Source organism: Astyanax mexicanus, chromosome 6, assembly GCF_023375975.1.
Source record: "Astyanax mexicanus isolate ESR-SI-001 chromosome 6, AstMex3_surface, whole genome shotgun sequence".
Classification (NCBI taxonomy): domain Eukaryota; kingdom Metazoa; phylum Chordata; class Actinopteri; order Characiformes; family Acestrorhamphidae; genus Astyanax; species Astyanax mexicanus.
The window spans coordinates 33604490-33748668 of NC_064413.1; the positions used below are offsets into that span (position 1 = coordinate 33604490).

Here is a 144179-nt window from a genome sequence, read left to right on the forward strand (position 1 = left end):
TCTGTTCTCCACAGCCTGAGGTTCATATTTAGTAGGTAGTTTTAGAAGGCCAGACTCTCACCTGTTTCATATTAGCTTTCCTAAATACACAGAGACACTGCACGAGTTAAAGAAAATCCAGAGCTCAGAGGGCCTGGGGTTTATACCTGCAGCACAGAGCTCCACATGTCTGGAGGAAAATATTCAGGATATATACTGCCAGTGCTTTAGGCCAACTTTAGACTCGGAGGAGTCCGGAATACAAGCTGCAGATGATACGGCTCTCAAAACCTGCTCTGTAGCAGGAACGGGGAAGAGTTCTGGCAGGGAAAGAATGAGGTCAGGAGGAACGCATCAATAGTGCACACAGGTATGCTGAGGTGCTGCAGGCTGAGACTGTAGACCTGAGATTCACTGCTTCTATTAATGCAGTAAAGCTGCAAAAATCTTATCATCAAATTACCCCAGTTAAGATTCCTGTGAATTCAGGTTTAAATATGTATGATATCCAAAACCAACCAAAACTCCTCTCCAGAGGTTGAGAGAGAAAATATTTTTCATTAAGATGTCTGGCCTGATTTCAGGTTACAGGTCGTCACCTGTGGCCTAAATCTTTGGGCCTTAATTAAAGCTGGTGTTCCTGACTATTATGAGACAGATCAATTCATAAAACACACACACACACTGTGTGTATGGTGTATCTGTAGGCCCCAGCGAATTGGCCCCAGCTGCCCAGCAGGAGAAGAGATAAATCAGCACACGGAACTCAGAAAGCAGAGAACGCTCTCATATTTTGCACATACGAGGTCAGGGGAGGCAGGGACACCAAGGACAACTCAGCATGGACTCCATCAAAGCAACAGGCTTTAATTGACCACGTCTCGATTTGGGCCTCTGGATAATAGAATCAGTGAAGCTTCAGGGTTGAATGGAGGATAATGCCACAGAATGGGGTGCTGGAAGCGAAAAGGACAACAAAGACGATCCTCTCTGCAGGGCCACAGGAAAAGAAAGAGCATTCAATCAAAGCCCTGGCAAGTCCGTCAATTCAACAGGACATTATTTACAATTACATGGAGGCCAAAATCTATTTTAAGTGGATCATTTTTTCCTGAAGGCTGGAGGCAGTGTGCAAAAGTGAACGTGTGCTTAAGCTTAAAGTCAGAGCCGAAATAACCATCTGCAGCTGAAAAATAAAAGTGATGAATTGATTAAATAAAGCATGAATAACGTGAATCACAAGGGTTTTGTAAGCAGACTTGCTGTACTGTACATAAACACTCTCCTTAACATAACAGCCATGTAGATAAAAGAATGCAAACATTGTCTGATAGGATGTGCGTATTTACAGATCACACACTCTGCCATCTGTACTTTTTGCCAAAAATCTGGATTTTTTTTTGCTTCAGTTAAAAATAGAATGCACAACACATCCAAATGGGCCAACATCTCCATTTCATTCCCCCAGTGGAGCAGAGCTAAGAAGTCAGCCTTCCAACTGTTTCAAGGCCAGTTTGACCATATTATGATTAAGGGTAAACTTGGAACAGTCCTGGATCAGTTCTCCAGCTGGGAGTGGAGGAGTGGTATCCAGCAGGGGGTGGAGTCACAGCAGCTGAAACCCATCAGTTCTAAATGTGTTTCAGATAAGCAGGGGGAAAGGTGATTCACAATAATCCTAAAGGCCATCCTGTCAAGGGTTGCTTTTTGCCCCCTCACATTCCTTCTCACCTTAGTAATTGCTTTGAATGACTTTTTCCCCAAATTGACAAATCAGCAGCTTAATGCCACAAGACAAGAAGCAATGACTGAAAGCTAAGGGACACTGAGACCAGCTGAAAAGAAAAAAAGAAAGAAGAACAAAAAACAGGGCTTAACAGGGCCTACTGTTCATTCCTGATCTGTCTCACATCCTATAGCATCTGCTTTAAAATGATGTAAAGGTGCACATCATAGACAAGGGCCTGTGATTTGGCACTAAAATAGTCAGGATATTTTAGGGTATTTAGATTTAGTTTTTATTCATGTTAACCCTCCTATTATGTTCATTTGTCAGGAACAGCAATGGTGTTCTGGGGTTAGTTTGACCCGGTGCATGTTTAATTATCCAAAAGATGACTGAAATGCAAAAAAATCCTTACAAGCAGTGTAAATATTTTTTTTTTGCTAATTATTCTATCAATATTTAGTGCAATTGTTTTCCTTGCCTCTAACAGGTAGTGGTTCAATTAGCATAATAGGACAATTCACATGTTTCTTTATAAAACAATACATGTTCAAACTTTTTTTAATGTTTTACAACTTTATTACTTTTAAAAGACCAACATATAAAACAATAGTTTTACATAAAGTTAAAACATAACATTGCAATTTTGTTTATTTTTAGTTTTTGCAGGGGGTGGTTGCAAATATGTGAGATGAACCATTTTTATAGTATATGTTGATTACACTAATTAAGGCAAGCAGAAAAAGTTTCATGCTAAAAAAAAATACTTTTAACTATTTTCCCTAGATCTTTAAACTTTAAAATGGGTTATATTGACCCAGAAAATAACAGGAGTGTTAAGAATAAACTACTGCAACATATACATATTTAACATTTATATCAGTTAGTCTAAGTAACAACAATAACTTTCCAAGACTCATGACAAATTCTGATGTTCTGCAGTAATTAGAATATGAAGTCTATGTTAGCATGAAGCCTAAAACATAGAGCAAATCAGTGAGCCCCAATGGGCATTTGGGCAGCCTGTGCTTTAATCTCCCCCTGGCAGTAAATCTATATCATATGTACTGTACTGCACCGCTCATCTTTACCAGACACCATCTACAATCCACAATCTCACCAAGTGTTCTCAGCCAGATTCTGTGCCAGCCAGGGAGGCTGGAAACTCCCATGTGGTCAGCTAACAACAGATCATCCGCCCACAATAAAGCCTTTCTAGACAAATGTCTCCAATTTAACAACAGAGCATCAGATCACTAACAGCCATCACTGCTCTGTGTCTTTAATGTGGAGGCGACAGCAAGAGGAGGTGGTTTGTACCATAGACTGTCTCTGGTTTGTACAAAAGGGTTGTATAGATCTGAAGCCTGAAATTAGTTCTAGGACTTCTAGGAGTTTTAGCAGCACCCTGGCATTAACTAAAAACATGCAGTGATGTAAAGCAAAAGATACATACTTCAGAGATGGTACCTAAATACTTTTTAAAAGCATTGATTTTGATTATTTTTCCTAATTAAACACAACTGGAACAAAATACTACAAACCCCATACAAACACTTAGATTGCTTTACATTTACTGTAGCCTGCTACTTTGGCCTATAGCAGGAGATGAATGAACGAAACTTAGGGAAGTCTGTTGTTTAATTTTTTTTAGGATTAGTTACACAAAATTACAGAGAAATGAACCTGCACCAGCAGGATAATAAGGCATGTATCTTTACAGTAAAAAGTGTGTACATATGAAGTGTCAGATTAAAACTGCACTAAACATTTTTCATTAACACACATTTCTCTGATTTTATCCTTAGGTTACTACAAATGTTACTATTTAAACATTAACATATCATGAGTAATTACTCGTGATGGTTTATTAAGGTTGAAGTTCATTAAAATTACTACAAGACATTAAAAATTAAGGAAGCTTCAACAAAGCATTGCAATTATTTTTTTTTTAAATAAGCTTGATTCAGAAAGCAGCCTTTCAGTATGTTTATGTTTAGGAAAAGTTGTAAACTCAGAATGTGCAGGGGGTAAAAACAAAGGCCCAAGCACTTCAGCACACATGAAGGGAATTTGTTACTGAGCTCTGTTTTGCTGTTAAGGTGCATATGGGTGCCTTGTGTGCTTGTCACGCATCTTCTTTGTGTTCACAGCTGTTAATGGTCAGCTGTTTAGATGGGTTTAAAAACAGTTGCCATGTGTTTAAAATACTAAATGCTATCTACACTGATGATATAATTTAGAAGATTTTAATATCAAATTGTAATAAGCATTTAAATGTATTAGAATGTGTATAAAAAGTGATTACATTTCATCAGTATTTGAAAAATATTTCTAAATTTAATGTTGCTACAATTCCACTTTTGGTTTAAGGTGCTTTCATCAGCAGCGACAGTTTGAGAGAGTACAATTGGCCTTGCACCCCTCATCACTGCCAAAGTGGTGCTGGTTGTCTGTTAGTTGAAGTATCGTAGTTGGGTGACTGAGCTTCCCCCAAGCGATCAACAGCAGTTTGATAAGATGCATGTGCTAGTTTTACCTCCTTCAAGTAGGGGGCATTGCCACATGAGTTAGTTTGTATGAATAGGGATACTGACACTATTGATACTGATACTATCCAAATCAGAGCACACAATCCAGAAAAGCACTACAGATGTTAATTCTTGTAACCAGCGTAATAAAGGATTGCCAACACTGTAATTCAGTGCCACGCCTCAAATGCTAGGGTCCCTGGAACAGCTGTGAGAGCAAATACCCTGCAAATACCCCAAAATAGCAAATACCTAGGTCTTATTAATTGAGAAACCAAAACAGGTTTTGTTGTTTTCAGCTGTCACATTTCACACACTGTTCACTGATTCATAGAGGTAATATTCATAATATAGGAATATGTTTGGTCCAAACCCACTGACACCCTCATACAGAAAGTAAAAGTTAGTGAAGCCAAATGCAAAACCCCAGACGCAAGGGTCTCTTTAAAAGACAACATTTATAATGTGAACAACATGGAAAGCTAATTCTAGTATGGATTTTCCATTTTCTCGATTAAGATGGATTAAGAGGTTAGTTTAATGTTGAAAAGATCAAACTCTAATAATTTGGTTGTAATAATGAAGAAAATCTTCATTGTAGGAAATTGAATTAGACAGCAGATGGCACCATGGAGTCAGGTGTCTGAACCATTTTCTGATGTATCAGGTTTATGTCCATCAAAAAGCATAACTCATGCATTTGTTATTTGTAGATGAACATCTTACCTGTTTTACACTCCAGGTGACATAAATAAAGCCTCTTCGGGAAAAGCATGTGAATCCTATATGCAGAATAAATATAGTAAACTTAGGAGCTACTGGTTAAAATAACCAAAAGACAAAACATCCCTAATAAACTGTAGTAAACTGTAGACATGCACGAAAACTACACAGATCTATGTACTTCTAACAGTCACAAACACTCACCTACTCTTTCAGTCAGCTTGGTTCCTGCTTTAGAAAGATATGCATCTCAGGACTAATTAGGGATGCACCAATGCAATGTTACACATTTAAATTGGATAAATCAATTAATTTAAAGTTGCATGATCCTTTTCTAGCATATGATAAACACGTCAGCAAGTATAGGTTTAAAATGTTGGCATGGTGATTAGTACTAGAAGTAGTAGTATTAATTGTTATTATTAGAGTTGTTATTATTATACTAGGAAAAAAATAAGCTTTCTTTTAAAAATCTGTGTGAAGTAATGTTATTAACAGATACTTTGTTATCTTACTTAAGTAGAAATCTTGGTTATCTATACTTTACTGGAGTAATTATTTTTCTGTTTGAGTAAAATGATTATTGTTGTTTTATTCTATAAATTACGGACAACATTTCTCCCAAATTCCAAATAAAAATATTGTAATTTTGAGCATTTATTTGCAGAAAAAAAATAAGTTTTTTGATCACAGTTTTCATGCATCTTGGCATGTTCTCCTCCACCAGTCTTACACACTGCTTTTGGATTACTTTACGCCACGCCTGCTGCAAAAATTCAAGCAGTTCATCTTGGTTTGTGTAAGTGTAATACAAGTAAATCCTGCTGTGCTAAGTAAAACGTTTTAGACGTTTCTGAACCTCTAAATACTCGCTTAAATAAAGTTATTATAATTACAGCTATAAAGTTAATATAATTTATTAGTTTTGAGAAGATTTTGGGTCGGAAACGTGTTCTTAAAATCAAATGTATTTGTTTTTAAACACTAAAGTGCTAAACACCGGTTTCACTGATTACAGCAGCTTACCTTTACTGTTAGAAAAGTCGAACTGTGTAGTGTTGGTCCTTCAGCTGAAATGGAAAAGCGTCTGTGGGGTTTAAAGCCATTTATTTCAGGACTGTTCACAGATGTAAACCCTCGTATTATCTGTAATATCCAGGTAACATTACGAGGCTCACAGGCGCCTGAGCTCTGCTCGCCTCACTTTACTCGTGTTTTATTTATTTTAACTTTCCAAACATTATTCACTTTAACTGAACGGCGCACAGTAACTACCTTAAACACGCCGTTACTTTTCCAACCCTTGATTAAATTAATGTGACACAGCTTTACACACTGCATTAATAATAATAGTTATTATTATTTTGAAGAAACGACATGTCTGGAGAAGTGCAGTTTATCAGAAGTGCTCCACTAGAGGGCACAATGAACTTACTTTAAAATCAGCTACACACAAAATATGAAATACATCATCTCCCTTTCTCGATCACATCTGATCTGTTGCAAAAGTGATCAGTTAGTACTGAATTACTAATTAAAGCAACTGATCATGTAACCACAGGACAATGCATAAAACCACCCAGATACATATGAGCAGCTTTATGTATATGTATAAAAATGGTGAACGTCGAGTGTAGTTTGATTACTGGCATCAGAGGAGCTGGTTTGACTACCAGAACAGCAGTCTCTTGGCAGAGTGGAAAACCAAGGACCAAAGTACTGCACAGTTTGCTAATTGTCCTGCTGTAACTGACCCTAAACCTAGCAGTTAACAGGCGAGCTGGAAAACTAAACTGTGTAGGAATCCGGCCTTTCCGGACTGAGGCTAATCATTGCTTAGAGTTCACTCAGAATAGTGTAATTATTTAGGAAATTCCACATACTGTGGAATTACTGTAATTTTTTTAACTGATGTTTACACATTTAATTTGCTGGATCAACTTAACAGTGAATCCTAAACCAAGCTGGTTTCACTGTCTGAAACAAGCCCTGACCCTCCCTAAAATACTTTGACTATTTGTTTTGTGCAGTGTACAATTAAGTGAGAGTAAAATCAATTGAGAATAATGAATTTATAAATCAGTTTAAAACCTTAAAGTTGGACACCCCTGCTGTAATGTAATACACTACTTAACCCCAATTTTACTTATTCCCCACTCTTCTTGTTAGAATTGTGAATCTGTGTACAGTGAGCATGTAGTCGTTTAGTAATTTTAGGACCCCCATTAAAACAATATTGAAACTGCAGAAATTACTTATAAACAAAGTTATAAAATGTAACAAAAATGTTCAATAAGACATTTACTATAAAATAACCCAATCAGTCTGTAACATTAGCTGGGGGAAGGTTTTCCCCACTCCTCCATGCAAAATTCTTGCAGCTGTGTGATGCAGCATCTTCAGTGTTTGTATGGAGGTCTTATTGTTCCCTTAAGCTTAAACAAGAGGACCTACATTCTCTTAGGGACAAAAATCAGATGTTTCTCATTTAAATAAACAAAAGAAGCAGGGTATTCAATATCAAAGTTTATTGCTGACATGCATGTAGAGATTTTATGAAGTACAAAAATATGTCTTTTATACAAATTTGTTTTTATCTCTGTACATTTTCCCAGTTTCTTCTTTGATATCTATCCAACCAAGCAGCGTACAACACCAAACTGTTAGGCTTATGACTAATTTTACCATCATCTCATTCTACACCAATTTAAAAGTTTCCAGTTATTTAAGAATGCAAAGGTTCATACGACAGGACGAGAAAAATCATACTTGAAATTAAACTGCTCGACTTCAAAATGAAATCTCCCAAATAACCACTGCTGAGATGAGTCTTCTGTTTTAGTGTATTTGTGACTGGACTACAGATTCCTCTTCTAATAACACCCGAAGCCATCCAAAAAATCTGGCTGATAAATCGCAGATATCTTGTGGCACATCTTGCAAGTCTGAGTCATGCATTAATTACCTTCAAAATGTAGAAACAACATAGCTGAACAACATACACGTCTCATGCTGCAAATACAGCTTGGCCATCGGACGCCAAGGGCACTACAAAAAACTGTCTATGCGGGGAGCGATTCTGTTTAGACACTGAAATGGGGCATTCAACAGCAATTATAACCTAAAACATAGTTCCTCTAGGTTAGGGCACCAACTACACAACCACACCATCAATGGTCACATCGTAAGCCTACAGATTTACCATTAGAAGATGGCGCTCAGGGTCACTACTAAACCCTGTTGCTAATGGATGATGGGGCATTTATATTTAGATCATTTTTTTTTTTTCATTTGTGAGTGAGAGAGCGAGCAAGAGAGAGATAAGAGCATGATGTCATACTTACATTTGCTCCTCTGATAATTCTCACACACATACTGACGCTCATGCTCGCATACATACACCCACACATAGACTCTTACATGCCATCTACAATACTGCTTTATATCCAAAAAAAAAAAAAAAACACAAATTCACATTGAGGTGGGAGGTGACTAATGCTTTCGATGGTGGCAGGCAAAATCACTTGGATAAGTACTCATCTCATGTTGCAGCACTGGTGTAGCCTACTGGTTTTGTACTACAGGCGACAACTCGCCATCACAATGGTATTTACACACTGGCCAGAGTGCGGTGTTGTATTAAACTTGCAGGATAAAATCTACATCATTTCTAAACGTCAATCTAATAATGTGTGCTATAATTTAGGCTGCTTAAAAATAGAGCTATGCAAAGTCAGTCTTGTTATTAAATGTAGCTTAATAAACCATCAGAATGATTGTGGCAACAATTGTGGCAGCAAAAGAAAATAAAAATAAAAAAATACCATAGAATGGGTGTTGAAAAAAGGGATCACAGCAATGTTATAAAGTTGGATCTCATGAAATCCCGCCTTGGGAGGACATATGGGGAATCCAAATTAACAAATGAAAACAAGACCATTTAAACACAATGAATAAATAAAGAATTGGGGGGGGCTGCTAAACCTTGAAATATTAAGTAGAACTTCTGGTGGGAAGCTCAGACACCAGTAAGCACAGTACTTTATAATTGTTTTCACTGTAATGGTATTAGTGGAACCAGCCAGAACCTCACCGACCACGTCACATGTACACACAGGCTGATGAACGACAACCACCACCTGTTTACTAAGATACACTGGAGCATCATCAAAGCTGAAGTCACAGCTCACTGATTAAATGACAATCTCTCCATCTATCTAAGGCAAGTAATGTTCAGCGGCTGTGATCATTTACAAGTAGCTTAAAAATGAGTTTGGAGAACAGTCCAAAACCAAGAGTTTAAATACTTACTCACATCCTGCAACTCTCATCATAAGCAATGATTGAGAGAGTACGCAATATCAAGGTGACCACGGATTGAGAGAAAGCATGCTTAAGCTCAATAAAGCAAACTGGAACTATAAAAAGTGAGGAATAGGGTGGGTCTTACATTCCCGGATAATGCTGACTACTTTGAGTTAAGTTCTTGGGTTTTCTTAGTGGCCATCCCAACCCCCCCACCCCCTAATACTATGGCCTGAAGAGCAGCCGTGGTGTCTGTGCTCAATAAGCGCAGCAGAACTGTGAACCTGTTGCAAACAGACGCACTTCAAATAACTGGCTGGTTTTCAAAGAGTGAGTGGCCCATGAGGCTGGCCTGGGTCACTACGGGAGCGGAGCGTAGTGGAGCTTAAGGGAGGCGCTTACGTGGCTTAACAGAGCTTATACTTCCGCGTGACTGCAGCCTAAGCCATCCCGCTTCCTGATGGCCTCATATCACCTCTGCATCATGACTGCCCTGCTGTCCTCACAGCACTGACCCATGACCTGAGAACACTGCACTACCAGCACCAGCATCAGCACCATAACCAGTCAAACTAAGAACAGCACCAGAAGGCATTTATTTGGTGGTTGGGGGAATTAATAGATATCCAATTCCCATATGGGTTTGGGTGAAGGTTTTATATAATAATAACGGTAGTGGGAGTGGGACTCAGCTGGACTAGCTTTGGATTTTATAAGAGAATCAGGATCAGGAAGAGCATATCGTACCTCACTGGGCTTCAGGATGTAAAGAGGCGACTTAAACGACTCTTTTGATCCAAGATTTCTTGGCAACCAGAATTTCAGCTGTACAACACTCTAGCTGCCTGTGAATGCCCAAACTTAGGAGGAAAGATCACAGATTTAGTCTCATAGAACACAGCCTTCAAAACTGAGGCTCTAGCTGGCAAGACCAAGCAACTTAAATCTTCAATGAGGGGTGGAGGGAGGAAGGAGAGGAGAGAGAAAAAAAAACCAACAACATTAAATGCTACTATACCAGGAGAAAAATAAGCTTATTCAGATTGTGAGGCAAAACTAATCGCTGGTTTTGACACGCCAAAAGAAATCTGCACCTAAATAATAATAATAATAAAAATAATAACAACAATAATAATGCTCTTAAGCATGTGCTTGTGGCACTACCCCCGTATTTGGATACATGTTTTCAAATGGATCGAGAGCATAGTTCTACACGGACTGAGAGACAGAGACGGTAAGAGGTAGATTTGCAGTCGTGGACACAGATGGGACCGACAAGGATGGGTCTGGTTGAAGGGAGAAGGTGCAGTGAGGGCAGGACAGAGGGACAGATGGACATCAGGTGATCTGAGTTGTTCCCGTGAAAAGTGCTGATAGTAGAAAAGGAGAATGAGATGTGTATGCAAGTGTGTGTGTGTACATGTATGTGTCAGTGTGTGAATTTGCTACATGATTCAGTATTGCTGAAATTGTCCATGTCCACATGAGAGGGAGGGGGTTAATGTTAGGGGTCGAGGACCCACAGTTTGTGTGTGTGTATGTGTTGCTCGAGCCAGAGTCCTCAGCTTCCTTGGCGAGTGAGAGTAGCAGATGGGATTTAAAAGAGAAAATAAATTCAAGTTCAATACACAGTCTCCCCACCCAAACACTCTCAAAACACACAAGCACACAGCCGCACAAGGCTGGTTCCATGGGGCACCCCGCTCACAGTGACCTGCTCCTGGCTGCAGGCTTTGCCATGGCACTACTTCCTGAGGAAGCGCTGGGCCAGTATTGCCGCGTCCAGTGGGCTGACGGGCTGAGCGTCGTGGCCCAGGCGCCTAACTGGCGGCACGTTGCCAAAGGGCCTCTTGCTAAGGAAGCTCTTGGCCTCGTGGATAGTGTTCTTCTCCTCGGCCAGCATCATCTGCTGACGCATGTAGTTTTCAAACTCGTACTGTGACGACTCTTCCGTCACCTTTACCTGAGAGGCACAAAGAGAGCAGCGGTTACTCATACAGAAACATCCAAAAAAATAATAATAATAATAATAATAATGGGTGGGTTGGGGGATATAGTATGCACAATACTTTCACTTTTAATGACTGAATGAAACCTAAAATACAACTTTGCCTCTTTATTGCACTATATGGATTAAAGTATTGGGACACCTGCTCATTCATTGTTTTATACAATATTAAGGGCATTTTTAACTTTAATAATATCATTAGAGTTTAAGGCAAAGCTTTAATGTGAGGATTCGATTGCATTCAGTGAAAAGAGCTACAAATGGCAGGGATGGCTTCGTGTGGTGATCATTCAAGTCACCAACTGCTCCCAAAAGATTTGCATGAAGAGTCAGTGCCCTCCATAGCGCTCTCTCAGCATTGGCACTATTTCTCTACACAGACTGAACAAGCTGTGTGGGGGTGCAACTTAAAAGTAGCTCAATGCATTCATTAGAAGGGAGGTCCCCAAATATTTAGACATAGTGTAAATAATGAAAACAATGTATTACACTAAATGAAGAAGAGTAACAAACTGCACTACACACATGAAAAACTAGTCTTTTTTACACTGGTAGTAAATGCCTAAAGTCTGATATTAATGTTCTGACCTCCTGCAGATGCTCCGGCTGGTTGAGCTGGTCGTCTATGTCTGGCACCACCTGCAGGGGGCCGCACACTGATGAGACAGTTTGCCTGCAAAGCAGAGGTTAGGAAATGATGACTACACATCTATGAATCATGGTTCTTGAGTGATATAAGCCTTACAATAACCTCACAAGTAACTAAATACTGAACTTCCTGAGTTGTGTAAGAGGAAGATTATGAGGAAAGAAAAGAAAAACTTGTAAAGGCTTTACTTTTTTGAAATGATGTTACTATTGCTCGGAATTCTACTAAAAAGTTACACAACCCAGTGAAGTGTTGCAGAAGGAGCAGAGATCAGTGTCAGACGTAGACTCACCAGGAGGCGATGATGCCACTGAGAGACTCCAGCACCTCGGCTGCAGTCAGCCTCTGCTGAGGATCCAGCACTAACAACTTACGGATCAAACACACTGTGCTCTCAGACACGCGCCCATCTCTGCACAAGAGTATATACACACACACAGGTATGTTAGGATAAACACAGTCGTGGCCGTAAATCAAATAATACAGACAAAGAGAAAACATGACACTTTACGAATGTGCTGATTGGAGAGTCAAAACAAATGTGTTGCTTGGACAATCAAAACATGACAGTTTTAAAGTTTTATACGGCAAGTGGAAAAGAAGCAGGGGTGTATGCAGCACTCACTCTGGGATGGAGTACTCTGCAGCTTTGATTTTGCGGAAGAGCTCCTGAGGTATGCTGTCGTAGAAGGGGAACTGGCCATATAGCATGGTAAACAGGACCACGCCAAGAGCCCACATATCGCTGGGCTTCCCACGGTACGGCCGACCTGCAGAAAAGCACACTTTTAGCCCACAATCTCAAGCTTACAAACCAACCACCTTTAAACATTTACATTTGTGACATATGGCCAACGTGCTTATCCAGAGTCACTCAAACATTTAAATCATGTAGCACATATAGGCAAACACAGTGTTTGGAGGCTTGCCCAAGGTGTAGTGTGCTTGTCTGGCTGGAGAATCAAACCCTAGTCTGCCACAAGGAAGACGATACACTAGAACTAGCCATATTGCATAATTTTCACAAATTAAAACATTTATCATAACAATCCCTGTAATGTATTGTTTACATGTTATAGTGTGCTGCGTCACTATTTTTATTGTTTTCGTCTAGTTTTAGTTCCATGTTCACACATTTACAGTAGGGGGCCACTATTTTGACCCTCGCTTCACGGTCTTGGTACTTGTGTACTTGTACAATAGAATGACGATAAAAGTACTGACTTGACTTAAGGCAGCCCAGTTTCCTAAATTATGTGCACAGTCATGCAATTAAGCTTTTGTCATGATTATAAGATTATAACAGTGGTTTCGTACACCACAGTCAGTCAAGGAAGGATTCTGATGCAGTTATTAGCTAGATTAGGTGGTGTGGAGTAAATGTGGATCCAAAAGGAGGTTAGCTCTCCAGGAGATGGGTTGTAGACTACTGGTGTAGTACCTCATTAGGCACAAGTGACAAGAAACAAAAGCAGCTGCATAGTAGAATGAACACTAGCTGAGATCAGAATTGGAAATCCCATTCAGGCACAAAGACAAGCATGACTTCTAAAGCTACAGTGCTAAAGAAACAGGTATGGAGCTCAAAACAAATAATTATGCACATTTTAGTAAAAATACAGACACTAATAATAAATGTATCCAGACAGGATGATTGACATTTTAATTTACCTTTTTTTGTACACAAGGAAAAATGTATATCCATTTCATCACCAAAGGTTGGACATTTAAACATGCATCAATACAAAAGGGGGACAACTATATACTACACCAATATATAAACAATCCAAGAAAGCCAAGCAATCCTGCTAGCTTCCTAGAGCACAATAGGAGAACAAGCAATTAGTGTCACATTACAATCACTACCACTTTAGCACCTTTCTAAGACCTATGAATGGGTAGCTGCCAGATAAGATGGGTATGTTATTTTATGGGTATAAAATAACTAGGGTTACTCAAAAAGCATCGCAGAGCACAACACAGCAACTAAAACAATAAAAGGCTGTTAGAAAACAGATCAAAATTTATCACAGAAATATATGATATACGTCATGTATCATGATGTATGATGTATGTGATGTATATCTGATAACAAGGCCTTTGCCAATACATAGACCTACATATCTGCCTGCTCTAAAGCATAGTATATGCATGTGCCCTTCCCTGCACCATTAATTTTAAAGCCAAACCCAAAATAGAAAGGCAAAAACAGGGAACGAGAGACCTAGACTAAAAGAAAGATAAATAAAGAGAGTGAGAGAGAGAGAGAGAGAGAAAGAGAGAGAGAAGGAGGAGTAGTTTCCCTCTGTGTGACTCATGCAGATGACTCATTCAAGCAGCACTTCATTGTTCTATTGTCCCCACTGCTGATCTACATCCGAGTTCCCTTTGTTTTTACGAGAATAGAGGAGAGCAAATAAACGCTCAACCAATCAATTTCAACCACACAAACGCAAAGAGTGCCTTGATATCTACCTGGAAAAGCAGAAACTCAGGAGCTATCATAATTAGAAAACTCACAGCATGACTGTGAGAATGGCGCTTGTAACCTAAATTTTGACGTTAAAAATGCTGCAGCTTAGGGCAAACCAATTAACATGCAGGCTCAACTCTGCTCACTTAAAAAACAGCAGGCCAAGGGCAGAGCTGATCTATGATGATCCACCAGTAATGTCTTACACTCACTACATACTCAGACAGCCAGAAGACCTGTGGCACGCTTCACAGGTAATGATCTGCCTTAGTAAACCCAACCCTCAGCCATTCTTGCTGTCGTGATCAGTTCAGCGTGGGTGGTTGAGTTTATGAGTTTTGATTACAGTGGTGACATGGAGGGTGAGTCATAGCCTCTCTCACTCACACAAACATACACACGCATACTTACTGCTTAGGACGTCTGGGCTAATGTAGGCCGGGCTGCCTCTCTGGTCCTTCAGTAGATCTTCTTCACTCACCAAATGCTTACCCAGGCAGAAGTTGGTGATTGTGATCCGATGAGTTCTGCAACACAAAGACACAGATAGCTTAATTCCAACATGTTTACGGGGGCCACAAATCACACTTTATTTAGGACCATTTATAAAAGCTATTAAAGCTAATAGTCTTGTTTTTGATGCTGAGTGTTTACGATATATGTAAATGTAAAACGTAATTGTTTTAAAACAAGACAGGTCATCCACCAATTTTTTGGAAATTCTGAAAAACCTGAAGAGGGAAGAAGAAGAGACAGGGGGGGGGGGGGGGGGGAGTATTTTATGCTATATAAGTTTAAGGACGTCAAGGTTGCTAAACCAAAATGCTAAAAAAAAGAGCCTCCAAACACTTACACAATTGTTCAATTCTTAAAAACAATGTGATCCATCAATAAGAGCATATCTGTAAACTATTCTGCAGTCATAAAAAACATGCAAATCTGATGTAGACTATAATAAAGACATTCAATAAAGATATCGTTGAAATAAGCACAATAGATTAAACTGTCTAACTTCTTATTTCTATATATGGTGTGAGATAGTGGCTGGTACATTTAGTCACAAACATTGTCTTCATAATTTGTATCAAATTCATGTCTCAAAAAAAAAAAAAAAAAAAAAAAGTGTATATATATATATATATATATATATATATATATATATATATATATATATATATATATATATATATATATATATATATATCACTCTTCGTTCAGAGTCTCGTGTTTTTATAGTAAAACAACAATAATAAAAGAGGTGTTAGAGGAACTTTCCCCTCAGCGTTAGATGAGCTCTTCTGGTCTCTGCATGAACATGCCTGATATTTTGGACTGTGTCATCACAACTGACTGTTGTGGGTGGCAGAGGGCCATGGAGTGCTGCAGAACTGCAATGTCCTGTCTTTACAAAGAACAGAACTAAACATGACAGTACACACAGAGGCTGCACTTTGACAAACAAGTGAGTCAACCTGTGGCTTAGCACAAACACAAGGATGACTAACCTTTCACAGTAAAGAGGAGTAATCAGAGCTATTTTCACTGCAAGGCGCACACACTCGCTCATTAAAGTCAACTGGTGCTGAACAAACTGCTTGGTAGACATCGTTGCTACGGCAGGGACATCCAGTTGGTATGGCTTTGCCAAAAACACAGCTGCAGTGTCTCATCACCAAAGCTTTACTCATGAAACCATTCTCTCTCGGTCACATCCCTTTTTTCCATTGCTTCTCCAAATCTCTCACTTTCACACTCTGACAATGACTCACCGTCAAGGCTACAATTAGGGCTGTTCCACAAGCTTTCATGCTCTACTGGGAGAGTTTCCTATTGATTTAAAAAGAAAATCGGCTGTTTATAGAAACGGAAGTGTATGGTGTGCCCATCTGGTCTCATTGGGCAACAACAGGAACATGAAATAAGTGTAGACCACACTTCTGAGTGAGAACTTGTTTTAATAAATGCCTGGAAGGTGTTTCACAAAGCAGGATTTCCCAACTAGCCAGATAAAAACCTTACACTGAGGAATGTCCAGTAAGAATTCCTCTTCTTTCATCCCATAGGAAAGGCTGGACTTTTGGCCTATGTAACCTATGTAAGTCGTTCCATCAATACTTCTCCATCTCCTGAGCGGATGAAGGTTGCCTGCATGAGGGTCCCTCGGGGCGCTAATCCACAGCACTTCATCTCCACTTCCCGTACACATGAGGGAAACCGGAAGAATCCTAGCCTCTCCCTGCAGCCAAGAATAGCTCAACTAATGGGAAAAGCTAAAAGATTTAAATGTAAGGGGGAAGTCTTAAGGCTGAAATCCTGACACAGCCATCTCCATCAGAACGCAACTCAGGACTTTCAGTACAGGGAGTTCCACAGTTTAAGAAATACTGGCCAAAACAGGAACTAAGAGAGATTCTAAGAGCCACAGTCATTCTGGGATACAACAATAAGTAAATTCACTGCAAGACAACTTCTCCAATTCTATAATTTACACACAGTGGTTTGTTTTTGAATTAGAATCAGAAAAGTTATAATACATAAACTACAGGTGTGACTACTAGGTGTGCAAAGAGTAATCAACTAGTTGACAACTTAAATACTGTGGAGAAATTTAGTGGTCTGTGCAGTGCACAGTTATATTAGTGCGAGTCAGAAGTCAGAAATTAAGAGATTTTTAAGCAAGACAACGCCCTCTAAGTCTTCTTCTGCTGAACCAAAAGGAAAAAGTCTTATAAATCTTTTAAATCAGCAACAATTATTCATTTTTTTGTTGTATAAACTAAATGTAAAAGCTCACAGCTACACAACAGCTATTTGGTAATGGTGCAATTCATTACCTGTTATTTGTTACTATAATCAATAAAATATTAAATTATCAACATGGCAATTAGCTGCATCCTCATTATTAACTACCAATATGTACTGTAACTACATCAATATTTAATTACAAAAAAATAAAATTGAATCTAACCATATCCTGAGCTACTAAAAAGAACCACCTTGTCCTTCCTTTAGTTTTTAAGCACTGCATTTTTTAGTCATATATACACATTTGTTGGTAAACAAATTCATGACAAAACAACTGACTTTGTTGGACAACAACAAAGAAACACCCTTCTTGCACCTTGCTTTGCTACCTGCCACAAAGATATTTAAGCACAGATTCAAACACACTCTGGACTAACGTTGTCTCTCACTACAGAACCCTAGTGACAAAAAAAATTCAATTCACCAAGAATTGACAGAGGTGTGAATGGGTGGAGGCAGCTGTTTGAAAGGTGTGAGTGAATCTCCAGCATAAAGGGGAGCTGTGACTCTCACAGGACAACACTAACCCCACACACCACCAGTTAACCTCCTGCTTAGTGCTACAGTGACCTGGCCAGGCAAGCGGCAGGGCTACAGCTGTATTTGACAATCTTTCCATTTTGACAAGGTTTGTGTTTGATTAAAGTTAAAATCACTTCCACTATGAACATGTGGAGTGTGAAAACAAAAGGTCAGCTTGGTAAGAAGTGCAATAAACAGGGATCTGGTGGTTGACACTAGTGATTGCCAACACTCCTTCTGGAGAGCTATGAACCTTTATTTAACCAGGCACACCAAGACATTAAGGACAACTTCATAATCACCATGTCATCTATTTTGTGGCTACATTTAGTTTAGTTCCAAACTTGTAACGAAATCGAAATTTTTGTCCAAAAAAAAAAAAAAAAGGTCAAATACTGAACACGGTTTTCACAGTTTATCTATTGCATAAATTAAAGAGTCTTAATATATTGTCTTGCTTTTAAAAGAGAAGCAAATATATAAAAATGTATTTATTAGTATTTAGTATTTACTGATCATTAACCAGACATACCAACAAAAGCACAACGTGATTTACAAGATTTACAAAAAAAAAAAAAAAAAAAAAAAAAAAAAAAAACACACACTACAATATGTCAATACACAAAGCAGCCCTCTCTCTCTCTCTACCCTGGTTGCAATCTGATAGTCATCAAAACCATAATTGCTCTGTACAAATAATACTGACCTTTCACTTACATTATTTAAAATGCCTAATATTCACTAAAAAAAATCAAATTAGCTGAAAGATTGAGGTTGGAACAGACTGATGCTTAAATCAGAAGTAATATGGTAGATATAGGCCCAGGGTTAACACCAGGTGCACCCTATACAGTACCCACAAAACACCATTTCAGATTAACAATAATCACTCAAATATAAGCGCTGTTCACAAGTATCACCATTTTTTTTACTTACTACATGCAAACACACAAACTGTCTTTTACACTGTTCAACTTTTTGATGAATGGACCAAAATAAATCTCCAAAATTACCTAAAATAAACTTTTTATATTGAATTCCACTTTTAAATGTTAAGAATGTTTAATCTCTCTTCTGTAAAGCTGCCGTTTTTTAAATACACATATGACACGATGAACCTTTTTATGTATTACACTGTTTAAAAACTAAAGGCTTGAATTTGGAGCAATTATGAATGTCAACATTAGCCCAGAGTCAAACAATTACATTATCCTCTATTTAGCCTCAAACAGGTCACAAGATTAAGAGAGAATTCCTGCCCTCAACTACAGGCTATACAAAGCACATAACTAACTAATTAACTATAAACATATATACGCTAAATAATACTTGGAAACATTAACAGATTTTCAATCTGGCAAAAAAAAAAAACAAGTCTGCATTCCACTTTGGAATTTATTTATTTATTTTAATCTAACAAATGTGAAAATCTGCTGGACATTAACAGTGTGACAGGCCATCTGTGCAGAATATAGTCAGAATAAATTAAGCAATATTACAATTTAGGCCAGTAATTATATGCTAACTGTATTTTCAAGAGTGTAACTGCACACTACAGGGCAGGGCTCTCTAGTGATCACATGTGCTATTATTTCATTACAGATTTTATCAGAACAGTACTGTAGATAATAATTTCTCTACACTTACATGACCCTCCAAACTTGATGTGATGCAACTTTCAATTCAAGTATCTATCCAGGCCTATGTCTGCTCTATGCAAAACATTCAAATGAAAGAATATTTTCCTGGTAATCTCATTCACTGAACAAGCTGCCTTTATGCAATCCTTCAGAGCATGATTTTATCCAGAGAGTCAGAGATGTTGTTACTTAGTAACATCCACATCTCCTTTTCTATTTCTCGGAAAGCACATGTTATAAAAAAAAAAAACAGCAGAAGGAACAGGTTGAAAAGACGAAAGGGCAAAAGAGGTATGTGGAAAAACTGCGGAGGGGGAGCCCTGCCAGGGTGACGTGTGCATGTGTGTGACTCAGCTCTGAGCTATGGATCCTTTGGCAGCACTCTGCTTTGTCTCCAGCTGGGACAGAGTGTTCTCTTCTCTACCTCTACTCAGCCAGCCAGACCAGAGCACTCCCTTTCATCACCGTAGGGGGACTACGCAGAAAGTCTGAGTCTAGGTATTAAACAAATATTTACTGCCTTTACCATATTTATATTCTGCATCTTGTTTATATTCATTTAGTTCTTGCTGAAAGAACACAACTCTGCAAAAGAAAACTAAACCGTCTTTTATATTCTGTTGCATTATAAAAAACCATGCCATATTTCACTTTAACAGTTTAAATCCTGGCAGATGTCTTAACATTGTTCCAAAATTTCCTGACTCTGCAAAATGACTTGGATTAAAATGTATTTACATTGACTTCCATAAAAAGTAAGTTCTTGTTTAACTGCAAAGCAGTTTATTAAACAGTAATAAAATTTAATAAACAGCAACAACATGTGCACATAAATGTTACCCCTCACAAGAGGGATGTACGTGTGGCGCCTTCTGCATTGAATATATGAACATAAATATGAATGTGGTTTCTGCTAGAGTCACTTGCATGTACACATGGACAGCTTTCTATGACGTATTCCTGAAAGACACCTGGATTGACTTTGTGGATTAAGGTACTCCAACAACTCATGTGGTCTTGACACAAGCATGGCAGCCAGTGTTTAACATCGTTCACAGCAAGAGGATGCGCTCAAGATCAGACTAATGGAGTATTCACATGAGACTCCTTGCAGTTCCAAACAGAGTACAAGCATACAGAGACACATGCATGCAAATGTGAGCAGCTAGAACTTAGGAATTTAAATTATTCAGGGCACAGCTTACTAATTTAAGCCTTTTCCAACAAGCACGAAAATCAAATGGTTCACTGAACGTTTGACTCACAACACCATATATAATTAATCCAGCAGAGAGAAGTTTAATAAAGCCCAGAAAAGGCTCAACACACGCAACATGAAGAGTTTGAAATTTTGTTGCACTCGTTGACCCAAAATGCCCTTGACTTTGTGTAGTCCCTTGCATTCCCTCCCTTCCCCGCTTGCTCACTCGCTCGCTCTTTCAGAGAACAAGGCGAAGGCACGTTCCATGCCACCTTATTTTCACTGGAAGAGGCTCCCTCTTTCCAGCTACCCAAACTCCAACCACAGGGCTGAATCACACTCTTATACTTCAGAGCCTAGGGCGAGTCAACCAAGTCAGACTTCTCTTGGTGAGTAAGCACCTGCCTCAGCGCTGCCAGAAGGCCAAACCCATGAAAGAGAGAGGCTTTGAGCTCTTCCAGCACAGCAGGTACACAAGCAAAAGAGAACAGTGGAGTCTGGGCCTACCTTTTGTTAAGTACCATGTTTCCAAGCTTCAAGTCTCGATGCACAATGTTCTTCTGCAAAAAGTAAATAAAACCACATTAAAGTGGGTGCATGGATTTGGGTGGGTGCATTTTCACTTTCAGAATATGTCATTCTAAAGCCATCCATAAGCCACTACTCACCTTATGCAGTGCCTCCACCACTCGCACTACGTCATAAAAGATGACGATGGCCTCGCGCTCGTTCAGCCTCTTCTCCTTGATGACGTAGTGTTGCAGGTTAATGAGGTCAACAGTTTTGTCACTGTAGTCATGAGCACACAGGCAGTCCAGCACCAGACAGATCCGCTTCTTCATCTTGCGCACTTTGTTGGCTTCCATGTCCTCCACAATCTCATAGGAGCGATCCTACAAACCAGGAGAAAATCAAACATTTCTCAAAAGACAACCTTTATGAGAATTTACAATTACAAGCTTTATTTACACCTGGTCACATCATGCATCTTGAATAGTACAGCACAGACCATTATAATTTCAGAACTGTTATTGCAATGTAAGCATGAGCAATATTCTCATCACAAGGTGTCCTATGTTGCATAAGGCAAATTCAATTAAGGTGTGGCAAACTTTTTAGCTGGTTAATGCTACAGAGAAACGCAAATACTTCATTTAATCTTCAGCCTACCCAATATTTTTTTACACAATTGTGAGAGTTAAATTTAATGATTTTATATTGCAATATATGGAGGGAAAAAAATACTGCAATGTTTTCCCCCATATCGTAATGTATATTAAATTAAGGTGTTAACCCCATTTACAACAGATACAAATCCAATCACTCAAACCACTTCAGGAGATGGTTTAAGACACAGTTGAGCCACAAGGTAAAGTAATGCAAATGCACCCATCTCTCTGACACACTTATTCAACAAAACAAAGATCAAAGAGCTAATGCATTTAAAAAGGTGACACCAGCTAACAACTAACCATTCAATAGCTTTTCAACATTACTTGTCTAGGACCACTCCTACTAAGAGAATGCCCCCTGCTGTTCTGATTATGGGCCTATATGCTGCAAAATACAGCACAATGCATTCTGTAAAATGTTGTATTATCTTTACAAAAAGAAAAAAAGGACCATGGATATACACAGTTGTTTTTTAAATCCTCAAGAAGTCACTCACTCAAATGCCAACAGTTAGGGGCCTATTCCACTGCACAGGTATTTCAGGTCAAATCTTAATGAGGCATAACATAAATAAATGAGACCTAACTACTGATTCTAAAACTATGTAATATCTATAAACACGATCAAAAAAGATACTCTTTTTGAATCAATATTTAAATACAGTTGGACAGTGACTGAAGCATGGTTATCATACGGACAGGTTAAGGAGAAATGACTGTGCCTCCACAGACTCGCAGAGGTGATCTACAGTTTGCACCCCCCTCTGGAGAGGAGCTATAATAACCCAATCAATAGTGTATGCCTGAATGAATGGTGCCCACAGCTTAGCCATGCAATTGTGAAGCTCTGCTCCACTGGGAGGGAAGGAGGAGCCCCGACGGCAGTGAGGCAGATGATAGAGTGGGAGAAAAATGCCTGGCTCAAACAGAAACTAAACTAACTGATGAGTCACAGAGTACTGTGCAGCAAAATGTTCTTCTAGAAATAATGTTTACACAAAAAAAAAAAAAAAAAAAACACACTCTACAGGAGGAGCCACATAAGCTTTTGCAGAATGTGACGAATATAATTTAGTTGCTAAAAGGAAGTCGTAGGAGAGAAACCACCAAACCAGCTCAAAATGAATGAGAATGTTAGTTTTTGACACATTTGCTTTTCTCTTACCTGAAAGAGGCCATGATGGTGCACCACTCCATCCTGGTTATGGAGCAGAGACAGCAGTGAGTATTCGGTGTGCAGCAACATCTTGCCTTGCCTCTCCTCCTGCGTCTCCCCAGCCGAGTCCATTCTCTCCTCTAAGGTCAATATCTAAAGAAGAAAAGGCCAACAGACTGTTTTAAAGCACTCTGGGCTTCTCAACGACCTTATCATTCAAGGGGTGACAAATAAGTCAATTCCTGCTCCGGAGTCAACAGAGATTACCTGATAAACAACCTCGTCATACAGTGAGAGGTAAACCAGTCGCTCGACCTTTAGCACAGACAGATCCAGCTCAGATAAGAAACTTAGACATACAACTAGGGTTGCAACGGTATGAGATTTTCACGGTATGATAACCGTCTCAGAAAATACTGCGGTATCACGGTTATCACGGTATTACAGTTTGTTACATATATTATTAAACTGACCCTTAAAGAAATTACAACAAAGGTTTTTTGTTCAATTAACTATTTATTGTAGAAACTACACCATCAGGTGAAGGAAACCATGTTTTTCCACTACTCTTAAGGGCAGTGTATACATAAATAGTTGGTATATAACCAGATACTGCAGAAAGAGGGGATTTATTTCTGACATGATCCTCACAATAGGGATTTCTATTTTAAGGCTTTCACACCTTAAAACCTGAGTTTCTCCGCTGGCTTGCGTTTTACCGGTAATAAGCAAACACACACGGTATGATAACCGTGCATTTTAATACCATGGTATACCGTGAAACCGGTTACCGCTGCAACCCTACATACAACTATGTGCAGAAGTATGGTTGTTTTATGCAAAGTATTTTTTTATGCATTTTCTTTGTTAAAACAGTCTTTACATTAATTTTAAGTGAACTGCCTGCAGTGGTCAGATGTTCCTGTATAGGGCATAAACAAACAATTTGAAAGAGGTCTGGTAAGGAAGGTCAATAGTTTCACACTGACTGAAAGACAGTGAGGCTTTTGTTCTCATCCCAAAGCCCTATAAAGATCACATGGTAACAGGAGTTTTTTTTTATTTAGCATAAAACAAGCTAACTCACTTTTAGCTGGTAAAAGTCATCTGTACCATCTTTCCTGGCAAGCCACTGCACTATGCTCTGCACAGGAGAGTTCCCCAGTCTGGCCCCTGGTAAAAAGAAAGAAATGGTAGAAATGAACAGCTGTTGTAAGGCCAAAAGGTACAGGTACATTGGCCTGCAATTTCCCCTGTAACCCTTACGCAAACTCACACTGCTAATTACACTGTTCACCTTTGCACTCAGAGCTGTTAGAATTTGCTATGCATTAAAGTAAAGGTGCAAGTCAATTCACATGCAACACCTTGCAGAGTAAAAGAACACACTTTGTACGCAATAACAATAAAGAAAGCAATCAATTTTTTGCACACAGTGGTTTTAGTGCACTTACCCAAGACAAAGGGACCAGCTCTCTTTGCATTGGTACCAGATATCCCCGGACAAAGGAGCTTGCTGGCCCTGCCGGATGACTCCCCTGCCCCTCTCTCTGAAATACGACGCTTAGACATTCTGCAGGTCTGTAAAACATTTAAAAAAAAAAAAAAAAAAAAAAAGCATAAGGACAAGTTCCTTAACAAATAAAATAAAATTTACGTAAAACAAAAACGGCAAATAGACATATAAACACATTAGACACTGACGAGGTAACAAAAAACTAACTTTTGCAAGCCGCTCCATCATCTGTACATGGCTTATCAGCTAGAACTCACACAGAGAGAGGCGCTTACCACTTTCCAAATCTAAAAGAAAACATCCAATCCACCACTACCGATGGCTTCCAGTAGACTGGCAGCAAAGGGTGAGTCACAGAAAGGGAAAAAAAATGTATGGGGGGATGGGGGATGGCCTCAGATAGAGATAACCCCTCCCCACCTCTTTACAGCAATCACAGAACTGGCTCGGATTGAATGGCAGGCCATCACAGGCCCATCTGCATTAACAGGGGATGGCCGCTGGTGTGAATTCTCCTGATGTGACCTCACCAACACAAATGGGAACACATACATAAGCTATGCATGGACACAGTGGGCATCAGCCCATTGAAAATCGCCAAATGTGTTGCGTGCACAGGGTCTGCATGCATAACAGATGGGCCTCCACTCATACACACATCCCAAATGAAGATCAAGTCTACAAAAATAGATCATGGTTGCATGGTGAACTGCTGTTTTAATTCAATGCTTTCTCCCTCATTCGTAATCCTGCTGCTCCTAATCTGAAAAATCTATCTGTAAATCTGCCTGGTGTATGACAAACTGACAAACAAAAACTCTGAAATCCCACAACCTTTTTTTTTTTTTTGAATTACAATAATGCCTAAAAATAAACAAAAAATATTCAAAATCATCTTAGGAATTATCCAAGCTTAACTACAGTGTAAACATTTGGTGCCAGCTACAGCAAGGGAACCTGTTTGTTTTGCCAGGAAATTGGTTCCTCTAATTTGATGAAACACTCTGGTTCCTGTAAGAAGGAAGTACATGCCCAATACAAACACAGGATGATTCACAAAGGCGCTCAAAGTTTCGCAATTGCTTTATGAATCAGAAACAATGAACGTATGCTTAGAAATGGGGGTAAAAAAAAAAAAAAAAGAACTCACTAACGAAAGTGCAAAAATGAAGATATTTGATGCAAACCAATTTTAGAGCAGGCAAAAAGCTCGCCTATTTAATACACTTCTGATTGATGTCCTATAAAAAAAAAAGCATAGTACACCACGTAAGGGGGGGGGGGGGGGTTCGTACAACTGAATGACAAGAAAAAGCATAAAGAAATCCATTCTGACTGCACGCTGCAGCTGAACACACAGCGAGTCTGGAGGGAGTAGGAGTTCATTTGGCTGCAGCCGTACATAAATTCTCACTTTCGACAGGGATTCTTTTTCTCCTCCAGCTCCAGACTGCCGACAATGTGACAGACATGATGACAGACATGATCACATGGTCATTACCCTTTGAGATATTAACAGATTTTTGCGTGACAGCTTTGCCCAGTGACACCATGCCCATGCTTTATCTAGCAAGATTTCAGCCACTATTGTTGTCCGCTCCTAAATGAAACCATGTGTTTACATCAAGCACAAAAAGAAATGAAGGGGAATTATAGAAGGCAGGCTGCATGTTGCACAAGCATTCAAAACCAGGATATATAAATCAGAGTCCAATCTGAGGACACTTCATGTGAAGAGTTAACCAACCACTGTATGATGTTTACCTCCGTTAAAAGAATGACATGCAGAAAAACAAACTTGTACAAATAATTAACAAGTAGTGCGGCCACTTCTGAAGCCTGCTGCTCCAACTGTTGATTTTTTTTTGTGTCAGACTACTATAGATATAAAATCTGTCCCTCTCTTGTGGGGATACAAATCCATTACATGTTTGCCATTTTAGCCTTATAGCCTCAGTGCAAATGTATTCAAGCAATGTTTGCAGTAAGAGACAGTATTGTAAGAATGAAATAAACAGTATAAATACAAAAACAAAAAAGGTACAACAATTGTCTTCTCAAGACTTCAGACAATGGATGGTATGGTTGCTTATTTAGTCTGTAGAGGGTGAAAGGCTGTGCAGATTGCATAACAATCAGGTACAACTAACTAGCTTTATTAAAGACATTTCACGGTCATTTCTATTATGCTTGTATGCTTGCATGAGTGTTTAATCGTGTGCTACACTGTGTAGCAAGTTGGCTGTTGTGGTGTTATGATGTAATTCATCTGAGTGTAATGCGCTTTGGCTCATTAATGGCCGTGTCACTACCGAGGCAGCTAAATTTAGAGTCAGGCACACGTTTTCACAGCGTGTGGCAATCAATGCTAGTTAACACTTGCATGTAAAGCAGTTTTCTTACCAAACACTAACAGAGTTAGTTAAATTCCAACTAGGCCAACAGGGACAAGTGTAGCTAGACTAGTTAACCAGCTAACTAACTATCTGGCTAACGTTTAAAGCTACCGGTCTTCTGCAGGCAAGCGTCAGCTTGCAGGTCGCTGGTCATTATGTTGTCAGGTTAAAGTTAACCACAAGTTTAGCTAACGCTAACTCAGTTTCCACTAGTAGCATGTTTAAGATATCAGCTCCCTCCACAGCAATTATATTTACTCGCAAAAAAAACAGATCTATTAACTTAACTTACATATAACGTTAATGTTGTTTTGACTGGTCCTATGTTGCTATTGATTTATAAAGAAATTCAGACCCTCTAATCCGTAGATAATTAAGCTACATTTCAAAAGTACAAAACATTAATAACAGTTTTTCACAACAAAAAATGTAGTTGCAAATATTTAGACAAGGAACTAACCTAGCTAGCTAGCTAGATTTTACAGTAAGGATATGGTGACCAGGTAGCTTAGATTGTTTAGTCAGAATGACTTTAAACGATCTGTAGTTGGATCTGGTATTATTCCTAGCAAAAAAATGTCGCTCACCCTACAGCGATACATACTTTTAAAACTGCATTAGAGACCCGCACGTTATTGCAATATTTAGCTAACGTAACTGGTTAAACTGAGACAGGACTTGGTTTGCTCGCATCATTAAGGATCAAATGATGCTAACGCTAGCTTGCTGCTACAGTGTTAAGTGTTAACGGTAAATAGCTAGCTAGAGTTGTAGATAGGTTAGCTTAGCTAGCTAACACATCAGTCACAGGAGGAATGAGATCTCTGCTCCGCGCTGGGTGTTTGTATACAGATCATAGTATAGCTAACTTACAATCCAGCTTGAATAAACAGGCCAGTGTTTACTAGTTAGCTAACGTTAGCTCTGCAGCTAACGTTAGGTTAGTTTAACACTGGACGTAAAATGTCAGTTTTACGTTAGTGAAGTAGCTTAGCTAGCGTTTACTGCCGCTCCGCCTCTAGAACAAACTAGACCGGTGTTGTGTCGAATTGTGCTACCTTCTTCAACTGTGCTACCCTGGTAGTATTTAATTTATATAAAACGGTAAAAGTACCAAGAAAAAGCACCTTATTGGAAAATACTAGGTAGGATATGTGAATAGGCTAAATCACTGTCAAGTACCTTAAAGTAAAAAAATAAAAAAAATAAAATAAAATCACATACTTGATTAGAAACCGTATTTTTTATAGTTATAGTTTTTTGTAGTTAATTATTATTTTTAACTGCTTTACATTGTTTTAACATCTGAGCAGGTTGTTTAATGCTCTCAATAAAAACTCACGGAATGATCATGAAAAACAAACAGTACAAAAAAAGGTTGGTTAGCGCATGAGCAGTGCTGTAAAGAAGTACATATGAATGAGTAGCATAACTCGACAGAACACCGGGTTGTTTTGAGCACTGAGCTACTAGGCTAGCTAAGGTAGCTAGAATAACTAAGGGGTTAGCTGCCTCGTTTGCAGCCGACACTTTATTCTGTCTTTTTTTCCAGCTGAACTTGTAAGGGTCGAGCTCCTCTCGGTTTTCAACATTATAACTTACTACAATAATTAAGTTTTTCCTGCAGAGTGAAACATGCGGCAAAAGCTATGAAGGCAGTAAGCCGGTTTCTGCAGCTCCAGTTCAGCTGGGTTATGGCTTGGTTTGGTTTGCTCAGCTCGCCGCCTCTCGACGGACTGACGGGCCATTTAACAACTCACTCACTCACCTCGAGATCAAATCGCCGGGGGGGAGGGATCCTCTGCCGTCTACTAAACCGCAGCCGCCATCTCAGCTCAGGACTCAGGAGAGGCGCAGGAACAGTCGGCTCGCTGCCGCGCAGCGCTGTGTGGGAGAAAGGACGGTTTTATTCCGCTGTTAGAGAAGCGAAGCGTCGCCGCGCTGAAAAGCCTCGTCCCGTCGGACTGATCACATCTTTCCATAGCAGCACCACCTGACAACGGAAATGACGCACGAACAGTAAGGGGCAGCCCGACTAACCCAATCAGAGGCGAGTACCCTCCTCTCCCGACCGGCTCAGCCAATAAGTCTAACTCGTTTTCGGGCCTTTTGTCTTTAACTGGAAATAAGACAACAGAATAATGAATACACTGAGTGATTTATGATTTGATTATTGCTCAGTTTTTCTTTACCAATATCGATGATTTATTAATATATGTATACAGCACTGAGCCATATCATAGGTGTCTTCTGAAAAAGGGAATACAAGTTAGAATGAGTTTAAGAAGTTAATATTATTTAATCACTAAGTGATGTCTATATGTATGTCCATATGTGGACACTTCTTCTAATAAATGATGCATCCAGCTACTGTAAGCAAAGTTTTACCCTTTGCTGACACAGATGGGCAAATACACACACACACACACATGCACACAGCTTGTCCAGCCCTTGTAGAGAAGATGTTTACTGCTAAACATGTAAAGATGGACATGAACCTATTGGCACCATGTATAATGGTATGGGCTAGCTGTGGAGCTGTGGTGTGTTATCTGGAATGGTGGTGCTCCATCAGTTAAAGATAAGTTGAGGTGGTGACCTTCTAACATCCTGACAGTAACATGCTTGTTGCTGAATGTAATCAAATCATTATAGCAAATAATCATCAAATACAAAAGCAAGTAGAAAGTCTTTCCTGGACTGCAGACAACAGAATAATACCCTTTTAATACTATTGAATTTAAAAGAAACAATGAATAGACATTTGTCCCAATAAGTCTGTCCATATAGTTTAATTTAAACTTCTCAAATGTCTGTACTAGTGCATTGTACACCATAAATCAATAAATAATTCTTACATTGTTTTGCTGCCTTCATCTGGAATAATGTGTTTTTATAAATGCAATGATACAAAATTATGACAGGTACCACACATGCAAAAAAATCAGGTTACACAAGCATTAGAGAAAGCTATTCAGTGCTTTCTCTAATTAATCAAATATTGCTACTACTACATTTATTCTATGTGCAAGACCCTTCAGATAGTTCAACAGTTCCTCAACTGAACCCCACCCATGCTGCTTGTTCTAATTCAGAGCACTGGACTAGTAAGCAGTAGCTTGTCAAATACATGTCGTTCTTTTAAAGGGTCATAACTCTTTTTGATTGCTTTGACTCAGCACAGCATTTGCTTTTAGCCACATGAAACATTTTTATCAGCCTGTGGCTTAGGTTTGGCCAACCCACAGTTTTCAGGGTGGAAACTGACTGAATCATACTGTGAGAGTGGGCGACCCATGGGTAATGTAAGGAGAGACAGAAAAGTATAAAAAGAATGCATAACAGGAAAAGGGTACAGTGTTGCATACATCCTTTACATACATTTACTTCATTATTTGACCCTTTCAGACAAAAACATATTTCAATCATTTCCCACAAACTATTTAAGTTAAGTGCATTTATGCATGAAGAAATATGTATATATAAAGCACAACAGAGCACTAAAAGAGCTCATGGTGACATGCATATGTCACAGACCTTTACAAAAAGCTGTGAAAGTTCATTACAGCAGTCTGTCCTTGATTTTATAAACTTATGAAGACCTAAGTGACATATACTGAACATCCTGTGTGCATTAGGACAGTGTGTCACTGTGCTTATCTGACCTTATTTACAGAATGTAGGTGTGCTAGGTTAGTGCTGGAGATTAGATTTCACGTAATATTTTTTGCTTCTTTAGGTCTGTTCCAACCCATTTTACAATACAAATGTTTTAAATGTTTTACATGCAAACTAGTTGTGACACAAACTCTAGAACAGAATGTCAAACAAATACACGTTATGAAATTGTATAATTTCTGTTACATTAGTGTTTAAAGATTAAAATATTTAGAGTCATGTTCTCTCTTTATACAAAAAGAAAACACATGAGTGAGCTTCTCAGTTAATTTACCAATGATCCAATTTTGAACTGGATAAGGACCCTAATGGGTTAAGAAAAAAAAAACTGATTTCTCCCAAAGGGAGTTTTTATGTGAAAAATGATTAAAAAAGTCATTTTAATTAAATAATAAATTGTATCAGAATTCAAATGATCAGTGTTTAAAATGATGCAGCACAGAAACAGTGCTGTACAGCAGTGTAAAGAGAAGCACTGTGGGCTGAGGTAAGTGTGTCTAGTCCTACCACCTATTGCCTCAGCATGTTTTGACAGCTCTTTTTTCACATGGCTATTATGAGAGTGCGTGACTGGAAGCCGTGATGTGGGGGTCTAAAACGTGCCTGGACTGTTCTCATTTTTCTCTGACGCCACAGCATAGTTACTGTCACCATGGTGATTCGAATTGTTACTCTGTCCTCCATTGAAAGTGTTCGCAGATAAACTGAAAGGCAATACTGGACAACTGAGGCTAACAGAAACAAAGAAATGCAGAAGGCAGCATCATCACTTCATTGCACATGTCATGGCGAGGACTCATCAATAATGCTGTTACACAGACCCACAAAAAACACACACAAACATACTGTTTATTCACGTGTGTGCATACAGAGTCCTGTGAGTAAATGAGAGACAGTGGGCAGTAGCACATGATGAATAGCCTGAGTGGTCAGTTTTAACTGCAACTGAAGGATTCTAAACTGTCTGCAACACCATATACTCCATTATAAGGTGACAGAATGATCATAAAGGAATGCATTAGGTAGTCGTATAGTTTTTGGATCATCTTGCCAGTTGGGTCAAAATTGATTAGAAGAGTTGCAAACCTTTTAATGTAAACCCTTGTTAATGTCACGTTTACACTCTACGTTCAATTAAAGATGCTGCATAAAATATTAATCCAGTAAACCTTAATTGTAAAATTAAGCAAATGTTACCATGCAGATAGCTAGCTCCCCAGTCTGTTAACTCGCTGGAAAAGAACTGTGTTCATACACAACTCTAGGATACAAACATAATGGCTCAGACTGAGCTACACAACACTAATCAGATGAAGATATATATAGAGACCTCAATGTGTAGAAAGGCATGACAAGGAATGCGGAACTTGCTCTATTCTCTCTTGATACTTACTTATGTTTGCTATTCCAAAGAAATAGTTTTGTTTTGTTCAGTTTGCAAATGTTGGTGATAAATTATAACAACTAACAGCAGCAACTGTAACAACAGCTAACTAATCCACAACATGCAAGAATTTAAAAATGTAGAGCTTCTGAAGGAGCACTGAGAGGGTGTGTTTGTCATGCTAATGAGTTTAAATATCAACAAGTTGTTCTCCAGAATCATAAACAGCACATTTAAAATAAAATACACTGAAATAGGCAGGGAAGTGTGCCTCCATGACAAGGATTGTGAAACACTGCATTGCATAACCTTATCTTTATAAAGCATATTAAGAATATAATGCTCAATTTGATGTTCCATCAAAAAGTCTTAATAACCTGTCATATTATACTCTAGTTCAGAACAGACGATGCAATCTGCTTCTGCAACAGTGCACACGAATCATTGGCTAACCACTCAGGCTAGTCATCATGTCCTACTGCCCACTGTCTCTCATTCACCCACGCTGCTCAGACAGTTGGTCTTTTGATGGCTTTTCTAATAAGCAATTCTAAAAAACCCTTTATTCATCTGTAAAGTCGTGGGAGAGGTATCCTTCTCCTACACATAAATGAATGAATTGCACTTACATTCATTCCCTTGTGGGAAAGCATGCTCACTTGCCACTCATTTTTTGCACATGGCACATTATTGTTTATATTTTAAAATGTTAAATTCATTAAGAGTAATTATTTTTTTTAGAATAAGGAGATGTATCTTTGTAGATAGAACATACTTACACTCAGAAAATAAAATATTTTAACCAACAATGCCATTGGGTTAAACAAAATCAGTGGTATTAAAAGATTGCTTTAAGGATTTTATATCATTATATGATCATCACCTCACCTCACCCCCAACTCCACAACTAATCCCTAAAGTACTGGATGAAGCACCATAATTGCAGAGAACACAGTTTAACAGCTCCACAGTGCTGGGGGCTTCATTCACCTCCAGACCACACCTGGCCTTTGTTGCACACAGGGCTCATACTTTATTGGCCATACTTTTCTGCAGGGATTTGCCAAACTGTGCACATCATTAACAGCTGCAATGGATAATGCATTTAGTAGAACGATTATCCACAATCAATCAATATATATATATGGTTATATCTATATATGATCATATCATGTGATTATATTAATTATATTTATATATTTCTTTCTCCGATTTTTGCAGATCCCCTAGCGGCCCCTGGTGTTTGTTTACTAAACTGCAGGCAAAACCCACCTTAGGAATAGGTTGGATAAAACTTTAATTTGGGAGCGAGTTAAACTATTTAAAATACTTAACTTTTTATAAACGCCCAGCTCACAAAAATCTTTAGGACTAGTTAACTAAGTAAATTACGTTACCAAGCTTTTGGGAACTCTGACCTGTTGATATTGTAGTTTCTCCAGCCTGGTTACCTGGTGTATTGCAGCTTAGCAAATGCTATTCAAATTTACAGAGGCGCACAGAGATGTTCTGATAGTATGCTGTTTATATGCTCAATTTAACAGTCTGGGAAAATAAAACATAAAATGTGGCTTTCATGATGCTTTAGGCAGTTTTTGACAAATATGCTCTTACCTATTGTAGGAAAATGCCATGTTTATGTTTGCTTCCAGTGTTACGAGTTTTGCTAGCTACCTGCTATGTGCTAGCAGGTCACTGTAACATAAAAAGTAAGGTATTGGAGGTGATTTGAAACGTTTTAACCATCTATCCACCTTTTCATTATTAACCATTAGCACCATCTAGTGTTAGCTACAAGCTAAACATACTCTATAATAAAAACACAGACACAACTGTATGGTTCCACATTTATTTGAAATGGAACTAATTCATAGTAATATCCCAACAAAACACAACAGAAAATACATCCAAACCTCAGTAGGCAATACCACAATCTTTAATAAAGTATCAACCTTCTATACACCTGAAAAAATATACACATTTAGTCCCATCAAACATGTTTCATTAAAAAGTTGAACATTATTGTAAGTATGTGTAACACCTCCCTTCTAATCTCAACATCTGCACAGTCAGATACCGCAACAACTCTTCTAGAGGTACTTTCTTAAAGGGAGATATGAACCTGCATACAGACAAATGTACTTTTAAACACAAAACATGTCAAATGAAGGATCTGATCTGTGCTAAACAATCAAGACAAGTGCACTTAGGTTTCTGCCAGGCTTCTCAGCAGCTTTTCAGTTTTCCTTGTCTTAATATATCTTAATAATTATCTATTTGTAAAATTAATTCCATTTATGAGCTGTATTCTGAGACATCTATTGACACTTTAAAAAAGCAGATCAATCTGTGTTCTCTTCAATATATCTCAGGTGTGTGCACATTGCTGGCCAGAGAATTTTTTTTTTTTCTAAATCCAATCACAAAACAATCCAAATATACAAAAAGGTCAGCAATGTTCATATATATGAATGTGCAAATACAGTATGTACAAAAATATACACACTCATTTGACCTGCAATTTAAATAAATGTCATGAAACTGTACAGCCACGGCTAATCTCACTCATCTTCTGTAGTATTTTGAGTGCATCTAAGCCAGTTGTTGGGCTGTGGCGCATGCCAATATGAGGTTAGCCCTAAGATATCTGCATAGTTTAATAAGATTTATTTAAATTGAAGGGTGTTTTTAGTATATCTAAGCCAATTATTTTCCTGTCAGGCATGTCGTTATACTGAGTCAACGAGTTACTGTGCATGACTATTCTATCCCACGTGGGACTAACTCATGTTATAAGTGGCCACTAATGTTATATACCATAATAGTGTAGTTGGCCACACACACACACACACACTTATTAATACTCCCAGCACAAGAGTATTGAATAGGAAATACAAACTGTCACACACTGCTGATGTGGTTGACTGGTTTTTACCTCCTTATGTTACTGCATGATCCATGACCCTTACCAGTGTTTTAGGCCATCCATGTTGATGGAACTATAGAGAGTTTTGTAAAGTGACTTGTAGCGTCTGGACTTGAAAGATCTGGAAATGTACATAAAGCTATAGAACAGGATTGCACTGTAACTGATCATCAGGGCTCGGTCTTCCAAAAGTCCCTTAGGACAAAGATCATTGAGGATAGAGTGAAACACTCTTTTAAGATGATCTTGACACTATGAAGCTTTTAAAAAACTGGGCCAAGAATAAAAGATCTCAGAAAGGTTAAAGGCTGAAACAAGATGAACAGTGTCTGACCATGATCGACTCTACCAACACAAACACATATTAGCCTCCATGTGTTGCTGTCGTGTGACATAGCAGGTCTCTAGGCTCTCTGAGCGAGACACTGTGGAGCTTCAAGCAGTACTAAGCCTGCTTAACAGCAGCCAACATGTACTGCATATACTCCGCATCACAGGCCATCCATCATAGCCAACAGGTCATCCCCTTTGCTGCTAGAGCTTGGGGAAGAGTCTCCAGCTTCTGTAAACTCTCCCATGATCTTTGCCAACTCAGCATTGGCCTGTTTGTCCTGAAACACAGACCAAGAGATCAATGACAGAATGAGGAAGCCAGCAATCATCTTATCTCAACTGACCTACTGTAAATTTGGCACTTTATTGGGAGACAGTAAAAGACCAATTACATGGAACACTGTCTGAACATGTGTGGGATATTTGTAATCAGGGATTACTCGGTACTTGTATTTTTTTTTTAATAGAAGCAATTAGAGAGAACAGAACATTCTATAATGTGAAACACTGTTTGTAGACAGGTACTGGCCTTACCTTGGTTGCTTGGATATTAATAACTTCATAAGAGAGCTCCTCTGGTCTCGTTATCAAAGCTTCCCTGTGGGCGACAATGACCTTTCCAGTAAGACTTATAAAACACTGCTGTTTCAGTGAGCTACAGTTTTATACATATGTTTGGAAACTCTGTGCCAAATTGCACAGTTAATCATGTATTAATATTATTATAATTAGAAACAAAAAACAGTCTCTGTAGCTAATCAAAGTTTTTTTAAATACTTTTTTGTGTAGTTAGTTCTCTAGTTCTATTTTTATATCATATTATTGGGTCGTCTAGTGTGCAACCCTCAATCCTGTTTAGAACAGAACTGTTAGGGTCATTGCAAAAGATTCAGTTAGTGCTTCATTAGGTAAACAATTGTTGTTTTGAGGCATAATTATCATTATTCTGTTACAGAAGCCATAATCAGTGCACAGTGCGTGTTACCTAAGCCCAAATACAGAGCTGTATGTTTCATTAACTACAGAGAATGAGATCTGGTAAAAAAATAGTATAAAAAAAAACCAAACATACTCTTCTTCTTCATCCGTTGCAAAGAGGTTGACACGAAAACCCGAGTCAGTGTGACTTGGCTTCTGAACCTCCAAACCACCCATTAGTTTAGCAAGCAGATTTAGTTCCTCCTTTGCCAGTGGGTTTGGTAGTGTGTTAACCTTCATAAAGGCAGAATTAAAGCAATGTATTTAATAAGACTTTAATATAAACAATGTTTTATGTTTGGGACTGGTCAACAACCACCTACCTTGGTGTGTTGTGAAGAATTTTTGGAGGTTCCAGACATGTGTGTCTCCACAGGACGGCTCACACTATACCTGTCGGGAAATATTTAGAGCTCACTGTTGCTCTCACTCCTGTCACTTTTGCTTGTTCCTTAATTGAGGACTATTAGGACTTTATAATTTATTCATAAATACATCTAAAAGTGTGTCCAGCCAGAAGGGTTAACATGCATAAAGTGAGAGGGGGGTGAATGGGAATATATAAATATGAACAAAGCAAAAGAAAATGGTGGGGGGAAAAAACTAGCAAACTGAAAAAAGAAAGCAAAATGAAAGACTCTTGCATTGAAATAAATTATTCACAGATTCAATTACAAATACCCTGTTCTTGCTGAAAAAAACATTAGTTGTACACAATTGAAATTGTATTAGGAGTTAATATTAAAGCAAACCAGAAGGCTGTAACCATGTATAGGACTATAAAACTCTGTACAATCCTATGCAGAGTGTCACTTACATGTTTGTGCCCAGTTTAGTAACTCTGTCACCAAATAACTCAAAGGAACCCTCACGAAGGGCAGCAGTGTAGTTTCCTCCATCTCGGAACTGTACCCTCTTTATCTCCTCACCACTACAGCTAAACATTCTGAGGAACAGAGACAACAGCAACACTATTAAAAGTTAACCATGCACAGTAGGGGGCACAATAATATCAGCAAAATATAGTCATCAGCAGATGGTGCCACTTGATCATTATACCAAAATTGTAAATTCATATCATATACCATACACCAATTTGCAACTATTATTCTTATACAAAAAGTTTGTTGCTGTTTTTTTTTTGGCATGTCTGTTGAATCTGTTTAGCCCGAGTCTTGATGGTGTTAGCAGTACTCAATCCTTTTACAAGCCTGGAAAGTCTACATGTGCACCGGTTCAATTTAAAAATAGCTGGGATATATGTCTAGCAGTACTTTGCTAATGGAATTATCTACAAAACCTTCCTGCCTAATGCAAACTCTGTAAAAGGCTGACTGACAGTCAAGATAAACAGGACGATTACTGTTCTTGCACAGCATTGTTTGTATGGTTCAATTGAGAAGACTGTTCAAACGATTAACAGGATACTTATAAAGAATTCTGAATACAAATTTATACCTGATAAGTCCAGGAGTTTGAGTGCCATATGGAACAGGTCCTGAAGTGGGCAGTACAAAGCGTCCATTGGAGTTTTGCACTTTGTCTTTTAGAAATATAGACACCTGTGAAATGTAAAAATGAAGAATTTAAACATAAAGCATTCATTCCAATTCAACTGCCTTTATCTGCTCCCATGTTATCTACAGTAAGCACCATGCTTTTTACAGTATTTACCACACTAAACTTATAAATATATGTTTTTAGACATGCTACATAGCAGGAAGATGTGTTCAAAACCACAAACTACTTTTTACTACAATGAATATCAATGCCGTCATGCAAAAAAAGATTGTGGCATTTTTACAGTAAATGAAAAAACACTTATTTTTCAGTGTACTTACTCTTATGTGCATATCTTGAAAGAAGATGAGTAACGTTTGTCTAATTAACTGAAATTCTCCACCAGACAAAGAAGTATATATCTGAAAGTTACAAAACATGTGATTTAGTACATTGTATAACATTGCTATGGTCATCCTGATGCCGGGATAAAATTTACAGGCCCAAAAGTAGTTCAATTAAGTAGGGCACATAATAGCAAATATTAAATAGAAAACAAAAATGGAAACAAATACTTTTACCTTTACACGTGTCATTCCATGGTTGTATGGGACACATCAATTCATCAACTCAATAATGGCCACAAAAATGTAATGGGCACATGATTATTTTAATGCAAACATGACCAAAGGCTTGAATACCTCTAGGAGTTGTCTGTAAGTTTCGTCCACTTGGCTTAGAATACTGGGGGTGTCCCTTACAAAGTCTTTGATTGCATCCATATGGTTGAAGGTCACAAGGAGAATATCTTTAGGGCGAGGGCATAAAAGAACTTGATACTTGAATGCCATGGTCATCAAGTCATAAAGCTGGACAGGGGGAAAATGAAAGCAAATATATTAAGATCCATATATCCATAAATCAATTAAAACGTTTATTAAATCAGACTCATGCAAACAGTAAGCACTGCTGTTCCTCTTATACTTAACTAACACAATGATTTTACTCTAGTCTTTACTAATGATAGCATCCAAAAAAGAGAAGCAGTTTCTCAATGGGCCCTGTGTGGTTGCAAAACTGAATAGGATACTGTCATCATACAAAACATACTGTCAGCTTTGTTACAGACCACCTTTGTATTCCCAATTACCACAGTTCACACCTTATAATTCACATGGTTTGTTCTGTGGTAGGACATGTATTATGTTATAACAGGTGGAAACTCTCCAGTTTGCAGAAGTGAATATTCAATTTCAGGTCAAGTGTCAACAACATATTAAACTGTAAATACACATGTATAATAATAACATGTACCATTAATCCAATGTTATAGCTTTTAAATAATTTGACCACACTGTATTTTGTCCCTAAAGTACGTTTTGTCATGTACTATTTGACACAATGTCAGCAACCGGTAAATTTTTATATGTACACAGATCAAGCATAACATTATGACCTTGTTTCTAAACCCAGATGAGCTTTTATCTCTGACTTTTTATCTACAAGGGGTTAAAAACTCCAGCAGCACTTCTGTGTCTGATTCCCTCATACCAGCACAACACAATAACACACCACCCCCATGCCAGTGTCATTGCAGTGCAAGCATGACCCATCATTCATACAATATCTGCTCTGTGGTGGTCCTTTAGGGTCTTGAAAGTTGAAAGGATAATAATAATGACGTATGCAGAGAAAAAGATGGGCTATACTCTATAATTATAGAACTACAAATGGGATTCTATTTAGGACTATAGAGTTATATAGGACATATGATCAGAGAAGCTGAAAAACTGGTAATGGATGTAGAAACAAGGAGTTATGCTTTACCAAATGCTTGCTGCTTACCAAAACATAAACCATTATTTCCTAAGAAGTACATAACTCAAATGAAATAAACTAAAAAACATAATACCACGTGAGAGGACACTAAAATGCAATGGCTGTTGCTAAATGTCACAAAACTCACGCATGTGGTAATTTGTCTTTTGACATTTAACAGGAACTTTCTCAATATGAAAGGTCATTCATTCACACATACAGTGAGGAAAATAAGTATTTAAACACCCTGCGACTTTGCAAGTTCTCCCACTTAGAAATCATGGAGGGGTCTGAAATGTTCAACTTAGGTGTATGTCCATGGTGAGAGATATAAAAAAAATCCTCAAAGACCTGTTAGTCTGCCTCCACAAAGTCCACCTCCACTCCACTTATTATTCTAAATTAGTAGCACCTGTTTGAGGTCATTAGCTGCATAAAGACACCGGTCCACCCCACACAATCAGTAAGACTCCAACTACTAACATGGCTAAGACCATGGCTAAGACACCAGAGACACCAGAGACAAAACTGTAGAACTCCACAAGGCTAGAAAGGGCTACAGGGCAATTGCCAAGCAGCTTGGTGAAAAAAGATCAACTTTTGGAGCCATTGTTAGAAAATGAAAGAAGCTTAACATGACTGTCATCCTCCCTCGGAATGGAGCTCCATGCAAGATCCCACCTCGTGGCGTTTCAATGATCCTAAAAAAGGTGAGGAAACAGCCCAGAACTACACAGGAGGAGCTGGCCGATGACCTAAAGAGACGTCTATGACGTTGTAGTTTAAAGTCATGCACGGCCTAAATCAGCACATGTCCAGCCCCGTCCTAAGTTTGCCCATGACCATTTGGATAATCCAGAGAAGTCATGGGAGAAAGTTCTGTGGTCAGATGAGACATAAATAGAACTTTTAGGTTTTAATTCCACTCGTTTGGAGGACAAAGAATGACGAGTATCATCCCAAAAACACCATCCCTACTTTGAAGCATGGGGGTGGAAGCATCATGCTTTGGGGGTGTTTTTCTGCACATAGGACAGGACATCTGCACTGTATTAAGGAGAGGATGACAGGGGCCATGTATTGCGAGATTTTGGGGGAATCTCCTTCCCTCAGTTAGAGCATTGGCATTCAACATGACAATGACCCAAAGCACACAGCCAGGATAACCAAGGAGTGGGTCCGTCAGAAGCAAATCAAGGGTTCTGGAGTGGCCTAGCCAGTCTCCAGACCTAAACACTATAGAAAATCTTTGGAGGGACCTCAAACTCTGTGTTTCTCAGTGACCGCCCAGAAGCCTGATCTGGAGAAGATCTATGGCTGTGACCGAAATGGCTCCCTATTTACTAGTTAGGGCACTATTGAGTATGTCAGCCATTTTTCTTTGAGTGTCCGAATCTTAAGGGGGGATTCGAACGTGATTTTGAGGGCACTAAAAACTCCCATAATGCATCATGATTTATAGTAGACTTCGCTGCTTACTAAGCGAGCTGAATGTGTCCCAAAATGCATTGCGGGTCTCGCTACTAAGCAACAGACAGCCGACGAAACGGAGCGGACAGCGAGCCACCAGGGTTGCCAGATTGTTACAGTGGGATTCAGATAAAACCAATTCACAGGGTAAAACATGTTTCAGATCCACAAATTTACTGAGAAAACCACCCAAACAGCTGATATTCGTCATACTAACAATATTACAGGGTTTGTTCCAACATGATCTTAACTAAAATATCATAAATATCTTAAATATCACTGATTACAAAGAATGATATTTAAATGAGTTTATCTGCATATTTGTATTATTTTTTGTGCCTTGTATCATTGGACACACGAAACAAAAATGTAAAAACAGTACATAAAAACAACATTGCAAGCAATAAAAGAAAGAAATAACTTACTCACATATAATAACGAACATAAACACAACTTCAAATTTCCATCAGCAGGACTAAAAGCTCCGTCTCTGAAGGGTTAGATATCTAACTATCCGCCGAGTTAAATTTCCAAACTCTTTACATTTGGTAGTTTTGTTCACCTGTCAAATCACAGCGTTTCCTCCAGACAATTTCAGATACAACTCGACATTTGGCATGATACCACCCAATCTAGCAACAGAGCGAGCCGGTGTACGCTGCTATTTTTAAGAGTTTCTTCATGTAGTTCAGTAATGTGAGGATCATCTTTTAAACAGCGTGAATATAACAAGCAGATAAATAACTTCATGATCAGCTCAGAGCTTCACTATCTTTAATTCAGAGCTCAGTTCAGTGTGTTTATGGAGTTTTAAACACAGCTCAACCCCCTCACCGTGTGTGTTTATGCGACCGGTGCTGGTGCATGATAATGATGAGTTAGTGTCCGAATTCACTCCAGTTTTACCACTAATTACTGAACTTATTAGTATCTCCCTACATAGCGCAATACTAATGAGGGAGTAGGGAGCCATTTCGGTCACAGCCTATGTCTAGGAATGAGCCAAAATCCAATTTTTTTGTGTAGATTATATCTCTCACAGTAGACATGCACCTAAGTTGAAAATTTCAGACCCCTCCATGATTTCTAAGTGGGAGAACTTGCAAAGTCGCAGGGTGTTCAAAAACTTTTTTTTCCCTCACTGTATATTAACTAGTTTATCTGTTATTCATATACTGGCTATTGTATGTGGCTTTGGTGTGAGATGAGGGAAATATACAGATGTGTAGGGGCTCTAGTAGTCCTTTAAGCACAAAAGGCCCACTAGCCTCCTGAGACTGCAGACTCTTTGTTTAATGCATTTGTAATTTTTCCTTGCTGTTTGTAACAAAACAATTCTGCTTTTAAACAAACATCTCAGAACACGAAAACACAAACACGTTTTTGGCTGATAGGACAACTTTCAGAGAGAACTCTAGCTTGTAGCTTTAGATGCAATAAGATGCAGTATTGGATCTCTGTCTCTCTTTTGCATTCACCACATTGTAAATAAATTCACTGTGTTCCCTAATGCAAATGTAGTTATAAAGCAAAACATACACAATCATATTCCCCATTTGTGACAGATGGACAGATGGAATCTGTGCAGTCAACAAACACACTAGGATTGCAAAAGGTATGAGATTTTCACAGTATGCCAAGGTGGAAACGAAATGTGTGCACAGGTGTGGTTAACTACTGGCTTGTCTGTTGTCCACCAATACCACAATCCACAAAAAGATAAAATACTCATTTTCATAGCATGGCACGGTGTGTATGAATGTGTGGAAAAAATTATTGTTTGCTGCCCTTACCTTGTCCATACTCGCTTGATTAAGTCTCATTATTGAAGCATGGGCTAGTCGATCAAAGACTGTCCTCAAGGCCTTCTTGGAATACAGTTCTTGAGGTTTGAACAGCTCCTCCAGAAACTTCTTATTGAACATAGTGGTAATGATGTCATTCATGACTGTCATAACACAGAACAAATAAACACATGTCTATAACCAGTTTCCAGGTATGATGTTGGCACCCCAGTAAGCACAATGCAGTCTAGAAACTACAAAGCTAAAACGACTCAGCTTAAAGCTGCACTTGTAGCTTTAAATAAAAATAAAAATAAAACTGCAGTACTGCACAGGTGGCCTACATGTCTGTTTTTAATGAATTAATGAAATGACTTAAGCATTGTGCAAAATAGTTAAGCATTAAAAGAGCCCCAAATCTACCAGCAAGTGATTGCTCGCTCAGCTTTGTCTCTTGCAGACGCTTCGCATGCTACTGTACTCTAAAGCCATCAGCAAAGCAAGCAAAGTAACAATACCTCTTTTTCTGTCCTCCTCTATCCATTCTGCTACAGTGGCTACAAAGACTGCAAAAGGATATATTGAAGATGGAGAAGCTATCAACTAGAAAAAAATAGAGCCAGCCATCTACAGTGATTTTATCCTTTTCCCATTTTCATATAGATTTATGTTTAAGTGTTAGATCAGGCTTCTGCACGTAGTAAAGATATCAAGCAATGCTGATATTGCATAAAGGTTATTTACATAAAATGTACAACTACACACAGCACATATTAACATGTTTTTTTTATAAATAGTGTTAAACATAATATTCATCAACCAAAAATATGAAAATATGGAAAATCCAAAGCAAATAGTGTATTAAAAATAAGATAAAAACATTCATTTCATTATCTAAAACAGAACATATCTGACCTAACAGTTTTGGGATAGATAATGAAAATGATGGAGTTGAAGATGATCCACTTGATTTTTGAGACATTTTGGAAGAAGTCATAGACTATACAGACACAATTTTGTCTGTACTCCGGCTCCTTCATGGTTTCTTCTGAAATCAATAATATTTAAAACAAGTTGATCCTGCTTTTGTTGCAATAACTGTCCAGGGAAGGCTTTGTACTGGACGCTGGAGCATAGCTGTGAGGATTTAATTGCATTCAATGACAAGAGCATTAGTGAGGTCAGGATATTGGTTGATTACAACCACCACCATTTTATAGAACACAGCTCAGGTTTGGGGGCATTATACATACCTCTCTACCACTCATCTGGCATTAATGGGAAGTTGCCAAAAGTTTGTGTCAGTGTAATTTTTAGCTAATTGGCCTCACTAGCATTAGCATTAGTTCAAATATGCTGTTCCATCATGAATCGTACAATTATGGAGCTTATGGAACTGAACATCCTCCCAATGTGTGGATTTTACATTTACATGAAATTTAGGAATTTATGTTTTATTAGTACCTACTACAGTATACCACACTGACTGAGCTCAAAGACCACTGAAAAATACACTGAGATATAAAACATATGCAAACACAAAGTTAATAAAAAACATAAAAGAAGCAGAAATATGCTATTTTACACTTAAGAGTAATTTTGACCTAATCTAAAGTTGAAATAGTCTTATGTTTACATGTTATATTGGTATTTGTTTCTTGGGTACCATTAAAATTAAACTGTTAACTGTCAAATTCAACCTACAGTTGCATATACTGGTTGAACAGAATTTAAATTTAATGTTTTGGAAAAGTATTAGGATACATAGTCTATATAGCTACATGTTCTAAATTCAACAGGCTGACCACCCTTACAGGTAAACACCTGCTTTGTTTTTTCTTAACCAGGAAGTTTCTAAAATGTTTTGGACTTTTATTTTTAAATCTTGTTACATCTCAGACTTATTTACTGGGTTATATGTAAAACAGTGCACCACATCCCTGTTAAGAAAATCTAACTCAAGACCGTTTGGTCATTTAAGAAAAAAACATGCAAACATATACTCTATGTTCTTATGCTGGATTGGCATATGGTCTTGGGCTAGACTTTTTTGCATGGGAAAAAAAGAGAGAGAAAAGTAAAATGACAAATAGGCAGGTTTACGATAAAAACATACGTACATATAATTTTAAACAAATACAGTGGAATAAGCTTGTAGCTTATACACTGGACGGATAAAGGAATGCAGCCTACCCGGCTAGCTAGGTTAGCAGTGCTTCTCACATTTCCCTGTGAATTTTTTTATGAACCTCTAATAGTGTACAAACTTTTTTTATTTTTTTTATTTTACTTTAGGTTGGTCATTAGTCGTGTTTAAAAGCCGAGCACATGCAGAGAGATGGAGCTAACGTTACAGCTTGTCGTTGTTGTTGTTAGCTGCAGGTTAGCTGAGCTAGCTTGCAGTGTTCATTCACAGCCTGTTAGCTACAAATTAACGTTGTCCAGTGGGCTGGATGTACTTTAGGACATTTGAAGAGGAAGGAGAAGGTTATAAACGTGTCGTTTTGCTGCTGCTGGTTATTGTCAGACAGTGCTGAGTTCAGCTGGAGCTCAGCTCGCGCAGGCTCGCTCCTCACCTTTCTTGGCTTTATCGCTAGGTATGTTCTGGGCTCGCAGGCGCTGATCCAGGATGTACAGCATTTCTCCGCCGAGATTAATGAAGAGCAAGGGCAGTGTTCTCGTCGACATCTTGTCTGTAGTGTAATTAACGCAGAATGCGGTGAGAATCGCTGCAGTTTGCCGCAGCAGAGCGAGGATTTATCGCTAATAGAATAAGCCGAGCAGGACCAGCAGGCGTCGGTAAGCTCTCACTCGGTTGCCAGGTCACGACCAACAACGACCAATCAGAACCAACCATACTGATGTACGCTCCGCACATGCGCAGAAGTGGCAGTTGTGTAGTACTGTTGTGCTGTGTGTGATGGTGGGCCATAACAAAGATTAAAGACCCCTCAAAACCTGTAAAAAATGTTCACACTCATTACTCAGGCAGAAGTACCAATACTAGGGTTTAAAATACTTCCTTTACTCAAGTAAAAGTAATGGTTTCAAAACTACTTTTTTGTTTACTTAATAATGGCATAGGTATTTTTGTATAGTACTGATGTCATTAAATGAGAATGAATGTCTCCTTGTGAACTTTTGACTGTATTTTCCTGTATCCTCAGCGTTTCTAAAGTTTTGGTCTTTTCTCTGCTGTGAGGATAAAAAAGGTATTGTATATCCTACATGTACTGCATTTGACATTTTGACTGTTTGACTGAAATGCAACCCAAAATTCTCTCATATTTAAGATATATCTCATGCGACATAGAATATGATTGTTTGTTTTGCTTCTCTCATGTTCAAGGATCCCAAAGTATCCCGACCTTGATCCCAGAGGATTCCCTGGCCTGCACATTTTAATGGTTTCCTGCTCTATTAACACACTAGCTGCTTCGAAAAACTTAAACTCCAGTCAGGGTGGGCTGAATTTCCAGGCCTTTACATCAAAGTTCCAAAGTGCAGCAAACATCCAGAGCAATTTTAAGGATTCAACTGATGTATCCTTTGCAGTAATGACTTGCTTCAGTCTTTGGTTACCCAAAATTCACTGAACAACTCTTGATAATCATGATTTAGCAAAAAGGCAGAAAAACTAAGCCTGTTTGACAATTTTAGTTTTATAATTTTAACTTTCTAAAAAAAGTTTTTTTTTGCAACATGTAACAAAGTGGAGCTTATGTGGGGCATTATCACAAAACATCAGACATATTTGTGACTAATAAGCTACTGAGAAGGAGTCTTCTAAGAACAATCCTACTTAGTATTCAGTCCTCCTCAACTGAAGCCTAGGTTTTGGAATGCAGCTACAACCTAACGTTTTTTAATTAGTTGGTTAGTTAGATCAGGTATATTGGTACGTAAAACACTAACTTGTTCAAAACCCCAGTTGGGAACCACTGCTTAAGACTACAGTGTATTGTTTAATACCTTTAGATCTGTCTGTCTGTGGCAAAGGCCATGGGATATGTACCATGGTGAGTAAAGAGCAGCAACATGGACTTAGTACCCATGAGGCCATTCTACACCAGAAATGCTCAATAAACCACAGAATGCTTCTTCAAGACATTACAGTTTCTTTATTACAAATACAAAGAAATCTGCTTCAAGATGACACAAACACAGGTTCCAGAAAAGTTCACATAATGCACTGATCTATCAATACAGTGGTACCAATACAGTAATCAAGCTGATACTCTGCTGTAGATGGAGCAGTAGTTCACAGGTTGCAACTGTGAAAATGTGGTTTGGTAAATAAAGACACACCACTTCAGACCCATGAGGCAAGACTGTTTCAGTTGCCATTTTGTATTACTTTGTAATCTTTGCAGAAATAGTATGTTGTTAAACATGTACATTTTAAATGTCTATAATTTATTAAGCAAATTTATATTAAATCAAACAAATGCTTTGACTGATTTTTTTTTTTTTTTTTTTTACAAAAATTAGAGGAAAGTGACTGGGGTACTTTGCTACAAAGTAGTGTTACAGTAGTAACACAAGATTATGCCTCTCCATTCCTAATACGGATTTCTCTGGCCATTCGACATGTCTCAAACACTCCGCAGCAACAGGTCATCAAGGCATCGTTGCATATGGTACCCTAAAAAATAGAAAGAAGAACAAATTGGTAAAACTTACATAACTTGATAATGAGCTGATATCATATACTACAATGAAAGAGTGGTAACTTTAGAGTAGAAGGAAAACACGTCTTTAAATGGAGGTCAAATGGATTGGAAAATATTATATATTACAAGCTATTTTAGAACATTTCTATGGGTTAGTTGATCATAAAGGCAATGTATAGAACAGCTGCTAAATTCACACATGCCAAAAAGTAAAAACGGGTAACTCACTTGGATGCCATAGGTGAGTCTCATGTGCGTCCTCATAGCTGCCATGCCTCCAGGTACACATGCCAGACAGGCATTCTCTCCATACTTGTTAGCAGTGTAGCATCCCAATGCAATTGGACAGAAAAAGCCAACAGCACCTGGGGGCACAGATAAACAAAGAAAGCATAAGCATTTGTAATAAGTGTAATAGCTTTGAGAGTTTACAATGCAGTTATGAATATTACATAACAAAAAAAGTGTTAAAGGGAGCAATCAGTATATATTAATAATACAATAAAATATGAACAATAAAAACAATAAAAAAGACATCACATTGGAGTTGTGATTTTCAAACAAATTGCATTTTAAACTTTAAAATGATTGATTGATCCTTTTTGTGTACAATACAGGCTGGGAAGTTTTAAAAGGCACATACTGAAGTCTTTTATAAGCACTTACACACAAGCAGGTCACTACAGCAGGAACAGAGGCCTGTGCTCCACTCTCCTGTCTGCACATTGGTCCCATATGAGCCTGCTGCTGGCTGACAAGTTACTGGGTTCGACATGTCAGATTATCTAAAGTTGTCAATAAAGTCCTGAAACGAAATGTTCCCATGTTAGAAGAAAAAATACTTTGCAAGAGCCAACAGAAACAATGCTACATATCAATTTCTAGATATAGCAAGAAGCCTTGAGAAACAGTTATACATTAAAAGTAGCCAGTTTGTGTAAAATTAAGTAGAATCCCATGATCATTTAGGTGCACTAAAGGCTTGCTGAGAATCAGTTAAGGGTTAAAGTTAACTTCTGAGTCATTTTATTAAAAATGTTTAAATTAATACAAAAAATGTTTTAGATTTTTCTTGTTCCTGTTAAAAAATCCAAAATTGATCAAAAAGGTCAAAAATCCTATGTAACTCTTTACATCCTCTATGAATTATGAACTCCAAAGTAACAAATGTATTAAAGTAACTACAGTGGACTCGAAAGTCCAAAGACGCTAAAAAACAACCCTAATTTACACTAAGACCCTAATCAACCAAAAGACATTTACTCCAAGACTTATTTTATCCAAGCAGTGAGGTACTACACTCTCTGAATATACACAAAAATTAACTGAAAACAGTTTCACACGGTATAATCTGATTAATATATAATCTGAAGTAAACTTACAATACATCTCAAATTCAGACTGGAAAATGTAAAAAACAAAACCAAAGATAAAATAAAGATCATAAAACACAACACAAAACAATTGTTTCCTATTTTGAGAAATAACTTTAAAACATATACTAACTTAAAATAACTTACCTTGTATGTACTTCTGATCCTCTTGATGTGAATCTCTAAGCTCAAAAGGAAGTTGTGACACACTACCGCACAGTGCAACACGCCTGCACTGTTTCCGACGCAGCCCAGAACTCACACACACACACTTGATCACAAGAAAAGGCCAGAATTGCTTAACGCAATAGGAAATGTGACTAAACCCATAATTAAACAACAAAAGAGGAGAGTGACACTAGTTAAAGTATCACTACTTTGAACTTCTGTCACTTCCTGACATATGACCATCATGCTCTTTTTGTCATAAAACAGACTTCAGAGAGCTGTGCACAGAGAAGCTAGATCTTCTTACCACAACCACAAACTGCATCAGGCTGCATTTGTCACTTATCTTTGCCTCAAATCTTCATTAGCTGTCAATTTGATAGTATGATGGGTAAACCTGATAATGTTAACATGAAATACGTCTCTGATGCAATAAAGAGAATTTTAAAAGGGTGAGACAGCACAATTTATTTATTTAGTAATGTGGATAGATGGACAAGGTTAATTCACTTGGAAGAGTGCATGGGAAGTCTTGATACAGGTTTAGCAAATAAAACATTAAAGGACATCAAATACAGTTGAGAGTAATAAACGTAAATGTTCAAATAAACTTCTGCCGGAACTTTAAGTAATCAGTTCTTAGCTTTGCTTCCTTTGTATGATTAGCCTTTTACATTTGTTGTGTAAAATTATACTGCAGTTCCTGTGGCACCTGTAGTGCTTGGTGCTTCACTGTTCTGCTGATTCAACTTCATTTTATTTCTCTGTTCTGCTTTCTGCTTCTGGACCTCTTTAAAGACCTAAGAAAAACACAGGAAGAAAATGATAAATAACATGCGCCACTAATAAAGCATTAAGATGTGATCTGCTTTAAGGCTCTCTTTTCAATGTTTGATGATGAAACACAGGATGTTGAGCAGAGTGAATGATGTAAAACATTCCACATTTCCCACAACTGCTTATACAGTTTAACTACAGCTCTCAATATGAACTTGGAACAATATAACATCTAAAGTTTGTGACATATGTGACATATTACAACCTATATATTTTTTAGATAGATCCTGGATGCTGAATGGAAAGCGTCTCTTCAGAATTCCCCACAGGTGACTGGGTTCAGATCAGGAGATGTCCTTGGCGACTGAATCACTTTGACCCATCTTCTTCAGAAATGCAACAGTGGCTTTGGGTCATTGTTATGTTGAAAAAGTGCACAACAGTCAATGCCACAGAGTGACTGCAGCATCTATTCTTTCAATATAGACCAGTACACCTCGGAATTTACAATATCAAAAATGAAACGCAGCTCCCTGACAGCACCCATGCATGTCATTCCTCTGCAGTGTACTGTATTGTGTCACGTGTAACAGTCACCCTACTTTGGCTTTCTACCTCTTTAGCTAACTGCAGTAAACTTGAATGCTGCTTGAATTTTCCCCCAACGCTTCTCATCAGAAGACTTTTGTCTATGTGTTAACTTCCATGGATGGCCTAGACGATTATGTGAGATGGTTGCAGTTCCAACTTCCAACTGTTACATTTTTGTATCATATTTGCTAAAGTATTCCGTCTAATAATAAAGCTTTGCTGATCTTCGTGAAGCCTCGCCTTTCCTGTGTTAAGAAATTATTTTCTTTCTCAGGTCTTGTGGTATCTCTATTCTATGTGGTGCCATTGCTGACAGAATTAAATCTTTGCTATGTAACACCCTTTTATAGTCATGTGTCTGCTGGACACTTGTTTAATGAATCATTAGACTCAACTGGGGGTCATTTTTTGTATAATTATAATGTTTATCTATGGTTCAAACAAGACATGCGCATTTGGGTTAGAGAACCATTAAATTAAATGTAATTCCTCTTTACAGAAAAAGGTAAGTTGTTTGTTACCTTGATGCACAGGGCCTTCTTGGCCAGCCATCGTTGAGTAGTTCGTCTGTAGTACTCTTGAGGGAAGGTATATGTGATGCCCAGCTCTTGACAAACCTTCTCAAAAGATTCATAGTGGGTCTTTCTCAGGACTTTTAGAATTTTATTCCTGCGGTCAATGCTCATCAGCATCCATCTTTTGTTAGCTTTGTCCTAAGGCAATATTCAGAATCAGATAAGTGAGTAAGGGAGAGGATATTGATATGGCAGTAACAGTATCTTTACATACATTTCACAGTTCATTGTTTATGTAGGTATATACCTTGTAGATAAATTGCATAAAATATTACTGATTGTAGCCCATATGTTGCTGCAAAATGAAAACCACAATCTATTCTGACAAACATTAAGAAAGGTTAAGAGATCGGACATCTATTAACCAGATATTGATTTGGCTTTACTGACATGGCAGTGTGGATGATGCTAGCACAAATAGTGCTGGATAGGTTGTCACACACCTCACTATCACTACTATGTTAAAAAGAAACCAATAAATAAATAAATAAATAAATAAATAAATAAATAAATAAAGGAGGGGCTATGGTCACAAACTGTTCACTGACATAGGCCTAGAGGATCAATGACTGAATAGTGGTTGGGGAAAAAACATTAAACATTACATAAAATATATATTAAGCCACAGACATAAAAAGTACACCCATAATGCAAATGCGAAAAAAAAATGCCCATCCACTGCAACACCCACTAACCACTGTGATCATCACATTATATTACATTACATTTGGCAGACACTTTTGTCCAAAGCGACTTACAAATCATGTAATCAAAAATCTAGTCAGTAATTATAAAACCTATAAATTTAACCTATTTGGTAAGTGTAATGGATAAATGGCTAATGAACTTGTGTATTTAGTGTGATATTGTATTGTATACAATACCATTTGTCTTCTTGTTAAATCATCTTCTTTTACAAGATTCACTATATAACTTCATGCCTATGTGGTGAAATATACTAACTTGCTGATCTATGTGCGTACAGGATATCCTGTCTGAGGGTGTGATGAGGACGGACTGTGAAATGTTCTCTCACACCTTTAATGACTGCAGAATACACAGACAGGAAAGATCATGCTCATGCTTCTGACATACCTTGGGGTGTTTGTGTAAGTGCTCTTGAAAATTGCGTATTTGTGCTGTCAACATGGCCACTATAACACAAACAAGTCAGAAAGAAAGTGCATTAACACAAATCCAGACTTGGTCACAAGCTGAGATTGAGAAGTGGTTAAAGCCCTGCTTATCTCAAATGGGGAAAAAAAAGGGGAACCCACCCTTAACTTCCGTGGAGCTGCGGTCATTAACATCCTTCTGGACCTTCTCAATCAGCTGTTCCTTTTTCAGGCGGAGTTTTTCACTCTGAATATAAAAGTGGCAAATAATTAATCTGAATAATTATTTTACACAGAAAAATACCATTATAATGTTTGTTTCGGAACTACTTAAAAAAATGCTGTATGAGCACAAAGGGTAAACCACAAGCACCCGAAAATTGTGTTCTCAAAAGAGAACAAGCACATGCTGAGAATACAAGATAACATTCAGTTACAAAGAAAGAGAGTCATACATGGCTTGCAAATTCCAGAGAGAGAAGCTTCTTCACCACATCATCCACTCTGCAAACATATGACACAATAAGATTTGCATAAGACACTGCAGTGAGACATCGTAGATTTTTGTGCAATCAAGGGAGGGTAAGTTCTTGAAACTGGGATGCAGTACCTTTTATGTGTTTTCACAGCCTAAGATTCTTAATGTAGAATTTATATATACAGTATAATTTTCTCTTCTTCTAAAACTCTTATAAAAAGGACTGTGGCAGGACTGTAACTTGCGCCAGTGCTTGGGTTGTTTCTGACCATCAGGCCAATTTTCTCTCAGCTGAAAGTGCAGTTCTGGGCTTTGTTAAAAGCTACATTTATAAAGCACATGCATGCAAAAAAGGGAAATGCTTCACACAAAGTTTTGGTTTCAGCTTTGTTCACAGTAACACATGAGATATTAAGGAGTTTGTGTCCTTGTTTTCTTTAAACTATGTTTTATAAGAGATCATATTTTTCCCCTTTTAATTTAGCCTAAACAGAGACTTCAGCCCAAACAGCTGCCTCACTTTTCCTTTACTCCATTTTCCTCAGTGTATTTATTTTACCACCATATTCACTACACAGACAGAATGTAGCCACTGCATTTAGCTTATCTATGCAGTAATAGAGTAAAATTTGACGTTTAAGGCCCTGTGGGGGCAGCTTGTCAAACCTGGGTATTAGACCTACAGCGCTGTCATCAATGGCCCAGTGTTGTAACCACTAAGCCACCACTGTCCCATTTATTTTGTGCTTATTTTTTGTTGAGTTGGATTATCGAAAAAACATATTGGATGGAAAAATCCACAAAAAATGCGGAATCAGATATGTACCACATGTCATATTGACCTAAATCTGAATGTAAAATGTCAGATTAATTGTGTTTTTGCTATTCACACTGACATATAGATAAAATCTGTCTCACATATGATGAAAAAGAAGACACGTGGGTGATTTGATTTCTACCTGCAATTTTACCTGCTGTTTAAATACAGTGGCAAAGTGACAAAGTGGCTATACCTTCCAAAAAGTTGCACTTATATTTGCAACAACTTGTGTTTAAACTGATATATATATATATATATATGCACTGAGCTCATCTGTAATTTGTGTGGCTCAAACAGCCCCTTTTTATGTGAGTACAAAGTAGCTAAAAGCTGCAGTCAGTCATCATTACTAACAGGAAGTTAAGAGGCCTTGGCAAGTTAAAAGACAATGAGAAACATAGCACCAATAAAACAGCAGTTTAAGTGTGTACAGCCCTGACACCATTACTAAGTAACTGTAATAAATGATATTATTTTTATTTAAGGCCATTGTATTGCACTTATAACATGTTTATATAATAGCATGATTTTAGATGTTTTATTATTAATAACACTCAGACATTGGACTTCAGTAAATAAACCCAGTCATCATACTGGCTCATTCACATTAATGGGATGTCTTTACTAAAGAAACACTATGCAATAATGCATTAACTGTGACAGGTTTATGTGGGTGCGTGTATATTTTAGAAAACCTCCAAAACATAAGACTCCAGTGAAGACATGTGCTGTACACTCATTCTGTTCCAGAAAACAGAACAGTTCAAAGAAATCGACCTGAAAAAAAGCTGTAACAAGTTTATGTAAACATCTGACCATAACTGCCGAATAGGGATATCAAACCGCAGTTTTGGTGGACCACAAGACTGCACCATCAAGTGTGTTTCTATCTTAACAATTTAGATCCATTGCTGAGTGTGCATAATATTGCAACTTACCCAATAAGCATCAAGCAGAAGTGCATTTCCAACAACAAAGTTTGACATTAAGTAGCCACTAAAATATACACATACAACAGGATAAACATTTAATCCAGTGTTAAAACCATAAAAAATACAAAGTGGAAGCATACGTGTTAGCAACAGGAACAGAAGCATATTCATGTTTCAGCATTGATGGCGATAAGTCTTGCAGCTGACTCTGAAATTCTGTTAAGAAAAAAAACATAGTAAAGCTAAGCAAGCCAAGTAAGCTAAGCATTTCAGTCTGAATTTTACCATGTACCAGAGTAAACATCATAATGTTTTATATAAACCTGCTCAAATACTGCTCTTTAACTTGCCTGGCTTTCTTCTGGCTGCTCGGGCATACTGTCTCACGGCCTGGCTTGTGAGGATTTCATTACCTGAAACATATGATCAAACAGCTTTAGTCATAGTTTAATGCATGACAATACTTTGTAAGTTCAAATAATGTAATGATGCACAAAATGTACAATTTAAAATGTTAACACAAAGTTTAAAGTGAGAAGAAGATTCTCATTTAAAACTTAAAAAGATGACTCCACCATCTGAGATATGACACCAAGGAAAACAGGTCACGTATAGGGGGCTGGTGGAAATGACTATGGTAGCCCACATCCTTTCCACACTCCCACACATACTACTTCTGTCTGGCAAAAAGGAACGTCTCATCTAACTCTACCTCTCAGACAGACCAAAGACGTCAGTCCAAAATTCCTATACTTTTCATGTTCTAGTGTGCAAATGGTGATGTTGATGTGTGTATATGTACATTTAAAAAAATAATAATTTAGAACTTCTTTTGTGTGTGAACATTATAAAGAAATATATTTAACAGTGATTTTTAGACCGGCTTACTCAAATACTGTGTTCTTGTGGGGTACCTTAAGTATGTCATCAAATTTCAGTTTGAACTACATTATATAAGTCTGAAGCCAGAACTTCCCTACTGTTACTGATATGATACCAGTACCATTGTGTGTAGTTTCTCATTTTTCATAGAAGCTTAATACAAGAGTATACAATTTAAGCCAATAACTGGAAGTCCTTTTGTCCAGTAGACACCCTGTCTTTGAGGGTTTCCCAGCAACAACAGTAATATGCAAATAGATAATGCTCCAGGCAGTACAACTATGCAGGGCTTGAACTGGGATACACATGTGTAGTCTAACTTTTAATGAATCACCTACACCAATAAACCACAACTTAAACACCTCCTCATTGTTTCTACACTCACTGATATTTTTATGAGCTCAGAAGCACATTGTTTCTCAGCTAATTTTATTATCTTCCTTTTACCCTGTTCTTTAATAGTAAAGAATTGGTTTGTGCTGGTCATCCTCTAGTCCTCAATCTATGGTCACAGAACACAGCCCACAGTCACAGTCAGGTGTTTAAAACTTTCAGCAGCCCTGCTGAGTCTAATCCACTTGTTCCAGCACAACACACCAACACAACCACCATGTTAGTTTTTTCTTTCTTTTTATGATTTTCGACATCCTTCACGCTGTGTTCCAGATCATTCCAAATCACCCATCTCAGTTGGGTTTAAATCAGGGGATTGTGGAGGCCAAACATTTTAAGTGTTTACACATATGTAATTTCACATGTGTCCCATATTTTTATGTATTTAACATTAATCTACAGCCTAGAAAATAAAAAAGAAAGAAATCAAGAGAAACTTTCAATGCGAAGGTGTGTCCAACCTTTAGACTGGTGCTCTAATGTAGTGTCCCTAGCATAGATAGAAAAACACAGTTTTCTCCAGATAATTAAATATGCCACCGACATATTATATCTGCTCATGTGTTTGCTATTCTTTCTACATATTAACTGCTATTATGTGTAACCTCTCTCTGAAATTAGTAAAGTTATAGATTAGTCTAAAAGTGTAAATGTAGCTAAAGTGAGATGCAGTAAACCCACAAATCCACTGTCAGTCGAACAGTGAACAGCTATGGTTGTCATATTGACAATACACATATAGTTAGATTTTATGCACAAGCCATTTTTTCCTTTACATTTCATTTAAATATATATATATATATATATATATATATATATATATATATATATACACTGCTCAAAAAAATAAAGGGAACACTCAAATAACACAATATAACTCCAAGTAAATCAAACTTCTGTGAAATTAAACTGTCCACTTAGGAAGCAACACTGATTGACAATCAATTTCACCTGCTGTTGTGCAAATGGAATAGACAACAGGTGGGAATTATTGGCAATTAGCAAGACACACTCATTAAAGGAGTGGTTCTGCAGGTGGGGACCACAGACCACTTCTCAGAACCTATACTGTCTGGCTGATGTTTTGGTCAGTTTTGAATGTTGGTGGTGCTTTCACACTCGTGGTAGCATGAGACGGACTCTACAACCCACACAAGTGGCTCAGGTAGTGCAGCTCATCCAGGATGGCACATCAATGCGAGCTGTGGCAAGAAGGTTTGCTGTGTCTGTCAGCGTAGTGTCCAGAGGCTGGAGGCGCTACCAGGGGACAGGCCAGTACACCAGGAGACGTGGAGGAGGCCGTAGGAGGGCAACAACCCAGCAGCAGAACCGCTACCTCCGCCTTTGTGCAAGAAGGAACAGGAGGAGCACTGCCAGAGCCCTGCAAAATGACCTCCAGCAGGCCACAAATGTGCATGTGTCTGCACAAACGGTTAGAAACCGACTTCATGAGGATGGTATGAGGGCCCGACGTCCACAGATGGGGGTTGTGCTCACAGCCCAACACCGTGCAGGACGCTTGGCATTTGCCAGAGAACACCAGGATTGGCAAATTCGCCACTGGCGCCTTGTGCTCTTCACAGATGAAAGCAGGTTCACACTGAGCACATGACAGACGTGACAGAGTCTGGAGACGCCGTGGAGAGCGGTCTGCTGCCTGCAACATCCTTCAGCATGACCGGTTTGGCAGTGGGTCAGTAATGGTGTGGGGTGGCATTTCTTTGGAGCGCCGCACAGCCCTCCATGTGCTCACCAGAGGTAGCCTGACTGCCATTAGGTACCGAGATGAGATCCTCAGACCCCTTGTGAGACCATATGCTGGTGCTGTTGGCCCTGGGTTCCTCCTAATGCAGGACCTCATGTGGCTGGAGTGTGTCAGCAGTTCCTGCAAGATGAAGGCATTGAAGCTATGGACTGGCCCGCCCGTTCCCCAGACCTGAATCCGATTGAGCACATCTGGGACATCATGTCTCGCTCCATCCACCAACGTCACGTTGCACCACAGACTGTCCAGGAGTTGGTGGATGCTTTAGTCCAGGTCTGGGAGGAGATCCCTCAGGAGACCATCCGCCACCTCATCAGGAGCATGCCCAGGCATTGTAGGGAGGTCATACAGGCACGTGGAGGCCACACACAATACTGAGCCTCATTTTGACTTGTTTTAAGGACATTACATTAAAGTTGGATCAGCCTGTAGTGTGTTTTTTCACTTTAATTTTGTGTGTGGCTCCAAATCCAGGCCTCCATTGGTTAATAAATTTGATTTCCATTGATGATTTTTGTGTGATTTTGTTGTCAGCACATTCAACTTTGTACAGAACAAAGTATTCAATGAGAATATTTCATTCATTCAGATCTAGGATGTGTTATTTGAGTGTTCCCTTTATTTTTTTGAGCAGTGTGTATATATATATATATATATATTTACAAATAGATATAAAAATATTTATATGGAAGTAAAGTTATGTAATGTCTTTTGGTCCATTCATCATGACATTTTGACACAATATGAAGTATAACCCAGATTCAAACGATTTAAAAATGAAAATTAAAACAAAAAAAATTAAATAAAGGCTTTTGCGTGACTGTGACAATATTGGGATTTTGCATTCTTAAAATTTAATTAATTTTTTTACAATTTAGCAACTAGAATCTTTCTTTTACTCACTTGGGCCTAAATGTTATGTTTATTTCAATAAATGGCCACTTTAAAATTGAAGATTTTACATATTTTAAATCTAAGAACTTATTTACCCATATGATTACTCTTTATTTTAAAGTCCACATAATATAAGAGGCTTGACATGAGGTACTTAGCTAGATATATTTTAAATAAGAGGTGAAAGGCGTCTCCTTGTGTTGAAAATGCTACTTGCCAGCTCAAATATATAGGGCTTTATATAGAATTATAGCGCCACCTAATGGTCACAGAGTAATTCTGCACATTTAAATCCACTGTGTCTCTTCACACACTGAACCAATGCTACATATAGCCAACCTAGCTTAACCGACTGGTTGAAAACAGCAGCGTGCTTCTAACATTTAACTTATAAAAGAAGATTAGTTAGTAGTTACCAACAGTAGATAAGCTAAGCTAACTAACGGTCAGTAAAACACTAAGACTGCAGTAAGGAGAAGACGCAGAGAAAGCCCTCATAATTTTGATAGTCACACAGTTCTGCGGTGAGGGAGCTGTTCTCAGGTCAGCTGGGCTGATGTAGTTAGTTTGTTAGGTAATTATGTATATACATTATATATATGAATAAAGAGTGTGGACATACTGCCGGGTGTCCGGGTCCGGCTGAGGTTACTGTAAACCTGTCCCGGAGAGACACTCATGCCGCTCCTCGAGCTGAAGGCAGCGGCCCGTGTTCGCAGCAGCGCCGCAGAGGCGATCACGGTGTTCTTCAGGAGCATGTTCTCCCCGGCTCTGGTTCTCTCTTACAGTCAGCGCTGAACAGTCAGTACAGTCCTTCACTCCTCACTGCATGCAGGCGGCCATCTCTCCCCTGCCTTCCTCTCCTCTACAGCTCCTGCAGCCTCAGCTCTCACTCCACCTGCTGCACCGGAGCGGAACCGCACCGACCGGGGGTTATCCGATAATATACATAAAATTATCTTTTAAAACATACAAAACACATATAATATATTTATGTATTTAGGTTTGAAAAAAATAATGTAACTTATTATATATCGTTAAATTTTTGGCAATATTTACTTTTTTTTGTCTGAATCTTCTCCTTATCATGTTTGCTAAGCCAATTTTTCTATGACTAAGTGGGAATAAATTGTGATTTATTTAAAAAATAATAATAATTCATAATATTATTTATGTATTTATTTTTTTTATTGATTGATTGCAATTTTAATAGCTTTCCAATATGGCAGTTACCTTAGTGAACTAAATTCCATGACAATAAGTGTGTGATAAGATTTTGACCATAATATAAAGTTTACTTCTTATTAATAAAGACTATATACTATAAATATTGCATGTTTGTCTTATTATTAAGTTTTTAAGTACATAAAGCTAGCTAGAAATTGCCTTTAATTTACACCTTTTAAAATGTTGAAATAAAGAAAATGAAGTCATAATAAAAATATTACCCAATTTAAAGTTGTATTATTACGAGAAAAAGTCGTAAAATAATGAATGCCTTTATTTGTACTAATAAAGATATTGAGTCATTTTTTGTGTTATATTGGAAGATTAAGCCCTCCATAACCACAGGGACTAAAAAAGAAAGCTGCTGGTCAGTTATAACTCTGCATAAACTTTTTATGTACTATTTAAGTAGACTGCTTAAAAATTTCAAACTATGTAGCATTTTACATCATAACCTGTCTCTCTCCTGAAATGAGAATACATTTATCTATTGCCATCATTGTTTTGGCCTGTTTAAGTGGACCCAGCTTTTGGGAAGTGTAAGCACATAGATCCATTAGTCATACAATGAATTAAAAATGCAAAGAATAGCCAGTGTATAGATATCAAAATAACCAAAGAGGGAGTGTGATCATATGTCTTCTGTTTGTGCTGTAAAATGCATCTGGTTAATTGGTGTAAAAATGAAATGGTGTAAAATGTAGATCACCGTTGGTCAACATGTACCTGCATCTATGTAAACCATTAAACTGTTTCCCACCACAGCCAGAAAAAATATACTTAACACAAATGTAAAAAAAAAAAACATCATTTTTATTATTAAAAAATATATATTAAAGAAATGATGTGGTCTGGTCTCAGTGATACAAAGTAACCAAATACTCTTAGAGATCAAAAATACAAATCAATCCCACAGCTACTAGAAAAGCCTGTCTGATGCACCGGGACCTAACTGCAGTGCAGACCTAAGTAGACCTAAATCAGAACTAGAAAATAAAATTAATTTTCTATCCTTTGGGTTGGTTAACAATGGGTTAAATTACAGCCTCTGTGCACTGCTTATCATGGAGGGCATGCTAGCTTCACTCAATGAGTTTCGAATGTTGGATCATTAGGTTCCATTATGTAGGTCAGTGATTATACTAATTGACCAATTACACATGACATGTCCTGAATGCATCCATTACTATAGGGTCCATATAGTTACAGCTTGCTCCCACATAATGAACATTAGAAAAAAAACAAGTAACTTAATGGTAATTCACTGAAAGATGGGTACTGCAGTCAGAGACTTGCTAGCTCTGTCTTTTTAATGGATTTCTACTGGAGCATATGGGATCATTGAAAAAGGCTGGGTAAAAAGAGCAGGTTAAGTATTTTTATTTAAATTGTCTTTCCTTGCTAATCAGTGTGCTAAGCTAAACATGAAGACAATCAGCAGCTCAATATATGCTATTTTTAGTAACTGAGGACAATACAATGTGAGACCTACAACCTGTAAAATTATAACTATCAAAAACGTTTAAAAGGATTATTCAGCTTAAACACTTAAAATTAATCCTAAGAGTTATTTGAGTGGAATTACATAGCTTGTTACCAACCAAGGTATGTTTACCTTAGACATAATGTGGCAAAATGAACAAACCATTTTACAGTGTACATTTTCATCTGCAGTCTTCAAAGCAAAAAATACTTTATAGTTTCAGCATTTAACTATTATCAGGTAATGTATAAGCCAAAAGATAATATATTGCTTTTGGAAATGACATTCATATCAAAATGTAGCAGCAGAAAGAAGTTGGATTGGGGGTCAGAAATATCAAATATAAAACACCGTGATATTGTTTATCTCTAATGGTTATCAGTTAATAAACAAAAAACATTGTTGACCCTTTCACTCCTGACAGTAGTATATGTTTAGGGTGATCTGATCATAAGTGGACAACACTAAGTACAGTGGTCAATGGGGGCTTGATCAGTGATACATACCAGGGACACATTAAGCTGCCAAAACACCTTAATATGTTCAAGAACAACTTTTAATAATAATAAAAAAAAAAAATTATCACAGAAATGTGAATGAGAAAATTTTTTAAAGCAGCAGTCCATAATATTTTTTTCTATAAATGTAAAGCAGTATTTATAAAATTAAAGTACCTCAATGTGCTTATACCTCCATTCCTGCAAAGCCAAATGTATTAATTGCAAAACTGCAGCAATCTTCTTTAACCTCTTCATCTGCTCATTCATGCATTGTTAAACCTATGAAATGCAGAATTTGAACTGAACAGAGCTGGTATGCTAAAAGAGAGGACGTTAGAGTCCTTAAACCACAAGATTCAATGCTAGGTGCTACTACACATCCACACCAGAGTGATCCCTAAATCTTAAAAAGTAACAAACATTTTAAACTACACTTTAAACATTTAGAAGGTTCTTCCCACATGTATCTTATTTACAGAATATATCTTCTTAATGCAATCAGAAATGGTTCTTCTGTGGCATCGCTCCAAGAATGCTTTATAGCACCTTTATTTTTTATGCTATAGAGTATAGCAGATAATAAAGCAGCTTTCTTCATCTCCTTTCCTGCTACATCTAAACCTTTGCAGCATACTGCACACACACACACAACAAGAATGAAACCAGGCAAAAATGAAACCAGGTAGGAACAGGGCCTTATATGCACATTTTACATTTCGAAATAAATTCCTTATATTGCAAAAGGCACCATGACAGCTACAGATTAGCATTTTTCTTTACGACAGAATGTATATCATACATAAAAATCATCCCTGATTATTAATGTCATTGATTTCCAAGGACTGGAGCATAGGAAAGTCTTCCCAATGTGACTCATTTTCTTCTTCTCTTCTTAAATCCTCCTGAACTGCAGAAAAGTGCTCTGCTTCATAGACTGTCCCTTGGGTTGCCATTTGTTCATATGGTTGAGGACTGGAAGGCTCCTCTTCAGCTAGGAGAGGCTGTGTGGACTCTGAGCGCAGGTAGGCAGGTGGAGCTGCTGGCTGGGTGCGATATGGATTGGCAAACACAACTGTAGCATAGGGCACAGACTCACTCTGAGATCCAGAGTTATAGATACCTGAATCACGGGATGAGTCAGAGTGCTCCTCATCAACACTTTTACCAGTGTAAGTCCACTTTCCACAGTGGGGGTATTCAGATATTGGGGTGTTTCCCTTCCATAACTCTGTCTCAGAGAGGCTCAGGAGACTGAAGTGGGAAAGATGTACCGGCACAGGGTCCTTGACCTCTTTCAGAGGGGGAATGTCCTGTGGAGGAAGAATGTGGAACATGATTATAAAAGTAATAAACATTGAAGTCACAATATTATGATACACTCACTGTCCATCTTATCAGCTCTTCTTTACCCTGTTCTTTAATGGATAGAACCCCACAGTACCACCACAGAGCAGCTAGTATCTGCATTGACACTGATACGGTGGTGTAGTGTAAGTGTGTGTTGCACTGGTATGGGTGGATCAGACAAACCAGTGCTGCTGGAGTTTTTAAACACTGTGTTCCCTCACTGTCCACTTTATCAGACACTCCTACTTAGCTGCTCTTATAGATGTAAAGTCAGAGACAGAAGATTATCTGTTATCTGTTGCTGCACAGTTTGTGTTGGTCATCCTTTAGTCCTTTATCACAGTGATGACAGGATATTGCCCAGAGAACAATGTTGGCATTGTTGGTGGACAATTCTCAGTCCAGCAATGTTGTTGTCATTGCTCCAGCAGTACAGCTGTGTCTAGTCCACTCATACCAGCCCATCTAGAGTTTAGATTCTCTGCCTGAGCCCGATCTAATGCCCAACCCGAACTCTGGTCAAGCCGAGATTTCCCACCACTTTTCTTGGGCCGGGTGGGGCTCAAGAGAATGGTCTGTGACGTATAGGCGTATGTTTTTTTATGCATTTTTTATTTGATCTAAAACTATGGCATAATAATCACAATATAATAAAGTAACAAATCAAACAATGTTGCACAAGTTAGAATGCCACCCCCATGCCAGTGTCCAAGCAAATACTGTGAGGGTTCTTCGGGGTCCTGAGCTTTGAAAAACACTGTGAAAGGAGGATAATAAATTGTGCAAAAAAATAAAAGGACTACAGTCTCTAATAATAGAACGTCAAAGTGCTTCTAATTTGTTAGTGGAGCTGTTAAGATTAAAAGTGAATGAAGAAATAAGGATGTGGTCATTATATGCTGGCCTGACTTAACATTAGGTCATAATATAAGTGAGTATAAGTAATAATATGTGAGGTCATTTTGCAACTTTATTACCAGTAAACATTGCAGTTTATATGCAGTCATACACAGCTTAAGTGAAATTATTTGTTGTAGGGTTCTAAAAGAGTCTTAATGAAAACCAAACAAATTAATGAACAGTTCAGTTTTGTTGGAAACAAAAATACATCCAAAACACAACCATCTTTATCTGTTCAGAACAGAAATGTTTATTTAAACAACATCTTATGTACATATATTAAAATTCCACAGCCTGAGACATGTTCTGTTCAATACTAACTTAACAAATGTGTATATGCGTTACATTAATGCTTGGAATACTGGAATTTCAGCATTAAAATACTAATATTTATTTTGATATTAAGTCCTGTATTATTGTCGTTTTAACTTCAAAAATAATTATGTTAATTAATTAGTAAAAATTGAAAGAATCCTTAAATGCAGACAAAAAGACCAAAAAATGGCATGATGAAACCAAGAGTTACTTCTGTTACACAGAATAAGAGCACCTAAATGTTTTTTGTTTTGTTATTTATGTTTGTTTAATACTTTTATGTTACTACATAATTCTTTATCTGTCCCTTTATAGTCTGGCTGACTTCAGTATTCATTACAATTGTAGAAACTTATTTAAAACACTGAATGCGAAGGGGTAACCAAACTTTTGATTGCTACTGTATATTTCTTCATTCATGAAGGCACTTAAAATATTTTAAAAAGTAACTGAAATCTCCCCAAAGGAGAAACGCTTGATATATGGTTATTTGTTGGAGGGGCTCAATTATTTAATTTAGCCTAATAATGTCTTTTTTTTGGTTTAACTAATAGCTGTATGCATATAACAAGCATTTGCAATAATAACAAATGGATCTACCTGCATTGAGTCAGTCAATGTCCACTTTTTAATACTGCTATTGGCTGGATCAGGAATCATCGGCCACAAGCACTTTTTCAAGCTGTAAAGAAAAAAAAACAGTATTATTCTCTACAATAGTTCTCCAAACACAACCTCAACCCGGCAGTGTGCATTCAGGAAGCTCACCATTTATCATTGCTGAAACAGGTAATCCCTGTCAGGAAAAGCAGTGCCAGTCCGACACAGGCCGGGATTACAATCAGCACTATTTCAATGGCATCTAAAAAAGGGATTTATGATTTACAATAAGTTATCAAAGATATAGGCCATTGAGCAGAATTATTACTTAAGGAAGTGATTAACTTAGTAGTCATTACATACCAACATATGGGGTCATCACTGAGATAACAGACCCATTCACACTCCCGCCATTTGTGCTAGTCATGAGCTGCACGCTGTAGACAGAATACGGACTGAGATCTTTCAGAACAACCCGCCTCTCTGTGACCTTGGCCTCTGTAAGAGGATAGAAAGATAAAACACAGTGGAAAAGGCATGTAGTTTAGGAGACTAACCTGCAATATATATTTGTTGGTGCTGTCAGCGTTAACTCAGTAATGCACATGCACAATTAATCAGGAAACTTTAACACATTGTGTGATGTGATTAAGTCCAGTTAATCACAGAAAACTGTCATGAATTATAAGATATATTATAATTATAATTTGTTTATAATTTATCTATTTTTACCTCCTGTCTTGTTCTTCTTATCCCAGTAGAAAACAGTATAGCTGGTAATGTTTCCATTTCTCTTCTGCAGTGGAAGTTCATCCCAAAGTAGCTCGATAGATGAAGGTCTGAGGTCTCCGATCTTCAGATCCGGAGATTCAAGGGGGGCTGAAATAATGGAGATCTATTATTATTATTATTATTATTATTATTATTATTATTATTATTATTATTAACAATATGACGATATTATTATTATCTTTTTTTAGAAAGGCATGCTTCAGTGAATTTATGGATTGCAGGCATAAAAAGATCCATGGTCCACTAGAGGGAAGTATTGTTTCATTATCTACATCACTGTACTGTACATGTTCACATCATCAGTCTCATTTTTGTACAGCCACAATTGTCAACCAAAACTAACCTTTCTCTTTTGTGTAAGCCACAACAGAAGAAGGCTGACCAATAACGTCCTTATACTTCGGATATATTGAAAAATGATAGGGCTTGTAGGGCTCCAGACCTAAAGATTGAAGTTAAAAAGATAATTTTCACATTTGTGCAACACAAAAATATCCTGTAGATTAAAAAAATATATGATAAAATTTGTCTGCAGATAAACTTTACCTGGAAATACCAGAGCAGACTGATTTTTGTTCACAATTTCAAAGGAGACTGTAGTAAAAATGCCCTCATGCAGTGCTTTCCACTCTAACACATAGGCACTGATGGCTGAAGATTTTGGGCTTGACCAGTTTGTGAATATAGATTCTTCAGATACTGGAAAAGCTTTTAGATTGATGGCACGATCCCGACCTGGCAAAAAAAAAAAAAAAAAAAACAGACATAAATAGGTCATTTTAGTCTCTGACATAAAAAAAAAATAGAAAAATAAGTGCATTCAAAAACAGTAGCTACCTTTCCATTTGTACACTGTCACATCAGTCGGGCTGGATTTCCCTGCTGTGTTCACGGCTGTCAGTTGGATCCTTTTGATATCGACAGGGATTGAGAAAGAGCAGTGTTGCTGGTCTGTGATGCACAATTCTTCCTTCCTTCCAGGTGGTCTCACAAATGAGACGACGTAAGACACATTCATGCTGTTGGCACGGAACTGCAAAGATGGCTGAGGAAAAAGGAGCGTAACACACTGGTGAACATCTGACAGAGCATCGTCAAGGAGTGACTGTTAGCTGCAACATGCAAGCTGGGTAAATGATACAGGACAGTCTATATGATTAGCTTTATTAGAAAATGAAGTGTACTTCACATAGGTTAGTACAGGTACAAATTATGGGGTGGCTTTAAAATACAGCATCAAATGTGCACCAGAGGAGATGCTCTGCTTTATATCCAAAGATGTGCTTTGGTCACTGGTTTATTACCCAGCGATCATTCATAAGAACTACTAGGCCTGTCATGATTTACACAAGGAGGATATATTGACCCAGAAATAATTGCAATATAACATATTTTGTCATTTTTACAATGGAACTGCCATCACCATTTGTCACTGCTATATTGGTAATACAAAAACATAATAATGCTATTATGCCATTTTAAGTATAGAGATCAATTTTTAATTAATAATAGTTTAAGAGACGTATGCTTTTCGGAACATACTCTCTGTCAATTCATTAAACTGCCTGTTTTTTAAACACCTATTAGCCTCAAGTAAGGCCTCTTCACCTGCTGCAGTCTGTTCTGCGTGTATTCTTAGCTAAAATATTGGTAATATTAAGATAAAAAATAAACAAAATTAAAAGCAGACCATGTCCATACATTATACAATAGCACAAAACATGTAATTATTATGACAGGCCCACTATTTGTAATTTACTGACCACTTAATATAGAAGTTATGCTATATGTGCATATGCTAAAAAAAACTTATAATACAATAAAATTAAGCAACTGAAATCTGGGCCTCTATAAAGGCCTTCAGTATCTGAAGAGTTAACTAGTCTAAACTTTTAGACACACATCTATAAGGTGTTATATTTGTTGGCTTCTCACCTTCCAAAGCAGCTCTGCTTCATACTGCCTGTTTGCTGGTTGCCCTAGAAGCTTCAGCCATGTGACCAGTCGGCCGGTGGGAGCTAAAAAGAGAGTGGTCGATCCAGAACCCGTCAGTACATCAAAGCTTTTAGCATTTATCAAGCAGTGCTGATGATTAAGTGAAGCTTTTAGAGACACTGTAGCATGGGCCATCCTCATCACCTCTTAAACCACACTCTAAATAAATTACAGTTCGATAGATACATTTGAATTAGATAAGGCCACAGCAAGAGTAAGGTTTATGAATCGACACGTAATATTGGCAATCTCAGGAAGGAAGATATGACTAATAATTATTGATTTGAAGCGAGTTAAAAGACACCTATTGGTATATTCCTTGGGCAAGCAGTTTCTGAGCAAATGCACAGCTAAAATATCTATAATGAAACATTTGAAAGTTCAAACACCTCTAAGGATAAAATGAAAAGATAGAATAAATTGGTTTCAGGCTAACAAAAACACTCTTAAAAAGAAAGGTGCTACTAAGGGTTTTTGAGTGATGCCATAGTAGAAATATTTTTAGTTTCATAAAGAATCTATTTCATAAACCTTCTATTGTTCTTTTTTATTGTCTAAATTAAACTATTTTTCTCATCAGTTTAGATTAGGCAATTAACCCACCCCTTACTAAAACACTAGGAAGGTGAGGTCAAGCCCAGGCCTCCTTGAATACATGTAATGCCATCCATCACCTTTTTTCAAACTGCTGCCAATGCAGCAGCACTAGTCAGCTAATTAATTCAGAGGAAAGCACTGAATCCCCAGCTCTGTTACATCAGCTAACAGACACATTTGCCAGCCAGCATTACAATGGAAATAATGAATGGGTATAGCACCATCTACACACTCAGAGAGAGCATGGCCAACTCTTCTCTCTCTTACTGCAGCTGCTGATGGCAAAGCAGCATGACCTGGGATTTGATCCTTTAGAGCAGGTGCTGTGCCAAAGTCTGACTCCCCTTTACAGGATTTCTATATCTACTGTAACTGTAGATTAAACAGAAATAACAGGAATCTGAGGGTAATCTGTTATGGTGATTTTGCTATGTGACACTTCTGCCTCTTTGTCAGAATTGAACTAGCAAAATCACCATAACAGATTACCCTCAGATTCCTGTTATTTCTGTTTAATCTACAGTTACAGTAGATATAGAAATCCCGTAAAGGGGAGTCAGACTTTGGCACAGCACCTGCTCTAAAGGATCAAATCCCAGGTCATGCTGCTTTGCCATCAGCAGCTGGAGTAAGAGAGAGAAGAGTTGGCCATGCTCTCTCTGAGTGTGTAGATGGTGCTATACCCATTCATTATTTCCATTGTAATGCTGGCTGGCACATGTGTCTGTTAGCTGATGTAACAGAGCTGGGGATTCAGTGCTTTCCTCTGAATTAATTAGCTGACTAGTGCTGCTGCATTGGCAGCAGTTTGAAAAAAGGTGATGGATGGCATTATATGTATTCAAGGAGGCCTGGGCTTGACCTCACCTTCCTAGTGTTTTAGTAACACCTGGAAAAAGCAACGCCACACACTGAAGATACAGTATTCTAAACAATCAGTGTCAAGTATAAGGAGATGCAGTCCACATAGGTAGTGATGACAGAAAGTAGGAACATTCTTTAAGCCAAAACGTTCTAAAGCATCATTCGAAGAACTCTTTTTAGCATCTTTATGTTTAAGAGGAAAGCTACAGCAGAGTCCTCCACAGGACCTGCATTTCTCTGTTGTTCCCCTTATGCTTTCCTTGAGAGTTGTGCAGTAGACTCCATTGGCCACTCTATATGTCAAGCGCCAGCACTGGTCACCTCGATGGGAATGCCTTTGACTTTAAATTACACCCAACTGCCAAGGGGATGTGATTGATCGGTATAATTCCAAGCTTTAAGCACTGCTTGCTACACAGAAGGTAGTTCCACTGCAGAAGCATTTTTTTGGCTTCATTCTCTGGTCAAAAGTCCAAATGCGTCTGTGTCTTTACACTAGAACCCCACACAACTTATCCACTATAGCACATCCAAGCTCCTTATCTCAGCACTTATGAGCAGCACTATAACAGAATAAGCAGAACATAAAACAATGGTAAGTACCCTTCATGCGTGTGGTAGCCACTGAGGGACGACTCCACTCGCTCCAGGGACTGCTGTTATACCTCACTCTCATCTCAGACTGGTACATCATCCCATGAAGCAGTTTACACGTCTGTACTGTTTTTCTAGATTTACTGTTCTTGGAGATTATCTGTGGCAAATAAGCAGAGCAGTACAAGTCATTAAATAATCATTTGTTTCTGATTTATTTGTCTAATTTAACTACTAGAGGCTGCTAAAGGGTGTTTTTCTGAGGGTGAATGAGTGTACAACATTTACCTTTAATACAAAGGTCAAAAATATACATAAAGTTAACCTAATATTTGGTTAAATGTGCCTTAGCAAAATGTAACTTGACCAGAGAAGCTTTTGGTAGCCATCAACAAGCTTCTGATGGAATTCTGGTTTGATATTGGACCACTCTTTTTGGCCGAATTGGAAGACTTCAGGAAAATGTGTCTTCCAGGTATTTCCTGGCATGGTCCCAACTTTTAAGCACAGTCCACATGTTTTTCAATCCAAAAAGCTATTCCACAAAAATCTCTCATGTGTCCTATTGGTAGTCTTAATCCTTTATTAATCCATCCACATTGTGCAAAATACCAGTTTCAGCAGCATTCTGCTACCACCACCATGCTTAACAGTTGGTCAACTTTTTTTTTTTCATTTTTTCATGTGGTCAAGTTTTAATGTGTTGAATTTAGGTCAGGGTCTTCTTTCTTGGGCGGCAGTTGTTCAGTTCATAGTAATGTCAATCTTGCTTCACTATAGACAGTGACAATGGGGTTCCAGGTGCTTCCAGTTCAAGGCAGACCTGTACCTTGGTCATTCTGCTGTGCCTTGGTTGGAATTTCTAAACTTATTTGCTCTCAGGGTTACAGTTTGAGATTTCTTTCAGACCACGGCAAAGTGGCTATACTGCCGATAGCTTGTGTTTGCATATAATTGATGATCTTGAAATTGGCAATTGTTTAGAAATGGCTCCAATAAACCTTTAATTTAATACTATCATATTCTACTACTATCATCCTTCTCAGATCTACAGTAAACTTCATGAATTTTCTCACTGGAATGCATGTCAAACCATTTTCAGTACCAATTAATTAATAAATTAAATATTTTCATTAAAGATGTGCTGTACATTCATTCTGCCCCGGCCCAGTTTAACCATGACATTTATATCCATTCTATGAATATGGACATGCTCAAATATAACAAATGGGATTATTCCTAGGATGTTTTAGAAAATAATAATTTCTTAATAGAACCCAGCGGACAATGTAATTTAGTACATATAGTAGTGTTTAAATATCATATTAAAAATTGTGTAAAATATCATATATTCAGAAATGATAAAAAATAATAATAAACAAAATATTTACATGCTCTCTGTTCAAAACTTTGTTGCTCATGGGTTTCATTCTGATCTCAACATTTAAATTCCTGGTAATCCATTCTTGTGCTTTCGAGAGACTCCATCTCAGACCAAGGCATTCATAGGTCTCTGCCGTGACTGTCTGTATCTCTGGTGGATCCAGTTTTACTGCAAGAAACAAGCAGAATGAACAACAACATCCTTAATATGCTCACATCACAACCAGAGGGTTTGTATTTTTGCTTAAGTAGTGAGTTTATAGAAGTGCATTTCTAACCGGTTTCCATGGGGTCCAGCACCAAAGGCTCAGAGGTGGCTCGGCCCAGGGCATTCTCTGCCACCACCTGAACTTGTACATCATTAAACAATGCAAAGCCGACTCGAGGGATTCTGAAGAAATGCTTTCCAGGTGGAGGAATATAGACAAACTTCTGTGCATAATCTCTGAAGAAAAGCATTGTTTCAAACAGTTGAATACAAATTTTAATCAACATATCTATATATTGATTAGAACTTACAATACGTTGAGCAGTACAGCATAAATACCTGATTTCTGTGTGGAGTTTATAGGTTGTTGGAATGGAAGTTTCCTGACCAGGGTCCCAAGTGCACAACAGTGAGTATTGTTCAGTCAGATTTAACCCACAGGTTAAATCTCGGGGGGCAGGAGGAGGATCTTTATTAAAGATAAATATGATGGTTAACTGAATTTAAATACATCTTCATACAATTATTAACAGATATGCTACCTATTATATCACATAGCATATTGGTCAAACTAGCTTAAGTTTTAAATTAAATTTTACTACTTAAAACTTAACTTCAGGTTGATTACCTAGACTGGCTAGCTAGCATACTTGCTATTCAACTCCCAGACTAACAAACTGTTTCAAGCTCTTTCCCCTTTTATTTAAATCTTACTGTACTACATGTAGCACTGCACTAAATGTCCACTGTAGCAATTCTGCATTTTCTCATACTGGTAATCACAAACAAGGCTCTGATACCAACAACTGATGCTGTATGCCAGACAACTCTTGTTGCGAGCAACTGCATCGCTCAAGTCTAGATCCACAGCAGGAGAGAGAACATGCAATAAAGCCAAGCATCCACCTTGACATTTAAGAGTTCGTGCATCCAACACAAAGTATCCCAACAATTTCATATATTCTAACAAAATAAGCTTGTTTGGAAAAGCCAATTTTTTTAACATAATGTGACTCTGTCACAACAAACTTAAAATTAACAAATGAACTGTTGCATTGCACTACTTTACACTAACAACTACACTATAACATAATGCTACTGATTGGTTAATAATACGTAGGTATCGGCAAGTACAAAATTGTATTATTACATTATTAAAATTGTATTTTTAAATACTTGGTTGGAACAAATCCTTAGTTAAAATAATCTGATCATGTTAAAAGGTTGAAGGTCACCTTAACTTGAAAACTCAGGTATCAAAATGATCTCTGTTTTTCCCACTAGAAATGACTTGTGTTTACCATAATTCCAACACCACAAGAATGTAGCAAAAGAGCTTGCTTTTGGACAATAAAATGCCAACAGCTAATAAATGAAAAAAAAAAAAATCTACTAGACTCAAGACTCAACTCAGACCCACATGAAGCAACTTGTAAACATCTCTAAAAAAAAAAAACTAGAACCACAGGAGAAATTCTTACATGCTGCTTTGATTTCCATCCCGGCCACTACATTGCAGTCTTCATGAATGCAGATGGCGCACTCCAGCATGGCTATCATGTTTGTGAGGTTGGATATGAGGATTTGGTAGACCCTCTCTTCATGACTGGTCACACTAGCATAGCTTAAATTAGCTTTGTAAGGCCATTCCACACGAAAATCTGCTCTTTTTGTTAGTGGGCAGTCTTCTTTGATGTAGCAGGAAGCTGTGACTGGAGAGCCACTCAGAACCACTGCAGATAGAGTGCGGATCTCAGCACATGGTGATGCTTTGACATCTTTAGAGAAGAAAGATGAAGAAGGAATGAATACAGTGATCTGAAAGCAGAGAGTGCTTATTGTTGTTGCTATAACAATAGACTTAGCTACCACTCCCTGGCCCTGGCGTTACGAAACACAGCGTTGCAAGTGATGTTCTCGGCAACTGGGCTGTTTCAACATTTGTGGTAAAAGATTTCACAGCATTGCTGTAAATGTAACTTTAGATGTACCAGCTGAGAAACCAACAGTTACATCCATATGTATTTTGCTGATAATACACATTCACCTATCATTAATAAACTATTAAATAGACATATCAGATTTCCCTGTGTTCTATTAATGGGTGTGACATTTTAGGGTGTCACATGGTACTATATCATACCATATTATTTGTTTTGTTGAATACAAACTTCTCAATGCAATAGCAATTGGTATTGAAAAAGACATTTAGCAAATTAGAGAGCAAAAAGAGTTCATACTGAATATATTTTACTGTACTTTATTGTGTTAATACAATAAAAAACAAACAGTAAAAATATGATAAAACAAAAATCCATTAATAATAATGTACATATAACACAGGTCTATTTTCAGCCACTCTCTAAAAAAAGTGTTTATATTCCATGGAAAGTTTCTTCAGGCAACCAAATCTATATTCCATAATATACAGCTCTGGAACAAAATAAGAGACCACTTAAAAAATGATGAGTTTCTTTGATTTTACATAATTTAAAAACCTCTGAAATATAATCAATAGGAAGGTGGATAATCACAAGCCATCAAACCAAGCTGAACTGCTTAAATTTTTTGCACCAGGAGTGGCATAACGTTATCCGAAAGCAGTGTGTAAGACTGGTGGAGGAGAACATGCCAAGATGCATGAAAACTGTGATTAAAAACCAATTTTTTTAATTCTATAAATATGAACTTGTTTTCTTTGCCTTATTTGAGGTCTGAAAGCTCTGCATCTTTTTTTGTTACTTCAAAAATGTCTCCTTTTCTGCACATAAATGTTTCAAATGACAATATTTTTATTTGGAATTTTGCAGAAATGTTGTCTGTAGTTTATAGAATAAAACAACAATGTTTATTTTACTCAAACATATACCTATAAATAGCAAAATCAGAGAAACTGTATCTGTAACTGAAACTTTTCCAGTTCTGTACACAAACAATTTTTCGCACGTCTATTTTTAATCAAGTAGTTGTTAAACTATTTCTTTTGGATTTCTTCTCTTTAATGTGCAAATGTACTCTTTGTGGGATCCTACAAATTTATATTCATGTTCACATTTATATTCATAGAGTTAATATCAGTGGAGATCACTTTGAATCAAACACTATTAATCTTACAAACATGAAATGAATGATGCAATTATAAGAAAAAGACATCAAGAGGAACATTTAGTCTCTTACTTGCTGTGAATGAACACATAGTTGACCACAGCATCACACGTACTGGGAGCCAGTGTAGCTTCATGATGTTAATGTCTGCAAGACAACCAAAGATCAGTTTTAAAAGTCTCATTTCATTCATTGCATTATATTCAATGTATTGAGAATAATACACTTAACATTGAATAGAACCAAATATTTTAAAGCAGAGAAAAATATTAACGACACCAGTCAAAGTCATATTAACCATTAAAAAATAACACAATAAAAAAATCCTGATGTTCATTAGCACAAAAATGAAAGAAAAATGAAGAATGAAAATAAAATAACGTACATAGTATAAGGAGCAGCAGTCCTTTTCAAGACAGGAGCTAAGCATGTATGTAGGATTTCAAGCCTCCATGCCCGGTGTACAGCGTGATCGATCTGTAAAGAGAAAGGGAAAGACTTGAGAGTTTTTAGTCTGGTGATCTGCTGCCAGTGCTGGACGCTTCTCTTGGTTCTCTCTTGTGAGATTTGCCTGCTCTAGCTGTTGCGGTGTACCGTTAGCTTCATCCTGAGACACATGAGCCCTAAGGAGCAGGAAATGTCTGTTGCGCAACCTGCTGTGCGACCCTCTAATCTCACACACACTTTTGTCTTTTCTACTTTCACCATTAGTCCTTGTAAAAGGAGGGGACTAATCATTTCGCTCATTAATTTAAATCTCAATGTATCTTTTATGTTTCATTTTTGATTTCCCCATACTTCGTTAGAAAGTCATGGTTATCAACTGTGATTAAAAAAAGTAGTGTAATTAAATATTAGCTCATTAAAACAGGCACAGATATTCTGTCAGAAGTGCACATTCTATAAACCTTTAATCCATATATCATGTTTGTATAAAAGGATTTGAGATTTTGAATTCAGTCTTATTTTGTGGAAGAAAAACTTGTGTATTAGATATTGGCCATAGTTGTGTTATTGCTTGATATTGAAACAGTATAAAATCTGGCACATGTACATATAATAAAAATATAAAAAGTGGAAGAATTGCACAAAAACTTTGTATCACCAAAAATTAACATTCATCATGGCCCTTTGATACAATGTAAAGAACAATTGCCTGATTTATTACTATTAAAAAATGAAAAAAAATAAATAAATGAAGATACAAGGTTTCTCTGTGAAGGTGATAATTCTTTGTTTTGCTCTGTATTTGTTATTTATAAAAGTACTTTTGTGCATTGAATTGCTTGTAAGACACAGTTAATCCCTCTACAACAGGGTAACACTAATACACGTAGCTTAATGCAATGACATGCCAAAAGCCATGGGATAGCAGTTTGATCAATGTTTTGTTGCATTTGTTACAATATCTGTGTTTTGGAATTCTGAGGGAGAACGGAGGTGTGCTTTTCTTTAGAGGTAAGTACTTTTTACGTCAATTTTACACTGGAGTCTATATTATAAAGCCTTTGTTTATTAAAATGATAGTTTCAGTTAACAGAAGCTAAACAGCACATGGAGTAAAGCATGATGATGGATGTACATCAGGATTTATTGAGGAATGTTTGGAAAGTCAACTGCACCTCCTCTGTGTTTAGAATTTAAATTCAGACAAATTTAAGAGTGAATATTTGTTTATATTTCTTTCCAAACGAAATGTACAACTGGGTCACTCTACCACATTCAAACCCTGTTGTAAGAACCGTTCCTTCTCTGTGTGTTGGTGTCTGTTGGTGTGTGTTAGTGTGTGTGTGTGTGTTTGTGTGTATATGTGTGTGTGTGTGTGTGTGTGTGAATGTTAGTAAGATGGCAGTATTGAAGTTATACTCCATTCTTTTCTTATCAGTGGCTCACATAAAGGCCTTCACTTCTCGGCATTCGCTTTTCAGCGTCTCTCCCTATTGCAGGGGCTAATTGCCTGTGGCTCCTAAATGTGCTTTGCAGCCTGCTGGGGAGAGAGCAGTTATTATATTTGTAGTGATTTCTTTTGTGACTGCCTGGCATGTTGCTCCAGCACCATGATTTAATGTGCTTGTGAACACAAATGAGTCTGCCAATTTCTCATTTTCCATTAAAGGACCTCAGTATTGCTTATGTGTTTTTTTTCCCCCCTCTCTCGATTTGCCTCTGTGCATTTATTAACCAAAAAGTTATCATATTAATGCAAATATGGCAGAACATAACAAATGACCTCTATATAGTAGAGCCCTTTGTACAGTCTCTGCTGATATAAATTGCTTTGTTTGTTTCTATGAAACAAGTTCGCGAAAATAACCAGTAGTATTAGGAAGGAAATGGACAGCTCTTTTGTAAACGGTCAGTTTCAAATCACCAGTATAAAATATAAAATATGCTTTTACACACTATCTCCTTCGTTCACTCCTTTTTCTTTGTGTGAGAAAGACATTGCCGTCTATCTGTTATGGTGTATGTGTGTGTTTGTGTGTGTGTGTGTGTAACTCTCCTCTCTGGCCCAAACAAAGGCTTAGGACACTCTGTACACGATTAAGACATTATCTTACAGGAAACAGCCCACCTCCCTCTCTCTCTCCCTCATCTCTACGCTCTCTATCTCTCGCTCTCCCTCGTTCTTCTTGCTTTAACTTGCCTCATCCATCTCTTTGAGACGGGCGCTATTGTTTCCAGTACAATTTAAACACTAGTAGTAATTGACTTGCAATATGAGTAGTATTTGGATTTTAACCTTAAAAGATTTTAGCCTCTTGCCTGCACTGAAATTGGGCTCCTGTTTGGGGAAGAATATGTGGTTATTACTGGTGTTTTGGTTGTACTGGAAAGAGTATATGTTGTGGAATGCATCTTTGAGAGATGAATATGTTTACACTGCTGTAAAATCTGGCTCATATGTTTCCTAGATCACCACATACGGTCAGATTTGTATCTGCCTTTTTTAAATGCCTAAAATCTTAAGTGTGTTTACACTTTTTTTAATCCATCTTAAGTGTGTTTACACCTAGTTTACACATTTTTGGCTTGGTCTTAGTATACTTCAATATAATCCTGATACTGAGTGTTATTGTCTCTTTCTCTCGTACTTTCTTTTTCTCTTTCTTTTTCTCTCTCTTTCTGTTTCAATTCTTTGTCTCTTCTCTCTTTATCTGTCTCCTGTATTTTTCTTTCTTCCCTATATCAATCTTCTCTATCCATCTTTTATTCTCTCTCCCTTCTCTAGTGTCTCTCCCTGTTTATTCTCTCTTTCTCTCATTCGTACTTTTTCTCCTTCTCTTTCGCTTTCTTTCTGTATCTATTCTTTGTGTCTCTTCTCTCTTCAACCGTCGCCTTTCATTTTCTCTTTTCTCTCTATCCGTCTTCTTTATCCATCTCTAGTCTCTCTCCCTGTTTTTTCTATCTTTTATATCTTCTTTTTCTCTCTTCTCTCTATCCATCTTCTCGTCTCTCTCCCTCCTCTATTTGAGCTTATTTTGTCTTAGAACCCACCCTAAAAAAAATATCTGCCAGACCTCCTCCTCCTCCATTTACAATCTGTGTGATTTCACAATAACTGAAGAAGAAGTACGTCTGAAATCCCTTTCACATCCTCCTTTGTGAAAAACGGGCAGTACATACGTCACATACGTCACTAGACTAAAAACTAAATACCGATATTTAGTTCATCTGATTTTTATGTCTAAAGTTGTAGTTTATTACACTTTGTCACAATGATAACAAACACAATGCTGACACGGATTTCTAGTAAAAAAAAAAAAAAGAATAGGTTTAATTCACCAATTGTACTTAAGAAGAAGTTGCTTCTTAAACTTTAATTTCAGTTTTTACGAAGATTTAGACTTTTACCAATGTGTCCTAGTTGGGATTTGAGCAGTTTATGAGAACAATGGGATTTATGATTAAATCAGCAGAGTTTGGAGAAATTCTGTGGTTTAAACCATGTCATGAATCTGACACAGACTTTATGTTAGGAAGTTTCCTAAAAACAAAAGTTAAGAAAATGCTTAGGAAGATTTTGGTGAATGAAGCCCAATAATATCAAACAATAATGGAATAAAGATCAAATATCAAATCCATAGCAAATAAGGCATATTCTCATAAACTGTTAAATGTGTAAAAAGAGTAATTAAGCAAGATTAATAAATCATTCCATGCTAATACATTAACAAACAGAAAAACAATCAAACAAACAATGCTTATGGTAGGAATTTCTGTCTCCTCTCTCATTTATAAAACACTAAAGTAACAGTTGTCTCATGATTTGAATAGAACTGATTACGAACAGAACGACAGATACAGAAAGATAAAGAAATGTAATCACAGAACAGCACTCACCACATAAAGCACCAGGGCCTGAGAGCGCTTTCATTGTGTCTAAGAGCTCAGAGACAAGATCAGACTAATCTGATTGCACTTGTGTTCCACTCTCTGTATTAGGCCAGTGCTGCTCTACGGTTCTGCATTTATCTGGGAGGGTCACATGATCTTGAAAAAGAAGAAGAAGGAGAAGAAGAAGAAGAAGAAGAAGAAGAAGAAGAAGAAGAAGATGCAAGTCCAAGAGTATGCTTACATTGCAAAGAATGAAAACATTTTAAAATAAAAAAACATATAACAGTGGAATTGAGCTCCAGCCAAAACCCCTGTAATAACTAATTATATATGTCCTTATCTGACATCACTAATGCTCTCATTGATGAATGCCATCAAATCCTTACAGCAATGTTCTGAAATCTAGTGTAAGGTCTTTGCAAAGGGAAACAAAGTTCTCATTATTATTCTTGATTTTAAACAACTTTGTAGAAGCAGGTGGACAGGTGGGCACACTGATTACAGAAGTCCAGAAGGAATTTAAAACAAAGCTTTGTTCTTTAAACTCAAAGCTCACAAGATAACTACTTTCTCAGTGGCAGACTCAGACGACGAAATGGGCTCGGCCAGCATTGAGAAAGCTATGTGCCTATGATACAATAGTCTTTATTCGTCTAAGATTACTAATAACTAACACTGCCAAGTGAATAAAAATGATTATAATTAATGACATGTTCTGTGACTTATTTAAATATTTATCTAAATTACTTGCAAAAAATCTTCAAATTCACTTATTTCTGAAAAATATATATACTGAATAATTGAACAAGACAAGCATCTGTGTTGTTAATTACAACGATTTGTCTGTTCCTCACTTCTTACACCTCTTTAATCCAGTTACTGAGACAAAACAAGCTTATCTACAGCCTCAGATTTAGATATATAAGAACCCTACGAACCACAGAGAACCACTAGTGCCAGTGAGAAAGTGTGCTATTAAGGGGGCTAAGTAGTGCTGTTATATTTGGCACTATTAATTACATGCTGGGTAAAAGGGAATCAAGGATAGTCATTAATCAGCAATATAAAAAAAAAAGTAAAATAAATCATGTTATTTGACAGCCCTACGAATATCATTATGTTTTAGACTAAACTTAATCTTGAAGCTACCAAAAAAGCCTGATGCTTTACCATCTTCACACACACTGCTGAGGAGCGTAAGGGCACCCAGAGATGACCATTAAAAGACTTTCTAATATTTCATGATCTGGAGGCCACACTATCTTATTTATTGCAAGGGGGCATCCTCACGGACACTCAATCACTTTTCCCCCACAAGAAGGGCAGCCACTCGGGCACTTTGAAGAGCACTTTAGGGCATGGAGGCTCGAGGGCAGGCGTGGTTGCCCCCTTGTCCCCTGCCTCCCTCCTGAGTCTGTCAGTGCTGCTTTTCTCTGATTTTCCTGTATTTAGAGATTTGATTTACTTTTTTAAATTTTAAACTCTGTGGAATAACTTGAACAGAACAGTGCATGCTAGTGTAAGTTGGTAAAAAGAACCGCACAGATATAGAAGCTGTTTGCACAAATGGAGAAAATTCCCCCAAACAGGAAACCAAAAACTCTCGAAAGCAACTGAAAGCTGCTACAAAAAGCATTTATAAGATGAGATATTTGCCAAGTAATGCCTGTCAGAATGTCCAAACTGTTGCTTTTTTACTTTTTTGTTATGTTTAAAGTGTAGGATGAAAGATGGAAATAAAAAATTTGCTTAAAAAATTGGTGAAACATGACATCTTTAAACGGTGCATGTAGGAGGTACGCTGACTTCGCTCTGTGTATACAACTGTACCCAGTTCTGTTCTACATAATACTCCTATACCAACTCTATACTTAACTATTTGATGAGTGTTTAAAATCCAGATAATTTTTTTTTTAGTTTATATGCACAATTAAATTTGTTGTATTATCGCTGGTCATGCCACTTCTTCAAATACATCTCCAAATATAACCCCCAAACTGTGGCCCCAATCTGATATATTACATATACATATATGTGATGAAGATATGTCATTGTCAGTGTTGGGAAGTAACGGATTACATGTAACGGCGTTACGTAATCAGATTACAAATTATAAGTAACTGTAATCCGTTACAGTTACTGCTTCAATAAATGGTAATCAGATTACGGTTACTCTGCTAAAATTAAAGGATTACATTGCGGTACTTTCCTATTTTTGCTCTTCCAACACTGACAAAACGCAAATAACATTTTGCGGTGAATACGCTCTGATATGACAGGGAACTCTCTGCCCCTTCTCCCGTCTCGCTGCACACACACACATACAGGGAGGAGGGGCAGACAGCGGCTCCGCACGCACAACGAGACGAAATTAACTGACATTTTGGTCAACGAATAAAAACAAGACGAAAATGTTTGGCAGGGACGAAATCCAATCAGAACTGATTTAGTTCTGTGAAAGGAAGGGACCAGTTAGGAAGAGATCCAATCACTGCTACTTTAGCGGAGGCGCCGCGCGCTCAGTTACAAACCCGGGAATTAAACTGTCGTTACGGAGCTCGACTGGAAGTTAACTCGACAGTGTTCAGCAGGGAGAGAGAGAGAGGAGAGGCGATATATTTCTCCTTTGACGTCGCGAAAAACAAGATAACGTGTAAACCGCGTGGAGCGACTCCATCTCCGGTAAAAACACCACTAATCTTTCAGCTTCTGCAGACCAGAGTCACACAGATCTCCATGCAGAGATCCGCGTTTTAATGCTGATGTTATTTCATGAGCTGATGGTGTGTTTAACTCGGCAGTGCACTAAAACACAGAACTGATACAGAACTCACTCATTAAGATCAGATCATCTGTTTAGTCTCACACTGGGAAAGATATAGCTAGTGTTAAAGCAGCAGCAGGTCAGAAAGGAACTCAATAATATAACGAAAATAAAACAATAAAATAAGTGAATCTATGAACCCAAAAGTCTGTGTAAAGTTCCTTACAGCACTTTCTCATAAGTTTCTCACTTTAACTCATGAAGTCTCTCAGTACATCCTGAGAGCATCTCTACAGGACAGTGTGTGAAGGTGTGTTTTTGATCTCATTTATAGACTGTAGCTCCAGTAGGTGTGCTGGGTTAGTGCTGGAGATAAAACTAGATAATTTAAAAGCTGTTTTTGCATTTACAGCTCTGTTTAAACTATAATTTAACTATTCAGTTGTTTTATGACCTGATTTCTAGAGCAAAATTTTAAATGTAAAATATATATAGTCACACACCTATAATAATATAATAATATACATTAAATCATATATAAATATATTTCACATTCAAACATTAACAATATTACTCAAGTGGTTAATAAACGTTTCATTTCATATAAGTGTATAGTTAATAATTCAAGGGAACTGATGAAAAAGCATTTACATTTACACCCTTTACATTTTAGTCGACTAAATTTACTGTAATTTTAGTAGACTATATTCTTATGACATTAAGTCGACTAAAACTAAGTCGACTAAATTACTAAATTGTGACTAAAACTAAATGCTATTTTCGTCACAAGACTATAACTAAGACTAAATCAAAATTTGTTGTCAAAATTAACACTGGTGGCAAACCTGCAAATAGATAGCTTACAGTTGTTGTCACATTGTTTGGTTTTAAATTGTTTTATTATCAATTTATAGAAGTGTTTCATAAAATTGTTTGATGAAATGGTTTCATAAGTATTTTTATAGAGTGATTGAAAAGGCTTTTTTATTTGTTTATCTAATTGTTAACTGGAAAGAAAAATAAAAGAATAATATGCAATATGTGGTTGCTACATTCATTCAGGCTTAAAAAAACGACAATATTGTAAGTAATCCAAAGTAATCAGATTACGTTACTCACTTGAAGTAATGTAACTGATTACGTTACAAATTACATTTTGAGTGATGTAATCAGTAATCTGTAAGGGATTACATTTTAAAAGTAACCTTCCCAACACTGGTCATTGTATGGCAGTGTGAATGGCAAAAATACACTGAATCAGATATATTTTATTCCGGTTTTGTGTCGGATCTGATTCATATTCGCATAAATCTGCATATTTGCAGCAGTGTAAACAGCCAGTTTGAAATGTATGTGACTTTTATGCCAAAGAGGGGGAAAAATGTCTGTGAATAGAAGGCAGAATGACAATGAGAAGAAGGGAAAATGGACAGCAGCAGTGATCTGAGAACAGAGCTCTGAAATATTTGGACTGATTTGTCTGTTCCAATAATACTAGAAAGCTTGTGTCACAACTACTCAGTGTCTCTTAGATTGTAAATTTGCAGAATGCAGAATAATGTGAATAATGGATATATATTTTTGGAGTGAGTTCAAACACCTTCTCAGTGATGAGTCCAGCTGTCATCCTGAACTGCTTCTTTGTTCATGTGATTTTGATTAATATCAAGCATTGCTCTTGAGCGCATGTGTGTCAGTCACATTGGTCACATTAAAAATGATTGTGGGAACAACCAAAAATAAGATTGGATTTGGAAAAGAACTGGATTTGGGCCACTTTTACCAGCTGTGTGAAGGTGGCCTTAATGAAGTCAGTAGAATTGCCCTGGCATTGCTGTTAGCCAAAACCTAAATCTGTTCACCTCAGTCTGACCAGCACACCAGATATGAGTCAGCAGACAGGAGTCAATTCTATTAATCATCTCCCCGTTTCTGCAACACAAGTTTATTTCTATGTCAGCAACAGGTCCTTGGTAGGTTTGTTTTTATCCAGACAGTCACCGTTCCATGAACATCAGGGCCCCTCTTCTGAGCAGAAAGAAGAAATCCTGACAGCTACGCAACAAAAACAGGAAATGTTGTAAGCTCTGTGATCTCACAGTGGCAGAGCAGACGTGGGGGTGTGAACGTAAATCTCGGATACGTGAAATTGAATCCTGAATCCGAGTGTAAACAGTGCCTACTGCCTGCAGTTGTTAAATGAGGCGTATTAGTTCAGTAAATTGTAAAATGATTCTGTGTAAAGGTGTCTCATTTAAGCCTCTAAACTCAGCCACTCAGCTGCTAATCTACTTCATCATCCTGCTAAAAGAGTAAAGCACTGCAGCTAATCAGGAAACAGAGTAAAAGAAAATAGCATTAAATTCCTATTCCGTGAAAGAGAGGAAAAGAATGCTCCACACGAATAAAACACATTATCTGATTAGAGTGAAGCTGCAACATTTTCCTTCATCTTTCTGTTAATTAGCAATAATGGATGGGATGCTTGACATGGGTCATTACATGCTTTTCAAACCTGTGCTCAGCAGCTAAGCTAACATAGGGAACAGAAAGTGATTTGAGTCAGCGCCTATTGAGCCACACTATGTATCTAAGAGACCAAAAACACACAATAAAAACACAATTTGTCTCTAAAATAAGGTCAGAATATTTTTTTACCTCTTCTTTAGTTATTTGGGTGATGCCATATAAGAAAGGTTTTGTGTTCCTTAAGAAACAGTTTTGTAAAGAAGCTTTTATTTTTTGCAATAATGGCTTTTTATATGTTATTATTTAACAGTTATTATATAGCTTCAGGGACTCATTATAAAAGAGTGTTATGAGTGACCAAAAGGTTTTACTTGTATTTGAACTCTTTATGCATTGAAATGGCTGTTTAAGCTACAAACAGAAATTCTTAAAACTAACATAGTTTTAGCTGTAGGTTATAGAGGTGTCTTTGTGTTGAGAATGATAAATGAGAGAAGAAGAGAAGTTTTACTTGTTTATGTATTTCTGTATGTTTGCATGTAGCTTCTGTAACAACTTGTTCTGAAACCAAGACTTTTTGTTTATAGCTTAAATATTGTACATAAGTACATGAGCAAGAATGATAATACTATTTAAACAACCTGCACATCTCCTCTACTAATGAACACCTACAACACTGACTCTGTTTAAGATTTTAATCCAGTATAAAACAGTTTTAAATATATTTCCTCAGGAATGGCTAGCTCTCTCTTGGTCTGTTTGGTTGCTGCAATAATGTTTGGTGTTTGTATTCAGCCCGGACAGTTTATATGGCACAAAAAAGTAGTGCCTCAAATCGAGACACAACCGAACACAAAACTAGCAAATCAATAACATCAATATCATACTTATGCACAGAATGGGGGAAGGGGTATCAGCTCTGATTGGATAAGAGCTATGTGTCATTTCCTCCATGGTGTTGCAGTGGGCGGTTGCATGCCAAGTTGGGCAAGGCCATTTAGGAAAAAAACTGGGTTTGTGCACTGCTGCATTTCCTTGTATGTGTAATGAGCGGGAGCGTATGTCTGACTGTTTACTGTTGTCAGGGTTTTAATCAGTCAGTGGTGTATTTGTGTTTTCTGCCACCAAGATAGCAATATGCTAAAAATATTGTCATTTAGAGCATTTATTTGCAGAAAATGAGAAATAGCTGAAGTAATAAAAATGATGCAGAACGTGCAGACCTCAAATAATGCAAATAAAACGTAATTTCAACACGTTTGACAATAAAACTACTTGACTTGACTTGACTAAAAAGAGTTCAGAAATCAATATTTGGTGCAATAACTCTGGTTTTTAATCACAGTTTTCATGCATCTTGGTATATCCTCCTCCACCAGTCTTACACACTGCTTTTGGATAACTTTATGCCACTCCTGGTGCAAAAATTCAAGCAGTTCAGTTTGGTTTGATGGCTTGTGATCATCCATCTTCCTTTCGATTATATACCAGAGGTTTTCAATTTGGTAAAATCAAAGAAACTCATCATTTTTAAGTGATCTCTTATTTTTCTTCAGAGCTGTATATTCGTAAGTGTTTTTGGTATTTCAACAGTACTGGCACAAGGCATGAAAATAGACTGTTCGCGAGGGGTAAGACAGGGCACAGTGTGTCTGGCTTTAGGAGATTGTTAGAGATTCTTCACATTGAATGATATTTCACTAACATTCTCTAAAGGTTGTCTAAACTAGAAAACGTTGCTAGAAATGATGGTATTTGTGGGTTTAGATAGGACAACTGCCAGTACATATGTGTGAGTAAAAGCTGTAGTGGGAAATAGAACAGCCACTCTGTGCACTTTATAGCTGTCTCAGGGATGGCAGGCCAGTACAGGAGGAGTGAGTTGAGTGTGTGTGTGTGTTTGTCCAGGGAGGGGGCTGTGAGGGAGGGGGAAGTGGGAGCAGACAAGCTTGGACTCACGCTTCTGCTCCTTACAAGCATCCAATCCACTCCTATCTAGTACCTGTCACAGGCGGGCTGCAAAATGGAATTGACTATTGATTTCCCTCTTACCACAGGTCAGTGGCACTGGCAGGGCTGTATGCTGGGAGATGCTGGGTGTGAGAGGGAGGACATGGAAGGGGTAGTGGTGGGGCGGGTGGACACAGAGAAAACTACACTCTTATTAACCACACCAGTCCTCTAGAGAAAGACTGGAAGCTGTGTGACCAAACCAGTACAGAGTGTAGCGCAGAGAAAACGCTGTAAAATAGGGGGAATAGTTAGGCTGCACAGTTAACCATTTTATGGTTACTGTCCGTTTTGATAATAAACACATCACAAAGGCTATAAAACCATGTATTATATATTATGACGGATTTTAATTAGAATTTATAGCACTTAACATTGTCATCCAATAACCAATGATGGACATAAACCATTAAATATAACTCCAGTAAAAGTCCTTTATTTACCCTTCTCATGCAGTAACCCAAGGTACAGAAAACACAGTTGTAAATAAAATCTAATAATATTAAACAATGCACACACAAGCAAGTAAAGAACTGTGTATTGTGCAAAGTGCAAGTATGATAAAGTGTCAGTCTACTGTAAGCAGTATAGCAGGTAAAAAAGTCTATGTTTTTTAAATATTCAGTGAGATTAGATGCTTTTACTGTGTCAAAAGAAAAAAGCCCCTATTGATCCCATTATTAAAAAAAAAGCATGATATGTAAACGTATCGGCTCTGAATGGATAAGAGCAATGTGTCATTCCCTCTATGGCTCTGCAGTGGGCGGTTGCAAGCCAAGGTGGGCAAGGCCATTTAGGAAAAACGTTGGGTTTGTGCACAGCTGCGCGTCCTTGTGTGTGTAATGAGCAGGCGTGTATGTGTATGTGCATTACCAAGATTTTTTTTAGTCTAAGTGTTGACTGTTGTCAGGGTTTTAATCAGTCAGTGGCCCACCTGTGTTTTCCGCCGCCAAAATAGCAATATGCTAGACATTTTCCTGAATTGTTCATGGTGACCTGTTTCCAAGATACATTTTGATTTTCTAAAATAATTATATATTTTTTGTTACCATTACAGCGTAAACAGCTTAAACTTTACCTCAACTAAATTTGGAGGCAATGTGATAATATCAAGTGAAATGATATTATGAATTGCTGAACATACAACAAGTGTCTTCAGTCCCTTGAAAATACGACAGTGTGAAGATAGTGACATCACTGATGTCAAAGGATACTTTCTTGAAGGGTGGATGACAGGGTGGACAAGAAATGGACGATTTGATGTTTTGGAAATGGAAAATATCTAAATGAATAATTGAAACGTCTAAATTATAAAAACATCTTTAAACTTCATTTTACTTAGATGTATGTAAAATTAAACTGTAAGAAACTGTATAAAATGTACAGAATGTATATTTAGGTACTTATAGTACAAAGTACAAGTACAAAATAATGTGTTCATTCAGAATTAATCTTAAAAAATGTATGTTACATTGTGTGTATATAAAATTTAAACAACTATGCTTTAAAACAAAAAGCAGGTTATATTGGTAGTGACCCTGCTGCACCATTAGGACCGTATGAAAAAGTTCAGTTAGGAAAATAAACATATCCACAGAACACTTACAGTACATTTTCCCTGGGAAAATGTGTTCATTTGGACCTAAAATACCAACACCTTGTTTTAACCTTGGGAACAAACTTGTACCTGCACAGTACCTTTCTTAATAACAGTGTTTTTTTTATTATTGTTGATCAGAACGTGCTATTAAAATGATAATAATGGAAGCTTTAATAAGTAAACAATTAGAGTTGCAGCCTGTTATTAGTAAAATGCCAAAGATCTTTTCATTATTAATATTTCATTATAATCTGGAGACCTTTCCATGAGCAGTAACATTACAACCATTAAACCATCAAAAATAGAAACAATTAGGAAATTAGGTTTATTTTTTTTAAGGCAGTCAGTAATTTAGAATGCCTCTAAAAAACTTTTCAAAGACATTGTTAGAATGGAATGACAGAGGTTATGATCCAGAATCTGTTTAAGAATTATTCAGCAACTGTGAGCAGGAAAAAGAAAATAAAGCAGGTGATGGCATTAAAAGGATGAGTCTTTTTTTTTTTAGCTGTTTTACTTTATTAAACAGGACAGGACTATTCATTCACACTTCCATTAACTATAAGATTGAATAAACTCCAAGGAAAGCCACTTAACACCTCAGGTGAGCTTCCCTGCTGCAGCATTCTTGTTGCTATTTCGTCGTTCCCTCCTACAGCACTCTCCCGCACAGCACTCGTTTCGACAAATGATGAATGGCCGTGCCTTTCCATATTCCCTCTTTTAAGAAAACATAGTTAATTGCCTCACTTTGTTCTGTCACTTACTGTTCCATTTGTGCTAGTGAGAGGTGTTTAAAGTCAGCTCCCTTTTCAGCGGGATTGATTTATGAACCGCTCAGTGTAACCGTTTTCATCCCCCGGTTCCAGCTCTGAAAGGCCCTTTCAGGTGGAGATGAAAGTCAGAAGTGACGTGAGGTCCATACACAGAGAGGAGAGGAAAAGACCTGCTTTAATTAATCAAACCTGCAGAAAAAAACCTATTGTGCTCCGCAGCGGCTCCGCATTATGCAGATACAGGAGAAACTGACTGTCTGCAGTTCGCTCTAGGTCTTCAGTGCTTGCGGTTAGTGTTTAAATTACTATCATCACATTGCTGGTTTGACAGATGAACCTCTAGTGAAGTGGATACAGATACTGAAACAGTTATTACTGTAGACAGGTAAAATGATTTATGAATGGCCTTGAAGAGACCACTGATGAAAGTGTCCAAAATTATTAAAGTCCCTGTCATTAAACGCCATTTCTTCTTCATTTCTTCTTCCTCTCGCTGAATGGGAACACTAAGAAAGACATCAACATTGGATCAAAATTTTTGACAGCATAGTTGTAAGAAAGAAGTCCGGTCTCCTACAATGATAATACAGTTAGGGTACACTTACAGTACTTTGATAAAGTAGTAAGTTGAATTGATTTTTAACTTGTTCAGCTATTTAGGATTTCAGTCATTTGTATATAGCTCCTCCATTTAACAGTCTCAAAAGTAATAATACAGACTATAAGTATTATAAAATATAGGAATTATGTTTTTAATACTTGGATATAAATATTTTGCAGTCAATGGCAGCCTGGAATCTCGAAAATATAGAGCTCACCAAAACCTGTTTCCTAATCCTGTGTGATTATTTGCCAAATAACCTAGGCTGAGTTTTACAAAAGCTTTAGTAAAACTTCATAATAACTTTCCCTGTGTTTCCCTGTGTTTTCCCCGTTTCCTAGTGTGTTTCCCCAGTATTTTTCCATCATGTGTGTGTAATTTGTAGCTCCGCCACTTCCCCCAGGTGTTCATTGTTTCATGTTAGTATAAATAGTTCCCCTTAGTCTATGATTGCTGTCGGTCTTTGCACCTACTCCCGTTGTCTGTCTTGCCACGTTCGCAATTTGTTTATGTATTTATATTTTCCTCGTTTACTTCTTGTTTGTTTGTTTGTTTACCTGTTATTTAATAAATTTGTTGGTCTTACCCGCTTTTACGTCCGCCTCCGTCTGCTCCATCGTCACAATTAATGAAAGTTATTATAAAGTAATAAGTGAGCATCTTGTTCAACACTCATGTTAAGATATTCTTAATGTTAAGATGCTTTCAGAAAGCTGGGCTCTTCAACCAAAAGTTTGGACCTTAAACTTTTATTAAATTGCAGACAGTATGAACCAAAATATTTCAGGTCTTTCTTTCTGACAGTTTTATAATGCAGAAAAGTACTGAATTGTTTGAGAAACACATTCTGCCTTTAAGCCAAAATCTATTCTAGTGAGTCCATGTATTGTTCAACAACACAATGCAAAACCACATGCTGCACACATTACAAATTAATCAACTATGAAAAGGTCTATACAGGTGCTAGACTGTCCTGCTGCCATCTTCACCAGTCCCCAAAAGAGAATGTGTGGAGAATGTGCTGTTGCACACCTAAAAAATTTGCAGCTTAAGTTTTTGCAGTAAGAATGTGACAAAATATATATTTTTCACTATTCAATGCATTTTCCATACTGTCCTATTATTTTCTGATTTGGGGTTGTAATCTGACCTTTCAGTTCCTGAATTCATGAAAAGTGTTTGATGATTATAGACTTGTCTAATGATTTGCTTGTCTACATACTTAAAAGTGTTCTTGAACTGACTAGATTGTGTGATGATGTGAAAGGAAAATTCAGCAGTTCATGGACATTATATTATTATTTACTTAATTACTGCAGTTTGTCATCAGGTCAATCAATATCAAGCTTTCAAAGAACTTAAAAAGTGCCAGATCTCAGCCAACATATCACAATTTTCATAAAAAAAAAAACAATTTTATCTTTAAAATTGCAACTATATTGGACAAAGTAAACTCTTACGTACTTTTTTATTGTTATTGGAAGTCAGTGTAGGTTATTTTGTACTTGCTGACCTTTATTTCAAAGTATTGATTCACTATGTCATGCCTACAGACAGTTTATCACGTATACCAGAGCAAAACAATGTTTTTATTGCTTAATAACTTCATTTTTGGTGGTTTGGGTGGTGAACTGTTTAAATATGGTCAGATATATTACATAATCAGCCACTGACCTTAAGCAAGCTTAGCTTAATCACTGCGCGGATTTATATACTTGTATATAGATTTGTATACTTCATAAGACAACTTTCAGTGTAAACTATAATGTTTGAGCATCACATGTGTTAGAAGACTACCTGACCAATAGTCTGTCCGCCCCCTGTTGAAAGGGAGTTAATGGTTTTATTTGATTAGTAGGAAAGGACTGTTTCTCATGCTGGGAATGGGACATTTCACAGTATTGCTGTGGAGGTGTTTAATAATTCACTAAAATTATTTCTGTCAGCGCTGACAAGCTAAATGGTGACTTGATTTAATTCTGTAATTGCACATGCACCTTTCCCCTGAGCCCATACTTTGGTAATTAATAGGGCCTTCCATTTTTTGAAAAGTGGCATGGCAACTAATGGAATTCAAATTGAAGGTGATGTGAAGCTGAGGATGCACAGGCCAGCCAAGCCGAGCCATTCACCTTTTAATGGGCTCAGACTTCCTAGTGAAGAGAGCTGCCAGATATAAAAGAGCCAGTTTCATTCAGCTTATAAGGGCAGACTGAAACGATAGACAACCTTATGGCCAACAAACAGGAATTGTTTACTTAAAAACCGTTTAAATCATAATTAATCCCAATATTTTTTTAATCTCTTCATATCTGGCATGTAAATAATACCTAATGTATGTACATAACAGAGTAGAGTATATTTTCTGGCAGGTCTCAGCTGGGATTCAATGGACACGAGTCTGTTCAGCCATGACATATTGATTATACAATACAAGGTGAAAGTTCTTCAGAGACTCTCAGGGGACCTAATTTGTTACAGTGGTTAGAAAGTCCATAAGTATGTGTGGGAGAGAGATAATTAATATTAATGAATGGATATTAAAATACTCTCAAATAATCTCATAGGTTAATATGTATTCTATTTTAGCAAATAGAAAATAATTTAATAACCCAGAGATCTAATATCACATTTCACAAGATATTAAAGGCACTATGCTATATATAACTTACACCTCTATATATAGAGAAAGAGATATATAGAGGGAGGTGTACGTTATATATACTGCTCTGGAAAAAAAAGAGACCACTTAAAATGATGAGTTTCTTTGATTTGACCAAATTAAAAACCTCTGAAATGTAATCAAAAGAAAGATGGATGATCACAAGCCATCAAACCAAGCTGTAAACTACTTGAATTTTTGCACCAGGAGTGGCATAAAGTTATCCAAAAGCAGCGTGTAAGACTGGTGGAGGAGAACATGTCAAGATGCATGAAAACTGTTATTAAAAACCAGGTTTATTCCACCAAATATTGATTTTTGAACTACGAACATGTTCTCTTTGCATTATTTAAGGTCTGAAAGCTCTGCATCTTTTTTGTTATTTCAGCCACTTCCCATTTTCTGAAAATAAATGCTCTAAATAACAATATTTTTATTTGGAATTTGAGAGAAATGTTGTCTGTAGTTTATAGAATAAAACAATATACATTTTATACCTATAAATAGCAAAATCAGAGAAACTGATTCATAAAATGAAGTTTATTTTTCCAGAGCTATATATAGGTTATATTTATATAGAAGTGTAGACCTAAACTTAAATAACTGTGAATAAACCTAAACTTAACCCACACCTTTGCATAAACCTAAACGTGTTTTAGTTCTAATTTGATAAACTTTGGTAAATCTCCATGCAAATCAATTAGTTCTAATGCTAAAAAACAAAATCCTCTGAGGAAAGCACACATTAAAACATACAAGTGCTCGAGCCAGTTACAAGTGCTTGCTGAGTAGAGTGATTTACTGAATGCTGCTCATTGAGAGTTCCCCTCTGCCCCTAAACTCTGCATTAATCAAGAAAACAAATTTAGTATTTCCTCTGATTCAGAATATTTTCTGTGAGATTTAATCCATAAGCATGTTCACTAATACGGCTGTCAAATATCATAATTTTGTGGATAGCTTATTGAAAAAAACTTAAAATAGCAGCGAAATAGTAAATAGTCAGAAATTGTTAGTGTATAGCAACTGACATGCCAAAAGTCATATAGGATAGGCCTGATACAATCTATATCCAAAGTTGTGAGAACATTTAACATTCCTCGATCCACAGTGTCACATGTTTACCGCAAATAAGTCACTGAAGGCACTGAACTGAGTGGTGGTGAACTGCTGATGTGAACAGACAAGTACAATCTACACTATACTGCCAAAAATATTTGCTCACTCATCCAAATTATTGACCTCAGGTTCCAATCACTTCCATGGCCACAGCTGTATAAAACCAAGCTCCTGGACATGCAGACTGATTCTAAAAGCATTAGTAGAAGAATGGGTTGCTCTCAGGAGCTCAGTGAACTCCAGCATGGTATCATGATAGGATGCAGCACCTGTGCAACAAGTTTAGTTGTGAAATTTCCTCACTACTAAATAGTCCACAGCCAACTGTCAGTGCTATTAAAACACAGTGGAAGCAACTGGGACCGAAAGCACCTCTCTCTGTCAGTGTAAAATGACAAAGTGGGGTCAGTGGAGTCAATCACTGCAGACTCTCCTAAGTGTAGAGAGCCTCAAGGAATAGGTTTCTATGGCCAAGCAACTGTCTGAGCAACTGAAGGTGTGTGAATTATTTAAGCCATATAGTGTCTCTGTCTGTCTTTCAAATAAAATATTGGGCAGTTTTTACGGATTCGTTCATTCGCTGAATTTTAAAACATATTAAAAATAACACAATAACAGAAACGCAGAGTGAAAGGTTTGTTCCAACAGTGACGACATGATCATTTTTGGATTTTTTACAATGTTTTACATGAACACAATCCACCCAGTAAGGCTAAAGATCCAGCAGCTCTGTGTGATTATTTTCTGTTTGTACTCGAAGACGCAGATCATTCAGATGCATACAAGAATCAGATTTGACTGCTTACCCAAACAAAGCCGTACAGGGAGACCAAGGAACACATCTATCATCATCTCTGCAAATTGAGACAAGGTGAGAGAGAGAGAGAGAGAGAGAGAGAGAGAGAGAGATTGTGTAAAGCACATTGAAGACAGAACTGTGTCATAATTAACAGTGACAATGTGACAGCTTCTTTAAGTTCAGCTCTAATTAGTGAGAAAACCTTTTGTCAAACATTGCTCACAATATCCCCAAATTAATACACCCACATGGCCCGAATGGCAGTTTGTTTTGGTGAGAGTCAAGATGCAGTTTTTTTCTGCGAGGACTCATTTGAATGCGGAGAGTTGGTGCATCTGTGTGGCACCAAACCGGCGTCCCCCGAGCATCAGCTCGTGTCTGGGGACTAATTAATCAGGTCTCGTCTCCTTTATAGGCTCCAAACTCAAAGGAAGAAAGTAACTTCCAGCAGACGCAGAGTCATAGCAGCGAGCTCAAAAGTGGATTCTGAAGACATGTAGCTCTGCAGCAGCTCCAAATGAGCACTCATTAAGGGTTTCAACATGCATGACAACAACACAGGGAGAGACAGACACCAGAAATCATTAATGGGCTCTCCTGCAGTATACGAGTCGCGGTGTATCAGTGACAGTGCTGACACCCCTTAAGTAACTTCATAACCTAACCTACCCTCCCTGTTACGTCAAAGTGAAAATAACAAAATAAAGAAGACTATTTGTATAATGCTCTTTTTTCTGCCTGCTTTCTTGGACTCGGTACTTCAGCTGCATTGTAAGCATGCGGGCACCGCGATGAGCTGCCAGAATCTGCAGCAGATGGCATCTCTGAGTGTTATTAGAGGGGGAGCCATCTTTGATTAAGAGCTGGTCATTTAGAATGACTTCCATCAGTCCACAACAGAGACTGCATGTATCTCTTTCTCTGTAGAGATACAACATTTCTCTCAAACACACACACACACACACACACACACACAAAGACATACACACACAGTGTGAGCTGGATGATGGTAAGAGTGATGGGAGGGTGTAACGTCCTCTTTTTCCCGTATAGGTCCCTTTTTTTCTCGATTGTGTAACATTTCATAGATTTTTTTCAGTCTTATTACATTCACCACACATTTAAAATACCTGACTACTTAAAGCTCACCTTCTGGTCTATATGTACATAAATTGACATTAACTACTTGTCAAACTTCCTATCAAAGCCGACTGACCACAGACTAAAACAGAAGAACACAAATGTAAAAGATTGTAAATGTAAAACAGTTTTTTATTTCATTTTAAGACACATGAGCTAAAATTGATATGGATAGTGTGGAGCAGTGGATAAACCCAATTAAGAACCTGTAATGGTACAAAGTCCAGTGACATTAAGGGGCCTATAGTACACCCTGCGCAAGGTGCGTTGTGATGCTCTTAGCTACCTTACACCCCATCAAACGTCTATTTTCACACCTTTCACCTGCACCGTTAAAGTAGCTTTGGAGTTTAGAAATATATAACTATAACTATATAACTAATGGGCGTGGTGGTCTGAAAGTTAAGAAGTGCGATGCAGAGTGCAAACATAACAATTAAACAGAATAAAGAATAACATTTATCATTGCTGTTCTCTTAAATGAGCTGCTGGCGTACGCGCAGGTCAGTATCCTCAAGCGTCGCTTTGATACGAACGTGCAAAAGTCATAGCGTACCTGACTCTTAAAGGGGATGGCAAATGACACACTGATTGGTTTATTTGATGTTATGCCCAAAACACACCCATGATTATTTAATAGAAATGATTCATGCATTTTGAGTGTTCTTAGTTGCGCAAGGTGTAGTTTTGTACCCTCACAAAAACCAAAAACACACCGACATGCCCTAAATCAAGCTGTGCGATTCGCAAGTAACAAGTCAAAGAAATAAAATCATTGCTTAGAATTTACAACATCATAATAACCAGGAATTATCAATGAAAAAACATCCTTTTTAAACTCTATAAATTGAAACTTCAGCCTGGGCCATTTTGCTGTGAGGCAACAGCACTACCTTCTGCGCCACTGTGCCGTCCTCGTTCTGTAATATATAAATATTGCAATATAAAAAAAATACAGGGATTGACAGTTTTTTATTTTTTATTAAGTAATAATAATATTAATACACTTGTTATAACAAAGATTGAAGTAAAATAAACAATATTGGGCAGATATAATTTGCCTCTGGTAAACATGTAATACAAATTAAAACAGAGGGAATTTTCATTTTGTATTAAGCAATTGTAGAATGATGTGTGTGATTTAGTTTGATATTGCATGTCCTGTGATGTGACTATCCTATGTGCGCACACTGCAATGGCCAAGTCGAAACAATATATTGTGCAGCTCTAAAACAGCCAGAGTGGACTACCAGTGGACCACTGAAACATTTTGGGTCTTCTGAAAGTGTAATGACCATACATCCCATCTAAGCTCACCAGACAAAACTTTTTACACGCATTTTCTCATTTTCAGTACTTGGCTGCACACCTCCCTTACCATAGATACAAGCGTTATAATTAGTCTCTTGAGTTCCTACTCACTTTAGTTCATTCTTTCTCTGGTAAAGAATGGGAGCACATTTCACTGTTCCATGCTGAGAACTGTGTTTGTGGTCTGGTGATTTCACTGGTCATTCGCAGTGTCCCCGTATTCCATCATGGGACACCTTGGTTTTGGGCTGATGCACTACACAGTTCTCATCCTGGAATTTGAGATTGTCAGTGCTGTGTTCTGCTAGGATATGAAGCATAAACTCTGTGAAAGGGAGGACTGAAATGAGTAGCAGCTCAAAAGACTTAGTGTCGAAAGACCTGCTAAATCCTTATTTGACAAGATTAGTGCTGTCATTTTGCAAAGGGGATGCGTAACTACACATTACAGAAGAAAGGATGTGTGTGATTACTATTATTTTCTTGTCTGAGGAGCTTTTGTAGACTGTGACAAACCTTGCGTCAGTGACTCCACTACACTTCAAGTCCTCTCTTAAAAATGAAGGTATGTTTCTCCAAATTTATGATATAAAATAACATTCCATTTATTTACATTATGTGGGGGTAACATTTGAACCTTTTATAAAGATTATATACAACCACAAGCTTCCAATAAACATGGTTCTTGGAAACACACAATTTTTCAAGGGTTTCAGCTAAAAGGTGAAAATTACATAAATCCAACAGTTTCACAACATCACTCTGAAAGTGGTTTGTCACCATTACATTATATTTCCAGTACCACAGTCTGTTTCACACACGTATAGACTGGGAAATACAAGAATATTTAATAATTTACAGTACAGGCCAAAAGTTTGGACACACTTTCTCATTCAATGCCTTTTCTTTATTTTCATGACTATTTACATTGTAGATTCTCACTGAAGACATCAAAACTATGAATGAACACATGTGGAGTTTTATGTACTTAACAAAAAATGACCTGAACCCAATCAGAAACTATTTTGAAGAAACTAGAATATAAAAACATTTTTTTTTGTTATTTCACCTTTTTATGTTAAGTACATAACTCCACATGTGTTCAATTTTCCTAGTTTCCTAGTTTTCATGCCTTAATAATAAAATATAAAGAAAAAAAAAACGCATTGAAAAAGAGAAGGTGTGTCCAAACATTTGGACTGTACTTTACATGCAATGAGAAATACAATTACTAAGATAAAATCCAGCTCCATTTAATCAGATTTATTAAGATTTTTGGGCCTTACTCTGATATAAGAAATCAGAGTATGCTGGCTACATGACTACATAAATAATCAGATAACTACAGTAATACGTTTCCGAATGGATTTTTAAGTGCGTGTTAACACACTCAATGGTTTTATGTCCATTTATATTATGGGTTTTACGTTTTTTGCACTTTCTGTCAAAAGAGTATAAAAATTAGTTATAATAATTCCATACAAATCCATTTGATAAAATATTTCATCATATTCTGTAAAAAAAAAAGATGTGTTTTGTGTTTGTGTTGTGTCTGTTGCAAATCTGATGTGGACGCTTCAGGCAACTAAAGACAAGTCATTGTGTAGTATAGGCAAACATGCAGCCTTCTTATTTTTAAACTAACATATCCCTGTTAAATTATAAGTGGTTTATATGAGATATCAGTTGTCACATGACACTGTTTAAGGTTGTTTTGTTGTTTTTGGAGGTAAAGGGAGTGCATAATCGAGTCATCACTCTATATTTATCTAATACATATATCTCCTTTAGTGATTTCGCTGATTGCCAAGTTCGAATAAATGTTTGTCTGATTGAATACAATCTTATCCCTTTCAGACTCTGCGTCCATTACAATGTACATGGTGTTTTATTCTTTTTTGCATTTTTAGCACTTTAGCACTTGGAAGTACAGCATGGTGGCATCCCAGCTTATGAGGCAGCGTAAACACCTTTTTTTCCCCCATCATTTTGTGAGTTTTTACTGCTTAGGAACGATTTGTAAAACAACAGACTCATTTATATACAATAAAATAATGTTTAATAAGTTAGTCCACATTAAACAACATAAAACATATTAATTATATATTGGATTATTATTTACTTATTTATTATTTATTCAATTTATTTACAGAAACATAATTCAGGTCGGAAAGAGTTAATGCTGTTTTAGGAAATAATGAGTCTATAAAATTCTGGTAGTGACTGTTTTACAGATATTTATCAGTATTAAAATATAATAGCAGATTACAAAGATCAAAGGAAGATATTATCCTATCTGGGATAATAAGTAAGCTTTATTCTTGGTTGCTGCTTGTGGTTGCATCACTGAGCAGGCGAACTCATTCCTACTATTATCTGTAGGAACCCTTTGGTCCTTTTAATTACCCTTGCCTCTTTATCCCCCCTGGCCTTGCAGGATCAGGAGATCATAGGCAGCACGCAGGGGCTTTGACTTTCACTCTATCTCCCTCGTTTGTCACTCCCTGATCAGGGGTGTGTTTAATGGTGCCACGGAGAGCAGGCTTACTCCTCCGCTAATGAGATGTGGACAGCTGGTGCTGGGTGCACCATATTGAGATTATTGATTGGCTGAACAAAGACGCATGCAGCCCACATAAGCTTTGACTGGGCCGTGCCATGCTGCGATGAACCGGACGGCCTGACAGTGATAAAACGCACGCTGTCTTTTATTTGGCACATGACTCTATTCACAGGCAACTGGACAGTGTTACGATGACACATAAACAAACAGTGAGACCAGTGAAAAAAAGACCCCATGCAGGCCTGATGTGTAAGTGGAGCTGGCGTGATCCTGACAGTCCTTGGGAGGAGTGAAACAGGTGAAGGGAAGAGAAAAGGAGCAGGATGACAGTCGATCAGACTTGGTGGGAATTGCCGGGCTGCGGGGGTCTGAGCCAGAGCTGGTATCTGTTTGTCTGAGGCAGATGTCATATGGCAGGGGAGGGTGTGCTGTGAACAGTAAGAGGTACCATGCTTTGATCCATATGTCCTTTAATTCGAGGGCAGAGGGAGTTTAGTCATTTCAGCAGCTACACTTCCTTCTGCCTCGCTCTCCACCTGGCTCCACCTGTTCGCCTCAAATCTGCCCACATGTTTAACACTGGAATTAAAAAAAAAAAAAAAAAGATTTAACCCAATGTAAAGTTAATCTGAGTCATCCTGCAGTACACTGATCTGTGTAATTTTAAACACAGGGTCTTTAAAAATTCAGAGTCCGCACTAAGGTTCATGTCTTTGTTGCATTGTGAACAGTGTTTGGTACGGATGGTTTTGGTTTCACTTTAAGAATCAGATACGTGTGCGGAGTCTCTCTATACTCTGTATATCATTTTAATTGGTCTGTAGAAAGTTAGTTATTAGTTCGGCGAATTGCTTTGTCAGGTGTTGTGATGATTTCTTGCTCTCTGTCAGAATCTGACTCCTCTACATAGATATGCACAACCCCCAAGAGAACAAGTGTAAAATATTATCCTCAGGTTCTATTTCTGTTAATAAATAAGGGTTACTCTACTGTTTTAGTAAATAAATTCGTTCCCAGTCTAAGCATTTGTGTCCACGTGACTCTCCTGCCAAGCAATTATTTTTGTTTAAAGACTGCCCTCTGTAATTGGTCCAAAATTCCAAACCATCTAGAAAAGTGCTTTTTACACTGCAGACAAACCAAACCGTGGTTCAGTAGATCTGGACTGTAAACACCACTTTTTGGTTGGACCGAACTCTGGTCCTTCGGGCCGGACTGTGGTTCATATCTCGTTTCACACCTGATACTTTGGTTCAGACCTGAACCGAAAGTTATAATAAAGGTAGGTGTGAAAGCACCCAAAGGGTAATGTCCTATTACCACAAATTGACTGATTAATAGTCTGTTGGCTTTCACACACTTGACACAAAAAACATATTGGTTGTAACAAAATTGGATAACTTATTTGAAGTGACAGGCCACATTAAACACAGTACAGTGTCAAGGAACAGTGCATTGACTTCTTGTGAAAATAGGCAACAAGGCCTGTGAAAATAAAAAAATCAATTCAATACAATAAGCTAAATTGTGCATGTGCCTGGCTGACTAAGAAATAGAAACTTTCTCTGAATGATAAAAGACAACTAGACCCCTGACTGACTGACTAACACTAACTTTCACATTTACATAAAGCCTCTGTCAGAGATAAAACATTAACATAATAACAAGACACAAAGAATCTGCTCACTAGCCCAAAGAACAAGCATAAAACTGAATAGGGTTCTAATGGTGCTAGCTAATATTTCCGAAGAACATAATTGTCTATCTTAGGCTATGTTCACATTACCAACTTAAATGACATAAACCAGATTTTTTTTGCCAGATCTGATTTTTTCAGGGCTGTGTGGATATGTCAAATCAGGTTTAAGTCAATTTCACATGTGGTTACAGATCAGCTATCATTGGCACGTAACCTTAAATGTGAACAGATTGGATTTTTTAGCATCTTTTTGCCTATAAGCATAAGCCTTAGTGCTGTAGTCTTTAAACAACACCAGTGTTGTGCCGAATTCTGACTCTTTTTGTAAAATCTGACTTCCATTTGCCTGCATGTGCGTCACTTAGTAGTATGAGCACAACAGACGATGCTTGCAATGTTTATGAACATTGTTGTATATGTATGTTTATATTTTAGGATAAGATTTACTCAATTCACTCACATTACAAACAGATACAGTTCACTTACAATTATGAATGTGAACGGTCAAGATCCATATCCAGCCAAATCCAGGATAGCAAAAATCTGTATGAATGTGAAGAGTTAGTGAGGTAGCAGTAAAAATACTGTAAATGACATTTAGTATATTTTATATGGTGTGAAACACAAACTGTGACCAAGAACAGCACCAGTCACAAGTTTTGACATAACATATTTATTTTCCTTAAATGTTGAATAGTACTGAAGGCATCAAAAAGTGTTTGACCTCCACAACCAGCAAAGCCAACAATCATGCATTCTACCCCAAAAGAGTACGACTGGCATTGTCTCTGGAAGGCACCACTCAGTACTAGTACTAGCTAATGTGGTCATCCATAGAATAACTTTATGTTTATTAAGCTGTATAATGTTAGCAGCAGGGTAAAAAGATGCAGTAACTCAGCTTTATGGCTTCATGTAACTCAGGGAAGCACAGAGTAGCTTTACCCTCCCAGCTAGGAAACATTGTGTGTGATGGAGGAGACCCAGCTAGTGGGTGGAATTTACTGTGACTAATTTTGGGTGACAATTGGATAAAACTGAAAGCCTGTGAAGGAAGAAAATTGTGGGCGGAGCACAGATAGCTTTGAAATTTAATTCCAGTGATGCCACAGCAATGCTTGTGTACAAGAAAGCACAGCTGACCCTATTCTGTTAGTGGAAAAGATTGCTTATATGCTCTCTCCTAAACATCTACAGTAGTGCTGACCAACTGTGAGCATCTGAACATCTGCTAAGCAATAAATAAACCAAATAAATAGTCAGCAATCTCTATACAGCTCCTAAAATTCCACACACATTCCAATGACCTGCCTGTTTGGTGCACATGTTACTGATTTCTCTGCTCTAAGGCTAGGCTTTAGACTATCAGCCCAAACACGATTCTGGCATATCTTGTGATTGGTGTGGCACGGTGGATAAACCCACTGCCTGCTTGTACCCCATCATGTGGTACACTGGGGTACAATTTAGAGTTGAATCTGGTGTGTTAATTTGGAAAAGTACTGGAATTCAGCTTCTCACATAATGGCCAAATGAAGGGAGAAGACCTAGAGTGATCTGAACATAACAGCCCCAACCGGGTCTTGAACCCACAACCTACGACATTACGAACACTCCAAGGGCAAATGGCAAGAGGGCTACCAGTGAGCCACCCAGGCCCACAAGTGTTTTGGGGAGCTTTTGCATTGTTTGTATTTCATATAGTTTTGTTCTTCTAATCCCAAACAAAAGAGGAATACCTTGAAGGACCCCAAGAAGACAACCCGAACCCGCTTTTGAATCCGTGACCTTCGACAGTGTTAAGATACCAAGGACAAACATCCTAAGGACTATAACAGTGAGCCACAAAGTCCCACAAGTGTTTTAGGGAGCTTTTGAATTGTTTGTATTTCATTCATTCATTTGTTTTGTTCTTCTCAGGGCAAACAAGAAGAGAAGATCCTGAGGGACGCCAAGAAGACCACCCCAACCCAGTCTCAATCCCATGCCCTTCGACACTCCGATGACTCCAAGGGCAAAAAGACAGATGACTCTACCATTGAGCCACCTAGGCCTGCAAGTGTTTTGGGGAGCTTTTGCATCATTTGTATTTCGTTCAGTTCTGTTCTTCTCAGGCAAAACAAGAGGAAAACACCTTGAGGGACCCCAAGAAGACCGCCCCAACCTGGTCTCAAGCCCACTAGCTTCAACACTTCGAAGACTCCAAGGGCAAATGTGCTGAGGACTATACCAGTGAGCTTCCTAGACCCACACGTGTTTTGGGGATTTTTTGAATAATTTTTTTTTCGTTCAGTTTTGTTCTTCTCAGGTCAAACAAATAGAGAATATCTTGAGGAACCCCAAGAAGACCGCCCCAACCAGGTCTTAAACCCTCGACCTTCAACACTCCCAAGAATCCAAGGGCAAAGAGAGAGAGGACTCTATTGGGAATAAAATTTGGGGTCTATGGCATTTTGCTAATCATTGTAATCATTTATGTACATTTTACATAACATGCCAACTTTTTTTAACTGGGGCTTGTAAATAAATTTATAAATAAATTAATAAATAAATAAACAAAAGAACAATTAACCCAACAATAGCTTTTAACCTCTGTTAACATTTGCAGATGTTTTTAAGGCCTGCGATGTGACAGAAGCAATAAAGGTTGAATTAAAAGATGGTGGCCATGTCATTCTTTTCAGATGCAGGGCTTCAAAAAGCTATTTCAGTCAAACTCAGTGAACCACTAAATTAAAGCTGCACTTACACTACATCCTCAGCGCAGGTGTGTGATGTGAAACGAAAGCAATCCAGCACAGGACAAAAGAGAGACACGAGCATATATGCTCAAATTAAACCTTCCTCATTCACCACATCCCTACCAGTTCTTATACACACAGCATGCAGTCTGCATTCAGACTGCATTTCACAATCAGGGTTTATTAAGGAAAAAAGCTACCTCTGAGATGTTACTTCCTTTGTGATGTTTGTCTTAAAAATATTAAGAAACGCTCCCCTGCAGATGGCATGTAGCTAACAGATGGAGCAACACTAAAGACTGGTTAATTACGAGCCAAATATTACATGAAAATGCGAAACAGGAGCTTGGAGTGAGAATGATGAAGCCACTGAACGGCACAAGCAGACTTTGATTGCTGAAAAGTACACCTTAGAACCAGTTATTTAAGTGGAACTCAATCATGGGAGCGACAATTGCAGCTCGCTATTATGAAATATCTACAATTACCACAAACTGAAGAGGGGGTAAGTTTTGATTTCTTTTGTCTTGTGGCAGCAGCTCTGCAAATGGAAGCGCTCTTTTCAGACCTGCGGTTTGCTTTGGCTAAATAGGAATCACAAAGACCAGTTGTAAGGGATGTGTTCCAAGCTGAACAAATGCTGTGATTTTCCCTTCATCCATTTTCATTCTGCTATCCATTTTCAGCCGAGCTGCAGTGCAGCTAAAACAATACCAAACTGATGAAAAGCAGACACACAGTCTTTGGACACATTCTAAGTTATATAGGGATAACCAATCACGAAGCATTTGTTTTGTGTTAGCACGCTATCGAGTTCTTCTTTTTATAATCTTGTCATTTCTTTTCCACGAGGTTCTGTATCTGTATGTGTTACATGTATTTTTTATTTATTACTGTCTTGCTTTTTTCTGAAGGTCAAAGAAAATATACAGAAAGTTTTGTAAATAATAAAATATTTATTCTGGCAACAAGTACAACTAAACCCCAAAACAGACATTTACTTGCACTCTTATTTTATTGCAGACAGTATGAAACCAAGATGTGTCTGTGTATTTCAGACCTGCAACACTTTACAAAAACAGTGAAAACAGGAGAAATCTGGCCTTGTAATGAGGTAAAATAACATAAAACAATTACTGTATGTGATTTCAAATAGGAGTCTTTGAGAGTATCTCCAGTCTGTCAACAAATGAATGTGAAAATAATTAAAATGTAAAACCCATGCTTCTCAAACATAATTAGAATGGGATTTGACTATTTACCATATTTATCACACTATAAGGCGCTCTTAAAATCCTTTAATTTCACCAAAAATCATCAGTGCGCCTTATGTATGAATTTTACCAGTCAGGTATTAAGGTAAAGGAGCCGTAAAGCGACTCTGCTGAAGTGCAGCGTTATACATGAATTTAATTTCTAAAAAGACTAAACTGAAATCTTAGAGCAACATATGCTGTAAGATTTTAAAATAACATCTAAAACACAGAAGAATTGGCAAAATGACAACATGGTCAATTCTTTACTGTCTACTGGATGTATATAGTAAAAAAATAAATAAAGTTGACCAGACAAAACATGGAATACTTTGGGTCCATTCGGTCTGCAATCAAAGTAAATTCTTAGCACTTGTTTTAATTTGGATTTTTCATACTGTTCCAGTTTTTTTAATTATTTTTATGGGATTGTGTAATAAAATTGCGAATGAATTAACAGATACAGTGTGAGGGGTTCAACTACCTTGGAAGGATTGAACTGGGGCCTATAGCACGAGGAGTCAGCAGTGTCTGGGTGTATTAAATTTTTTATTGGTCTCATTATGTAGATACCTCAGTGAGATTTAATTGACACCACATACATACAGCTTTGTGTGTTCAGATAAACTTCTGGTGTATTTCTGTCTTGGCGGCAGAAAACACAGGTCACTGGTCACACCACTGACTGATTTAAACCTTGACAACAGTCAATAGTCACCCGTCCATACCTATCATAGCATGATACGCAAGTCAGTTTCCTCTGCTGAGATGCACAAAGCACTGCACTATTAAGATACCAAAACAGAAAAAAATCAGAATGCACCTGACTCTTAAAGGGAATGACAAGTGAAACGCTGATTGGTTTATTTCACATTATGTCCAAAACACACACATGATTAAATAAGAGAAATAGTACATGCTTTTTGCGAGTTTTGAGCTGCGCAAGGCATATTTTTTGCGCCCTCATGATACCAAAGACATGACATGCCCTTAATCCAGCTGCGCAATAAGCAATTGAAGTCTCCTCTATAGATCGCTAAAATAGGGACCTTAATTTTTGATTTGGGCAATGAGATCCTTGTACAATGTGTAATAATGAAGACGTTTTTTCTGAAAAATAAACATTAAATTTATTCAGCATTTGGCCCAGTCTAATAGCACCTTCTTTCCTCTGCGCTGATTGTAATTCAATATTTTGGAAGTTATGTATGTATCTATGCATCACTGTGGCTTTTTAGATGATGCTACATCTTATCTTACCAGCTATGGTCAATGATGCTTGATGACCATAAGACTTTCTTTACACTCCCATAAATCTGGAGATGAACGGGTGGAAATTCTAAATGCTTGACAGTCTACACTAATACGCCTTTAAGGCAAGTGTTGAATGTGCTGAGAAATGTAGTCATGCACTGCAGAGACATGATCAGCAGGTTGTATCTTTCCATAACATTATTTTAAAGGGGGTTGTAAGCAAATTCTTCTCAGGAAAACATTGAGTTTCAACTTTCTTCTGACCCTTTAAAAAATAGAAGTCAGTCTAAAACAAATGTCCTTTTTTATGCTGTTGAATTTGTTATATTAAACTCAGTTTAAACTCAGGGGATCCTCCCTTTCCAGCATATTTGGATTTTAGTGGTTGTACTTCCCACAGTCTCTAATGGAGCATAATATTTCCTCGCTCATTCATCATTTAGAGTGATTGGCCGCATGGGGACATTATTAATGTGCTTATTTTGGGCTACAGGACGCCATGGGGAGCAAAATTAAAAGCTTGCTCTGACCTTGGTATTACAGCAATGTTATAGGTGTTTTGTTAATGTTCTCCAAACAATGAACTTGCCAGTGCCACATGAAAAAAATCCAAACATATGCTTAAAAAGCAAACAATACAGCGGGGCAGCAGATGGACGCGTAGAGTGCCTTTGACTGTAGACGAACGTGGAACAATACGCGCGGCCCACCATCCCTCCCACACAAAAAGGCCAATGTCAACAGTTTCACAAGACTGCGTGTTTTTCTAAACTACTAAATTCAGCTGAGAAGTGGTGGAGTCAGCATTATTCAGCCTTTGCTCTCACTTCCCCTCTTCGTGGAGTGCTCACGAAGTGCTCTTGTCATTCTCGCTGAGGACAGAATCGAGTCATGCAGATACTGACCATAAGTGGACAGGGCTGTTCGAGTGTTATAATGAGAAAACCTCCTGCGTGGAGGACTAGCATTTCACAAACAATCGCAAGCAGCACTTTATACTGTATGTAACAGCCAGCCCCATGTTTAGTGTTCCAGCTGAGGATTTATATTATCTGTGGCAATAACTTCTTGGATTTATTCCCTCGCACGGAACTCTCTCCATATGTCGCAGTGCATTTCAATTACCGCGTCGACTGGCTTCTCTCACTCCGTGCCCAGTAACCAGTTGGAAAGCTGTGGTGCTGGCTTGTTCGGCATGTGAACATAGAGGGGTGTGGAATTAATACAAGAATCCAAAAGCCTTCCCAGAATCTGAGTCCGAGTCCTCTTATGTACGGCTCACTAGATTAACCAAGCTGATGCTGATCACTCATGTACATCAGGGTTCTTCAGTTCTGATACTGGAAGGCCAGTGTCTAGTTGATGGTGCTATGATGGTGTTGTTTGTGATCTCTATTCTCTTACACATGAGCTTTGTTCTGAAGTCTAGGCTGCAGTGGAGGTTGGACAGGTCCTCGGTAGTACTGTCTAATGCATAGTCATTTTTCCTAGTAGTCTATTGGTCACACACATATGGAACAATCTAATAAGGCTTTGTGGTGACATTATAAGCAAACGTCAGGCATTAAACTTGTGTTCAGTTTAATTTTTTCACAGAAATAATTTAAGAATATCGTATTTTTCACACTAAAAAGGCACACTTTAAATCCTTTAATTCTACCCAAAATTGTCAGTGCGCCTTAGAATACAGTGCATCTTATGTATGAATTTTACCAGTCAGGTTGTAAGGAGCAGGACAGCAAAAAAAAAACTTGGCTGAAGTTCTCCATCACCAAGGCTGGAGCAGAATTAGCATTAACCATTAACCGAGCTAAGTGCTAGCTCTTTCGTCATTTAGCACCCAGTCTTAGTGGAAATCTGGAAATCTAAGCTTACTATAAATAAATGGAAGTTTACTCACTTTACTCACCCAAATAAACAGTTTGCAGAAGGGAAATCTGTGTAGATTTACATCCAGTACTGAAATTAAATGTTTTTAAAGTTGAATTAATGTTTTTTTAAGAACTAAAATTTTATTTATTTAACTTAGTTGCCCGCCCACCACCCAGTAGCGAGACTAGCTGAATAAGAATGAAAACATAGCCACACCCCGTTTCCTTACTAGTGTCGTATAATGTGCCTTACAATCTGGTGTACCTTATGTATGAAAGTAGACCAGAAAATAGACGTTAATTGATAGTGCGCCTTGTAATCCTATGCGCTTAATAGTGCAAAAAATACTGTAACTGTAAAACATCTGCTCTGGAGGCTATATTTTGGTGCTCTTTTTCTTCTATCCCTTCCAGTTGTAAATGTGCAGTGAACTGTTGGTAACTGAGGGCAGTTGCTTTCTTTAAGTCACTCCAAACGTTGGTTGCACTTCTCAGCTGTATACAAAGAATTCTTCACTGTAGTCCTGTAGTTAAAGGTTGGGAAAAAGCTTTTTTTATTTACTTCAGAGGTTGGTTTTGTGTTGGGATTTAAACTCACTTGGGTTCCCATGGTTTTGGTGGCATTTCTGTGCTGTAATCTCAGAAAATGGAAATATTCTATTTCTGACATGAAATGAAGGGAGCATAAATCTGGCATTTACCAAAAGAGTTAAATCATGAGTTGATCAATAATCATCAACCCGTGCTGGACATTGGACCTCCGTGAACCCCCATTTACACTATTTCTAGCCAGACGAGAAGCCTTCTTATCACACAAGTGATTACAATTAACCACACAATACATTCCATTCCTGCACCTCATCAGCTTAGTGTGCACTCATCCAGCCTGCCCACTCTATCCCTACTCTGACTTCTCAATGCCTGTAATTAATACAACGTCATATGCATGAAGCCACCGAAGGGTATCTGCAGCATCTACGCCTAAGCCTGAAATAAAGTTTATTAAGGATTCTGCCAGGGAAATCCAATTTTAAAGGAAACCAACTCCTGTAACACCAAGTCAGATATGGATCCTAATTAAAGCAATCACATTAGCGGGGGCTCTGGAAGCTGGTGGTGTGTGGCAGCTACACTTGGGGGCACTGCAGCATTGTCCCTAAAACTGAATGGATAGGAACTCCATCTAATGTTTTGGTACAGTTCGGTTGGACCCTGAGTAGGCACAGGTTCTTTGTTAAATATTTTAAATGTTCTGTTCACATTTAATAAACCTGGTGCCAGGGTGGTTCTATGCAAATTTCCCTATTGTGATGCTACATGCTAGAATAAGGTAGCCATCCAAATGGCTCATAGAAGCACATGCACAGTATATTCGCCAGTGTTAACTCAACACTGTTAGTGCTAAATCTTTTTACAGTTTTAATTTAACATAAACAGTGTTGATTACACTCTGGCGAATAAACTGTGTGATTCCTGACAGCAAACTATTTGAACTGATTCACAGAAAACAGATGGATGGATTTTTTTCTTGGCACTTGGAGTGTTTTTTGGGGCAGCTGAGATCCAAGTGTAAATACAGAAGCATGCAAAAAGTGAGTTTTATATAATGTGTGCCCTTTAAAGATTATTAAAGATTTTTTAAGATTATTTAAAGATTATTATATAATTATGTGAGAGAAAACAGTTTATGACCAGTTTAATCAGCTTGTGCAACTTGTGATTTAGCTAGACTGTTTTATTTTTGGAAGGTAAGGCAACCTTAAAACTTGGCCAAATATCAAATTTCCAAAAAATAATAAATAAATAAATAAATAAATAAATCTAAATCTAATTGTGATCAATCACTAAGAGTTTGGGTGTCTGAAGTTACTTACAGTATGTAGTTTCCGTATGAACATCTGCTAATAGTAATGGACCCAGAAAAGACAGAAATTCAATCTTTTTAAGATAGATGCACGATGCAATAACATAACATATGTAAACACCACATAATTCTATAAGTCTATTTGAAGTTAACTAGACATTTTAACATCTTAGATTACATCTCAGCAACACACAGTTTGCAAGACGCTAAACTTGTAACCCTAAGCTGATCAATTGCTTTATGGGCTATGGAGGAAGATTCCTAAACCAAATGACACTAATGAAAGTAAAACAGTACTGAATTAGAATCACGAGTGATTAAATCATTATGGCAGTGGGATCTCTGCAAAAAAAAAAATCCAGCTTAAGACGGTTTGATGGTTGAGGTCTATGAAAAGCTGGACATCCATGGAGAAACGTACCCTATGCTGATGATGGAGGGGTTTAAACAAATCTTGACCTTCATACTGTGTGTCAAACAGCATGGTCTCGGTGGTCATGCAGCTCGACCACCATGTTCGAGATTGCTCATACTGCTTGCCTAGATTGGTCGGGTTGGCCACGCTGGTAGTCCAGCTAAATCTTTAAACTCACTAAGCTCATACCCAAAAACATCCCCTATCAACATCATAATTAAAATAATTAACTTAAAATAGCAGATAACCGTGTACACCAAGTCAAAATAACTAAATTGACTGCATTAATAAAGACACATAACATTGCTTGCTGTGAATGGAGTGCCTAGGGTGTTAAATAGAGCTGGCTTACAGGTAGGATGTGTTGACAGTGCATAAACATTGAAACATTGACACTTATTTAACTACAGCATGACCACTGCTGTGCTGGTATCAGTTTGGAGCATGCTCAGTCTAGCCTATTGCTTTCACAGTGTATCCCTGATCATCTGTCACTCAACCTAACTGAAAAGAAAGTTGTGAATAACAGAAACCAAAAACTTACATTATTCTGTGAAGGGAAGCTAACAGTTTACATACACTGAATGATTCCCAATGCGCTCTCTCTCTCTCTCTCTCTCACCCTCCCTTCCTCCAAAGGAAGAGCCTCCATTGTCACTGTGTGTGCACCTACATGATTCATGAGCCATCTGCCGTGTCTGATGTTCCTGTCGCTTCAGACAGGATGTGCCCGGCTGGCATGCTGTGCCACACCGTGTGGGCGCCGCTTGGCCACGCTGAGGGCTTCTGTAATTAAATTAAAGTGCTCACCACTACTAGCAACCGATGAAGCTAACCGTTGTGTAAAAACCATCTTACATGGTCCTCATTTTAATATTCTCACTCCTTACTTTCCTAAGTCTTCATCTCTCTTCATCTCTATTAGGGATCTGTCATATCATATCGGACAAATTATATTGTGATGCTGCAATAGTGTGATTTAAAAAATCCATATTTCTCAAAAGCAGTCCATTATTTACTATAGTAGTGTATTCATAAAAATTATTTAAATACAATAAGAAACCACTTAATTTAAATAAAACAAGAGACCACTTAATGATGATGTTTTTCCTTGATTTCACTAAATTGATTCGGAATAAAATCAAGAGGACGATGGATAATCATCAAAGTCATCAAACCAAGATAACTGGTAGTGGCATAAAGTTATCCAAAAGCAGTGTGTAAGACTGGTGGAGGAGAATATGCCAAGATGCATGAAAACTGTGATTAAAAAACAGGATTATTCCACCAAATATTGATTCATGAACTATATGAATATTATCTTGTTTTCTTTTTTTTTTTTTTGCATTATTTGAGGTCTGAAAGCTCTGCATCTTTATTTTGCTACTTCTTACAGTATTTTTATTTAGAATTTGGAAGAAATGTTGTCCGTAGTGTTTTGTAACATAAAAAAAAATGTTCATTTTACTTAAACATATACCTATAAATAGCAAAATCAGAGAAACTGATTCAGAAAATGAAGTGGTCTCTCAATTTTTTCCAGAGCGCTATATCGCCAAGAATATAATTATTATAAAAATCCCTGAAAAGCGTGATATTATTTTAGGGCCATAATGAGCTCCCCTGCGTGTTATCATACATTTTGCATTTGTAAAATTAGCCTACTCAAAATATCCTTAGCTGGTATTTCTACTAAATAACACATCTTAACCTTAAAATAAAAGCAAATAAGGTCAAGCTGTTGAAAGTTAAAATCTCTGCTCTGGTAATCCCCTGCAGGATCACATCAAAAACCACTACTTCCCAGTCCGTCATTCAGTTCTAGTAATGCATGTGATGATTCTTGGGCTTCGTTTTAAAGAAGTGATAGCTAAAATGTTTTTTTCCTTAGAGAATCAGCTAAATGATACTTTCTGTTTAAGCAGTTAAATCAGCACACAATTATTAGTACAAATTAGCACAAAGTAATCCTTTGAAAACTGTGGTTTTATAAAAGGCAATCAGGGCTGAGCTACAGTACACTACAGTACTGTAATTTCATGAAAAAGTAAATTGTTTCCAATATAATCTTTAAATAATCCATTAATTTTTTTGTGTTAAAGTGCACTGATAGAGCACTTCTAATAATTACACATTCACTGCACATGATTTGCTAATGGTGATTTATTCTGATTAATTATGATTAATGTTTCCAGTTCAGTATGGATAAACTATCCGTATTTCTAAATCTAGAGAGATCACATTGACAGAAATGAATATTTAACCAGGTTTCTGGATATTATGTAGCTTTACCATTAGTCTGTATTTAACACTAGCCTCACTAATTAGGATTTTTAGAACAAACTGCTTAGAAATAAAAATCCACATATAGTTAGATATTTTTAATTGGACAGCAAATATATGAGCCTGTAATTCCCTATAAACAGTGCCAGATTAAACTTAACACCTTCTTCTTCTTCTTCTTAAAAAAAACAGTGACTGTGCTAAAAAGCTGAGCAGATTGGTTTGAAAGGGGTTCATTTTTGTTACTTTTTAATTGTTGCTTTACCAGTAGGCTGATTGCAGAATCGCAGATGATGCATTGCAGATTTTTTTTAAGGCTCATTTACTGTCAATGTGAAATATGGACACGTGTCTGGAAGTCATCGGTGAGTTACAAAATTTGAAATGAAACGAAACCTTTATTTTCAGTGTTGTTTGTAACTATAGCATGTGTACTTTAATTTAAGTATGTGCATCAGTCTCCTCTATAGGACTGAATTTAAGAATGGAAATGTTAGTAGTACAAGTGAATGCAACTAAGGATTAGTTGTTGTGGATCTAATAAAACAGCACCTTTGAGTTTAGGAGCATTTTTGATTCGTCTGCTTTTGCTAATGCCACATGCAGTATTGCTAAAACCCATGAATATCCCACCATGATTCCAGAAGCAGACTTATTGCAACTACAATAAAATATATTTGCACGGCGACAATGATTTCATGCAAATAATCTCCTAAAAGTTTCACTGCAATAAGATTATTACCCTCATTAGTGTCCACTGTTGGCTTTTAAAACGCAAGGCAAACAAGCAAAGGAAAAAGCACAGGCAGCATAATTCGGCCCCGGGGAGCACAGTTTGAGTTTGTGATGTCGGCGAGGAACATCTGCAGGCTCGTAGCACAGTCCTCTTGGTCATGGGCTTCAACATCTGGCAGGCGTGTAAACAGGCTGAGGATTGATGGGCCCACCTGTGCATTGTCATAATACGACTCCCAGGAACACTTCAGCTGCCTGCGCACACTTCGTGATTGGAGCCAACTCGGAGGATGGATGGAGATTTTGAAGATTTTTAGATTTACCAGGAAAACAAACAGAAACTCCAGCCATATTCTGCTGTATTTCACTATTATATGAAATATGTCATATTGTAAAGAAATATTTAATTGGAGCAAAGTTTCAGCTCTGTTATACAGCAAATTAAAAGTAAAGATATACACTATTGAAACACATTTTTGAATGATTTTTTGGCCAAGGCTGAAAAGTGCTTGTACTGTTGTATTGGCTGTAAGCAGTGCGTGTATCAGGAGCTAAGTGTATGAGGAGGTATACATCAGTAAAGAGAGATGAGTCAGAATGGTGATGTGTATTACTCTACATGGAATTGGACCTGCCTACCTCCAGTCACTCTGCTGCATGTCTGCATGACATCCTATTGATCTGAGACAGCCTTGACAGAGCGCTGAGGTGGGGAAACCTTTATTCTCTCCACCTGCGCCGCATCCAGGGTTACTATTGATGCTATATTTATGAGGGGTGCATTGCAAAAGAACAACGTGTACAAGGTCTCTCTGCACCCACAACTCTTGCTCGTCTCGGACAAGCACTGCGCTTTGTTGAGTCTCCTGCACCTATAGAACTTTTCTGGCTCCAAGGAACTGAGTTGTTGTTTTTATTGCTAAAATCATAACCAATTTTTTTAATTGCAAGACACGCAAACACATTTGGGTAACACTTTTTTGAATAATGCATTTACAAAGCAATGCTTTCATATTTATGAATAGCCTATGCCAAATTTATTAAATAAATGAGACCATACATGCATAAATGAGAAACTGTACCCTTTACCTCATTTATAACACTGCTATGACTCATTAGTTCCATAGGATGTAGTGTTTATAAGGCAGATGCCTGTTAATGAATGATAAACAGAGCAAATCAGTTCTATGAGTGTTTTTTGAGGCCCTAGCAGCTCATTTTTCATTCATTACACCTTTAATAAGTAGATTTTTTAAATCTTTAACATACAAAGTAAAGCTGCAATTCTCATCCTAATCTCATAAAGTATCATATTGAACATGATGTTCTACATAAATGCATGTTATGTCAATACACTCTCATTTAGTTCACAAAATACCTGATGTCATGATACAAGTACAGGCATACGCTATTCATAAATATTAAAGCATTGCTTTATAAATGCATTATTCAATGCATATAAATGGGTAATGAAGGCCCTACACAGGTACCCTTCAAACTAGTCTTTAATCGATGCTAGTCATCAACCTGCCCACACTTCATGATCTGCCCTAAATAAAACATGCTGAAGGACAGTGAAAGCACCGCTATGCTATGCTACTATGCTATGCTACTTTGCTATGCTATACTTGTATAGCCTTGTATAGCATAGCACAGTAAAGCTGGAGTTTAAGCAGCTTCTGCTTGTTGTAGGAGATAGAGACGGGTGATGGAGGGTTGGAAAGACTCATCATGAACATATAACTTGCATAGTATAGATAGTATTACAAGGCATGTTCCTCCTCCCAAAACTGTGTTATTTCTTATAACAACACTATTAGGTCAATGACAAACCTCCATGTTTCTCACCAAAAACTGCTCTGGGAGAAAAGGATCGGAGGACAAGACTATACTTAATCTTACATCCGCAGAAAGTTCCTTGCCATGAAGTGCCATGTTAAATCTCCAGTGGTCAGTATAAGAGAACTGTAACAAAAACACAGCCTTTATCAGCCCTGCTCCCCATTCAACCTCGTATCTTGTAATTAGTCACATGATGGGACAATGAGGGGAGGGACAATGACACAATTGGGCACAATTTGGACATTTTGACTGTGAGGTGTTCTCAATATGTTGCACAATATTTTTAGATATGTTTGGACAACTGTGTGTTGAGTTATTTTTTTACAGGACAGTAAATATATACTGCTACACAAGCTGTGCACTGACTACTCTAAGTTATACTCATTTTTTTAATCATATGAAAAGATATAATAGAATATTGCATAAATGGGATACTGTATATCGTCGCTGTCCAATGAAAAACACTTATCTCCAAAACAACAACTTCACAGGAGAGAGAAAAAACCTTGTAAACTTTCAATGGAAGTCAATGTCAAAAGAGTTATTACAGGTCATTTTGAAGAGTTTCTATTCGTCCGTTCATCAAGAAATTTAGGCACAGTGTAAGGGACAGTTTGTCTGATCAAATTATGTAGTAAACTGAAAAACAACAAAAATGGAGATTTGTGTTTTCCATTGGACAGCGATGATATACACACTATAAGATAATCTGTGAAGAATTTTTTCTACCATTGTCAGAAAGAGCAAATTGGCCTCAACATCAGCCCAGGCATGAGGCCAGGCATAAGCTAAGCTATATGATCACAAGACAGCAATGCAGCAGCTTCATCTCCGCATTTAGACTGATTGTGTGTGAAGAAAGACTGTAAAGAAAGGGTTATAAGGTTATTAGGGGCCAACTCCAGCCCCTCCTGAGTGCTGACAGTCTGACATGGAAGCGGCGCCTGTGCGGCAATCCCATCAGCCCCTCAGCCTTGATCACTCAGACCAAGCCTACGGAGGGGGAGCGCACGTGGAGTTGAAGAAGCTCCGCTCGCAGCACACGCAGCAACTCCTGCAAAGCCAGAGGTGAGAAATGACCTCCAGCCATCCCTCTCCTCCATTCATTATTCATCCGGGCTCACTCTGCATGCCAACACACAAACAAGCCCTCAACACAGTATCGACCCGGCTCTCCGCAAGCTCTCCGACTCCTCTCGCAACAACCACAAGCATGGAGGAGCCCAGATCGTGCCTGTCACCTTTTGTTTTCTCATCAAAGCCATTGATTGGGGGGCTGTCCATGCCACGTGACAAATAACAGCCCTAATTTAGGGCGATGGCTGGTTAATGCTGTCTCTTTGCTGCCCTCTAACAAGGTTGGAGATGTGATTAGATTACATGGCTGAGAGACAGAGGAAAAGTCAACCCCACTTGTCCAGTAGAATAGTGCTTCTCACACACAGAATATCTTCTGACACTGAGAGAGAGAGAGAATCTGAGAGATCACAAGGCAATAATAAGAACATCGCCACCGTTGATAAAAACGTCAAATAAATTATGTCTGAGATCCTAAAAATAAACTGTACTTCAAAAGGTTGGCCGACACCTGCTCATCCAATATATGTTTTTTCTAAATACAAGGTTATTAACTGCTTGCACTCTTTTGGGAGAACTTTAATCTAGATGTTTGAACACTGCTGTGATAAATTGATTGCATTTCGCCTCAAGAAAAGGTTGAAAGAAGGAAAGAAAGAGAGAAAGTTCAGGATCCAAAAAAAAAAATTACCAAAACCAACTCATCTCAAAGATACTGAATAGAGAGCTACCATGTAGTTCCATGGTTCAAAGTTTGGGGGCTCATACTCATCTACTGTATATGTTTTCACATAAAGTGAATTTATTTTGTAACATACTGTATTATCATACTTAAAAAGACGTGACTAAATGAGTATTCATAACCAAACCAAAGATTTGATCATTTTTAATAATCTTGCCATTTTCCCCTGGAAAGTCCCCTGGAATTGCTTTCAGTTAACAGCTGTGCCTTTTCCAGAGTTATTTACTTAAATTACGTGCCTCTTCATTTGTTTGAGAGCATTTCTGTTGTGAAGAGGTAGAGTTGATATACAGTGAATAGCCCTATTTATGTAATGAAAGTAAAGAAATAAAAAAATGCTTGAAGAAATAAAGGTTGGTCATTCTAAAAACGTTCAAGAGCAGTTGCAAAGACCATCAAAACATTATGAAGAGACTGGCTCTCATCAGGACCACACCAGGAAAGGAAGAGCAAAAGTTTCCTCTGTTGCCAGCCTCAGAAAGCGTAAGTTAACAGCACCCCAGTATTTTGGTTTGTTTAACACTTTTAAATTACAACATGATTATTTAGGTGTTCCTTCATAGTGTTACGAAGGAGGGAGGGATGGACGTAAGTGCAATATATTTTATTTAAACGAACAAGATAAAATAAAACAATAAACAAAACACGGGTAACGCAAAAAACTCAGAACTAAGAAAACTATGAACAAAACTAGGAGTAAAATTAAACACAGAATAACTATAATAACACAAGAAACATATACTTAACAAACTTTGTAAACTAACTAAGATATCATAACAGACCTGGATACAGGGACCACGGAACACAACGCTAGAGTACACGGGATACAAGGATACAAAGGATACAAAAGATACAAAAGACTCAACACTGAACATTCAAACAGAGGGGCTTAAATACAAGAGGAGAGTGAGAAACACCTGGGCTAGGATGACGAGGGGGCGGGTTATAGATAAGACACAGGTGAGAACACTAATTGCTATAGGGCAGGGCTGGGGCGGAGCTAGGGTGGAGACAGGTACAAAACACAACAATAGCACATGGCTGGGAAACATGACAGGTAAACAGAGGGGCAGGAGCACAAGAGACCAAATAAGGGAGAAACAGAAGACAGACATGGGCTAAGGTGTTACACATAGTCTGGATGCCTTCATTATTATTTACCAAAAAACAAACAGAAGGTGTGTCCGAACATTTGACTGGTAATGTATATTGTCCATACGATAAGAACACAATATGATAAAATAACCTTATATTGCCCACTAGTTTTTGCCAGTTGCCTAGATCATGATAAAACATGGCATTTAACACACCATCAGATTAGGCTTTCCTTACTACATTACAAGCTGTTTCATTAGAATTGTACCGCCCATCCATCGAGGGTCTCTGCCCACTGCCTTGGTGAATGTGCAATTTTTTTTTTCTTAGAAGTGATACATCTGGCACAAATGAGTTTATATATGGAGGGAACTGACTGGTATTAAAAGCTAATAATATATATATATATATATATATATATATATATATATATATATATATGTATATATATATATATATGTATATATATATACATATATATATATATATATATATATATATATGTATATATATATGTATATATATATATACATATATATATATATATATATATATATATACAGAAGTGTTTAGCACGCTTATAACAAAACTGTGTAATAATTTGAATTGTAAACTAGACAAGAGAAATATATGTATATATATATATATATACATATATTTCTCTTGTCTAGTTTACAATTCAAATTATTACACAGTTTTGTTATAAGCGTGCTAAACACTTCACATTAGACTGTGCTCTTAGATGTAGTTTTAGAAAGGCTGTAAAACGTGTTAGTATTATTTAGTGCCAGAACTTCTCTGTATACAGCAAATCTCCTTTCAGAAAGTCACACTTTATACCAAATAACACTGACCAAGTTAATGTATTCAACTCACTGTCATTTCTCTCTCGTGCTTCTATAAAGGCGGATTCCTCCAGTGAAGTAATTAGCTGGCATTTCTTTGTCAATGTTGCCCATGCGAGACTAAACTCATTTCATGGCAAAGGAAACAAATCTCTCTCTCAAATGCCACAGGCACAGCAGGGATGAACCTTTAGCGTTACAGAACTCTAAACCATAATTACAAATAAATCTGGAACCAATGCTGGGCCCTGCTTTCCCATCAGACTCTCACACACACACACACACACACACACACACACACACACACACACCCTTCCACCCAAAACACATACTCGCACGCACACTCCTCATGCGGTCAGTGGAGGGTCAGCGGTCCTTCTGTTTAAACCAACGCGTCAAGCTTGTTTTGCACCCCAGCTTGACACATTAAGTCACGGTCAGGAGGGAAAATGCCTGTGACATTAGTGCTCATGAATCGAGTGGCACTGTACACGCCAAGTGATATAAAGATAAAGTGTGCGAGAACACTTCTTCAGGCTGTACCGTGACGTTTGATCGTTATTGTCTCTGAAAGACATACAGCGATACATGGGTAGGATGTGAACGCTTTAATTATCCACCCATTTAGCAGACAGAGCAATGTGAAGACTCCAGATAATATACTAGCCCACTCTCCCGGCAGGCAGAATGACAGGAAGAAATACACTTTTGTTCAGTGTCTGCTTGCATAACACTTCACATCCGCGTACAGGTGAAAAGAGACTGTGACTAAAATGAATGCAGCTGCATGATGGTACTAACTACTGCAAGTTTTCTGCACGTTCTTCAAGTTACTATAATGAGCAAAAAACACAACCGGGGCCATATTAGGGCATTAACATAGCAGATTTAAACATTATTCTGTTTAAAACTTAGACAGATGCTTTAAAACAGTAAACAGCAAGATACTACTAGACATGACTGTTCCAGTCTGGTTACATGATGCAGGAAAAATTATAGTTGGTTATTCCTATCCCCCGTTTGGTTGAGAAGCTATTCTACATTCGTCAAAACAGAAGTTAAGAATGTTAAGCTGTTGCAATGTCAATGAATATGATAAACAATGTGTTTTCCTTATCCTGTTCATATAACATATTACAGTGTGTAGTGAGCATATTACAGTGTGAGCTGCTGAATTTTATACAACAGTTAGGTGCGACCTCACAATCTGATTGGTTGAGAAGTGTTCTAGCCGTGCTGATATATGTGATAACATCACGGCAACAACTCACACTAAACTTGTATCACTCTGCAGACGCGTAGCCGAGTAATGGCGTATACACACAGGACACCCGCAGCAGCGTTAGCTTAGCACAGGCTAGCGCTCCGCCGCGGCACGCTCGCCCGCAGCGCTGGTTCGTCTTTTGTGGAAAAAAGGGAAAGAAAATCGCTAGGTTACTGCCGTCTGACAGCCAGAACGCTAACCAGCCAGGCTAGGCTAAGCTACGCTAAGCTAATGCTGAGCTAAAGCAAGCTACGCTAACCTAGCCACAGTCCAGCCGGCTAGCTAAAACAAACACCACCCAGCAAAACAAGCAGAAATCCTCAAAAAATGTGCAGCGTTCACCTGAAGACAACTCCACAAAGCAGGAGAGGAGAGTATCAGAGTTATTTCACGGTCCTACCGTTACTATCTTCGCTTATTCCCAATTTTGATTTCAAGTTTTTGTGGTGTTAGTCTGTATGAACCATACACCTATTTGTAGTTAAGTTTCAGTTCTGTGACAGTTGTTGTGGAACTACTTTTTGGCGGAAGGCACAGACCATATTAAAGCATATTCAAACTGAATTTCTTAAAGTTTTTTTTTTTATTTTCTTAATTCATTTTGTAAAAAAAAAAACTGTTGTATAAAAGCAATAGAACACTCGAGGTTGTGTGTTATCACGTGATGTTATTCGTAATAACACACTCCCTCTCATGTTCTATTGCTTAAACATCATTTGTATAAGACACGTTTGGCTAATTTATTCAGTGAATATTGTTATAACCTTGATGCAACGGGCCTGAGGACATCACAACAGCACCCAGTTCTGCGTGGTTAGACAGTACTATCAGTACCCCCAGTACAAACTTAACAGTATTAATTAATAACTTTGGTTCTGTGCTGTAAACTCAATGAAGCCAGTCTGAGATATTTGATCTTGGAGAATGCATTTGGTCTATTGAATGCATAGGTGAGTCTGGCTATGTCTCTGGTCTTTGTGCATTCTCTGCAAATTTCAAATTAGACAACATGGCCAACACCTTTGGTTTTGGCTTCATTTCTATAGAAAAAAAGGAAATGCGACCACAGCATCCACTCTTTATAAAGTCGTTGAGAAACAATCAAGCCAATTTAAAACAGTAAAGCAACAGATTAGTGTTATGTCAAAATTGTCCTAATTCACATTTTCTTGGTTCTGCATATCAGAACTGCATTGAGCTGACATTAGCTAATCCTCCATCACTGTTTGTTTAATATTGTTAACAACTTATTTTCATGTGGTTGGAGGTCTTCTTGTTCTCAGACTCTTCACCACTGAGAGCTGTGGTTTTAAAGGGATGGGAACTGATCTCATGTCTCTTTACAAGCAGGCAGTTAAGCTGTTTTCTCACACTAGAGCTGTGAAGCAATGTGCATTTCTGTGTCCAAGAAAGAATGCAAAACTTAAAATTCAAAGCTTGTGGGAGGCACAACTGCCTAACTGTTTGCTAACCAGGTCTAAAGAGATCAAAACTCAGAATTAACAAAAATTTGGTCATACATTTTATTTGGTTTCATTTTTACACACTTTACAATTTTTTAATAAATATTAACCCTAGAACACTAACGTTAAAAATGAGTAACAACGTTGGGTATACACTGTATGACAAGTTTTGGAACCCTTTTTTACCCCATAGAACCCCATTTTACAACATACATCACATAAAATAAGAAAGGTCCCATGGATGACCAGAAGTGTTCAAAAATGTTTTTGGTAAATCAGGTAATCCTTAACAGGTAGCGTGCTAACAAAAAAGATAATGCTGCTGGGAACTTGTTCTTTGGCCCACCCATTCTTGGAACATGTGAGCGTCTGATTTAAACACACAAACAATAACATCAGGTAAATTACACCCATAAAATATATTACTCTCTATCTAGCTAAATCTAAAACCAGCTTTTGACTGGTTTCTTATACAGTGTTGGTACATAATGGTGGTTGAAGGTTGCTCACAGCAAGCAGTTTAATTCTTGACCAGCACAACATCTAATTTCATATGAGTTTGATGGTTTAGCTGGTATAACCTGGTATTAGCTGGGTTACCTGGTACCACTTTACCAGGCTGAAATTACTTAATGTGACCCAGTTTGATTCAATCTTTTTGTAAACTGGATTTGAGTCACAGTTTTATTTGTTTTGCACCAGAAAACATCCCACCTTTCCAGAGATTTGTGGGATTATCCTGCATTTCCAGGCTCATTTGGGAATATTTTGTGGGCAAACAAGTGAGACAGAATGAGGAACAAACTGAACTCTACTGAACTCTACTCTACTGGACTTGTCACTGTCACTGTCATAGAAGGCAGTTTCTTAAATAATCATTTATTTCTGTAATAGAAATAGTGTCAAAACCTGACCTTAAGGAAAAAAGAGTGGTCTATCATATAAAAACTCCTAGTCTGGAAACACCATGTAAAGAAAATCACATTGGAGACTGAAGGGTGAATAAAAATAAAATTAAAAGCGTCAGTGATGATGATTTAACATGGTGTTTTGACATGTTGTCTCCATATGCCTCCCCCACTCCCCCATATACACATAAACATGCACATACACAAAAATACACTCTCTCACTCACTTGTGAGCGCACTCATGCACACAAACTCACACACACAAACACTCACACTCAGACATTCCTCCCCCCCAACCACTTCCACAACCACCATCACCACCCACACACACACAAACACACACACACACACAGAGGAAAAGCCAATGCACTGCAATAAATGATGGCTTTTGACTTCAGGCAGTGAGAGGTCTTGAAGTGGTAAACATCCAATGCTGTTCAGAGCAAAAGCCAAAAAAGATCAGCCTGCAGTTGCAGCAGAAAGCAGGGCACTTACTGAAATGTCATTTGTCTTACATTCTTATTACCCTCCTCTTTTTTTGCGTGTTGCTCTTGTTTCAGAGCTTGGCTGGCCCTGAAGTTCCTCGCAGCATGTGTTTGATTGCATCACATATTTTCAGCACTGAGCAGTGGGAGATTAAGAAAAAAATGGGCGGGGAGGGGGAAGTGGAGAATCCGCAATCAAAGAGACGCTGCACTCCGGCTCCAGCAGTCAGGATCCTAGCACTTTCTGATCCTGCTGCTTTACCGGAGCACCTGCAGAATACACACGCATTCCCAGAGACGTACCGTGGGTTGATGAGCCGTGACAGTGCACCGTGTCTGCGAGCCTGCAGATGGCACTGTGGAGCTGCCAGGCTGGAGCCACAATGGAGTTAAACTGCTTGTCAGTCAGGCCGGGCGACGGCGAGATTGTGCGGCACACCTGAATGCCTCATTTCACTCCAATCCTGCTCAGGTTCTGTTATCACTGCTCATCATCTTGTCTTGAACTGGGTGAAAGTTTACTTTGCAGCTTCTATGGAAGACACGAACAATGGCAGTACATGGAGGGCATCGGAATCAGCACTGCTGATCACCTGCACTACTGGACTAAGAGCCCAACAGGAATACATCAGGGTTTCTGCAAGATTTTCATAAAAAAAAACAAAAAAACCCTTAAAAATTACAAGAGAAGACTGACGTGCATTTATATTACTCACCATACGACTACATCACAACTAGTACGTGATGAATGTCATGCACCAAAGCACAGACGAAAAACGATATGAGTCATTTCAAGGTCACATTATTCCAAAAGCACACATCATTAGTAGTATATCCCTCTCCGCTTCAATATGGCTGCCACCCAGCGACACTCGACACCCGCTGCATTATCCTTCACACACTCACACACTCACTACTACTGTGATCTACGTTTTAGCTAATGAGCATTCCTTGTCTGCCCATGTTGTTATGCCGGTTGTCAACAGGCAGACAGCGCACCAGTGCAGAGGTGAAGAGCAACAATATAAGAGAAACTGGAGCGAAAATATTCTGGTACATTACTAGTACATTTTGAAACAGTGACATCAGGATCAAACACGGATCATAAAAGCTTCATGATGCATTGTGTCACATTTTTATATTCTTTGTCACTGGCAGTAGAGTCGTGCACCGAGGAGTCTGCTGGAGGAGCATGCAGATAAGGATCCAGACAGGCAGATATTGGCCAGTATAATAAAAATTCTAGCATATTTAACCGTTTAAAGACCTCATCAAGAAAAAAAAAAACATCCTTTTGTAGTTGGTAATAATAAAAACAACCCCACCATTTTTTGAAATATACATCTTACAGGAAATACAAAGTCTAGAACATGCTAACTTTGTTAACTTCGGCCTTGTCCACACGAAATCATAGGTTTTTGTCTTCATTTTGGCCACAGGGTTTTCAGTCAGTGAAAACTAAGCTTTTTGAAAACGCTGACATCACAAAATGAATCTGCGCATGTCTGCTATTTGTTTACATTAGCTTAGCCATTAGCTTGTTCAGAATGAGCCTGAAACATGAACAACACCTAGAATGGTTCTGTTCTCTCTGTGATTTGCAGATTAATAACATGTTCACAGCTTAACTTAATGTTACTCACACATAACCTAACACAGAAGAGGCACCAAAATGTGCTGTATGCAGTTTTTTTCCGATCTTTTTGTCTGGATCTGGAAACCTTACTGCGAACAGAGGTTCTGGACCAGACCTGGACAAACAAGCACCTGGTGGGACAATTTTGAAAATTAAGTAAGTGTTGCTGAGTAGTGGCAAGAAAACTTTCATTTTAGTGTTTTTGAGTAGTATGGCGTTTCCGTGTGGACGGGGATATTTTTGAAGACACTGCTCGTGTGGACAAAGATATTTTTTGAAAAAATAGAGCCAAAAACCTAATTTTTTTTAAATATCTGGATTCATGTGAACAGGGTCTTTATCGTAGGCCATAAGACATGGCCAGTTTGCATTCAGTCAAAACAAAATGTATTTTTTAAACCTAGCATACAATACATCAGCTGGTTGGCAGAGATGGCACAATCAGGTTCATAATTTCAGTGACTCAAATGATGTTCTACCAGAAAGCTAAGTAGAATTTTGAAGGGTTAAATAGTACATATGCATCATAGATTACATAGTAATATGCAGGAATCTGAAAACAAAATAACAGATTTATTCGAGAAGTAACACATAGACTCTGTAGAAAACCACAAACTTTTCACCAAAGTCACAGGCACATTTTCTCTGTCTCTATTAATATGAGATAAACTAATAAATAAATAAATACATAAAAGCATCATTTTAGCCTGAGCAGGCTTTCGGGCACCCTGCCGGGTCAGAAATCACAGCTTGCAAACGTTTTTTTGCAGTAGCTTAAAGTTTTTCAGATCTTATTAATGGATTTTTCCTCACTCTTCTTTGTAGAAGGCCTTTAGTGCTGAGAGATTCTTGGTTGTCTTGCATCTGCATGTTGTTTAAGCTCTACTGTTTATGTTACAGTAGTGTCACAGTAGTGTTACAGTAGTGTGCAATTTTCAGGTACTGCATGGTTGTTTAAAGTTATGTTTTGGGTCATTGTATTGTTGTAGAAGCCATTATTTTTTCAGCTTGTGTTGTTATGAAATAATTCAGTTTTGGAAGGAGGAACATGCCGAAGCTCCTCCCCTTTCCAATCTAACATCCTGTAAATCGCCCAGAATTCTCTTATGTGTCATGATGCCCCTTCTTCTTCCTTTAACTCTATTATTTCTCCCTCCTGACTCTACTTATCGGAGGGGTTCCTACCATAAGTTGAAGCTGATGTCTTTAAGCTGATGGCATGGTTCAAACTGGCAACCTGCCTTTTAACAGATGATTTAAAATTTGCTTTTAATATTTACTGGTATTTTGAAAAATTATTATTTTTTTGCTCTATGTAAATGCTACTTTAGGAGCAGGACATGGTCTATGTTATGCATGCTTCATGTTATTCTTTCATGAAGAAATGCTGCACAGTGGAAGAGTGCACTGCTCTCTTGACTCAGCTAAACTTTCCTGAAGATCTTGACGTTCATGTTTACAAGTGCCAAAAGTCATGGGACAAATGCATGTAAATTGATCATGAAGTAGTACTATGTCAGGGGATTGCTTTGGAATGACCTCACCAGTATGAGTTGTGAAGAGTTATCCTGTGAGTAATGTTGAACGCCGGCCGCAATGTTGAACGCAAGGCAACGAGAAGTATGAACAGTGCCACGTGTCTGCAGTGTTCATTAGCTTCCGTGGAAAATGGCAAACTTCATGAAACAGAATAAAAGTTTCTGTCTTGCTCTCTAGCATGTATGTCTGCATATGTTCATATAATCCTGGAGAGGTCATAACAGAATATTCATATACATGCAAATTAAAAAAAAAATAACTACTGTACCTCACTGAATAGTAACAGTGCTTTCTTTGGTGATTTATAATTATGGTTTATTATATAAATTAATTAATTGTTATATTATTGTAGAAATTAATTCTAAATTGTTCTGTAATATCAGAAACAATCTCAACTACAGGTAATTCAATTATCAACAAATCAGGGATACAGCTATATGGTAGGGTGCTAATTTGTGGTATTTTATTTCAGATTTTTTTTTTATTAAACATTGTCCTTAAACTTAAACTTTAACCAGCAATTTGGCTACCCTAGCAAATTCCAGGGATTAGCAATGTTTAAAAATAAAGTCATTGTACTGATTTAACTGAGCTAAACCATGGGTAAATTTCAGAGCAACAAAACAAGTTGGTGTCAGATTAGTCTTGTTGCAACTTTTCAAAATGCACTTTAAAAATGTCTCATGTTCTGGGGCGCCGAGTGGTCCAGGGGGCGCCGAGTGGTCCAGAGTTCTAAAGCGCTGCCACTATGAGCGGGAGGTCGCAGGTTCGAACGCCCGCTTATGCAGCTTTGCCATCAAGCTGCCGGCGTCAGAGGGAGCAAAATTGGCCCTGCTCCCTCCGGGTGGGTAGATGGCGCTCTCTCTCCCCACATCACTCCTAGGGTGATGTCTGCAGCACTGGGCATCTGTGAGCTGCCGTACTGGAACCGAGCCGCTGCGCTTTTCTCTGAGCGTGCTGGCTGCTCGGCAATGCGGCAGCAGCAGCTTGAAAAGAAGCGGTGGCTGGCTTCACATGTATCGGAGGATCAGTCTTCACCCTCCTGGTGTGTTGGGGCATTACTAGTGATAGGGGGAGTCCTAATGAATGGGTTGGGTAATTGGCCGTGTAAATTGGGGAGAAAATGGAAAAAAATTGAAATAAAATTATAAAAAAAAAGTCTCATGTTCTTTTACATTCTGTGGAATTACTGGAATAGTGCTTAAGGTCAATGTAAGATGGAGGTACTTACGTGTGGTGAGGTGTACAGTTACATTACTGTTTATTTGTATGTTTTAGGTTGTATTTTGTGTGGATCCACACTGCTTTGGCTACTTTAGCTTTAGAAAAGTGTAGCTATGTATTTTACCCTCTGCTCCTGCTTCTGACTTTCTGTTTCTCCCTCTCACTGTGCTGTGTGGCCTTAGAGCTGTTTCCATCAGTCGTAAGTAATTGCTAAATGGGCCAAAAGTAGATGAGGGTGAGATTCAGGGCTTTTTATCAGGGCTTCTCTCTTTTACTGTTCAGCGTTAGGGCCAATTCCGAAATAACTTCCGTGCCAAACACATTTAAGCCACCTCAGATAAGCAGAAGACATGACAAGAAGCAAGCTGCTCTCTGCAAATCTGTTTAAAGTTTGATCCTGACTCCTCCAGTCAGCCTTTTAAACATCTGGAGCAGCAGAGTAAACAAACAGGTGAGAAAGAGTGGGCAGCGTTCAAGGGAAAGGCTGGTTTTCAGAGTTGTTTGGAAGACGGCCATTTTTCTGAAAGGGTCAGTACAGCAGCAGTCGCTTGGGCAAAGCCTTTACCGAGCCCAACAGTTGCTGTCAGCGAACATCTCCACCTCATTCCATCACGCCGGGGTGTGCTAGTCAGCCAGACGTTACATGCTGTCTTGCCCGATGATGATGAACATAGTGTTAGTCGTAAACATGCACGAAGCTGCTGTCTCAGCTTGGCTAAGCACTTCCTGCAGTGTTGGTGTACTGTGTCATTGTGCGATTAGGGGGAGCTATTCATCATTTTGTCTGCTCAATTCCAATGCCTGAGTCTCTCACACCAAAAGAAATGTTTCTTTTTTTCTTTGTCAAGTGAAAAGGTCAGCTTTGCCATGTGTGGGGTATTACCAGCAGCAATGCTAAACTCTGCCCTTTGCAAAAGAAGGATTATCCAAACATGACCTCCAGTTCATTGTGAAATGTCTTATTCATTGTTCTCAAAGATATGCTCCTGCTAGTCATGTTAAAGTCAAATTGGTAAAAAAATGATTTATTTAGTTCTGTGTTTTTGTCTGAGCTTTCCTTTCTGAGGGGAGAAACATCGCTTTGGAGGAATTGACCCATGATGATGGAAACGACAATAACCACAATAACAGATCATGTATTCCCCTCCGGCAATTGTCCTGCACTCAGGGCTTGTCATGTTAAATGATAGACTTGCATGGGGATCTTGGCACACTATAAAACGAAATAGCTCCAGCTGAAAGCCCAGAAAGGGATTTATACCTGGAAACAAGAATTTTCATTACATACTGTCTGTTGTGTATAACACATTGATTTAAAAAATGAATATTTCACAGAATAACAAGAAAAAAAGAGTCATATACTACGTTATTGTTTTTATATTCTTTCCTGATGTAAACTAACAGTGTTTGTATGGATTTAGGCACCAGAATGATCAGCCCTGATTCATTTTTACATTATGATTTCTTTAAATCACCAATTCTCTCTGATCATTGAGAAATAAACACACACTTTTAAGATTGATTCTGTGTATGGCAGCTGTTTTGATTGGCTTATTTTGCACTGTGCCTCAAATACAATGTAGTCTTTATCTCCAAAATAGCATTTTTTCTTAGCATTAAGTGGATATTATTTTATCTTTTTGGAGCATTTCTACTGATTCCCTTATTCTAAAATCTTGCCACAATGTAAACAGCATTGCAGATGCAAATTGTCAAAAGGTAAAAACAGCCTTTTATTGTGTTACAGCTACAATATATAAATAAAAAAAAATAAATAAAAAAATAAAAAAATTGCTGTTTCCATTCATGGACTGTCAGGGTAAAAAAAGTTACTTCAAAAAGTTTAACAGATTACTGATTACCTGTTAAAAAAATAATTGTAATGTAATCCAGTTGAATACTTTATCAAAGTACTGCAGTCTGATTACTTTCTACTACTTTTGGATTACTTTTTAAGTCTACTTTTTAAAAACTTTAAATAAAGACAAAATACTTTTTTAAAGTAGAAATTCATGTGAACCTGCCCTTTGGTTCTACACCACATTCAAAGACATGTAGTATGTGTACTATTTCTACTACATGCTATTTTTCTCTAGCGCTGATCTGATTTACTGTTTTAATCTGGTATGCTGTTTTTTTCTACATGTTTTCACGACCATGTAAACAATTAAAAGAGAAGGAAAAAGTAATCATGGAAAAAACAACAGCAGCATGAACCTCACAGACACACTCTTGTGCACTTAGTGATTGCTTGGGTAGAAGTTACAATTTTTATTATCCTAATACTATTATTATATGCTGATTTAAAAAAAGTTTACATTGTTTACATACATCAAATTACTATTGAGCTCAACTACTTAGCAAAAGCATGAATTTGCTTCAATAATAGGTTCAACAAAAGCAGCACTATGTACTGTTTTCCTAAAATAACAGTTTTAAAAGCATTTTTGTAGCACTATGTAACTTTGGTGGTGCTGCCAGCACAAGGCTTATAAGAAATACTTGTCCCTTTACAATACATAAGTCATAGTTGTGTAAGATCCTGTAACGTTACTCTAACACATTAATCCACATATTTATTTTGCTTCCATTGACGGTTTTGTATCTCTCAGCTTGCCTAGAAATGCATGTGTGCAATGTCTGTCCTTTACAGGTGTCTCAAAGCTTAAATCATGCTTTCTGACTGTAGGGAAGGCCCAGGAGTAAGAAATGCCACTTCCTGTATGATTCTGCTTTAAAAATGAGGATCATTTTTGATTCTGCTCGCTGCGCTGTCATAGCAAGGCCACAGCTTCAAGAAGAACTGGATGGAAATGTACTGCCAGCATTGTGACTTGGCCAAAAACTGTCCAGCTCCTGTCATATTTTGCATGACGTTTGTGTAGCACATGCTTTTTCCTTTCTCCTGACCCAGTTCTGCTGATGGTAACCGGGACTCATATGTACAAGCCCCCACTCCACCCCCCCCCATCCCCCCCCCCCCCCTCACAGCTCTCCTGTCAATGAGAGTCATTCTCTGTTTGTCAGACCTCATTAGCCACGGTTAACTGACTGGTCATCAGAAGGTGCCAAATCAACAGATCCTCCCCCGCACCTCCGAGGACGTGGGCCGAGGGACAGCTCTGCGCCTCCTGTCTCTCGCTGCACAGCTCAGTGAAGTCTCAGCGTTGATTTGCTCTCGTTGGTTTTGAGCTGGGGCTGGCATGTTATTGATCTCCCTCTGGTTTAATCAGTGGCCTTGTCACATTGCAACAAAGGGGAGCCAAGCCAAGATGAAAGCAATTTACTCCGGCGTAGGGAAGATTGCAGGCTAACACTCAGGTTTTTTCCTAGTGTTGGATGTAATGGTGTGGTTTGCTTTTTTTCTCCTTTTCTTATGTCTGGACAACCAAAACACTGCCTCAGTGTACCTGACTCGGATGAAGAAATGCTAAGTAACAAATGTCAGATAACTTTATTTATATGCTAATAAATACAGTAGGTCAAACCAATTTTAATTCCTAACTTTGAGCTACATGTTTAAAACTGTTTAAGCATGTTTAAGCCTGGTACAATATTGTGGCATGGAAGAGAAAGGAGGACTCGTGACACTCATTGCAAGTACTCAACAGCTCTTTATTAACAGGCTTGCCACTCACTTATAGCCTTTAACAAGGCTAGGAGAGCAAAACCCATACCTGTCAAGTCTCCCGTTTTGGCCGGGAAACTACCGTATTTTACTCCTCTTTCCCGCCGTCCTCCCGTATTAGTATTTTCCCGTAAATTTCCCGTATTATACTAAATAAAAAAATATATAGGCCATAGGCGACAATGCACTGACCGCTGTGTGTCTCTTAACCAATCGTGGTGCCGGTTCAAGGAGAAAGTCCCGCCTTTCAGGAGAAACAGCCAATCAGCTTACTGGTTTTGCGGAGAGCTGTTTAGTGTGGGGAAAGCCCCGCCCCTCCCCTCGCTGTGAATTCAGGCAGCTAGTGGGAGCAGCTGTCGTTAAAACTAATCTGGATATACGGAGATTTTTCTAAAAGAAAGGTAATTAACCATGTAAACTGTGATGAGATTGTTTCTGATAGCTGGTTAAAAAGACTCTTCTCTGAATCAAAACATAAATTAAACCCATTGTGTGTTTAATAAAATCCAGCTTGTAACTCAGTTAGCTTAACTTTAGAATTAGCTAGATAGATATTCAGGGTTTGAGAAAAATCTACATATATATATATATATATATATATATATATATATATATATATATGCCCTTATGTGCCTGATCAGCCAATAACTATAATTTCCAAACTCTATTTGTTCAGGGCTAGTTTTAGGGTTTGTTAGAATTTGTTTAAATCTCAAGTATTGTGGTGTAATGTATTATTTAGAAGGGGTAGAAGAGATGGTTGAGCTGGAGAGAGAGAAAATGTGAATTAACTGAACTGATCAGGAGTGGACTGAACAATAGAAAGAAGTATTAATGAAAGATTATTAATTGTGTAGGCCCCTTAGGACTATTATTTACTTATGGAATATATCTGATCCATGTCCTTCTTGTAAATTTGTGCACCCTTCAATTTCATATATATATACGTATATATATATATATATATATATATATATATATATATATATATATATATATATATACGTATATATATATATATACGTATATATATATATATATATATATATATATATATATATATATATATATATATACGTATATATATATATATATATATATATACGTATATATATATATATATACGTATATATATATATATATATATATATATATATATATATATATATATATATATATATATATATAAAGCACAAGCCCTCGGTTGGGCTGTTGGGGCGGCGGAAAAAATCCCTTATTTTTAAGTCCAAAACTTGACAGGTATGGCAAAACCCAACTGCAAACACAGCACAAACAGCCCTAAGGTCACTAAACCAACTAGGAATCTACCGGATGGTAGATTCAGAGTGGTGCCCACCACTCTGCATAACCCCACCTAAAAGGGAGGCCCCACACCTGACATCCACTCACACACAGGCACACAGAGGCGGGCACACAGAGACAGGCACACAGAGGCGGGCACACAGAGACAGGCACACAGCAGCCACACACACACACACAGACGCCACAATATATTTAACTTTTTTTATATATATATAGATTTCTGGTATTTTCTTGTAATAAAATACAATTTTGATGATGTTTAATCCTTTCAATGTACAATACAAACAATCCCACTTATGGAATTTGAACACTGAACGTTTTGTTGCTGTCTGCTTTTATTTTTATTTATTTTTTTTATTATATTTATTTTTAATGCAGCAGTACAATTCCTGCGATTTCCTTTGTTCACATGCACAGGTCACGACCACCCACTGCAGAGTCCACTGGGGGTATAATACCTTTTATGACACATTCCCAGTACATACTTTCAGAAATGGAATTTTCCATATTTCATCTGACACCCACTGTTAGACCTCATTCAAACTTCGACAATTCACATCACCTTGTCATTAACAAGTTGGCCCGTTTTCAACCTTACTCACAAGATAACACCTCAAAACCTATACAAATATGGGTAATCACAAATTGAAAGGTTCTAGCTGCTGTTTTGTTTAGGCAGCTTCACCTAACTATAAATAGTCTATGGTAATATGGTCGCACACTTTGGCAAGGTAGCACAACTCATTCGAGTCAATGACCTCAGGCATTATTATTTATTACTCATAACACAACATTTTTTTCCCAACCAATGAGGATGTAGAGGAGCCACACCCAGTTGACTGAAGATTCTGGTAGCTTTGTTGTGTAGAAACGCACAGTGCGAGAGCATGAAACCGTGCACATGCACACAGCAAGAGAAAGGGATAAGAACAGGACAACTGTAATTTTGAGTGAGAACTTTTACAGTATATTTTTAATGTGAACAAACAGAATCCATGTGGATTTCATGAATTGTTCTTTTGTGTTAAAAAAAAAAAAAACTCTTCACTTTTGGCAGTAAAATAATGCCACAGGCCACACCTGTGTTAATCTATGTAAATTTGCTGGTCATACCACCATAACAGCGCTGCCCTGCTAATTAAATCTCTGTGTGTTTTAGAGGAAGCTGAGCAGGAAGCTCACTAAAAAATACTCTCCTGTGATGTCTTTTCCTCAGTGATGCTTCTGGCAATTAACCATCTTGTCACATAAAGTCAGTGTAACATTTCTGCCGTCAACTATATAACATGGTGATTTACGACACTGTAAACAAACACGGCTGCACCAGTGAAGCTGAAGATATTTGTTAACATCTTACTGGAATGTTTCACTCAACCATAAACGCTGCAAAAGAGCCTGAATGTAACTTTGGTGTTGTTTTAAAGTGGAACTTCAGCACAGAGCAAACTTTTGCACATACTTGAAGTTTTTTCTCTTTGATTTGGTTTGTTTTTTAATGCTGGGAAAAATGTCAAATGCATTAAAATTGGTCATACCTGTCTGGAGCGGAAGCAATAAAGTAAATACAGGAAGAGGGTCCTTTGTTCAGGATTAATGGCAAAGAGGTGGCGTTTGTTCACAGCTGTAGTAATATACTGGATAATATACTATATATTTTAACAGTAGCTTTAGATATGTTAAATATGTTAATATAACAGAATAACTTCTCAATTATTGACAGCAACATTGAGTGAGAACTGATGTTCCTTGCTCTTGGACTCCCCCTACAGTAAGGAAGTGTAATCTCCACCAATTTATACATGCTTTTCTGAACAAGCTGAGAGATACAGAACATAATCTTGACTAAAAGTGAAATAAAACATGTAGACAAAGGTGGTAGAATAATATTACTAGGTTTTACACAAATTACACATTTTTAAGCAGCTTTTCACACATTTTCGTGCTGGGAAATTTGTAAAATGCATTAAAATGCCTATTTGTCAGATTTGTCTGAGCTAAAAAGAAGAAAGTAAATACAGGAAGAAGGTCCAGTGTTCTGAACTAGATTGTCATTTGTTCATAGGTATAAGAATATGGATAATATGAAATACAATATCAAGTAAAACTACACCTGCGGAATGCAATTATCTCAAACTTTTTAGTCCTCATCTGATCGGGATAACTGTATTCACACCTGCCCACACTAATCACACCAACAGTGAAACAAACCAGACTCTGATTTATCTGAAGTAAAGAAGTGCAGTTGTGAAAATGCCCTTAGTGGGGGGTTCCTTTTAGCTTTGAGACAGAATCATCTCGCAGTTCTCTTTACAAGGAATCACCTGGAGTCTTGCTGAGGCTGATATGCCTTAAACTGCTTAGTACACGTACGCCGCATGCTTGATGTGTGCTAGGTCTGCCGAGGATTAATCATGATCATTAAGCTAACCGTTCCGCCTGCGCGATAATGAAGTTGTAGCAATGGAGGGGCAACCTCACTCGCAAGAAAGGAAACAGCGCTGTTGAACCTCTGTGAGAAAAAGCGCCGCTATTACCATTTAGATTGGGCAACCATCCCACAGGCTGCAAACATGCACAAATAAATAATTGAATTTGCACACTGCTGTTGAAAACTGGACCTGTCTAGAGACGATCATTTCTTCCCCCAAACCCTATTTTCACGTTGGCTGCTTGTTGTGTTTTCAAGGCTATCCGTTTGTTGCTGTGGGCAGCTTAAATAATAATCAGTCAGTGGTTAGATCAAAGATCACTCTGCTTCCTGCTCTTTTCTGTGCGTCAATTCAAACGAAGGCCAAATGCCTTTAATCAGTCGAATGTGCTTAGGTTCAGGGGTGGTCCTTAAGCCAGAGTCTGCACTGATTTAGAGTCGAGTTCTGAGGTTGCTTACAAACCCTGCTCATCAGCAGTTTAGTAAGGGTGCGCTTGTATGTAGTCAAATACTTTTGCTAATCTGCTGTTAAAATGTACTTTATACTGTAAGCACATAAGACAAATTCATTATGTTGACTCCATATAATACCACGGGCCCTATTTTAGTGATCTATAGCTCAACGTTCTTTTGCACATTGCACTGTTTGATTTAGGGCATGTAGGTGTGTCTTTGTTATTATGAGGACGCTAAAAATCCACTGCTCTAAATGCGCAAAAGGCTTGTACTAATTCTCTTAATTAATCATGGGTGTGTTTTGGGTGTAACATGAAATAAACCAATCAGTGTGCAAGTTGTCATTCCCTTTAAGAGCCAGGTGTGCTCTGACTTTGGCACATTGTGATCTTAACAGTGCAGCGCTTTGCATGTCTTAGCAGAGGCAACTGACCTGCAGCTCATTTAAAGGAACAGCAGTATTATTTTATACTTTATTCTGTTTATTGTTGATGTAAAAGCTGGATTTGCGTCCGTGTCCATGTTTGTGTGTAACAAGCGGGAGTGTGTGCGCTAAGGATGTGCGCGCAACGTACTGGGTTTTAATGAGTCAGTGGCGCACCTGTGTTTCCTGCCACCAAAATAAAACACGGCAGAAATTTACCTTAACACATCTCACTTTCAGACGACCATGCCCGTCGCCCCAGATATATTCCTAAACTCCAATATCTACATTATTTTAACGGTGCAGGCCAGGGGCGTACAATAGAGCCCCACAACTTTTTTTTTAAAGCACCAATACGTAAGTTTTGGTGATTTGGGGATTCAGAGACCTCTCTGGTGAGAATGTATAAGTACACAGAGCATGTAGAAGAGTACTTTTTTAATGCAGGATAATAAACTTTAAATAAATTGTTTTGTTCATTTTGCTCATTTATGAAATTGTGTCAAAATGTAAAGAGCAATTACATGCAACAAACCTATCTGATCACTCTGCTTTTTTTATGAATGTATTAGATTAGATAGGGAAGGTTCAGCCAGGACACTGATGCCAATAATTAGAACACTTTTGTTTTTTTCCCAACTTAGCAATGCTACTGTTTTTAATTTTAAAGAAAAACTCTTAGAAATCTTAGGGGCTGCTGCTTTATTCAGAGGACATGCAGTATATTGAAGTTCACAGTCATGACTCACTGAAAGGAAGGAATCATTCTAACATCCAGTGACCTGTCTATCATTAGTCTGTAAATTAATACCATAATCATAACAGCATCAACAACAAAACAAACCTGGATGTCAGCTGATATTACACCTTCAAATGAAAGAGAAAGAGAAAGCAAGAAAACCAGATCTACTATCAGAAACATTCTGCTGAGTCTGTACCTGCTCCGCCCTGTGTTGTGTAAACTACCATTAATAACATTCCCCCCTGAACCTGTTTACAGCTTGTCCCATTCATCATAGTCTTCTCAAAAATAAAATTGTGCTCTGTGAAGCTCGCTACTGTGCCGGGGGATTTAGTGATCTGTGCTATTCTGACTGAATGCCCTCTGCTTCATCCTGAATTTCCTGAGCTCAGTGTGGATGTGGAGTTCGAAGGGCAGAGCCTGCAATGATGCAGGAGGAAAAAAATCCTCATGTGATGGCAAAGCTGACAGAGAGCGAAAAATCCACTCCAACACACATTTACTAAGCTGAGGTTTGGAATGCTGTGCAGCAGGGGTGCCAGGTCCCACATAAACAAACTGTGTTCTGTTACACAAACGTATATGCTTTTACTATTCATCTATTCATCCATCCATCCACTATAAATGTTGAGGGAAGGGGGTCCATCCTGGGCCAATGTACGGAACCACTGCTATAGATACATAATGTATTATTAGTGCAAAGAAATGAGCATTTATCAGGAGGGTAACTGTGAGCCTTCACATGGGGACATTAATAACAGATAAAATTAATTGTATAGCCTAATTCTGAACTTATGTTATATGTTAATATAACATTGTAATAATTGTTATAAGACGTGTATAAAAATCTATGGCAGTATTATGTAAGGAATAGTATTTTATGCTGCTGGCCACCCCTTACAGGCAAAAGTGTAATTTGTGCTTTTTGACATCCCCACAGAAACAAGGACATGCTTTACACATGCTTTCCTGGGCAAGCTGAGAGATACACACTGAAAAAAATGATGCATGAAATTTACTTAAAAAGTTTTTGGAACTTTCTGCATTTGCTTTTTTTTTTTTAAGTAAATTTAATTTCAGATAAATTTAAGTAACTTTAACTCGGTTTCAAGACTTAAATGTTATATAGAGTAAATAAGTAATAAATAAACTTTACTTAATTTATTTTTGCTGAATTAATCCTTTATTTTAGTAACCTTTACTTAATTTCTGCATACAATATTATTATATAATTATATTATTTTTATATTAGCATTTAAATATGTTTAGGTAAAACACACATATTACATTGTTTAATTTCAGGAATTATAATATATTATGTATCATAAGTTTTTGTAATTTTGTATAAATATTATTTGTATGTATATATTATTTGTAATATTGTATAAATTAGGTAATTGTAATTAGGTAATAATGTATGGAGAAATTAAGGAAAGGTTACTAAAAGGAAGGGTTGATTCAGCAAAATTGAATTAAGTAACGTTTATTAAATAAAGGATTGACTAAAGTCCAGTTCACTTATTTACTCTATGTAACATTTGGGTCTTGAAACCGAGTTGAAGTTACTTAAATTTATCTGAAACTAAATTGACTTAAAAAAAAGCAAATGCAGAACTTTGCAAAACTTTTTTAAAGTAAATTTTATGCATAATTTTTCAGTGCAGGACTGGCATTAAAGTAAAAGACCCATAGACCAAGGTGGCCGAGAAATAGTATATAGGATTGTACATTATTATGATTTGGGCTAAAGCAGCAATACACAGTTCACCCAAGTGCTGTCCTACCACATCGTCCAGTGCAGTTACCAGTGCACCACACCCAGAGTAGCCTTAGAGATGCTGTTCTTCCCTTGTGTTTTCCCCCCTGGATTCACACATAGAAAATTGCAAAATACAACAAAATGCAACACAACAAACAACATGAGCATGTTGTCTCCACTAATTGGTCAGAGCTGTCTGAGGAGGAGCTAGAAAATAAACATAGGAGGGCCCTGTGTTACAGACTAGCATGTATACTAGTATTTGCGCTGTGTGACACTACTTTAACACTAAACATGGGAAATTTGCTACTTTGCTTTTAAACTATTAAAAGCAATAGGTTGGCAGTGCAGACATGACGTTTTTTATATGACATTTTTGGTGGTAAATGAAAGGCATGAGTGAGTGGTAAGCACTTCACATAACCCGTTCAGTGTGAAAGCAGCTTAGCAGAGATGGCATTAGTTCATAGCTGTATTAATTAATAAATAATCTGGATAATAAATCTGGTTAAGCTGCACCTGAACAGCAGCAGTTCGGATCCAACATGAGAAGTATATTTAATATTTAAATTAGAGATGGCTTGCTCTCGCAGGTCTCAATGCAGTTGTTCGAGTCCACACCCGAGGGCTGGTTATTGCTAGTGTGAAAACATCCTAAGAATAGAATGATGTATCTGTGATGATTATGTCAGATATTTGACACAGACTTACAGTAAGCGTTTTAGAGCTGCTCAGACAGCAAATAACAATTGGTAGTTCCAAAAAAAAAGCTTTTCTCTTAAAGACTCTATAATAGGGCAGAAGAATATGAGTGCTATTCAGCCTCCTAGTTACACATAAACATAATTCAGCACTACACACACTACCTGCCTTTTCTCCATTTCTCAGAAACCCACAGAGCTTAAATTTCAAGTCTAACTTATTTTGTCATCATGCTTTTTGTCAAACGTGTTAAAAGTAAGACTTCAAAATATGTATTATAAGGGCGTATTTTCATCTAATAAATTATTTATCATTTATAAAAGATGTACACCAAATTTCATGTAAGACATTCTACCGAAGTGACAGATGTGACTAAACACAAATAAGCGTATCAGCACAATCAACAGCATGCTCTACGCTTCTGATCTTTCTCTTTGTTCTAGTGCACATTTGAACACAAGTGTCAAAATAAATGTTCATTTTTTTATTTGAATTTTGACTGTCAGAATCTGAAACAGTCACGCTTGAAGAAAACTTCAAAGTCTGTTTCTCGCAAATGCAGTGCGACAGACTCACAAACACTGATGTGTTGTGATGTTTATTCCTCTCCTTTTTATTTCTCCTTTCTGTTGTTGGAGTTCTCGCAAAGCACAAGAGGACTAATGAAGCATCTGCTCCGATGCCTCGGGGTCACACTTTAAAACATCCCTTGCATGTCATGACGCTCCAACCCAATTATAACGTTACAGTTTCATCACCTTAAAAATATCCACTCAGAACAGCGGGGGATATTTCTGGAAAGGCTTTAAACCGCTGCAGAAATCCTCTGGATGTTCCCCATTCCATTTTAAGGTTGAAAGGAGGATACGCTAAATAATGTTATATATGGATTATTCTGTCCACTCAGTGACTGGTGTAAAGGATCATTAGGGCCGACCCAGGGCGGATACGTGGCTTAAAATAAACTGAGCCTTGTCATTAAATTTGCATTGAAATCCTTCCAACGATTCTTTCAACACTTCTTTTGAAATGTTTTTTGTTTAATAATAGTAATTACATTTTAGCACAGTCTGGTTAAAGTGTTCTGTTGGTGGAAGAATGACGAACTGCTTAATCATTTTTGATATAATCACATCTCAGTGTTCCAGACAGTGTCCAGAATAAGTTTTTGCCCTTCAGGATTTACACAGTGCTCTTACTGTGCTAACCACGTGGATAATATTAAATCCTACTTTAGAGAGGTAGCTGTAAAATAAACTATGTGTAATGTTTAGTAAATTCCTCAAAGTTTGGAAAACAAACTTTCTTAATGCCCACTTGCGTGTTCCCGCCCCTTCCCAAAATGAAGATTCTGATTGGTTCTGCCTCTGAGTTTGACCAGCCTATAATGACTTGTTTGTTAACTCCCTGTTTCTGAACTAGTATGTTTAAATGTCACTTAAGTATATTTAAAATAGTTCCATTTTAGTACAGTTAAGTGCACCTAGCACCTAGTGCACCTAGTACTATTTTTAACAAAATTAAAGTTTAATAAGTACAAAAAAGTTGTTTCATTTTAGCATTCTATAAATATACTGATTAATAATGTGGCTACAAGAACACTTTAGTGCACTATAGCATAATGATGCTTAGTACACTTTAATCTACTTTTTTGTATAAAATCTGTAAATGTAATATTTATGTTGTGTAATTTTTTTGCCATTTTATTATTGGTCTTAATTTTGTCCCTGGTGTTATTAGAGAGAGCTAAAAATTCTTACACTTAATGACCCCATACCTGCAGGTAGCCTGACTCTCCTGGTGAGAATAACAGCGCTGAGTTGAACTGTAATGTTTCTTAACAAAGTTTGAGAGCGTTTGTTGAGGAAACTTGGAGAACTGCAGAACATCTCTTACTAATCTCTTACAATATATTTTGTATCTTTTGCTTGTGAATTACTCTCTAGAGTAAATGCTACACATTTTCAAGTAGTGTTAAATCTCGGACTGAGAGGGGTTACTGTAATACTTTGATTTTGTGTTTCAGCAACTATTTCTGTGAATCTGGATGTGTGTTTGGGGTCAGTATCTAGCTGAAAGGTCCACCCACGGCCAAGTTTCAGACTTCTGGCAGGAGCAGACAGATTTTGGGCTAAAATCTCCTGGTATTTAAAGGAATTCATTATGTCATTGATTTTTACATGAGTGACTGGAACACTAGCAGCCAAACAGACCCAAAGCATCAATCATACACCACTACAGTTAAAGATCAAATAGGTCCTTTTGTAGAAACTAGCCTGTGTAAACTTTATTTTGTAAAATTGTATTAGTAATACAAGTGTTTGTGCTATCAGGTGCATTTTACCAGTGTCTCAGATTTTATTCATAATCATTGTTAGGAAAGACTAGGTGATATAAATAAATTATTTAAAGCTTCATATTGTTGCTGTCCAAAAAATCAGTTTTTAGTTTTCTCTATTGTTTAAAACCTGTAGCTGCTCTGTATTCTATGCAAATAGTTCTGGATGAATATGCTAAAAGTAATGCTCTAAAATAATAATCTTTATAAGAAAAAATGATTGAATTTCAAAATTAAGAGCATTTTGGTGTTCTTTTGTAAAGTCCCCATTTTGGAGATACCACAGGCTCCTCCAAACAGCTCTGAAAATAATTAATAATAATAATAATAATAATAATAATACACTCAAAATTTGTGCTATAACGTGTAATATTGGCACTGCTCACTACTCAGTCTGCGGCCTTGTGCCTACAACCTCAGCAAAGCAGTGCAAATATTACATTATATCACATTATAGCACAGACTTCAAGTGTATTACTGCAATTATATTACAGTTCCATTATCGCTATTTATTAAAATATTTCGAGTTACAAAAAGGGAGGACAAGAAAATACAGTCTCTTTGGTTATAAACACTCCATGCTGCTCTGTTTGTAGCTGCGCTGTTTGGCTTGTAGGCGCTGCATTGTTGCTAGGTTATCTGTATGTGGTGGAGTAATACATGGAGAGCTTCGGTCACAGTGCATTACCGGCTGATAATAACACTCATAGAGCGCCTCTCAGCCAATCACATTGCAGGGTCAGAACTAAATGTGGTATAATTGATGCTAACAGAACATGAGAAGAAAATATTCTAAGAATCCTAAAATTCACACTCTATGAAAATGCTAATGATGAAAATGATGAAATCCAATATGCACTACCTCAAGATAAAGTTTACCATGGCCCTCACTGTTCACCTAAACAGCATCAAACATCTCCAGATAGACCATAAAACTGAAGTGCCTGCAGACAGCCCAATCATCCTACAGAATCTTATAGAAAGAAGGGGTGAAAATATCACAAACTTGAACTGAAAGACTCCTAGCTGCTACAGTAAGCCTTTACAAGCTGTGATACTTGCCACAGGGGGTGTTACTAAATATTGAATATGCAGGGTGCCCAAACATCAGGCCCTTTCCCCTTTTTTTGAAACTGTGAAAGAAATAAAATAATAATAATCTTGAAATATTAAAGCAATGTGTCTTTTTTAACTTCATGCCTTTTGGAAATCAGGTCATATTTTACTGGCTTGGCTATTCACAGTAACAGATATTTAAATATGTATATGTGTGTATGTACATATGTATGTGTATACATACAGTACTGTGAAGAGGCTTTAGGCACCTAAGCACATTATTAAAAATGTAAAGTACAGTATTTATTTTAAAACCACTGTAGTTTCTGAATCATTTTTTTCTGATTTTGCTATTTATAGGTATATGTTTGATTAAAATGATTATTGTTGTTTTATTCTATAAACTACGAACAAGATTTCTTCCAAATTCGAAATGAAAATATTGTCATTTAGAGCAATTATTAGCAGAAAATGAGAATGCCTGAAATAACAAAGACGATGCAGAGCTTTCAGACCTCAAATAATGCAAAGAAAATAAGTTCATATTCATAAAGTTTTAAGAGTTCAGAAATCAATATTTGGTGGAATAATACTGGTTTTTAATCACAGTTTTCATGCATCTTGGCATGTTCTCCTCCACCAGTCTTACACACTGCTTTTGGATAACTTGGATAGCTTGGTTGGCTTGGTTTAATGGCTTGTTATCATCACTCTTCCCTTTGATTATATTCTAGAGGTTTTTAATTTGGTAAAATCAAAGAAATTCATCATTTTTAAGTGGTGTCTTATTTTTTTTCCAAAGCTGTATGTTTGTAAATACATATATATATATATATATATATATATATATATATATATATATATATATATATATATATATATATATATATATATATATATATATTCCAAATTATTTTCAGGTATTTGCTATGAGGCCGGCATCAAAGTGACCACTACTTTAAGAGAATGAGTAAAATTACTTGTAAGGATTGAACGAGAGACTAAAAGACTTCTGCTGTAGTAAAAACACACGATGTCACATCCTGAGGAACTATTGCAACAGTCTGTGGAGGCATTTTCAGGCATAAAGGACTTGCAAAATATTATTACTTCTGCCTTATTTTTGCTTAAAGAAGGGTAGCAGAAGTGGGTGGAGATTATTTTGAAGTATATTACTCTCGAAAAGGATGATCAGACACAGCACAGAGCACACAGACAGACAGACAGACAGAGAGATACATACACACACAGCAAACAGACAGAAAGCATATGATAAGCATGAACAGAAGAGCGGGGTTTTGCTTTAGAATGACTGAGGTTAAGATTAGGATCAAGAGGCCTGACGGATATGGGGTCTGTTCACATGAGTAATGCTTTCTCCCATCAGTAGCAATCTGGCTAGTCATGGCTCATTAGCTCATCACACTTCAATCATTTCCATAATTTCTACAAAGAGTTTTGATATAGAAGAGTTAGACTAAGGTGTACTTAAAGGATGCTGTGGAATTGTTATGCATTTATTCTGTCTTTATGTTTATTTGTGCTGTTTTTGAGATCAATCCAAAGATTTGTTTTGATGTTCAGAGACTACGAGAGCCATGATATAGGCCAACCACAGGCTGCAAAACAAGCCCAAAGCACGATCAATCAATCGGCCCCCTTGATTAAACGCTGGAAAGATATATATTTTTTTTATCTTCATTAGTCATCAGTCTAGAGGCATTGTTACCAAGGATGCATTAATGAAGTTTATCAAGCCATGATCTTTTAAAACATCAGATCTTTACCAATTCAAGAACAGTTTTCTCAGAGGTGTTTTAAACCTAAAAGTCCAGGCCAGACAAGAGTGCACACTACGATTAATGTGTTTGTTCCATTGTGCACTGTACATTTTGTCCAGTTAGTTTTGTTTTTGTCTGAGTGGACTAAATAACTAAAGAACTATGACCTGTATTTATCACCTTCATGGACTACATCTCCTTGATATTGATACTGATTAGTGTGTAGAATGCAGTGATGAGAATAACAGCGTTGAAAAAAACGGTGTTACTAACGCTGTTACTTTTTTCAGTAACAAGTAATCTAACTAATTACTGTCACTATAACGTCATTACCATTTCTGACACCCTGTTACTCAGATTACTTTAGCAGCTCAATTAAGTGTTTTTTTTTTCTTCACGCATACAGACAAAGGTGCAAGTGTGTGTGTGTGTGTGCGTTGTGTGTGTGAGTCACAAGGGAAGGAAGGATGAGATAAGCAATGATTGGCTCAGGTATAGTAAGATTACGTCTTTAGCCAATCAGAGAAAATAGATAGGTGGGTGTTTAGAGCACATGCATAGTGGCGGGAGTTTACAGCGCACAGCGGGAGATGGCAAAACAGCTTTTTCCAGATGGAAATACCGACACTATTTCAGACTCACTGAGATAAAAGTGCACAGTCCCAGAACTAAAAATTTGTCATGGACAAACCTCTATGCAGGAACTTGTCTTTGCTGTCGTGCACTCTTTTCATCTGGCTTATGAAACACGCTCTGAGAAGGTGGGGGTTACGGGGGCGAGTAAAACAAAAGTAACGCAATAGTTACTTTTATTGGTAACTTTTACTTACTTTTACTGGTTACTTTTATAGTGGAGTAACTCAGTTAGTAACTCAGTTACTTTTTTGGAGAAGTAACTAGTAACTATATCTAATTACTTTTTCAAAGTAACGTGCCCAACACTGGTAGAATGTGTTTAGTTTGGTGACTTGCCTTTCTAGACATTGTGCTGAATTCTACCTCCCTGTCAGAATTAGACTTCCCTTCACATGCACTCATTTATTTTCTGTTCATAAATAAATATTTATCTACAGCTACAGTAGATACAGAAGTCACAGGTAATCTGTAATCTGTGTCCATACTGCTGTGTGAGGCGC

General features: G+C 37.6%; 5 protein-coding genes across 8 annotated transcripts; all 5 read right to left on the minus strand.

Moving 5' to 3' along the window:
- Positions 1–7472: 7472 nt before the first annotated feature.
- Positions 7473–28799, minus strand: stk40 (serine/threonine kinase 40). 2 transcript variants are annotated; one of them, XM_007249627.4, is made up of 11 exons: positions 28571–28799; positions 24345–24471; positions 23978–24063; positions 22900–23043; positions 21231–21455; positions 21070–21122; positions 14806–14921; positions 12547–12691; positions 12214–12333; positions 11861–11945; positions 7473–11227 (listed from the first exon to the last, which is right to left on the minus strand). In XM_007249627.4, the coding sequence occupies exons 2-11, from the start codon at positions 24460–24462 to the stop codon at positions 11009–11011; spliced, it is 1311 nt and encodes a 436-aa protein (XP_007249689.2). In that variant the 5' UTR covers positions 24463–24471; positions 28571–28799; the 3' UTR covers positions 7473–11008. The 2 variants fall into 2 exon arrangements, with proteins under 2 accessions (XP_007249689.2, XP_049336366.1); XM_049480409.1 differs by lacking the exon at positions 28571–28799 and adding an exon at positions 24682–24700.
- A 4900-nt stretch (positions 28800–33699) lies between these two features.
- Positions 33700–45491, minus strand: oscp1b (organic solute carrier partner 1b). Of its 3 annotated transcripts, XM_022673743.2 has the most exons (11): positions 45250–45491; positions 43192–43239; positions 42683–42837; positions 38303–38470; positions 37943–38023; positions 37560–37663; positions 36919–37047; positions 36425–36494; positions 36196–36335; positions 35658–35721; positions 33700–35401 (listed from the first exon to the last, which is right to left on the minus strand). In XM_022673743.2, the coding sequence occupies exons 1-11, from the start codon at positions 45359–45361 to the stop codon at positions 35282–35284; spliced, it is 1191 nt and encodes a 396-aa protein (XP_022529464.1). In that variant the 5' UTR covers positions 45362–45491; the 3' UTR covers positions 33700–35281. The 3 variants fall into 3 exon arrangements, with proteins under 3 accessions (XP_022529464.1, XP_007249687.1, XP_049336350.1); XM_007249625.4 differs by lacking the exon at positions 43192–43239; XM_049480393.1 differs by lacking the exons at positions 43192–43239; positions 45250–45491 and adding an exon at positions 44941–45243.
- Positions 45492–46771: 1280 nt separating this feature from the next.
- LOC103032252 (cornifelin) lies at positions 46772–49242 on the minus strand. The gene is made up of 4 exons (XM_015605894.3): positions 48867–49242; positions 48013–48151; positions 47575–47711; positions 46772–47318 (listed from the first exon to the last, which is right to left on the minus strand). Exons 2-4 carry the CDS (start codon positions 48119–48121, stop codon positions 47220–47222), a joined length of 345 nt encoding a protein of 114 aa, XP_015461380.1. The 5' UTR covers positions 48122–48151; positions 48867–49242; the 3' UTR covers positions 46772–47219.
- Positions 49243–49340: 98 nt separating this feature from the next.
- On the minus strand, positions 49341–58990 carry mrps15 (mitochondrial ribosomal protein S15). Its single transcript, XM_007249621.4, has 8 exons — positions 58732–58990; positions 54526–54588; positions 54316–54391; positions 52401–52449; positions 52108–52192; positions 51926–51984; positions 50777–50968; positions 49341–49687 (listed from the first exon to the last, which is right to left on the minus strand). Exons 1-8 carry the CDS (start codon positions 58865–58867, stop codon positions 49577–49579), a joined length of 771 nt encoding a protein of 256 aa, XP_007249683.3. The 5' UTR covers positions 58868–58990; the 3' UTR covers positions 49341–49576.
- A 1142-nt stretch (positions 58991–60132) lies between these two features.
- csf3r (colony stimulating factor 3 receptor (granulocyte)) lies at positions 60133–78461 on the minus strand. Its single transcript, XM_007249622.4, has 17 exons — positions 78364–78461; positions 74405–74496; positions 74092–74166; positions 72396–72692; positions 71254–71383; positions 70985–71151; positions 70715–70875; positions 69333–69483; positions 67209–67291; positions 66111–66318; positions 65820–66008; positions 65617–65715; positions 65214–65360; positions 64845–64979; positions 64650–64743; positions 64482–64563; positions 60133–62629 (listed from the first exon to the last, which is right to left on the minus strand). The coding sequence occupies exons 3-17, from the start codon at positions 74153–74155 to the stop codon at positions 62126–62128; spliced, it is 2511 nt and encodes an 836-aa protein (XP_007249684.3). The 5' UTR covers positions 74156–74166; positions 74405–74496; positions 78364–78461; the 3' UTR covers positions 60133–62125.
- Positions 78462–144179: the final 65718 nt, after the last annotated feature.

Excerpts from the sequence above, each read along its gene's own strand:
- mrps15 (XM_007249621.4), bottom strand. The coding sequence starts at position 58,867 with ATGCTCCTGAAGAACACCGTGATCGCCTCTGCGGCGCTGCTGCGAACA. Across the intron at positions 52,450-54,315 it reads TCTGTTCCTGTTGCTAACAC|AGTGGATGATGTGGTGAAGA; the intron begins GTATGCTTCCAC and ends ATATGTTTGCAG. Across the intron at positions 50,969-51,925 it reads ACTTACACAAACACCCCAAG|GACAAAGCTAACAAAAGATG; the intron begins GTATGTCAGAAG and ends ATATTGCCTTAG.
- LOC103032252 (XM_015605894.3), bottom strand. The coding sequence starts at position 48,121 with ATGTCGAACCCAGTAACTTGTCAGCCAGCAGCAGGCTCATATGGGACC. Across the intron at positions 47,712-48,012 it reads CTGTAGTGACCTGCTTGTGT|GTGCTGTTGGCTTTTTCTGT; the intron begins GTAAGTGCTTAT and ends CTGTGCCCCCAG. Across the intron at positions 47,319-47,574 it reads GACTCACCTATGGCATCCAA|GGTACCATATGCAACGATGC; the intron begins GTGAGTTACCCG and ends TCTATTTTTTAG.
- stk40 (XM_007249627.4), bottom strand. The coding sequence starts at position 24,462 with ATGTCTAAGCGTCGTATTTCAGAGAGAGGGGCAGGGGAGTCATCCGGC. Across the intron at positions 11,946-12,213 it reads AGTGGCATCATCGCCTCCTG|GCAAACTGTCTCATCAGTGT; the intron begins GTGAGTCTACGT and ends TCTGCTTTGCAG. Across the intron at positions 11,228-11,860 it reads AGCCGGAGCATCTGCAGGAG|GTAAAGGTGACGGAAGAGTC; the intron begins GTCAGAACATTA and ends TGTGCCTCTCAG.
- csf3r (XM_007249622.4), bottom strand. The coding sequence starts at position 74,155 with ATGAAGCTACACTGGCTCCCAGTACGTGTGATGCTGTGGTCAACTATG. Across the intron at positions 64,980-65,213 it reads TAAGAAGAACAAGACAGGAG|AGGCCAAGGTCACAGAGAGG; the intron begins GTAAAAATAGAT and ends ATCCTCTTACAG. Across the intron at positions 64,564-64,649 it reads TGTTTCAGCAATGATAAATG|CTTGAAAAAGTGCTTGTGGC; the intron begins GTGAGCTTCCTG and ends TTTTCTTTACAG.
- oscp1b (XM_022673743.2), bottom strand. The coding sequence starts at position 45,361 with ATGTCGACGAGAACACTGCCCTTGCTCTTCATTAATCTCGGCGGAGAA. Across the intron at positions 42,838-43,191 it reads AGAGGAGGACAGAAAAAGAG|TCATGAATGACATCATTACC; the intron begins GTATTGTTACTT and ends GTGTTATGACAG. Across the intron at positions 35,402-35,657 it reads TTAATATCCAAGCAACCAAG|GACAAACAGGCCAATGCTGA; the intron begins GTAAGGCCAGTA and ends TCTGTGTTTCAG.